The following is a 143,260-nucleotide window of genomic DNA, read 5'->3' as shown; positions in this document are numbered from 1 at the left end:
ACCCCTTCACTAGAGCCTACCCTTGAGATTTCCCCCACTATTTCTCAGAGATCCTATTTGCTGCTTTATGGCATCAATTTGTGACCATCTCATTTCTTATCAGGGCTTTGCATGCTGACATCTATTGGACTCCACTCCCAGGGATTTGTTTCTCAGCCTTTTCCCGTGATCTGCTTGATCAGACACATTCTATATACTCTGCTCGTCTTCCTTTGCTGGTCCTGCTGCCCCCACAGGTGCTCATTGTGAAGGGGTTACCAGGAAAGTTCTCTCCATCTCCAGGGACACTTCAGTTTGTTTTCTCTCCATCCTAAAGAAAAGGCTCATTAATTTGGCATCTTAAACCTTAACCCAGTAAGTAAATTTCTTTTTTCTCTCCAGTCAACAAATCAGTATTTCCTGGCTTAGGAAATTCCCCAGCTTTATCCTCTATATTTTTTTACACTGTGTTTTTCAAATTATTTTTCTCAGACAGTAGTCCTTAAGGTGCTTGTAGAAAGATGATGCCATAGACTTAGTCATTTGAGAAATGCTGCAGACCTTCCCAGAGTCACCATGCATCTGAGGTCCGTGCCCTTGATCCAATATAAAGACAAAAGACAACTGTGTAGCTTGTTGGGTCATTACTGCCCCCAGCCCCAGGGTCTGTTCAATAGTCTATGGAACCTACAGAGTAGAACTTAGAATCTCCTGAACCTCCCAGAGCTTTGCCACCTGCAAGCCTCTGCTTCGGATGGTGGGTGGTTCCTTGGAACATCCTCACTCCCTGTCTTTATATCAGAATGGCCAGCCCTCCCCTGAGCCTGGAGTGTCCATGTGATAATTTACTTTAAAATATTTCCAGGGGCGCCTGGGTGGCTCGGTCAGTTAAGCGTCCAACTGCAGCTCAGGCCATGATCCCGCAGTCTGTGAGTTTGAGCCCTGTGTCCGGCTCTGTGCTGACAGCTCAGAACCTGCTTCAGATTCTGTGTCTCCCTCTCTCTTTCTGCCGCTCCCCCACTCGTGCTCTGTCTCGGTCTCTCAAAAATGAATAAATGTTTCAAAAAAAATTTTTTTTAATATTTACACATGAGGGGCACCTGGGTGGCTCAGTTGGTTGAGCGTCCCACTTCAGCTCAGGTCATGATCTCGCGGTTCATGCGTTCGAGCCCCGTGTTGGGGTGGCTGTCTGCTGTCAGTGTAGAACCTGCTTTGGATCCTCTGTGCCTCCCCCCACCCCTCTCTGTACCTCCCCTCCTTAGTACTCTCTCTCAAAAATAAATAAACATTTAAAAAATACATGCAAAAATATATTTCCCTATGAAAGTTGCAGCAAGGAGAATGGACACGATTTAACTTCGTTCCACACCCTAAGGGTAAGTGCTTAGCATTTGAAATATCGTAATCCAGAGTCAACATTCCATAGATAGCTACTTAGCGTTCCAGGTATCCTTGAAATCTGCACCTGAGGGTTAATTAGCATAAAGCAGGTAAGATACGATTTTTCCTTGGTGTAATGAGTGGTGTTTGAGAGCAGTGATTGGTTGGGAAGATGGTCCAGGCCGTGCCTCCTGCCTGATGAGAAGAATCCCACAAGCCCAGGCAAAGTTGGGCGTCTTGGGGTCCTGAAGATGCTGCTTCCTGGAGGCCTCCTGCTGCTTGTGCCCAAAGCAGGCCTGGCCGGAATATGGAATATTTTCGCAGCCTTTTGAGAAGCAAGGTGCTGGCCGAGGGCCAGGATGGGGACTTTCCTGAGCTGCAGGAGCTGTTCATGTGACTGTTTGCAGGCTTGCTAATGAATATTAAACAGTTGGCTGAGTTTTATCTAAGACTTGCTTAAAGAGAGTCATATCTGGCATGGGGAGGGTAGGAGTGAGGGGCTGTTTGGCTCTCAGCTAAACCAGAGGCTGCTGATAGTTACCAGAAGAACCTGGCAGACAGTTGGGCCTGTTAGCAAAGGGGTCAGTTGTCCTCAGGCCGTGACAACAGGCTCAATCCCTGTCCCCATTCTCACTGAGCTCAGGGTGATGCTGACCAGGGCAGAGAGTGGTCAGCCACCCCAGAGCCCTGCCAGCTCGGTGGGCTTTTATTTCCCTGATCTCTGTCCCGCGGAGTAACAGTGGCTGCATTAGGGACTTCTGAGTGACTGAGGCACTCAAGGGACACCCACATCTCCTCGTGCCCCGTGACCGCCACCAAGAGGTGTTTCCTGGGTGTCCTGCCGTCCTCATCTTCCTACTCCTCCCTGCCTCCACATTCTTGGGGTTCTTGCAGGAGCCACTCCTGTACCGGGAAATGCCACACTGTCACCCCCTCCAGAACCCAGTCTTCCACTTCAGTCCCTGTGGTCACTCTTGTCTTTTCTATGCCTCAGAGTCTGCACCTGCAAAATGGGTGTAATAATAGTATCCCCTTTATGGGCTTGTTTTTGGGGAAACCAGCTTATATAGGCAAAGCCTCTAGAACGCTGCCCAGCAACTTGTAAGCATTTGTGTGTGTTCATTATCCACCTCCTCCCTCCCTCTCTCCTCCCTCCCCTCTCTCTCTCTCTCTCTCTAATTATCAAAGCTTTGTCTTAACAGGCGGACTCACCTGCCTTATACCACAAGGAATGGATGAATTCATTCCTCCATAGAAGGTTTTAACAGGCTTTTGTCAACCAGGATAGATGTCACAAAGACCTTGTGCTAACATTCTGTAGCTTACTCGGAAGAAAGTCCCTTTGGTCCTTGGAATTTATTTGCTTTTGGTTTACATGGAGCTCTAATAAGCATGATTTGCTTTCCTACCCACAGAAGATTTTTTTTTCCTTTTAAGACTATTCCTTCTTTTTTTTCCTCCTTTTTTTTTTTAAATTTAAATTTTAGTTAGTTAACATACAGTGCAATATTGATTTCAGGAGTAGAATTGAGTGATTCATCACTATAAGAAAACAACCTTTTTTTGAGAGAGAGAGAGAGAGAGAGAGAGAGAGAAGATCCTAATGTGGGACTTGATCTCACGACCGCGAGATCATAACCTGAGCTGAAATCTAGAGTTGGATGCTTAACTGACTGAGCCACCCAGCTGCTCCCTCACAGAAGATTAGAAATAGCAAATTAGAAGGAACTTGTATGAGGCAAGAAGGGACTGGATAGTGAAGAAAGAGCCATATAAATATAAAAATGAGACAAAAGCACTTCCAAATTCTGGGATCATTTGGGTAGAAGAAAAGACAAAATAGTCCCATCCCTCAGTGGTTGTTCTAAAGCCCGGGATAAGGGTGGCCCTGAGTGATGGAGACGTGATTAAATGATTTTTAGCATGCTTTGTTTAATGAGGCAGGAAAGTAGGTGACAAACTTCAGAACTTCCAACGAAGTGGTAAATGTTAAAGTTTCGATGCTGAAAGTGATCAGTCATCCTTCTGTTATTTGTTAAGGCAATTTACATGGCATACCCAGTGCCCGGATCATCTGGATACAGGAATAAGGCATCCTTCACACGGTTCCAGCAGGTCGTGTTTGTAAGATACCCCCTAATCCATCAGATGCACGCTCGTTTAGCAGAGAAGCAACCCCCAAGCCCGAGTCCCGTTGGAGCAGTATAGGCACACTGAGAAAAGACAGAGACGGAGAATACAAAGCCCAAGGAAGAGAACAGTGCCTGTAAACACGGCAGCTCTTTTCTCAGTCCTATTTTTACCATCTGCTCTTTGTCTCTCCCTAGAAGGCCTTACCCACGGTTATGTTTTGCTAAGTTGAGAGCAGATATATTTTAGACGTACCAGGGAAGGCCTGTGGAATATTTTGCTTTGAGCTGCAAAGATGGTCACCAGGCCACACTGTGCTGAAGTTTGCCTTGGCTTTTCAGCTGTGGCCGGTCCTCCAGGGAGGTGCCCTGAGCAGGGGCTTGGTCCCACCAGGGACTCAAGCATGACCCAGTTTGGATTCTGACTTGTGTCTTCCTCAGAGATACATAAGTTGGTAAACAGGTAAGGGCTCTGGAGGTCTGTGACAAATGATAGGGCAAGAAACAGCCTTAATCACTGAACCTGTTTCCCCATTAAAGAGGAGGATGATAATTACAGTTGACATTATAACTCCCGCCATTTGTTAAGGTCTTACTTTGTACCAGGCACTGAGCACCCATCAACACCTCAGCTCAGACGCTGTCAGCCCTACCAAGTAGCTACTTTATATAATAGGAAGATCAAAGCCCAGAGAGGTTAAGTGTCTTATCCAAAGTCACACAGCTAACTAGAGAAGGACCTGAAGTCGAAGCCTAGACCTATCTTGCCCCCAAGGACCATACTTTAACCACAGGGTCAGCACCAGGGATGGTCATCTCCCTCCCCTGGGACCCATGTAGCCTTTGTGTGGAGGAAAGAGCCAAGAGAGGGCTCCCAGGAGTATGTTCTGAGGGCGGAATGCCGAGGAGAAAGATACGGGTCCACCTGGACAGGGCCTTGATGAAACCCTGCCTGACCATAGCGCTTCTCCCGGAATGGGCCCCCTGCCCTAGGCGCTGTGCCAAAACACAGCAACAGCAGAAGTGTCCCCTCCCACCATGCGAGGGAAACTCTTTATGCCCCCGCTACGCCCGTGGCCAACATGTGCTTACTCTGGGTTTTTTCGGGGTCACTTCTGACTGGACAGTTTGATTGCTGATCTCCTTAGAAATGCAGTCCAGGCCTGAGGCTGCTTTTGTTCGGGATGCGTCTCAGAGGCAGCTAAGCTGCCATTCCTTCCAGGAGGTGGAGGGTGGAGGCCCAGCTGCTCAAGCTTCCTTCCAGCGGCCAGGCCATCCGGAGAGGATGCCTGCTCTCCTGGGAGGCCCTGGCCCTCTGTTCCCCCTCTTTCCAGCTGGCATGACTGTCACTCTGCTTTCCCAGGGAGCAGGGCAGACTGTGCGTTGCTTTAGTCTGGTCCCCGTTCCCCCAGATCTTGTCTGGTAGGTAAGCAGCAGTGAGCAGGAAAGATCAGAGGATCACTTGGGCCACATCTCAAAGGGGAAGAGCGGTGCGGGCAGACCGTGCTTAGTCCCCGTGCTCTGGAGGCTTCTTGAAGCGCAGGGAATTCTGGGCTGCAACAGGAAACGAAGGCTTATTGTTTCACGGGATCCAAGGGAAAAAAAAAAGGAAGAAAGAGGAGAAGTAGAAGTAGCAGGTATCACGCTAACACTAAGAGCGCTGCCAGGGCTCAGGTCTGTGCCCCGGAGGCAGACGGACATGGGGAGAGTACCACCTGCCTCTGCCATGACCTGCCATGACCTGCCATGACTGTGGACATTTTCTGAGTTTTTGAGGGAGATTAGACACGTGAAGGCAAAGGAGTCCTGGCAGGGAACAGTGTGGAAATGTTACAGGGTGGGAGAAAGGGGCCAGCTTTGTGAGGGTCTTGAGTATCAAACAGAGGGGTTGAAGTTTTGTCTTCTACACCAGGGATCCATTCAAGGTTCTTGAACAGGGATTGTCACCCAGTGAAATAGTGGTCAAGTGAGATTAGCCCAGCAGTAGCACGTTCCATTGAAATCCGTGCCTACTCCTGGAAAAAGAGCTTTCAAAAAGGCTGCCCTGTTGGTAGCCTGATGTGAGTCACCGTGTCGTCTTTAGTGCTTGTCTGTCCACCATAGACTTACAGTTCTCTGCCCGCTGGGAGCACAGGATTGCATTTCCTGTCTAGCTTGAAGTTAGATGTCACTATGACTCCCTTAGACCATTGTAAGGATCGGTAAGATTTTTTTTTAATGTTTATTTTTTGTTTTTGAGAGGAAGAGAGAGCGTGAGTGGGGAGGGGCAGAGACAGAGGGGGACAGAGGATCTGAAGTGGGCTCCACGCTGACAGAAGCGAGCCTGATGGGGGAGGGGCTCCCAGCCACAAACCACAAGATCACAACCTGAGCTGAAGTTGGACGCTCAACTGATTGAGCCACCCAGGCGTCCCTCAGTAAGATTTTTTTTTGAAGGACTAGATAGTAAATATTTTCAGCCCTACAGTCTCCACTGCAGCTGCTCAGCTCTGCTGTCCAGGTGTGGAAGCAGCCACAGATGATATGTAAAGAGTAGGTGCAGCCATATAAACCTTTATGTGTTCCAATAAAACTTTATTTAGAAAAACAAGCAGCTGGCTCAAGGGCAGGAGTTTGCTGACCCCCTGACTAATGCATTGTGAGTGGAAGTGATACTTCTGGACAGAAGCTCTGATTGTGATGTGCAGAGCGGTCACGGAGGCACATGTGAAAGTGAAGCCTTTGCCAGCCTGGGACCCTGAACAGGAAGGAGAAATAGACTTGGCAGTGTTAAGCCATTGAGATTCGATGTTTCTTACTGTAGCATAACCCGTCTCTGATACTGTCTATTCTTTGCACAGGAAGCATCACCATGGGCGTTGTCTTTGTCTTCACGGCTAACGTGTAGCATGTAGCCAAGCGCCACATGGAGGCCTTTACCAGCTTTGTTTCAATAACTCCTTTAGACAGCCATGCGACATGTATAATGTTGTAATATCCATTGTCACAGAAACAGGAAGGCGAAGCCTAGAGAGGTGAAAATGTGCCCACGATCTCACCAGTGACTAAAGGTTGCATCTAGGACTTGAGCCTGGGTCTTCTAATTCTAAACCCCAGGTTCCTAACTGCTGTGTATCCTGCCTCGGGTTCAGCTCTTGGGATTATTTTTTCTTTTATCCCTTTGCCTCTGATCACTGCTCTTGGCTGTGTGTGCTATTTATTTATTTATTTATTTTATTTTATTAAAAAAAAATTTTTTTTTTCAACGTTTATTTATTTTTGGGACAGAGAGAGACAGAGCATGAACGGGGGAGGGGCAGAGAGAGAGGGAGACACAGAATCGGAAACAGGCTCCAGGCTCCGAGCCATCAGCCCAGAGCCTGACGCGGGGCTTGAACTCACGGACCGCGAGATCGTGACCTGGCTGAAGTCGGACGCTTAACCGACTGCACCACCCAGGCGCCCCTGTGTGTGCTATTTAGACATGACCCACAGTGGCCCTGTCAGCAGGGTGAGAATGAAGAGTCTTTCTTCCAGAAAAGTCCTGGTCTGAGCAGTGGAGCAGGTAGATGGAAATAGCCAGAGGGATGAATTGGGTTGGCAGCTCAGACACACAGGCAGATGACCACGCTGGAGATTGGCAGATCCTAGAGGTCGCTCTCAGTCACGTGTTCGTGTATTTCCGTCAGTCACCTCCAAGGCACATCGCCATCTTTACATTCTTAGCCATGTTCTTGTCTTTTTTTGAAGGGAAAAAATAATCCATATTCTGGAACCGTCTTGAGAAACAGTTAACTCCCCTTCCTGGCCTGGCAAAGCATGGAGCAAGCTAGGACAGTCATCTTTGATGGGTTTGCAGAGAATTTACCAGTCTTGTGTTGCAATGACCTAAGTTTGCTCAAGTAATAAGAAGCCCCAAAATGAGCTCTTATAACTTCTGAAGAGCAGTCTCCGAAGGTACTACTCATTGTGTTATTCAATATTCTCTATGTAAAGTCTCAATTAATTTCTCTACAGTGTCATGGAAAATTTTCTGCCGTTAAAACGATACCTTTCTATAACCAAAAGTGAGAATTACATGAATGATTATGTTTCCCTTCTTACTTTGGCTGTTGGGAAACAGGATTTATTTGATATTTGGAGATAATAACCATTTTAACTCAAGATCAGAGTAGATTATCTTCACCCGTCTCCCCTCCCCCCTGCACCTCTGGGTTCAGATCTCTGTTTCTGACCTTAAGTTTTAAATCAGGGGTGCCTGGGTGGCTCAGTCGGTTAAGCATCTGACTCCGGCTCAGGTCATGATCTCGCGGATCACGATTTCGAGCCCCGCGTCCAGCTCTGTGCGGACAGCTCAGAGCCCGGAGCCCGCTTCAGATTCTGTGTCTCCCTCTCTCTCTGCCCCTCCCCTGTTCACACTCTATCTGTCTCTCTCTCTCAAAAATAAATCAACATTAAAAATATTTAAATAGTATAACGTTCTATCACAGGTAACTGAAAATCCTTCTTTGAAGTGGATAAGATATAAATTATAGTTAAAGCCTCACGTGGCCATGTTATAGCAAGTCAGTGAGTAGTGCGGAGTTAAAACTGAGAGCCACTGATTGTGTCCTCCTGCTTGGACGACCCTGTGTATCATCTAAGAGTGTGGTCAGAGTTTGAGGTATCTTGAAAGCACAAATTCACTTCCTTTTCCATAAAGATGACTCAAGCCACCTTTGTTCTATTTTTTTTTTTTTAACACTTATTCATTTTGTTTTGAAAGAGTGAGACAGAGCGTGAGTGGAGGAGGGGCAGAGAGAGAGGGAGGCACAGAATCCGAAGTAGGCTCCAGGCTCCGAGCTGTCAGCACAGAGCCTGGCGTGGGGCTTGAACTCATGAACTGTGAGATCATGACCGGAGCCGAAGTCGGACGTCCAACCGACTGAGCCATCCAGGTGTCCTCCTGTTCTAAATTCACTTCATGCATGTCCCAGTGACCTAGGAGATGTTTGGTCCATCAGACTTGATAAAATTCGTAAGAGCAGAGAGAGCTTTTAGTAAGTACTTGCTTGCTGGATATGGAGTATTTCACGTGTTCTGTCATGATCCTTCCTCGGACTGTGAGACCTGCCTTATGACAGGGATGAGGAAACAGGCTCAGATAGTGAAGTGACTTTGCCGATTAGATAGGTAAAGTGTCACTGAGGACACACAGTGTGTAAAAACAGAACCGAGATTTAAACACAGATCTTTGTGACTGAGAACTACACTCTTTCTGCAATGCTGCTTTTTCTTTCTTTCTTTTTTTAAGTTTATTTAGTTTGACAGAGAGAGAGAACATGTGTGGGATAGGGTCAGAGAGAGAAGGAGAGAGAATTCCAAGCAGGCTCCATGCTGTCAGCACAGAGCCCAGCGTGGGACTCGAACTCATGAACCGTGAGATCATGACCTGAGCTGAGATCAAGAATTGGATGCTTAAGCAACTGAGCCACCCAGGTGCTCCGTGTGCAATGTTGCTTTTAACTTAAAAAAAAAAAAAAAGGTGTTTATTTTTGAGAGAGAGACAGAGCGCAACCCGGAAAGGGCCAGAGAGGGAGACAGAACCCGAAGCAAGCTCCAGGCCCTGAGCTGTCAGCACAGAGTCCCCCATGCGGGGCTCGAACCCGTGAACCGTGAGATCATGACCTGAGCCGAAATCGGATGCTTCACTGACTGAGCCACCCAGGCGCCCCTGCAATGCTGCTTCTTGATGTTGATGATGGTGATGCCAGTACTATTCTCCGACGTGCCAGCCCCGTTCTCAGTGCTTGCTACGTGTTAATGCATCACAATATCCCTATAATAGGTTCTGTTGCTACTTGTATTTTGCTGATGGGGAAACCGGAGGCCCAGAGAAGTTAAGTGACTCGCCGTTGGTCCCATAGCTGGTAACTGGTGGATGCAGGATTTGAATCTGGGTAGTTTGGCTTTAAAACCCAGTCAGTCGTTATGCTGTGCTGTCTTTGATCATACTCGTCTACAGATGTGGTGGAGGCAGTGGATAGAAAACTAGGATTTGGGGTCATGAAGCCTGGTTCCTGGTGCCAGATGGGCCCCTGAGGAGCTGAGAGGTGTTGGGCAGGTCGCCTCCCTTCTGTGCCCATCAGGGTCACGGATAGAAGAGCAGAACCAAGCCAGTTACTTTAATAGAGTTTGACAGAGGGAATCGGTTAAATAGGTGTGGGAGGCCTGCAAAGGCAAAGAGAATCTGCACGAAACGGGAGAGGTAACTGCAGAGGCCGCCGCCATCCCCGGGGCTGAGGGAACAAAGGAAAGCAACCTGGGGGAGGAGGCTTGCCGCATCTTGGCTCAGACTTGAGAGGAAGAGGGCCCTGCCGGGAACAGCCTCCTCCCACTTCACTTGCAGCCTCCCTCTAGTGCCCCCTGTTGGTGGAAACCGACAGAGCACCAGTGTCAAAGGACAACGTGACTTGCATTTTTGCTGATTTCCAGCCCAGCATCACTGAGCAGGGTATAGAGAGAGGGGGTTCGGAGCTGAGACAGGCGCTTCGTAGCAGGTACACTTCTTCATTTGTAAAGTGATGAGACGGAACACGTGGTGTGCTGGGTGGGGGGGTCGATGGTGCTCCACTTACCTCTCTCCTAGGCTTCTATCATGGCAAGAAGGTACAGCTGATCAAGTTCATCCCCTCCTCTCCTCACCCCAATTAGCAGTGAACATCTTGAGACCTTATATGTCCTTTATCCTCGTCTAAGCCAAGGACGGTGCTTGGGGAGGGGTGTGGTTATTCATTATATGCTTGAATTGTTTAATTATTGGATTTTGACACGCACATAGGTCACCCAGTATTCAATGACCACAGACTGTGCCGAGCCTTGGGCCAGGGACTCTGGGGAAGCAGGGCACACACAAAGCATGGCCTGACTATAAATGAGCTTACAGTCTTGTTGTAGGGGTGAGATGAACCTGATGAGCAGATCGTGGCTTTTTGGGTAGGCTCAGGTGCAGTGTGACTTCAGGGAAGGGAGACAGATCTGCTTGGCTGGAAGAAGGTTTCACGAGGGAGTGGTTTCTTACCAACCTCCCGTGTCTTGACCTGGAGACGCAGTTTCTCCAAAAACGTATGCTTGGGAGAAGCTATTTATTCTAACATTCTGTCCTCTGGCATCTAACGGGCTTCTCCTCAGTATCAACTTCCCATCCTGAGCCCAATAGCGTGCAACTTCTTATGTTTTTAAATTTTTTTATGTTTACTTATTTATTTTGAGAGGGTGGGGAGGGGCAGAGCGAGAGGGGGGTGGAGAGAGAATCCCGCAGGCTCTGCGCTGTCCGACGCGGGGCTTGAACTCAGGAACCGGGAGATCATGACCTGAGCCGAAATCAATAGTCGGATGCTTAACCGACTGAGCCACCCAGGTGCCCCTTCCTATGGCTTTTCTTTTCTTTTTTTTTTTTTTTTTAATGTACGTTGAGACAGCAGGAGAACAACCAGCAGAGTTACCTATTTGTGGCTGCAGAAAATCTGCAACAGCAACAGCGAAGTGCCCTTGGGTGCGGCCACGAACGCATCCTGACCTACCTCCACCAAATGAGTGAGTGGGCCTTTTGCTGGAAGGTGGCACAGAGCTACTTTTGCAGGCTTGGCCCAGAGTGTAACCTTGCAGATGTTGTCCCAGGGAGACAGCTGGGACAATGTTCCCTGGCCTCCAGGAAGGCTTCAGGGAATCATTTAATGAACCAGTACCTGATCTCCAAGGTCTCCGGAGAAGGATAAAGTGACCCAGAGGAGATGGTAGCAATTCTCCAGCGGCACCTGTGCACGTCAGCAAGTCATGGGAACCCTGGATTGAACGACTGAGGAGGACTCTGCTGCTGGATCCCTTCGAGGTGATCACACTGTTGACACCACTTCCCCCCCCCCCCCCCCCGTAGGATTCCTAGTGAAGGAACGGGGCTGTGCTTTTTACACAGAGCCCACAGGTGCAGTCCCTTCGTCCTCCTTTTCGTTTCACTTTTTGTTTTAAGAAGGTTCGAGTTTTTAAAAATTTATTTTAGAGAGAGCACGCATGTGAAGGAGGGGAGAGGCGCAGAGAGAGAGAGAGAGAGAGAGAGAGAGAAAATCCCAAGCAGGCTCCACACTCAGCGTGAAGCCCATGACCCTGGGATCATGACCTGAGCTGAGATCAGGAGTTGAATGCTCAACTGACTGAGTCACCCAGTCTAGTTTGGATTTTTAAAGATTGAAGTATGCTGCATAAACTAAAGTTCGTAGGTCTTAAATGTCGAGCTTGATGGATTTTTTCCATATGTATACCCTATGTGACCAGATAAAACTATAGACTATTTCTAGCAGAAGTCTTCTTCGTGCCCCTCCCAGGTAGTTCTCTCCATCCTCCCATTCTGACTGAGGATTAGTTTTGCCTGTTTTTGAACTTCATATAAATGGAATCAGAGCCAAAAGTACTCAATCACGTCTGGTTCATTTGCTGAATACTGTACAATTCCGTTTTTTTAATGGGGGAAGTAGAAGTAACTTCAGGCAAGTGGCATGACTTGAAAAAGGTTTCACATCTGCAGTCCTATACCGTTTACCGTCACACGGCCACAGCCCATTCGTTGTCTTTGATCCATCCATCCATCACACCCATGTGGAGAGATGGCTCTGTGTCAGGGGTGGTTCTGGTTGCTGGATATGTAAATATGAGTAAATCACCCTGCCTTCAAAGATCTCCCAGTGTAATGGGAGAGAGGTTTTAGGGGGATTGTCAAGGTGTAGAGGGGATAGAACTCTGTACAAGAAGCTGTGTTTGTATGTGAAGTCTGAGAGGAGAAGGATGATGGAGAGGAGGAGGAGGGAGAGGCAGAGGAAGGGGGGGGTCTGACTGGAGGGCTCGAGGAGGAGATGTCATTAGAAGAGAATTTCATTGTTGGACATTCTTCTTGTGTTTTCTTACCAACAGGGCTACTAACTCGAAGAAAATAGGGTTGGGGTCATCTTCTGTGAATATCTTATAGGACCTTGCCGTCATAGATCTAGCAGGAAATTGAGGAAATTGTTGCTGAATTCATGACCCACAACCTCCAAATATGTCTTTTCTAAGAGGATGAATACAATACCTAGAGCTTTCTAACCAGGCAGAGAGCAGAAAGTGGCAGGTTGCCATCTTGATTTGATTAGACACCTAGAAAGATCGAGGGTAAACAACAACAGTTTCAGAAGAGTTCCTGGTGTGAAACCTTCTAGCTAGGGTAAACATAGGGCCCTATCTGAATTTCTGAAAATTGTGTCCATTACCTTTCTTCTCTAGGTAGGTGGGAATTTTCTTCAAGATCTCTTCATTCTGCCAGAATGTAAGAATATACACTTTAGCAGACGTATGCTAAGGTGACCCCCCAGGATGTATAACCCTTTTATAATATCCCTTTATTATTCCCTCCTCTTGATCATGGCAGAACCTATAACTTGCTTCTAACCAACAGACTATGGCAAAGATGGTAGGATGTCACTCCCATAATTATATTATGGTAAGTCTCTGCCTTAGCAGGTTGGAGAGATAGGGTCACCTGCTGGCCTTGAAAAAGCTTACAGTCATATTATAAAAGGGCCAAGAGGCAAGAAACTGTGAGTGGCCTGACTGGCTTCCATCCAATAGCCAGCAAGAAGTTGAGACTCTAAGTCCTTCAGCTCCAAGGAAATGAATTCTGCCAACAACTGAATGACCTTGGATTCTTCCCCAGTCAAGCCTGAAGATGAGCATGCAGCCCATTTGACAGCTTGACTGTAAGCTTGAGACTTTGATGTGGGACTCTTGACCTACAGAAACTGTGAGATAATAAATGTGTCTTACTTTAAGCTGCTAAGTTTGTGGTAATTGGTTACACAGCAATAGGTAACTAATTCACACAGTATCTGCAACCACTGATTGTGTCAGAACAGTCCCTCAGTGACATGTGGCTCTACAGACACCTTGAGTCTGATATACCATACACAGGATATGGGAATAGCCAGTGAGTGTCATTTAACATCTTATTTCACACTATTGTGGGCTCTGACTTATCTGAGAAGTAAACAAGGGCATCACATTGTTTAGGACATAAGTTTAGTTGCTCAAGAAAGACCCCTTTTCTTCTTTTAATTTTTTTTAATGTTTATTTATTTTTGGTAGAGACCTATCGTGAGTGGGGGAGGGGCAGAGAGAGACAGAGACACGGAATCTGAAGCAGGCTCCAGGCTCTGAACTGTCAGCACAGAGCCTGATGTGGGGCTCAAACTCACAAACCCTGATGAGATCACCACCTGAGCCAAAGTCAGATGCTTAACTGAGCCACCCATGTTCCCCAAGACTGCTTTTTTAACATTTGTTGGGCCTCAGGCAAGAATACAAATGGATGACCTACCATATGTCTAAAGAATAAAAGTTATAACTCTCTGTTATGTATAATGTGTTCTGCTACTTTGACAAATATATTTTCATAATCACAAAATATATATAAAGCCATTGTCTTTATATCATTGAAAGTTGGGAAAATAATAATAATGATAATAGAATTTAATGATTTGCATGCTTCGGCATTCTCCTGATGCAAAATGTATGAAATGGAGTAATAAAATAGACATTTAATTCATAAATTACTATGTTTCATAAAATATATTTTCTTACCTTAACTTAAAAATTTTTTTAACGTTTATTTATTTTTGAGAGAGAGAGAGAACGGGGAAGGAGCACAGAGAGGAGACATAGAATCTGAAGCAGGCTCCAGGCTCTGAGCTGTCAATACAGAGCCCAACACGGAACTCGAACTCATGAACCATGAGATCATGACCTGAGCCGAAGTTGGACCCTTAACCTACTGAGCCACCCAGGCGCCCCTTACCTTCATTTAAAAAATCACCTATTAAGTTGTTTATCATAGCTGGTATTCAATTGACAATAAGAACCTAAAGGATTAAGTAAAATGTGTGTCAATTTGATTGTATTTTCAACAAAATGTAAATTTAAAGTAATAAAAAATTAAAATTATTTTAAATGAAAGTTTTCAAAACATTTAAAAATACTTAAAAATCTGTTAAAATTAAAAAGCAAAAATATAAATATCGTGTTTTAAATTAAAGAAATTTAAATAAGGCTGAATTGTTATTTAATTTCTTGAACTTAAGTTTAAGAGCTTATTAAATATTTTTATAAAAATAGGGGTGCCTGGCTGGCTCAGTCAGTAAAGCACGCGGCTCTTGATTTTGGGATTATGAGTTCCACGTTGAGTGTAGAGATTACTTAAAAATAAAATCTTTGGGGGCTCCTGGGTGGCTTAGTCGATTAAGCATCTGACTTCAGCTCAGGTCATGATTTCGCGGTTTGTGAGTTCGAGCCCCACATCAGGCTCTGTGCTGACAGCTGGGAGCCTGGAGCCTGCTTCAGATTCTGTGTCTCCCTCTCTCTGTCCCTCGCCCGCTCACACTCTGTCTCTCTGTCTCAAAAGTAAATATTAAAAAAAATTTTTTTAAATAATAAAATCTTAAAAATACACTGTTTGTAATTGTAACTTTTAAAGTCTATCTGGCTGCCAATGTAAAGAATCAGGATCACATTTCACATATGTTGACTCTAGACCTACCTACACAGATTTGTGTAAATTGAAGAGTTATGTGAATTGTCTAATAGTGCACACTAGTGCTTCACTTACGTATGCAGCTCGTGTAAGTATCACACTAATACCACACTAATCCAGTGGTGTGTTGAAACAAACAGAACTGGAAGATAAAGAAAAGGAAAAAAAAAAAAAAGATATTCCGCCCTTCTGGGAAGCAGTACTCCATTATGCAGAAATCTGTTGCATTGATGCTGAGAAGAAGGGTTTGATGAGTTAATACTCAAGGGCTGGGACTGCTCAAATTCTCCCTGCCCTCTGAGGCTACATCTGTTCCTGATGCTGGCAGTGGCAGAGTCCTCAATCTTTCACAACGTTTGGACACAGTGGCCTTTTGTTTTGAGGACTAAGGCAAGAAATACGGAGAAATGTTTCCCTGGGTCTTGAATGATGTTAGTTATGCCAGCAGATGTTCAAGGTACTGGCCACATTCTATCAGTGGTCCTGAGTGATGTATGAGTATGAGTGAGTTGAGTGAGTGAGTGAGTGTGTGTGTGTGTGTGTGTGTGTTGCAAGACCCAGAGCTTTCTGAAGTGTGGGGCCCAGTGCACATGTCTTTCTTGCCTGAGTCCAAGGGGGTGGTTGCTCTCCCTCATAGTAGTTGTTTAAACAGTAGAGAAGGTTATTTCCTTCTCGCTCAGTCTTGCAGGCGCGACACTCCATGATGGTAGGGCTGCTCCACAGTGCCAGGCGTCCAGGCTTTCTCTGTCTTCTTGCTCTCCTTTCCCTAAGATGTTGCCCTCTTCTGAATGGGTTCTCACCATGTGTACAGTTCAGCCAGAAGGAAGGAAAAAGGATGAAAAGCAGGGCATGCCCCTCTTTTTAAAGGTCAGACCCTGAAGTTGCACGTCTTAATTCTGCACACATCCCTCTGTCCACAGATGGCTGACAAACGTGGTCTTCCACTGGGTGTCTTGAGGCTTAAGTGAGCGAATATATTTGAGAGGCCTTATATGGAAGAGTCTGACATAAACGACATGTTGAATAAATGGTAACCAATTTCCATTGTCATCACCATCAACCTCATCTCTGAGGTTTCGGCTTTGGGCTCTAAGTCTTTGTGTTTCTGTGAACTGTTGTACAAAATGAAGGACACTTTTATAAAATGAATGATTACCCATGGATTGTTCTCTTTGCTCTTGGATTTTTGCAGATTTTCTTAAAAGGAGGCACAGTAGAGTTAGCCCATTCTGGGCACATCAGTTTAAACATAAGTAAGATGTAGGGTTCTATAATTTCAGAGGCAATATTGAGATAGTCTTTTTTATTTTATTTTATTAATAATAATAATTATTATTATTATTTGAGAGAGAGAGAGCATGCACATGTGCTTGCATCATCTGGGGAGAGGCAGAGGGAGAGAATCTTAAGCAGGCTCCCACCTAGCATGGAGCCCGATGTAGGGCTTAACCTCATGACTGTGAGATCACGACCTGAGCCTAAATCAGAAGTCAGACGCTTAACCAACTGAGCCACCGAGGTCCCCTGAAATAGTCTTTTCTAACAGAGAAAACAACTTTGATCTTTTAAATCAAGGGGGAAAATGATTCAATTTTTTAAAGTTGGCACATGGTAGAAACTAAAGTTCAGGGTTTAAAAGCACTTTATTTTTTAATTTTTAAAAATTTCTCAGTTTTCATTTCTTTTTAAAAATCTTTTATTTAAACTCCAGTTAGTTAACATACAGTGTAATGTTAATTTCAGGTATACACTATATTGATTCACACTTCCGTCCCCCCCCCCCCCACCATGCTCATCACAACAGGTGCCCTCCTTAATCCCCATCACCTATTTAACCCATCTCCCCACCCACTCCCCTCTGGTAGCCATCAGTTTGTTCTGTATAGTTAAGAGTCTGTTTCTTGGTTTGTCTCCCTCTCTTCCCCCCTCCCCCCCCACCCCTTTGCTTGTTTTGTTTTAAAAAACTCTTTAAATAGTTAAAGAGAAAGATAAGCCCATGGAAAACCCCATGATAGTACTTTTTGTCCAACTTGAGTTTCCAGGGATTAAACCTGCCTTTGAGTTTAGACCCCTGCTTATTCCACTTTGTTAAACTCTTGACAGACTCCAGTCTGTTCCACTCAGTAGCTCCCCATTGAGGGGGGCACTTTTCAGCCTCTGTCGCATAGCTGATGAAGCTGTCATGCAGAACTGTCTGGTCCTGGAGGAGAAGAGGCTCCGAGGTAGTTGATCACAACTATGCTTGTGGACCAGTCTGATGTTACACCAAGAATCCAACGGAAGCGGGTCGCCTGGGTGGCTCAGTCAGTTGAGCGTCCGACTTCGGCTCAGGTCATGATCTTAACTGTTGTGGGTTCGAGTCCCGCGTCGGGCTGTGTGCTGACGGCTCGGAGCCTGGAGCCTGCTTCGAATTCTGTGTCTCTCTCTCTCTGCTCCTCTCCTGCTTGCACTCTGTCTCTCCTTCAAAAATAAATAAACATTAAAAATACAGAAAGAAATAAAAAATAAAGGAATCCAGTGGAAGGAACGTGACAGACCTTCTGATCCACCCACCCATCTTATGATTTAAAATGCTCTCTAGAACATTCCTGTTAAATCTTTGCTCCGGCTTGCAACCTTAAAACATTTACCCACTCCCCATCCATCTTGTTTTCCAGCTCTGTAGCTATTACTTGTTTAGATTATCCTAAAATTGCAGCACCGAGTGAGGCTCAGAGTTTATCTAGGCAGGGTCGTCTTCATGCCATTCTTGACAGATCGTTGCTTGTCCTTCCCAAACACGTCCCACGACAGGGAGCTCACGGCTCTGTTAGGAGTCCGCCGACTTACTTAAAACTCTCTTCTTTTGCTCTGAAACTTTCTTTTCTGATATGTACGTATGTATCGTATGTGTCTTGTGTGTTCCCTTTTTACCTTCTGGATCAAACCCACCTGTATGTCCAGCCTTAACATGTTCAGCTCTCTCCTCCCCCCTTATATGTCATGACGCCCTTGTCCTGCCCGGTCATCACTCTCTGGGCTTCTTTGGCTTTGATGAAGGTGTGCTTATTAAAGTGAGTAAACCATACTAGCTATCATGCCCTGCATGTTCTCTCACTGTTCTTTTTCCATTTCTCCCCCATATCACTTTTAAAGCTGGGCGGAATACCCCCCAAAAGGGCCCGAGTCATGTTGGGAAAAATAAGAGGGGGAAGCTAGAAAGGCTCTGAAGTTCTATTTCTCTTCATGCATGTCCGTACTAAGATGGCTTTTAAAAATATTTTTGCCATAATAATTCAGATACAAAGCTGCAGTCCTCTAAGATCCTCAGGCCTTTTCCAGCGGCCATTCCTGCATTTCAGATCTTAGAATGAGACTGGGAGTAGATGCTGCATCTTTCATGTATCCTTACTAAATGTCTCTGTCTTGGAGGCTGCTTGAGTTTTTGAATTATCTCCAAAATGTATTGAAGCACTTTTAACATCTATTTCTATCTTTAGAAGTGTTAGAGACCACAAGCAGTTAGGCATCATCCATAAGCCTGGTTAGAAGCTTTTGCTCTGTTTATAAGAGCATCGTGGGGCACCTGGGTGGCTCAGTCGGTTGAGCGTCCGACTTCGGCTCAGGTCATGATCTCCGGTCTGTGAGTTCAAGCCCCATGTCGGGCTCTGTGCTGACAGCTCAGAGCCCAGAGCCTGCTTCGGATTCTGTTTCTCCCTCTCTCTCTCTCTGCCCCTCCCCTGTCCATGCTCTGTCTCTGTCTCAAAAATAAATAAATATTAAAAAAAAAATTTATAAGAGCATCATCATTCTAATGGAGTGAGCCCACGTGGGACAGGTGTTTGAGGGGATGGATCAGATTTAAAAACAAAGCAAAACAAAACCACAAACAAACAAACAAAAAACATTCCAAACTGGGAGAGAAAAACAAAGACTGTGCCCTATAAAAAACATTGTCTGAAAGTCAGTGTACTGTATTTGACCTCTTCAAGACTCAGGCTCCGGCTTGGGTAACTCTGTAGCATGTCTGTCTATGCCCCAAGCAGGCTAAAATCGCTACATTACTTATGCAAGAAGGTAAAATGTAAACTAAGTGCAAAATGTATCATTTTAATTAGGACATCCCCCTGCAAAAAGAAACATCTATTTGAAGGATCATTTGTGAAGACCCAAATTTCTATATATTTGGATTAACATCCAGCCAGAGAGTCCCAGTTCGAGGTGTAGGAGGTCCTGCATTATGTACCAATTAGTCTGCAAATATATCTGCTGCTCCTTCATCAGAAAAAATGAAATGATCAGCCACATTTGTTTTTCTGTGAGTCATTCTGATATTTACTCAACACACGAACTGCCTCATCAAAACTCAGGAGCTTACATTAGACTGGACCTAGAATTCCTGACACACCCAATGAGAGGAGCAAATCTCAATTATCATTGGTGACTGCCCCCTCTCCCGTCTTTTCAGTAATTCTTTCTTCCTCAGTGCAGCACACACACACTCACGGAAACCTCCTTTTGCTCGTTATTTGTAACCACTCCATCCTTTCACGCAGCTGAGAACGTAAGCCACACTGATGTTTCTCTATCTTTCCTTCCATAGTCCTTTCTGCTCAAGCCCAGGCGGGTCTGCAGGGAGTCTGGCATGAGGAGGGATTCTGGGCTTTGCTACAGAGTTGCCAGCCACAAAGCGGAACTAGAGTCTTGGCTCTCCCAAGGAAATGCGGGCTGCGGCAACTGCTTTATTTGGGTTGGCAGCAACAGTCCTGCATTTCACTTTTGCTGAGGCCTGATCACTTGCTGAATATTTATTTGTCCCAAAGATTATTTAGTTATCCTCAGGAATCTAGGCTCTCTGGCCAGCTTTTCTCCTTTGGCGTGTGTGGGTTCCCAGTGGGGAATGTGGCTGGCCCCCTCTCCTTTCAGAAGGGGTCTTACTGATGTTCCAGTTGGAAGCATTATAGAAGAAAAGCAAAAGGGGGCCCCGGGGGACACGGGACTTTTGCTAAAAGACGGCCGCAGAGCTAAAACTGGAACTTGGATCTTCTGATTCCAAATCCAGCGTTCTTTCTAGAATCTCTCAAACTTTTGGGAGCCTATAATCACCTAACGAACTTAATCAGAGGCAGATTCTTAGGTCTCCTCTTTAGAAATTTTGGCGTAGAATCTGCCTGTTGGATGTGCATCTTTATGATGTGAGATGCCCTGCATGCACTAAGATAGCACTGGCTTATCAACATTTACCTTCTATGTGTTTTTCACCCAGGGCGGGAAGTGGGGCTACACAGTTAAATATGAAGATCGCTGTATACCCTTACTCATTTTTAAAGATGACAGCACAGAGAATATAACAACATTAACATAACTTCTAGAAAGAAAGAAATCCACCCACTGCCCAGCCCCCCTCCACCAAACCATATACCTACTTCCCTTCCGTCTTTGGAGAGGTTATTCATGAGTTCAGGTAGCAATCAACCTAACAATTATGTCATCTTGTTTTTACTTCTTTTGAGCCAAGTAGCCTTTTTGTTGACTTGCTAGACAACAGGGCCCTCGGAAGCTATTGAAGAGGAAAAGCAGTAATTTTGTTGAACATTTGCTATATTACTGGGCAAGTTTTCTGGTTGTTTAGCAATAAAGCTGAGAATCAGACCTTCCAGGAGCACCTGGGTGGCCCCGCCGGTTAGGCGTCCGACTCGATTTCAGCTCAGGTCGTGGTCTCACGGTTTGTGAGTTTGAGCCCCACATCAGGCTCTGCGCTGAATGTGGAGCCTGCTTGGGATTCTCTCTCTCTCCCTCTTTCTTTGCCCCTCCCCCACTTTCTCTCTCACTCAAAATAAATGAATTTAAACAAAAACAGAAAAACAATCAGACCCTCCCACTCCAAAGCCTATGCTTTTCCTCACCATGCTGCTTTCCAGACCTGCAGGCAAAAGACAGAAGGTGCCTGACCTTCAGGTCCTTGTCTCCATGAGGAAAGGAGACCTAACCAGGAAACAACCAGAGGTCGAAAATAACAAGTTCTAAAACGCGTGTGCATGGTGCTGTAACAGAGAAGTAATGTATTGAGCTGGACGCTTTGAATACAAGGAAGGAAAATGGGACTTTATCCTTCTGGTAGAGACTGCTATTGTAGTGGCTCAGTGAAATGAAAAGTCACAGAGAGCCTCAGTCCTCCACAAAGCCATCAGTTTTGTGAGACTCCCCAAACAGGCCCTTTCCCAGAGCCACTAAAGATTTGAGAGTTGACTCTTCTTTTGCTCCAGAGCTGTTCATCAGCACAGCTAGGACCCCAAATAGTAGGAAAGAGAGATGATGAGCTGGAGAAGTTAAGCTCTTAATAATTCAGGGAATAAATACTACCAGGAGCAAACTTTTCCCCAGCAATGAAATCTGCACCCTCCCCGGTAGGTTGGTTATTATAAAAGTTTTTCTCGTATTTCCCTGGAGTTTCCTCAATCTCGGTCTTCACCAAGTATCCATGAGACTTTCTGTCCCCAGCGTTCATTTGTCACTTAGCATTAGCACATGACATCGTTCCATGATGCCGGTGACATCAGCCGACGTTTACTGTCTTGTGTCCTGCACCGTGCTAGGCATGGGAGATAATATAAGTCCCTGCTGTGGGGCATTTGCACCCTCTCTGGGGAGACAGGACATGTCCGTAACACCAATTAGCAGCCCTTAGAGTTCACTGTGGTCTCAGTGGACTTTATTACAGGGGGAGGTGTGATGCGGGCCACACATTTAAAGGACAGATCAAAAGTGAGCCAAAGAGTAGGAGGAGGGAGAGGCCCTGAAGCCTGGGAGTGGCCTGGGGGAGGATAGACTTGCCTTCCAGGGAAGGCAGGCTGGAATTAGAGAAGGAGTGAGGGTGTCTCAAGCAGGTCTGTCTCGTCCCTAGACCACAGCCCTGGGAGGAGCACAGGGTCCAAGCACACCTCCCCTGGGGGCCTGCCCCGGGCACCCTACTCCCTGGGAAGCGGGCTGTGACAGATTAGCGTCTAGAGCATTTGCTAGGGAGGGCTCCCGGGAAAGGACTGGGGTGGGTAGGGCAACTGAGGACGAGCTGCGCTGTGAGGCAGTCCCAGTGATAGCCTCCGACACTAGGACTTCAGCCGAAAAGGTCCTTCAGAGTTTGTCCTCCTGCCAGCCTGTCCTCGGATGTGGTTTGCCGTGGGAGCAGAGCATGACCTCAGTTCTAGTTGGCAGAGAGTGTGCTTAGCGGGGGGTAGGGTGGGGGGGGCAGCCTCCCTGCAGCTGGGGCAAGAAGTGCTTCATTCCTGAAGGGGGGGACCTGGGTGGCCATGCCAACGCATCGTGTCAGCTTTATAAACCCTTGGGTGAGAGTGGCCCACTCTTGGGTGGCACCGGGTCCCTGGCTTGGGGCTGTGACGTAGGCGGGGTAGGTTTGGTACTGCAGCATTTAAGAAACAATAATTTACCAGGCCAAGAAAGACCGTGTCGTGAGTGGTTGGATAGCAGGCACCACCAACTGCAAGCACATGGGTTTGGGGCTTTGAAATAAGAGGATCACGGGGCACGTGGGTGGCTCAGTCGGTTGGGCGTCCGACTTCGGCTCAGGTCACGATCTCGCGGTCCGTGAGTTTGAGCCCCGCGGCGGGCTCTGTGCTGACAGCTCAGAGCCTGGAGCCTGTTCCGGATTCTGTGTCTCCTCCTCTCTCTGCCCCTCCCCTGCTTATGCTCTGTCTCTCTCTGTCTCAAAAATAAATAAACGTTAAAAAAAAAAATTAAATAGCATCGTTCATAAGGAGAGAGTGGCAGTGTTCCCAAGCCTATTAATGATGTTTGGGGAGGAATTAGTGACCTGTGTGGTCAGATAAGTGGTATCATCTCAGATAGTGTCCCCCAAAGAACTTTTTGCTCAGAGACAGAGCCCTTGGAGTAAGATAGATATCTCGTGTATCCATACTGTTAGTTAAGTCAGGAGACAGCGGAGAAAACAAAATGAAGTATAGTGTGCCTCCTTTCCAGGAGCTGAAATAGCTCTTTGGGCATCATTTCTCAGCCTTTAAGAGAGCTGTAGGAGTTAAGAAAGGGACGCTTATTCTCTTTATTTTGTCACAGACGGGGAAATCTCCGTGGCGCAAGGTTAAGTTCCCCGAAGTCTCAGGTCAGGAAGGGGCTAATCCCGAGGCGGAACCCAGACCAGCTGGGTCTCAGAGCTGGAAGCTAGGGAGAGAAGGGATCTCAAAAACTGATAAGCATTGTGCAGTGGTGTAGAGTTTTCTACAAATTCATTGAGACTCCTCTCAAATACGCTTGTCCCCCGGCTTTCCCATCTCTGTACATGGTCTATCCGCCCCCCGTCAGTCAAGCAAAATAGTCAGAATCCTTTAGTGATCCGTGCCCTCTTCTCTTGCAGCCGATCTATCATCAGATCTTGGTTCACTTCCAGAATGTATCTCCTCGTGTCTCTCTCCACCCCCTGCCTCCACCCTGACAGTCAAGTCCGAGTCTCCCATCATCCCCCACCTGGACCACCTCCAGGTCCTCCTTACTGGTCTCCCTGTTTGCACTCTTGCGTCTCCCCAGTACATTCTTCACTTTTTAGGAGTCAGCTAGAGGGAACTTGCAAATTAGATCACATCGTTCCCCTTCGTGAATACTTTGTGGCTTCCTGGTACACCAGGATGAAATTAAAACTCCTCACAGTGACAAGAGCCTATGCGGTCTGCCTCGTCAACCTTGCCCCACGCTTGGCCTGCTTTAGCCCCACCTAGTCTCTTTCCTGAATCTACCAAACTCTTTCCTGCCTCGGGGCCTTTGCACTTACCATTTTCTTTGCCCGGATTGCTCTTTCTCCAGCTGTTCACCCGAATGACTCCTTATCTTTTTTTTTTTTAATGTTTATTTAGTTTTGAGAGAAAGAGAGCACAAGTGGGAGAGGGAGCAGAGAGAGAGAGAGAGAGAGGGAGACACAGAATCTGAAGCAGGCTCCAGGCTCTGAGCTGTCAGCATGTGGGGCTAGAATTCACAAGCCGTGAGATCATGACCTGAGCCGAAGTTGCACACTCAACCGACTGAGCCACCCAGTAGCTCCTCCTTACCTTTTAGGCCCCAGCTCAAATGATCTTTTCAGAGAGGCCTTCTAGCTAAAATAATCCTCTTTCCTGAGATATATCACCTATCTCTATTTCCTTCATGGCCCTTATTGCAATCTGATTTTTTTTTTTTTTTAATCTCTGTTTTGCTATGTGCGGTCTGTCTTCTCTCACTGCTAAGTTCCACCAGAGCAAGGACCTGTTTACTGGTTTACTGTTGTGTCTCAGTGCTTACACAGTGATGGGAACAGAGTAGGCCTGTGGTTAGCATATGCTGAAAAAAAGAGTGACTATAGGAGTGTGTGTCTTTTTAGGGGCTGTTGTACAAATGGAAGCAGAATACAGGAGCACCAACCAAATTAGGATTTCCTAATTACATTCCTAGAAATTTGTACATGAAGTTATAATTTGCGGATATTTCACTGAAGGTTCCAGGGGAGTACCCTACTTGAAGGCAACAACACATGAGTAAATATCAGACCTCCATTTGATGATGCTATAGAGCTATTAAGTAATTGAGCATTCTCTTCTTTCCCAGAACTTTTTTTAATAGTGCACTGCTTTTAAAATGGTATTCTACCACAGGATTCTATTTTGCCTTTTTAAAAAATGTTACTAGTATATAGGCACAGCAGATGTTAGGAGGATGTTAGCCGGGATTTTCTGGGGTATTAGGGTCATCCTTTTGGTTTTGTTTTTCCTGCCTTTATTATCTGATTTTTATATGGTGAACGTGTAATTTTTTAAAAAGCAATTGTTTTTGCTGTTTTTCAGCATAGCAATGGTGAATTCTTTTGTGGGGTAAAGGATGCGACACCATATTTTGCCTCAGTCCAACTTGTTATATCTTGGTTTACTTGTTTTTTATAAATAAGCTCTTAGGAGTTTGAGGAGTTTTGTAGAGGTGCTGGGTGGTGTCATTGGTGATAATATTGTTTTGAGACAGATCCCTTTTAATATGTTCAGGTGTCCTTCCTGGAGGGCCTTGTCTGGAATGTTCTGGTGCAGCCTCCTGGGGAGTTCTGGCTGCCTCAGGGTCTCCAGGGAACTCAATGTGCTCGGAAAAGGGCACTTGAGAGTGTCCAATGGGATGGCTTAAGTGTTGAGTCAGCTCTAAGCTCTGTCAAAGCACACGGCTGGCCCAGAGAGCCCTGTCTTCTCCCTCAGCCTGTGGCACCAAATTCTATCCTAATTCACCTTCTGGGGTACCTGGAGGATGCAAAGTTTCTGGAGAGAAACTCACATCCTGGCTGACTTGTGCTCACCTCGCACCAGTGTGAGAAGTTGAAGCTCGGGCCGTCCCGAAAACTCAGCTGGCTTTGTGTTTCCCTGAGCTGTCTCGGGATGCAGGAAAAGGCACTGGAGAGGTGCAGGTCAAGAGGAACCAAGACTGGCCGTGGAAAAATACACGGTCTGGCCCAGGGATGGCTGGCGTCTGTGACGTTAGGAAACTGAGCCTCAAGTGACCGGAATCCTGGAATGCTAAGGGGGAGCGAAGGTGCTGGCATGAACCGTGGCTAGAAATCCTCAAAAAGAGCCACAGACTTGACCGGCAGTGTTGCTCCTGCACCCAGGTCTCTGTGCCATGGATTTGTCCCATTCCCTTATCCTATCTGTACCCACTGGCTATTTGCTGTTGTTAATTGACGTGTCATGTGTGTGACGCCCTTCATCAGTAGGGAAACCAGCCTCCTGGCTATCCTCAGCACCCATCCATCTGCAAGACAAATGGGTGCTTTCATTAGGCTCTGTAACTAAGGGAAGGAGAGGAGAGCATTACCATCCCAGCTCAGCGCTCTTGCCTTCCCCCCCAGCCTTGGCCGAGCTTCCATTTCAGCTCCTGCTGTGTGTCCTCGGCTGCATCCTGCGTGGACCTCCCCCTGGGGGTACGTTCTAAAAGCAGGAAGCTGACAAAAGTCATTTGAGGAGGGTACAATGGATAGCAATGGCCCAGTGAAAGCCCAGGCACTCCCTTCTGGAACATTCCATCCTGCTTCCCACCACCAGCCTCAGAGTCAGCCTGGGCTCCAGAGGAAGGAGAGGCTTTAGCCGTATTTCCTATCCCATGTCAAAACCCAACCTTGAAATCCTTCTGATTTTAAAACGGAGCCCAAACACCCTACCGCTAGGGTGTGGTCCCACCTGAGCCATCTGCTTGTAATGGTCCTTGAACCAAAGTCACCTGTTTGTAATGGCCTGTAGTTAGCACTTACTGTGTTCTCCACTCTTCTTCACAGTTACCTGGTGAGGAGGACAGAGTATGCCCTCATCCCCTTTCTAGAGAAGTGAGGTGAGCCCCTGAGTGCCAGGACTTGAACCAGATCCCTTGCCCAGCACTGCCTGCCCAGGTATGATGCAAGGGCAGGGCCTCACTTGGCCGTGAATCTGGATGGTGTTTATATACCTCACCAGAGACCTGGATACATAAGGATGCTCTCTCCCAATTTCTTGGGGCCTAATGGAAGAATCTCCATGAGGTTAGTCAAACAAATCTAGTGATGGCGGTCTTCTTCCTGAGCTGTTAGATTCTGAGTGGGAGCACAGGGCCTGGGGGTGTGCGTGGTGTTGGCATGAGATAGTGGGAGAGGTGACACAGGGCGTTCTCTCGGGGCAGAGGAAACACAGCTGTCGTCACTGGGGAATGGGCTCCCACCAGGCCACGTCCACCCATCTGTCCCCCGTGGCGACCTCTGACTCTCACTCTGAGGTGAGGTTCCCGAGTGTGGGGGCTGGGGAGCAGGGAGGGCTGGTTCCCGTTGTAGCTCTCCCCAAATGCCAATGGCAGCCAGCTCAGCTAATTGGCAAGAAAAGGAGAAGCAAAAATAGTGAAAATCTGTGAATTAATAAAACAGCCTTGAAGCAACTGCCAAAATGTGTATACAAATCATGAAGTAATTAGAAGTGTGAAGAATTCGATCAGGTTGGCTGTTTCCAAATCCAGCATCTGATCGCGTTAGGAGGCCAAGGGCTGGCAGGCCACGGGGAGTACGAATTCTTTCCATCGAATTTGATCTCGCCTCCCCCAGCTGGGGTTTCTTGAAATCCTTTCAGGGCAGTTTCCCTGGGATCTGCTAGAATCAAAGGTAGGCCTTCTGAGGGCCTTTAAGCACATGCAACATCTGGGCCCAGTAGCATCTTATATTTTAGAATAAGACTTAAAAGTTTCACAAAGGGCTTTTCTGGACCCACGGTCTTATTTAATCTCACTGTCCCCAAATATTTCTAAGTCTGTGTTTTTCAGAGGGAGAAACCAGGGCCCAGAGAGTAACGTGATATAAACCCAACTCCAAAAGCTAATCAGTAACAGAACCAGGGTCTCCTGCAGCCCGTCCAGCCCCTCCATCTCTCACCCACGATCTTCCTTGGGACCCTGTTCTGTCTCTCAGCAATGCTAGATATTTGTGTCTCATACTTGTCACGGCTAGCTGCCACCCGCTGTTCTGTTTGGCCATGGCATTACATTTAGATAAGTTGTTCAACCCCTTTGTTTGATTAATAAACTAAGGTTCAGGCACAATTAGCTGTTTGTTGATTTTAACTTCATTTCCCTTATCTTTTTTGGAAACACTTTATGGGAAGAGATTTCAGAACTTAAGTCCTGTCTGTACCTAGCGTGGACAAAGGTGTGATTACAGTTTCATTGCTTGGCCTCGTTCTTTCTGATCTGTGGGGACTTTTTTAAGAGTTGGTGCTCAGGGGACGCCTGGGAGGCTCAGTCGGTTAAGCGTCCAACTCTTGATTGTGGCTCAGGTCACGATCTCACAGTTGGTGAGACTGAGCCCCACATCCAGCTCTGTACCATTATGTAGAGCCTGCTTGGGCTTTTCTCTCTCCCTCTCTTTCTGCCCTTACCCCGCTAGAGCTCTCTCTTTCTCTCTCTCTTAAAAAAAAAAAAAAATAGGGGCGCCTGGGTGGCGCAGTCAGTTAAGCGTCCGACTTCAGCCAGGTCACGATCTCGCGGTCCGGGTCACGATCTCGGGGTCCGGGAGTTCGAGCCCCGCGTTGGGCTCTGGGCTGATGGCTCAGAGCCTGGAGCCTGTTTCCGATTCTGTGTCTCCCTCTCTCTCTGCCCCTCCCCCATTCATGCTCTGTCTCTCTCTGTCCCAAAAATAAATAAACATTGAAAAAAAAATTAAAAAAAAAATAGAGGAGGTGCTCAAATTCAGTAATTCAGGGTGGGCACCTCTCAGTGCTGACGTGCCACACGCTCCAGGCTAGAGACTCTGAGAGCAGAAATTGGAGCAGAATCCTGAGAGAGTAATGTAACAAGCTTGACGTGTGTTGTTAATTCCCCAATCGGTAGCGAAAGCTCCTGGGAGGATGGAGTTTACACGGTTTACAGCCAGATTGAGCAAACAACAGTGTGATTAAGTTACACGCATTAGTTGGCTCCATAACCAGAATAGAACTGTACGTGTTAATTTGGGATGGAAAGTTTTCAGCAAAGCAGTGGCTGCTTGCACAGACTTGTCTCTGGTCCTCAGGTTTGGCCAAGAGCAATGCCCTCCGTGGGAGAGGAGATCGGGGAGTCGGGAGCAGGACCCACTGTGGAATTTGAGGGGCCCAGGGTACAGTGAAGATGCGGGCCCCTCGTTTGAAAAGTATTAAGACTTTCAACACAGCAGAGCGTTAAACCAAGTGTAAGGTCCTTCTGAGTGTGGGCGGGGCGCTCGGGGACTGCACAGGTCAAACGCCCTTGAAGTTGGCCCTGAGCAAAACCACTGGAGAAGGGAGGACTGAACCCGGGGTTACAGGGTTCTGTGTGTACTACATGACACTTGCCTGGAAGGTCGGAGCCGAACATCATTCGCTTATACTTCTGGAGTCACTAGGATGCCCCAAGCTGCAAGGATTCCGCACCGAGCAAGCAAGAGCTGCTGGGTCCCTGGCTACGGCCAAGGGCTCTGGCATCAGACCATCGGGTCAGAGACTTCGTTTGTTTTTTTAATTGAAGTCTAATTGACATCCAATATCCTATTAGTTTGAGGCATACATCATCGTGATTTGATATTTTTATACATTACAAAATGATCCCCATGGTTAAGTCTAGTTACCATCTGTCACCACACAAGGTCATTACAATATTATTGGCTATATTCCCTGTGTGTACATTGCATCCTTGTTACTTATTTATTTTTTACTGGAAGTTTGAACCTCTAATCCCCTTCACCTGCTTCACCCCACACAACCCCTCCTCTTTCTGGTAACCAACAGCTTATTTCCTGTATCTATGAGCTGGTTTCTATTTTACTTTGTTTATTTGTTTTGTTTTTTAGATTCCATATGTAAGTGGAATCACACAGTGTTTGTCTTTCTCTGTCTGACTCATTTCACTTAGCATAATACCCTCTAGGTCCATCCATGTTGTCACAAATGGCAAGATTTAATTCTTTTTTACGGCTGAATAATATCCCATTATGTATGTATGTATGTGTGAATACGGATACGTATACAATTCATTTTTCATGACACTTAGGTTGCTTCCATATCTTGGCTGTTATAAATAATGCTGCAGTGAACATAAGGGTACATTCTCTTCCCATTGATGTTTTCATTGTCTTCACATAATAGCCAGAAGTGAAATTTCTGGATTGCTAGGTAGTTCTGTTTCATTTGGAAGGAACCTCTACACTGTTCTCCACAGTGGCCACACCAGTTTATATTCCCACCAACAGTGGTATGAGGGTTCCCTTTTCTCCACATCATTGCCAATACCTGTTATTTCTTGTCTTTTGATAATAGCCGATCTGACAGGTGTGAGGTGATATCTCACTGGGGCTTGGATTTGCATTTCCTGATGATTAGTGATGCTGAGCATCTTTTCATGTGCCTGTTGGCCATCTGGATTTCTTCTTTGGAGAACTGTCTATTCCAGTCTTCTGACCATTTTTTAATCAGGTTTTTTTTTTTTTTTTAATGTTAAGTTGTGTAAGTTCTTTATGTATTTTGGCTATTAATCCCTAATTGTATGTATGATTTGCAAATATCTCCTCCCATTCAGTAGGTTGCCTTTTGATTTTGCTGATGGTTTCCTTTGCTGTGCAGTCTGTGGATTCAACACAATCCCTATCAAAATAACAATGACATTTTTCATGGAACTGGAACGAGGACTCCTAAAATTTTTACGGAACCACAAAAGACCCCATATAGCCAAAGCAGTCTCAAGAAAGAAGAACAAAGCTGGAAGTATCACAATCCCAGATATCCGTATGATATACTACAAAGCTATAGCAATCAAAACAGTATGATACTGGCACAAAAATAGACACATAGATCAATGGAACAGAATAGAGAGCCCAGAAATAAATCCACACCTATACGGTCAACTAATCTACAAGGAAGGAGGCAAGAATATACAATGAGGGAAAGACAGTCTCTTCAACAAATGGTGCTGGGAAAACTGGACAGCCACATGCAAAAGAATAAACCTGGACTGCTTACTTACACCATACAGAAAAATAAACTCAAAATGGACTAAAGACCCAAATGCAAGAGCTGAAACCATAAAACTCCTGGAAGAAAACATAAGCGATAAGCTCTTTGACATCAGTCTAAACAATATTTTTTTGGACCGGTCTCCTCAGGTGAGGACAACAAAAGCTAAAATAAACCATGAAACCAAAAAGCTCAGAGAGTTTTAAGAACTCCACCTAACCTTGTCTGTTTCCTGTCTGCAAATGGGCCGAGTAATAATAACGCCCACCTCCTGTCTTGAGGATGAAGCACATTATCAGACGTGCAAGTGTCTGGGCACATCAAGAGCTTTCATGAATGTTGGCAAAGAAGATAGACAGGTAAACAGTGATGTGTGATGGGAAGCCATGGGGTGTGCAGAAGGGAGCCAGAGAGTGGAGTTGGGGACGACCTGCCTGGGCCCCAGCTCCTGGTTCCGTTCCTTTTGTATGGACACTGACACTAGGAGGTCTTGCACCACAGAGCCCTTTCCTCCTCTCGCTCCTTCTAGACCAGCCTGTTATCTCCATCCAGGGGATCTAGCGGTCCCCTGGTTGTAGGTGCTGACCTGACCCCACCTCTCTGTCTGCCGCATCCTCTCCTGACTCATCCTTTACGGTTCTGAAATCCTGCCCTTCTCTGGTGCTGCACTTTCCAGGTTCTCAGTGAATGCTGAGTAATATTCACAGCCCTCCCCCGTCTGCCCACACCTGTCTTGCTGGCCACACTCCCTCCTGTCACTCCCTTATGCAGAACCAGCTTCTCACTCCGACTTCACCGGCCTCCATGTTTGTTTTCTCCACCTGACAGCCTCTTTTGTCAATTCCACAGACACGGGCTAAATGTCTTTCCTTATATCCCTTCTGGAACAAAGTCCAGCTGATTCTCATTATTCACAGTTCCCATATTTGCCAGTTCACCATCCACTAATATGTGTTTGTGACCACGCCCCCCCCCCCGAAAGTCAGTCTTCCTAGTGCTTTTGCTGCTAGTCGTGGACATGTGCAGAGCAGAACGGCCAAAAACTTAAGTCACCCGATGTACACGTTCGCAGCTGAGATCCAGCAAGGCCGTGCCCTGCCTCCTCGTTGCAGTTCTCATATCTCAAACAAGCATCCTTTCTGTGGTCTACTTAATGCCCCTCTTGTGCATTTTTGTGCTTTTTTTATTGACAGTTGCACTGTTTAAAATGGCCCTACGTGTAGAGTTGAAGTGCTATCTGATGTTCCTAAACACAAGAAGGCTGTGATGTGCCTGAGACTTTATAGAATATAACTACGTGAATAAGGAGGATCAGCTATAAGGTTGAGTGTCTGCTAAGTGTCAGACATCATTCAGACCCCTCTGGTACTTTGTGGCTTCCTGCTCCAGCCAGGCCAACACTTCGTCTGTCCCATGGGCTCATTTTGCATCAGTGTCTGCCTGTTAGTTGATACTCAAACACTGCCTTCTGATGCCCCTGAATTGTTATTTTAACTCTCCCGTGGCCCCTAGAGGGACGGCAAGTCCTCTCAGAGCAAAAAACCATTGGGTCTCAAGTGTCCTTCCTCGGGAAGGAGGCATTGAAGATGCCAGAGCCAAAGCTGGAGAAATTGCTTGAATGGAATGTGCTTGTGGACAGTAGGAGATAATGCAACAGAAACTCTATCAGCAAGATAGACGTCAGAGCACCTCCCAGCTCAGGGATGTTGTGAGACTCAGAGGTGTTTGTAAAAGCAAAGAGTGAACTTTGAAAGTGCTGTGTCAGTGTTAGATGCTCTTTGCTGTTGACATCTGTGGGTAGCCTTGTGAGGAAGGGATCATGGCGGGGGGCGGGGGCGGGGAGGGTGCTGTTGGTCATCTCCAGGCCAGTGGGGCTCTGGAGTGGCTCGGAGGGGCTTACTTGTCACCTTTACAGCCAGGACCCCCCAGCGTCAAACCTGACAAGTATTTCGTGCTGCCGAGGAGAGAAAGTGAGGTTTCAGATGGCCCTGGGCTGGATGTCCTGAAGCAGCTACCTACTGGAACTGCCCCTCCTCTCGGGCACCAGCCATGTGTTTTTCCGTCGGTCGTCTTGTGGCCCGGAGTGGTAAGGGCCGGGGGCTTTGCTGCCCAGTTGCTGTGGGGGTTCCCAAGGGCCAACAGGCTGCCATGGTCGGCGGGCAGTCCTTGTATTAGCACGTATGCCTGTGTTTTTCTGTTCATTCGGGAGAAGTAAGTTTTTCTTGTTTCAAGACACTTTCTTGTTTGATTTCCACATAATTAGATTTGCAGAGTTTTTCTCTGGTTTGTCAGAATCTACCATCCCTCATTTTTCCCTTTGGAATGAGTCACTTCGGTGTCCCCTGTGCCTATGGTATTTCCCTCAACCGCTCTTCTTGGATTCTTTCACATTCTGTCATATTCTGTCTCTCATTATGGATGTTTGTCAATAATATTAAGCACCTTCTGGACTTCGGTCATTCCTTGAGGGCAGAGGCTGGGTCTGGTTTGGTTTTTTTATATGTACCACTGTGCCTAGTACAATGTCCAGGGTGTCACAGATTTGTTATTATTATTGTCACCTATTGAACTGATGGAGTAACTTAATGAAAGCCTTAACAGGGCATGGTTCTACACCCGGGTCCCTGGGGCAATAAGGAAATGGATGTGTCGAACTCACACTCCTCACCTGTCCCAGGTGTCTCTCTGGCAGAGAAGCATCACCTCAGCCCTTCTCTATTCTGTGGTGAGGGAAGAGGCAGCTGGTGGCATAAGAGGGGTGGGAAGCACACAAGGAAGTCCTCGAGTCTAGAAGATCCTCGTGGGCACTGGGGGATCCCTTTCACCGGAAACCTTTAGGAAAAAGTGACATCCACGTGTCTGGAATTGGTGCCTGGAAACGGGGGCCTCCCTGGGATGGGACACTGTTCCCAGGCAGCCATGGCTGAGCCCAGTCAGGGGAGTCTGAGCCTGAGCTCTTGTGGCAGAAGGGTCCAGAGAAGTCCTGCTTCCTGTAGCACTGAGCAAGTACCCTAGCGACTTAAATATCACTAACACACACTGGCTCAGGGAATGTTCTAGCGCCTTCCTTTGTTTAGTGGCTTACCAGGCCGAGATACTTGGGCATGACACTGCCAGATCACTCTCACTGAAACTCCTGGATCGTATCCCTCAGAAACCCCAAGTGGCTTCATACTGACAAAGGAATAAAATCTAAAATCTTCAACTCTCTCTCTCTAAAGTGCTTGAAGTCAGGGGCTCCGTCTGATAGCCCTCACTAGTCTCCTCAGGACAGTTGATATGGGCAGTGATGAAAGGCCAAGTGGGTCTGATTGTATTTATGGTCACTTCTGGAGAATTGCGAGACTAGAATTGTCTGTCCGTCAGCCAGTTCTCTATCCTAAGGTGGAGCACAGTCCACCCTGTTCACGGTGGGGTGTTGCTTTGCTTATAACGACACGAGGGCATTAGGAAGGCCTAGGGAACGCCAGGCAGTAACACGGTTTGAATTAAGGGCAGGGGTCGGAGGACAGGACAGGACAGGAATTAAGGGCAGGGGTCGGAGAACTTCAAGGTTGAAGTTCAGGATTTGTTTTCTTCCGGTGCTTGCCGCTCCCAGACGGATCCGCCTTTTTATATCTCCCAGGTAGATCATATCTCTCTTTTCCAAATGGGCTTAAGGAACACCGCACCTCCCTTCCCACCAGCCTGCAGCAGAGATGAGCGGGAACGTTCTGAGCAGTGCTGGGCGCCGCTCCTGAAGAGGGTGTGGTTCCAGCACCTGGCACATTTGTTGGAGTGTTGTTTGCCCAGCACAGACAACTTTTTTTCAGCCTGGCTGTCAGGGCTTTTTTTCTTTCCAGGAAAATTGAGGAATGTGTGCCCTCAGACTGAGTTCAAGGGCAAGATGAGTTCAGTTCCAGGAGGGAGAAATCTGAGTGGTCCATTGTAGTGACTTGGAAAGAGGAATAAAGCACAAGAAGTCTCTTGCTTCTCTGGTATTTCTTGGCATTTATTTTGTTCTTTGATTATTAGCCTGGATTACATCTTGCCTTGTGTTATATTTGACTTATGTTTTGTATTAGAGCGTCAACTCTTAGAGATGGGATCACCTGTCATCCATTTTTCATTACTCCACAGGCATAAGAGATGTTTCTGTGTGTTGTGGAAGAAACTCTATGATCGGAGACAGCCAGGCTCAGTTCTCAATAAGGGAGCCAGGGGACAACTAGGAACCAGGAATAACTGAGGATGAATATATTTTGAACTAGTATCCAAATAATAGTATTTCTGTGTCATCCTGTGCTTTAGTTTTTTTGTTCTAAATCCTTAAGGCCTAGGGTCTTGAGTCTTTCTACTTGCTCTTTCCATGTGATTAGAGACAGGCCACACTGGGTTTCGCACACTCCAGAGCAGTGATTCTCAGCCCTGACCGCACCCTAGAACTACCAGGGGCACCCTTAAACACCCTGACACCCAATTAACTGAAGACTCCTGCAGAAGGGATCCAGGCATCACTGGTTATCAGACAAACGGGCAATTCCAGTGTGTGGCCAAGCCTGAGCATGAGGAGGTGCTCATCCCAGGTGAGGGCAGGGAGTCTGTTTTGTTAATTGTTCTATTACCAGAGCCTTATAGAGCACTCAGCACAGAGTGAGTTCTCAGCAAACGTCAGTGCCTTCTGTCACCATCTCCTCACGGATGTCACATAGCTTCAAACAGTGTGATTCTAAGACCAAGCCCGGAGCCTGTGCCTCGTCCAGGGATCCTTGTCTCTGTAGCTACATCCCTGTCTGTCTGGTAGTATAAGCCAGAAATTTGGGGTTCATCTGTGATCCCCTCTTCTTCCCTCCCTCCCCCACATTCCAGGTCTTCACCGTGCTTGGTGACTTCACATACTAAATATCTCTCATATCTGTGCACTTGTTTCCATACTCACCAGCACATCCTAACCCACCGTCCTATCATCAGTGCCCTGAACTACCTCAAAAGCTCCCCAGACAGGCTGCCTCACTGCATCCCACCCCTGCTCATCCGTTCTGCACACCGTGGAATCATCTTTACAAAATATGAATGCCATCCCGTGGTGTCTTGATTAAAAGCGTTCAGTGGCTTTCCGTTGCTGTTAGGAGACTACACGCCTCGGTCTGGTTGACAAGGCCCCAATGGTCTGGTCCATGCCTGAATGCCTAGATGCTTTTGCAGAACGGCTTCAGTCCCTGTTGGTCCTGGAGCTCCGTGAGCAGGCGTAACTGCTGACTTGTCTTGTCCCCTCTTCTCTTAGGCAGGGACTGCCCTTCTGCCTGAGCCCCCTGTAATGGTGCATAAGAGCACAGTCACATAAAACATTCCTTGTGGTGTGTGTGCTTTGCCCTAATTTCAGCAAACTCCTAAAGATCTATTAATAGCCACATCCATGAATTGCTTTTTTATGAGAGTCTTTTGATGTTTTTTCATCTCCTTAATTTTTAGTGTTTTGACCTAAGATGTATCCTCTCTTCTGCCCTTTGGCCCACGAGGGTTTTCAGGAGTTGCTCTTTTTTGTTTCAGATCCCATGTGGTAGCATCCTGCGTCATTTAGGTGCTTTCACAGGTTGGTGTTCGAGCGCCCTTGCGGCGATGCTCAGTGTGGCTGTGTGCAGCAGGGGAGTGTCTGCGCAGATGAGAACCCAAGGCCGAGGGTCGCAGTCCCCATGCCCGTCCCAGCCTCCTGACTGCCTTTACTCTACTGCACACTCCGCTCTCACCGTAAAAGCCTCTAGAGACTAAACCTCGCAGCCAAACATTCGTTGTGTTGAAACCCGCCAAACAATGGACAGAACATTGGCCCTGGTTTTGTGACCTTCCAAGGCATTCCCCGTGTCGGGGCCTCACCTTCCTGATTTTGTAAAAGGAGAAGTTTGGGCAGGATTATTGAGGATCCTTCAGTAAGAATTAATGGTAATAGTAGTAGTGGTAATAATGAGAGTAATAATAATATTAGCCAACTTTTATTGGGCTCTTGCCCTGTATCAAATGCTGAGGATTTTACATTGTCCAGGAAAAATGCCGAGTGTTTCCTTTACTCTCACTCACAACACTTCCGGTGCCAGATGTGGGGCAGGGGCCGGTTTCCCCCACACTGACCAGTTCTGTAACACGTGCGGGGTGTCCTACAGTTCAATTCTGACACCATCCACCTGGAGCTGGGGTCAGATCCCACAGGAGAAGGGCTCAGCCGCACGAGACCACCCCTCGCTCCAGACCGTCATTCCAGTCCAGGTTGTCACTTGTGCTTCTGATCACTGGCTGTCCATCAGAAATTCCCACGTGTCCCTCCTTGGGTTCCATTCATTCTCTGGAGCAGCTCACAGAACTCAGGAAAACAGTACTGGACCTCTGCTATTAGGAATGAACAGCCAGATGAAAAGATACCTAGAGTGAGGTCTAGAAGGGTCCTGAACACGGGCGCTCCTGACCCCGCAGAGTTTGTGGTGGATGTGTCCTTGTCCACCAGCCTGGAAGCTCTCCAAACCCTGTACTTGTGGGATTTCTGTGGAGGCTTCATCGCGTAGGCACGATCAGTCATTAACTCCACTTCGAGCTCCTCCCCCCTCTGGAGAATGGGGGATGGGCCAAAAGTTCCAAACCTCTGATCATGGCTTGGTTTTGCTGGTGACCAGCTTCCATTCAGGAGACAGGTCTCCCCAAGAGTTGCCTCATCAGAACAAGAGATACTCCTGTCACTCACGGAATTACAAGGTTTTTAAGAGTTCTACAGCAGGAATTAGGATCCAAGACCAAATATTAGCAGGAACTGGGTGCAGAGACCGATGTATATATTTCCTATTATTTCACATATGTTTATAGCTCGTTTTAGAATTCTTTAATCCCCTGTACAAGCATACAAAGTAAGGATTACTTTTTTAATTTCTAATTTTAATTTTTTTGAGAGAGAGAGGGTGTGCGCAAAGGGGAGGGGCAGAGAGAGGGAGACACAGAATCTGAAGCAGGCTCCAGGCTCCGAGCTGTTAGTGCAGAGCCCGATGTGGGACTTGAACCCACAAACCATGAGATCACGACCCGAGCCGAAGTCGGACGCTTAACCAACTGAGCCACCCAGGCGCCCCATACTGTGGCTCCATTTCTACAGATGTTGAAACTCCGGCACAGAGAAGTTAAGCAACTCGCTCAAAGCCACAGAGCCAGGAAATGGCAGAGCTGGGATTCACACCCAGGAACACTGGCTCCAAAGTCCCCACCCTTCACCAGCTACAGGAGAAGACAGACTGGACTTTGGAGTCAAACAGATCTAGCTTGAGGATTGACTGTGTCACTTTCCAGCTGTGTGGTCCCAACTAGGCTACTTGTATATCCCTGTTTTCCCATATGTAAAATAAGAATACTGTCTTCATCAGGATGTATCAGTTTGCTTGGGCTGCCATAACAAAATACCACAGATACTTATTTTCTCACAGTTCTAGAGGCTACAAGTCCAAGGTCAAGATATTGGCAGGGTTGGTTTCTCCTGAAGCCTTTCCCCTGAGCTTGCAGACAGACACTTCTGTGTTTTCATGCCATCTTTCCTCTGTTCTCATTTGTGCATGTCTGTGTCCTAACCTCCTCTTTTTATACGGACACAAATCATATTGTGTTAGGACCCACCCAGAAGGATTTCATTTTGCCTGAATCACCTCGTTAAAGACCTGATCTCGCTGGGGCACCTGGGTGGCTCAATGAGCTAAGTGTCAGACTCTTGATTTCGGCTCAAGTCATGGTCTCATCGTTCATGGGATCGAGCCCCATGTCGGGCTCCACTGCTTGGGATTCTCTCTCCCTCTCTCTCTCTCTCTGCCCTTCTCTGCTCACACTCTCTTTCTCTCTCTCTCAAAATAAATAAATAAATAAACATTTAAAAAAAAGACCCTAAAGACTCTGATCCCCGAAAAAAAAAATCAAAAGTTTTACAATGAGGGGTGCCTGGCTGGCTCAGTGGGTAGAGCGACTCTAGATCTCAGGGTCATGAGTTCAAGCCCCACGTTGGGTGTAGTGATTGCTTAAAAATAAAATCTTAAGTAAAAAAAAAAAAAAAAAACCCTATCTCCAAATACAGTCACTTTCTGACATACTGGAGGGTTAGGACTTGAGCATATGAATGGGGGCAGGTGGGGGGGGGCCGGCGGGGAACAATTCAGCCCATGACAAGAGTTTCGTGCATCTTTAAGGACATCTTGTTGCGTAAAGTGCCTGACATAGTGTAGGCACTCCATTAATTTGGGGTCCTTCCCCTCCCTGACAGTTGTGACTTCATATCCATCTCGTTAGTCCTGGGTAATGATGAGATGTGGTGCTCTTGGCAACAGGAGAGTGAGCACTGGGTGGAATCTGTTTGGCAGCTATTTCTAGAGTGGAAAAAAAAAAATCTCTCCCTCATTTTAGATAGCTTGTGGCATGGTTTATAGTCCTCAAGTTAACACTGGAGGCCTTGAAGTCTTAGAAAAATATTATGATAAATCACAATCCTTCAGACTTGCATAATCTATTTTATACAGGGACGTTAGCTTGCCTTTCAAATGGGAATTTATCCTTCTGCCCCAAGTAAGGCGGCATCTCCTTCCCCTTGCAGTGGAACAGTGGAAGCATCAGCACTTCTCATGCACACGACAGCACAGGCACACTGCTGCTGTACCCTGGGTTTATTCTGGCCTCGTGTTTCTTCCTGGGAGCCCACCTTTCCAGAGTCATGGGAGGTTAGAGGTGAGCTATCTGAGAGGAACCAGGAGAATGGAAGCATTAATTTAGTGCTGTTGAGTTAATGAAGTTGCCCTAGCATGGCGGAGTGAACGGGAAAAGAAACGTAGGAGCCTTTTTAGAGGGAGATTAAGTCCTAAAAAGAAGAACCGAGAATCTGCAGCAACGTCGTAATCGTTATCGCAGCCGCTGTTGACCGAGTATCCGTTAAGTGTCGGGCACTACGCACGTATGCTGTCTTTGACCTTTATACCAGCCTTGAGAGAAGGCTTAAGAGATCCTGTTCTTTGGACGAGGAGCTGAGGCTCAGAGACACTAAACAATTCGCTTGTAACCCACAGGGCCAGCAGCCAGAGCCAGGACTGCTTATCTGCCAACCTCTGCAGAGGAGGAAACTGCTCAGGGGCCCCCATGGCACACCCTGGGAGCGTCATGGAGGTGGCAGATGGGTGGGAGAGGACAGCTGCCTCCTGCATCAGACGGGAGTACCCGGGTGCCCAGACCTGAAATGACCTTGCCCCTCCAGATATCCGAGGAATGGAGGAAAACACAGCTCAGCCTTGGCCCATGGGTAGAAGTAAGCAACCCCAAGGAAACGAAAGTCATTACCTAAGGGCTGGTGCCAAGCTTGATGGTTGCAAATGAGAGTGAACCTGGAGAGCAGACACTTTTACACGTGAGCCGAATTAGCTACATCCTGAGACAGGGATTTGACATCTGCTTTTTCTGTGCGGAGTTTGCACCCTGAAAGAACTTAATTCATCGTCGTTCATAAGTGGGCTCTGAGAGTATGGTGTTCTATTAAGGGAGGCTGGGGGGAAATGGAGAGAAGATGTCATCTTAATGTGAGACCACTGTTCCTTTATTAATTTAGGTTCACAGAAAACACAGAACATTGTAAGAAAAAAAAAGTCTGTAATCTACCATTTGCAGATAACCATCAAAATGTTAAAAGATTACCTTTTCAGTATCTTTTCTATACAATTTTGAGATAAAAAGGGGATCATACTTGGCATCGTTAGTAACCTTTTATCACTTCCTGCTATATCATGCACATTTTCCAGTGTCTTTAAATGTCCTTCTCACCTTCTTCCCCATTGGGAGATGTACCATAATCTAATTAGTCCTTCCCATTTGGGCATCCAGATGGTTGAGAGTTCCTTCCCTTGATTAACCCACCTGGTAGGGTATCCCATTAGGAACCTCCCAACAGCAGAATGGGTATCTATTTTGGGAAATGTATGCGATATATACACAGCTCACTCTGTTAATAATAATCATCCCCAATATCAACTAACAGAAGTCTGAACTACTGTCAGTGTCTGGCATTTTTAGCCACCTCACATTCTTTTGTCTTCCTAATAGAAGCAGTTCAAATATGTCACGAACCTTTTGTTCTGGAAATGAATTAGAGAAAGATGATTCATCTTGGGAACTGTGGGCACAGCCCAGTATTATTTATATATATCCACGTACATACTTGATCTTTATGCATGCACATGCGTAAGAGGAGAGGGCAGGTGCTCCCAAACCACCACACTGGGAATAGGAAAGTTCCTGTGGCAATGAGATGTTTTGAAGGGAGTTGACCAAATGGTTTTTTTTTACACCCCTTGGGGTCCACACCAGCAGTGTGGCCATTCAGGGGCCATGCTTTGCCACCTGGGGTGTACACCTAGGAAACTTGGGTTTATACCCCAATCGCAATTGATTCTGGTTCCCAGAAGAGCATTCTTCCTTTTGTTTACAGAAATGTCGTAAATGACCTTGCCATAGGAGCAGGAATTGTGGTTATTTTCAACCCTTCCATTGTCCTTAACAAACACACACACACACACACACACACACACACACACGCGCGCGCGCGCGCACGCGCACATTACATAACCGATGTGTTACTGGCGAAGCATCCAGAGAAGAGGGAATGACATAGAGCAAACCTCTATGAATGTATCTAAAAAATATAAAAAAGGGGCACATGGGTAGCTCAGGCGGTTAAGTGTCCGACTTTTGAATTTGACTCAGGTCGTGATCTCACGTTGGTGAGATGGAATCCCATATGAGGCTCGCACTGGATGTAGAGCCTGTTTAAGAGTCTCTCTCTCTTGGGGCACCTGGGTGGCTCAGTCGGTTGAACATCCGACCTCAGCTTAGGTCATGATCTCGTGGTCTGTGAGTTTGAGCCCCGCATCGGGCTCCGTGCTGACAGCTCAGAGCCTGGAGCCTGTTTCGGATTCTGTGTCTCCCTCTCTCTCTCTGCCCCTCCCCTGTTCATGCTCTGTCTCCCTCTGTCTCAAAAATAAATAAAACATTAAAAAAAAAGAGTCTCTCTCTCCCTTTCCCTCTACCCCTCCCCTGCTCAGGCACACTGTCTCAAAAAAATAAATAAAGAAGAAGAAAAAGGCTAATGTCCTGTGGCAAACAAAAATGATTTGCAAATTCATAAATCGGTGGTGGTGGTTTTTAACTTTGCTATTGTCCTAAATTATTATTTGTCAATTTCAGGAGAATGATATGTATGAACTGCCACCTGGGGGAAAAAAATGTTGGTTGAATGAGAAGGTCAGTTTGTGACACGCAAAATCAGACTTCATATTTTCACTAGTTCACTAAACACCCTGGAGAGGCCACTTTCCATGAAAAATCCCCTTAAAGCATTCTGTCTCTGAAACACGGAACGTAAAAAGTGGCCTGGGACATATTATGAGGAGAAATTGGTCATAATCTCACTCTGTCACTAAATCCCTGTGTGGAATTTGGATAAGTCTCCCCACCTTTTTGGGGCCTTGATTTCCTTGTCTGTAAAGAAAAAGGAAGTTCATATAGATTTGTAGTTTTTCAGTTGTGTTTGAAAGGTGCTTTGCTCTTCCATAGATATTTGACCTGAATTTATTTTAAAGTATATTTTTAAATTCTTATAAGAATTATAACCAGGGGCACCTGGGTGGCTCAGTCGGTTGAGCGTCCGACTTCAGCTCAGGTCATGATCTCGTGGGTCATGGGTCCGAGCCCCACGTTAGTCTCTGTGCTGACAGCTCAGAGCCTGGAGCCTGCTTCGGATTCTATGTCTCCCTCTCTCTCTGCCCCTCCCCCACTCATGCTCTGTCTCTCTCTGTCTCAGAAATAAACATTAAAAAAAATTTAAAAAAATTTTAAAAAGAATTATAACCAAAAAAAAAAAAAACCTCACACTCAAATGGGTCGTGTCTCAAATTTTAACATATTGAAACCCTCAGTGTGTTAATTTTATTTCTATTTTTAGCTCATCTCAAAGTTTATTCTGGCATCTTCTTCTGACTTAAAAATAACTTGAGATTGTCAATATGAACTATTAAAAAAAAGCTGTTGCACATTTGCGATCACCTATCTCTGTGACTCAGGATTCTTTCAATAATATACAAATAAAATTTAGAAGTAAACTGCATAAATATTATCTAATAATCAGGTTCTGTTTTCTCATTGATTGTCTTTATAATGAAATGGTTAGAATTTTACTAAAAAGGGAGTGAATTAAATAGCAAAGCCCTGTGTCTGTCTTGTTGTAAGTGTTCAATAATTATTAGTAGTTCTCCATGGTGTGTATTTGGTTTCCTGTAAGATTTTTTTAACATATTCCGCAACACTACCTTTGAGAACCCTTCAGACTTGATATTCTATATAAATAAGACTTTTGCATGTAGAACAAAATATATTTGTGACACCCTCCAAACATAAGTTTATACTAACAACCACCAGTGATTTTAATAAAAGGCAGAGGGGATGGGGCTCCTGAGAGGCTTAGTAGGTTAAGGGTCCGACTTCAGCTCAGGTCATGATTCCATGGTCCGTGAGTTCGAGCCCCACGTTGGTCTCTGTGCTGACAGCTTAGAGCCTGGAATCTGCTTCAGATTCTGTGTTTCCATCTCTCTCTGCCCCTGCCCCGCTCATGCTCTGTGTCTCTCCCTCAAAAATAAATAAACATTTAAAAAAAGGCAGAGAATGAAAATAATAAAACCATTATAGAAGAAATGTAAACGGTATCCTAATTAATGAATTTGCTGATTACTTTTCCCACTGTCTGGCTGCTGTGTGGTTGTCAGCTGAAACACACTATTGTATATTTGGAAAGAGGACTGTAAAGGCCAGCCTATGCACCAGAGCTGAAGAATTCTACCCCAGGGGACTTCAGGGAATAAGTTTCGGGTGATTGCTCGATTGATCATTCTAAATTAAATTACTAAGAATGACTCCAGATTTGGTTTAGAAAAACTTTGCTGGTTTTATGCATTTTGCCTTCTTCCCTTTATCTGATTTTGTAAAACAACCACCCAGCACATTTAGTGAAGAAAAGCTTCAAGAAATTGCCAAAACTCAAGTAGCCAGGATTATCAGGAAGTTTTTTTCGGGAGCAGCTTCACCCTGAAAATATAAATCAGTGAAGCATTAAGTAGAATTCCTTTTTTAAGGCTGGCGTCCCTGGAAAGAACAAACGCCCCTCATTTGATTACCTTTTTTCATTTTCGGGAGTCAGATGATGCTGGGTGTGTGATCTAACATGACATAGAATGTTGTAATGGGTTCAAGGTACAGTACTCAAAACCCCAGCGGCCTCTCCTTGATTGATACTCTGCCACGGGTTGTTGGTAACCAGTCAGCCTCAGGCTTGAGCCTTCACAGTGAGACTGGAGGGGCTCGTGTGCTATCATGCTCTTGACGGCTCCCCTTTGCCTTGGGAGAGGGGGTGTCTGCTCATTCCTTTTTTAGTGCTGAATAATATTCTGCTGTGTGGATGGACCACAGTTCACTGATGCACTTACTTACTGAAGGACACCTTGGTTGCCTCCCAAGTTTTGGCAGTTCCGAATAAGCTGCTGGAAACATCCGTGTGCAGGTTTTTGTGTGGCTGTAAGTTTTCAACTCCTTTGGGTAAATTCCAGGAAGCAAGATGGCTGGATCACATGATAAGGATATGTTTGGTCTTGTCATAAACTACCAAACCATCTTCCCAAGTGGCTGTACCATTATGCGTTTCCAGCAGCAGCTAATGAGCGTTCTTGTTGCCGCACACCCTCGCCAGCATTTGGTGTTGTCAGTGTTCCAGATTTTGGCCATTTTAATAAGTGTATAGTGGTTGTTTTCATTTGTATTTGCCTAATGACATATGACGTGAACATCTTTCCATATGCTCATTTGCCGTCTGTGAATCTTTGATGAGGTGTCTGTTAATGTCTTTGGCCCATGTTTTAATCGGGTCATTTATCAGTATCCCTTTTGCAAGTATTTTCTCCCGGTGTGTGGCTTATCTTATTCTCTTAAGACATTGGGACTTTAAAGTGCTTTTAACGTGTAGCTGAGTTTAAACATCAGTGGGTTAGAATGGGAAGGGCACCTGAAGAAGGTGAGGATGAGAGGAGGTGGGCAGCAGGGGAAAAGCCCAGTCGCTGACCAGGGGCGGAGGCTCTCTGAAGCTGTCAGCAGGACCTGAACTGGGTCCTTCCCAGCATCTTGTCAGAGATAGCCACCCATCTCTGGAGCGTCCTTTGCCCTGGCGACCCTGGGGCTGCAAACAAGTAGACGACTCCTTGGTCTTTCAACTTTTAATCAATGCAAGCTATGGTTTAAAAAAAAAAAAAGGTGCAGAAAAGACACAATGAAAAGTTGTCATCCTCTGTCTCATTCCTGACCCCGAACTTTGTCTTTTTAGTTGTCATGTTGATTAGTTCTGTATCTCCAAGTAATACACTTTACCCGTTCTTTTGGTGGTTTGTCGTTATTTTTGTGGCTCATTTTGTTGCTGTCATTTAAGAGAAAAAGAATAAGAAAGGAATAATGTAAATAGAGTGGGCAAATCGGCTTGCCTGCCCATTAAACAATCTGATATTTTATATATATATATATATATATATATATATATATATATATATTTTTTTTTTTTTTTTTGTGAACCCTTAATACCTTCCTCGCGAGAAAGAAGCGTTGTGGTCAGTATCTTTATTTGATTTTGATAGTAATCATCATATTTAAAAGAGCTTATATTTATTATCCTTCAACTTCAAGTGCTTATATTCATTACCTTGCCTTCCTCTTTCTGTCAGCTTTCAGCAGGATCTCTCCACCCAGGATGAGAATACTTTCTTCTCCTTCCTTCCTTCTCTCCTTCTACCTCTCCAGCATCTTTTCTAACTGAATCTTTTCTTTTACGTGTCCAAGGTGATGATATCTATGTTTTGTTTGTGACAAAAGTTTACTTATAGACTCTAAAAGTTGAACCTAGTAAATAGCATTTACATTGCTGTTTTGTAAAAGCAAACCAAATCCCCCCCCCCAAAAAAATCCTCAGTAACTCACCCCATCCCTCATTCTCCATTGCAACTCAACAATGTCCCCTCAGAACCAGGGGCTTAAGGAAAGGCTTGAGGGTTTAAACACTGGGGTTTAAACAAGAGAACAAGGGGCCCCTGGGTGGCTCAGTGGGTTAAGCATTCGACTTCGGCTCAGGTCATGTTCTCATGGTCCGTGAGTTCGAGCCCTACGTCAGGCTCTGTGCTAACAGCTTGGACTCTCTCTCTCTCTCTCTCTCTCTCTCAAAAATAAGTAAGCTTTTTTAAAAATGTAAAAATCAAATAAAAAAATAAAGGATGGGAAGAGGAGGGAGGCAGGAACTGCTTGCTTTTCTAAATGCAGACGTTGGGTGATGGTAAGGGTGTTCCCATTTGATATGCAAACTTTCAAGTAATTCCACAGTTTGGGCCCCTCCCACCTGCTCCTTGACTTCAGCCTGGGGCCCCTCCAGGTTTCTCCTGGAGCCTCACTGTGCTTTCTGGGCTGAGACTTCCAAATTCTCAAGCTTTCAGAAATATCTTCCAGTTGTTCCCTTCCTGTTCTCTTCATGATTATGGGTTTCTGTTGATTTAAAGACCCCTTTACCATCATTTTAATGCCATCTCAATGGGAGGGGAGGTGGATCTCCGCTTGGTCCGCACCTTCTTGTACCACGTCTGAGTTGCGCCCCCCTCCCCCGCCCCCTGCAGCTGCCTCCAGCAGGACTTCAGAGCCAGAAGCTTCGGGATTTCTGCAGTGGATAGGAGACCTTGGTTAGATAACTTTCCAGTTGGGTGGGGGGAAGGGCAGAACATGATAGTGTAAAACTGCGTCCACATTTGGTTCCCTTGATAACCCTCCGTCTGTAAATCCCACCTGGGGAGGTGAAGGGAGAAGAGGGAGAGCTTCTGTCAGCTGGTCTGGTGGGGGATTGATGGGGTCGGAGAAGAGAAGGTAATCACCAGATTGGAACCGCTCAGCGCCCGGGATCAACCAGATAGATGTCTGGGAACAAAGTCACATCACTGGTATCCAGAGGGCCCCAAACTTGTTCAGTCATGCAAGCGAATGACTCTGGGAGAACAGACTGCAGCGCTTTGGGGCACAGGTGCTGCTTTAGTTACATTATCTTCTACCACGCTCCTCAGAAGGGCCCCTTGACGATCTCTTGTCCTTTTTCTCAGCAGCCCAGGAAATGACCTCCATGATGTCATTTTTAAGGTGCCAGGAACTCTTCCCCTCAAAGAGCCGGCGTGGTGCCCAACCTTTCCCAATCAGGGCTTGAGCTTGTATTCCATGCTTAGAGACAAACTTAACTCACAGGTTCCCTGGGAAAAGGAACCTGGCCGGGGGCAAGTCCTTGTATAGGCACTAACACGGAAGAGGATGCATGTCTGAAAAGTAGAGAGGACACTGCAGAGAAAGAAAAGGAACAGAAAGTCGCCTTGGAACCGCCCAGATAGATGTTCCTTCACCCTTTGCCTAAGATGGGCTGTTGCCCCATCTTGCCACCCACTGGCACCCCTGTCCTCTTTTCTAAACTCCAAAGTGGCCATTCTGAGGGAATATTATTCAGAGTTGCAAAGGAGAATAAGGGATGGGTGTGGATTAGAGAACTTCAGGGGGAAGTTGGGGATGGTGGGAGAGAAAGGAATAAAGGGGGTGGCTAAGAAAGAGTGGGAGGGAGGAATGATGGAAGGTAGGATATGGCAAAAAAACAAAAAGCTGGAAGGTGAGAGAGCTTTTTGCTGAACATTGAAAGCTATGGGATTAAAGACCAAGGATGAATGCCCATCCAAAATGGCCCTAGAATGTGGCAGAGCACCACAGGCTTTGGGTAGGCAGAGAGGCTTTGCTGTGTTGGAGTGGGAGGAGGGATGAGCCGGGAGAACCCACACAGGGTCTTGCTCTTGTGTGATTATTAAACACTATATAGAGACATTGGATAGGAGCAGCGGCAACCAGTTATCTCTTGTGGGTTTTCTGATTGCTGTCTCGGGTCCCACAAGGAGACAGTAGGAGGACAAAGGCAATCCCTTGTCAAGGGGCACAGGGCAAGCTAATGGCAGTTGAGTGGTGTCACTTGGCACCCCAGCCCCATAGTCTGATTGCTGGGACAGCCCACAGCAAGCATCCAGGGCATTTCATTCACTCAGACAGCATGGCATAACGGTAAGAGCATGGAGTGTGGAGACACATTGCTGGGGTTTGAAGCCCAGCTATGCCATATCCCACTGGGCACACTTGGCCAGGTTCCTCTGCCTGGCTGTGTTCTGTCCCTGGTTTGTAAGATGTGCCCCCACGATATGTTGCTAGGAATATCACTGTGAAGTTAGATGACATAAAGTACATTGTCATCTGTTGTTATCATGGAGTGTTGTTATTATTTAGGGTGGTTGTACTTAGTGTTGCTATTATTTAGGGAAGCGGTGACATCTGTGTGATATTATTTCAGCAATCTACCGTGTGATAGTTTTACCTGCCATACTACCATCATGGCTAGTGGTTTTAATTCTCTCAAAAACCCCACGGGATAAATATGGGAGGTGTTCATGTTCTGGTTAACGGATGACGAAACTGGGGCACCTGGGTGGCTCAGTCGGTTAAACGTCAAACTCTTGATTTCGGCTCAGGTCATGATCTCACGGTTCGTGGGTTCCAGCGCAGAGCCTGCTTGGGAATCTCTCTCCCCCTTTCTCTCTGCCCCTCCTCCACTAGCTGTCTCTCTCTCTCTTAAAATAAATGAACATTAAACAAATTTTTAAATAAAACATGAGAAAACTGAGGCTCAAGTTCACATAATCCGTACGTGGCAAGGGTCAGATGTGAGCCCAGAGAACTCTCTTCATCAGCCAGATCATCCATCTCCACTCTGCTGCCCCTTATAGTCCCCTCCCAGACGTCTCAGTCCCCCAACCGAGCCTAAGGCCGTCCCTAAAGCCTCCCTGGGTGGGAGACTGCCTCTTCCTGGGAGTTTCCGCCAGATTCCGTGAGGCTCTTCGTAACAACTTGATGAGAGGTTGCAAGGATGATTTACCCTTGGCCGTGGGCTGATGTTAGAGTGACTTGACTTGCTCCGCACCTGGGAGCACACCTGGAGCTGGCTGGCCAGAGTGAGGGTCCCACTGGGAGCGTGGGATGGAGCGGCATGGGCCACGTCACTGAGGCCCGAGCCCAGCCGAGCTTGGACCACCTGAGCACAGCCGAGGTAGAACGTGAACCACAGGTCTGTGCGTGGGGTGTCAGAGGGGACCTCTCTCTGGGGACGTCCAGCTGCTTCAGACCAGGAGGTGCTTCAGATCTGGAGCACCTTCCTCCGTGTTGCACAGGTGAGGACGGCACTTCCCGCTCAAGCTCTTGGAGAAGGGAATGAAACAGGTCTTCCCAATCCAGCCTCAACTTCCACCCCAGCCTCCTCTCCCTCCATGCCTCCTGCGGGCCAGCAGACCCAGCCTCCCGCCCATCTCTTCTCTTCCAACATCAGGCTTCTCGAGGCTCTTCAAGGCTCTGACAGCCCCCGAAGTTCTCTCCATCTCCCCACTTTGCCTCCTGGGTAGCTTCTACTCACCCTGCAAGTCTCAATTTAAACATCACTTCCCCAAAGTAACTTTTCCCCAAAGTAATTGTCTCCTCGGCACCCTGGCTCATAGCATCCTGTACTTTCCCGTCATACATTTATCACAGTTATGATCATACACAGGCACTCTTTGTGCCATTATTTGTGTCACAGCCGCCCCTCCGCCCCTGGACTGTGAGTTGCATGGGGCCCCTGGGGCCCCTCTGCCTGGTACGTAGCAAGGCTCAATAAATATTACATGAACGTATTAAATATTAAACGCTACTACATGCAAATGCTTTGGACAGTGGAAAGTTGCTTTGCAAATGAGTTTTCATCTTGATTTTATTGCTATCCACGGGGCAACCAAACCATGAAAGAGCTGTGTGCAGCAGCTGAGGCTTCCAGAAGAGACCAGGCAAAATAGTTCCTAAGGAGACGTCTCAGCGGTGCGATCTTTCGGTGTGGCCATTCTTAAAGGAGGGCGGTAGGCCAGTGAGCCTGAGGAGGCAGCCTGCACCCAGTCTCATAAACAACCCGCGTTTCGCATCCTGAGTTTGTCAGTGATGATCTGGAAGCTGGGAAAAGAAGAAAAGGGGCTGAACACCCGGGGGGAATGACACGCCATCACTCTCTGGGTTTATTTTTGCTGAAGCTAGGCTGTTCCCACCTTGTTAACGACACCCTGCCTTCGGTGGTGCCCCGAGGGAACGTGCGCGCGCCAGGATTCTGCCGGAAAATCCCTTCTCTGGTCCCACTTTCTGTCAGTTGTGCTGGACGCTCTCCAACACTCCCACTAAATCTCCTCTCTGTCTGCACACCTCTGCTCAGCTGCCCTGACCTCCTGCCTCTGCACCTTTGCCGCGGATCCAGGGTGCTGCCTCATGGTAGCCTGTCTCCAGAGTTTGTGTCATTCCATATGAACGCGCTGCTCGTGTCCTGGGCAGCTGACCATGTTTGCGCCCGCAGGTCCCACTCCGGGGGCATGTGCATGTAGGGGTCACTTCTGCCAGGCACCTCTTGTATTTTCCACTCTTGAGCCCCTAGCCCCTTCCCGCTCCCGTCTATTCATTGAGCCATCACCTGTTTGCTTAGCACCTGCTGCAGGTCAGACACTGAAGGTTGTGCGGGGTGGGGGGGCGGTGCATAAGGCAGACCCAGCCACGGTGCTTTTGCACATGGGACTCCCGTCCAGTAGGAAGGAAGCTGCACAGGATTCATGGAGGCGTATGCATTGTGCTTTATGAGATCAGAGAAGGAAAAGTTCACCTCAAAGGTGGCAGGTGACATTTGGGCTTGGGTAGGGTTGTTCTAGGAACGCAATGAGGATCGTGTCATCAGCAGACAGGGCCGCACCTGCCTGGGCTGAGGTGACTCAGGGATGATCACCCCAATCCGCAGTTGTGGGGTGCAGTTCCTGGAGAGCAGCTGGACAGAAGTGGGAAAGCAGATACGGGTCTGATGGGAAGCTGTGCCCGGTGCTTGGGTTTAATCTCTGGGCAGTGGAGAGCTGTTAAAAAGATTTTTTTTTAATCAGGAGATGGAAACGATCAGATGTATTTTAGAAATATTGGAAGCAGAAGGAGGATGGATTGGAGGGGTACAGGAAGTGGCCGGGAGAGCATCTGGGAGCTGCGGGATCTTCACTCATTTGTTGGCTCCGAGCGTACTCCTTGAGGGGGGCCACGGTGTTCTCCGCCCGCAGGGAAACCCTAGGGAAAGGTCCTCGCGCCCTGCCCTCACTGGGGGGGCGGGGGCCACAGCTAGAGACGGCAGGGTGCAGGCTATTAACACATCGGGACATCCAGAACCTACACTAAGGCTGTGCAGATGAAGAAAGGGGGGCAGATAGTAATATTTCTCAGGCACGGTCTTACTTCCCTCCCTTATCATCACCTTCACCCAGTCACGGCCCTCACTGCGCTTCTCCCGGGAGGTGGCCTCCCCACGAAGCCTTGGAAGTGGGTGGAAAGAGAAGGAGCACATCCAGGTTGAGAGAGCATCCTGAACACAGGCACGGGGGGGGTTTCCAGGCCATAGTCCCAACCACTGTCTCCAATAGCTCAGCAGAAGAAATCAGAGCAGATCTTTGGTCCTCCGAGCCTGGGTGAGCTCGGCGTTGAAGCTGGCACTGTGTCCCTTTCCTCAGTTGTGTCCGAGAGAGACAGAACACATTGATCCACTAGTCAAAGAGATCACTATCAAAGTCAGCCTTTTCTGCTTTTAGTTTTGTTTCAAAGAAGTATGCTTGCCTTATAGAACTATGCAGAGGGTAGGGTGTCGGGGCGGGGGGCTAGGCATTGGCCTGAGACCCTCCACTTTGGTTCCGGACGACCAGGACTCGTGCAGGATCACTTGACTCAATCCTGATGAGATCCCGAATTGTATTTCTCTGCAGGCTTGCTGAGGCCAGGCCTCTTGAGCAGATTCCTAGTCTGCCTCCATTGGGGGTTCTAATTTGCAATTAAGGTGGTGGAAACAGATCCAGGACTAAAACCAGTTTACATGGCTACTTGAAAAAAGGAGATGATTTTGTCATTGGTAAAATAAAGCTTTGCTTTAAAAGCAACCTTCTTCCCATCCAGAAGGTTCTCACTGGAAGGAAGGTAGGGGTTGTGTCCCTCCCACCACCCTCGGTGAGCAGTAGCCTCGCTGAGTTTGCTCCAGGTGAGAGGGACTGAGTGAGACAGCTTCTCCGGCCTACATTGCCTGGGTCCCGCCGCCTCTCCTTACGAGCTAGACTTTACCTTTTCCTTCAGGTTCCAGAGAGCAGCTCTGCCCACGATGAATATCCAGTCAACTGCCTTGTGTCTCCATTGAGCCCCAGTTTGCCTTGGCCCTCAACACTGGGATGAAGGCAATATGTATCGAGTGGCCTTCCTCCTAGAAGGTGGCTTGGAGGCTGGGTCTACTTATAAGCCAGGTGGGGGCTGAGACCCTCTCCAGGCAGCCCCCCTGCCCAGACCCATTGACCGCCCTCTCGTTCCCGGCACACGACAGCAAGAAGACAGAGCCTGTTTTGTGCTATTTCTTTTTAAAACCCAGTGAATCCTAAACCTCATTTGTCTGGCGTGTGGCAGGGGAAGGGAGAGGCAAAGGAATGCTTTGCTGCGTCACCGTCCAGCCCATTGCTGACCATGCACTCGTGCTGCGTCGGCTGCGATGCCAGCCCTGATCCGGGTTTCCAGCTGACTACACCGTGCAGGTAAAATCCAGTTCCCGCCCCAGGACGGCCTGTACCTGGGAGCACTGTGGAACTCTTGGCTGCCGACCAGGATTACGTTTGTCCAGCCAATGTGCTGTGTGGTGTTGGTCATGGTGCTGCTGTTGTCAAGGTTGCGGCCTATTCTGCACTGAGGACTTTATCGATGTGTCCAAGGCTCCCAGGCAGTGAGGGTGTCTGTGTGCCACGTGCTAGCCGCAGCCACGAAGAAGGCAGGCAGGCAGCTGTGTCTGGGAGTGGAGATGGGCTCCCTCTCTCTTCCCTTTCCTCCGCTTGCTCTCTCTTCATTCCTCCTCCCTGACCTCCTTCTCTGTCTCTCTCCCCAGTTCCTCCTCCTCAACCCTGCTCCCCCATCGAAGGCCCACACTGTGCCTTGAAACATCAGGGTTCTGAGTGCTCGGTTTCCCACTGGCGTGTGTGAGCGTATGAGTGTCCACATGCCCGTGATTACTCGCTGTCTTGGTTGGTTATACCTGCATGGGCAGAGGCATCTCCGGCTCCTGGCCTTATGGGGGCCCAGGCGTCCTCAGACTAAAGTGAATTGGAACTTTCCTTCTACATCAAACACTGGCTCACTGCCACACAGGCCAGGCACTATGCTAGGCCCCAGCCAGCCCTGCGCCTCCTCGGTGGGGACAGGGATCAATTCAGCATCCTCTCCTTCTTCCGCCCTCTGGGGCAGCCTGGCTCCCTGTTCCGCTCTCAGCGAAGGGAGGGGACTCCAGTTTGGAGAGCTGACAGCTGCTGCCACGTGGTCCATATGTGACACTTCCCCCTGATACACAATAATTACTCAAGTTGAGGAGGAAAAGCTGCTACTTCACAGCTCGCCATTCCTCGCCACGCATAGCTCTTTGCCAGCTGGGTCAGGATCCCCTTCCTCATTTGAGGGAGGGAGGTCCAGAAATCCTCCACAAGGTCATCCTGAGGCCCAAGAAATGCCTGGAAGGACCTGCTCCCCAAACCTGCAGCCTGGGCACTCTACAATGCCTGGTTCCTGCCTCTCGGATTGACCTTGGAAGAGTCATTTCCCTTTTCTTGGCCTCAGTTTCCTCATCCGGCAGGGGTGGGAGCATTGGTTCCCACTGCAATTTGTATGGACCAACCTGGCACTGATCTACACTCTACGTCAAGGATGGTCACCTTTCTCACATGAAGTCCAGACTAGCTAACAGCTGTCACCATCAGTTGGTGGGAAACCCAGTGTGACCATCAGGGCTCCTGTTCTTTGCCTTTTTTATTTAAGAATGCCAGGTCGGGGGGGGGGGTTCCTTGGTCCCCTGCCCACCTCTGTGCTTCCTCCTCGTCTGTTGCCTCTATTGCTTTCTTTTCCACCCTTCCTGCTCTTCCAGACAGTGGAGCCATCTGCCTTCTTCTCCAGGGAGCTCATAATTTGAAGGCTGATCACTACATTATCTCCCCTTTCCATGTCCAGTGGGGTTTGATGGCCTCCCATGGGGCCCCGACCATCAAGACACGAGAGGCTTTTGTGTGTGTGGAATCCTTTACAGGCTTGCGGGGGACTCACTGTTCCTCAGTGACTAGTGACACTCCCTGGCGTCCCTCCTAGAGCAAGCACCCAATAGCACATGTTTGCTCTCCGGTAGGTCCTCTTCCTACAATGGGATCTCTGTGGCATGTGGTTCTGACTCTGAGGGTCTGATCACCTTTCAGTGAAGGAGGTATTCACAAGGAGAGCAGAAGAGAGGGCAGTGGGCACATGGCAACAGAGTTCAGTAAGTTAGAATAGAGTGAACGGCGTTGCCATAATGGACTTGGTGAGCCACTTGGTGAGTGTCTTAGTTCAGGCGGCTGTACCATAGACTGGGTGGCTCATAAAGAACAGAAATTGATTTCTCATGGTTCTAGAGGCTAGTAGTCCAAGATCAGGGTGCCAGCATGGTGTCTGATAAGGACTCTCTTCAGAGTTGCAGACCACCGACTTCTCATCGTGTCCTCACATGGCAGAAGGGACAAGAGAGCTCTCTGAGGTCTCTTTTTATAAGGGCACTAATACAATTCATGAGGGCGCCATGCTCATGATACAATCATGTCCTCAAGGTCCCCCCTCCTAATACCATTACATTGGGAATGAGGATTTCAACATACGGATTGGCAGGGGGGCTTGGGGGACGCATGTATTCAGTCCATTTATGTGATTCATCGTGGATTCATTGCTAGACACTTCGTTCTGGGCTGGATGTTGCAGTGTGTGCTGGTTCATAAGAGAAGATAGGGATAATTTAGTTCTAAAGTTCCCCCTGCCTGCCCCTCGCAAAACAACAATAGCAACAACATCAACAAACAAGACTTAAAACATACGTGGGGCACCTGCATGGCTCAGTTGGTTAAGTGTCCGGCTCTTGATCTCAGTTCGGGTCATGATCTCATAGTTTATAAGATCGAGCCCCGTGTTGGGCTCTGCACTGACAGCATGGAGCCTGCTTGGGATTCTCTCTCTCCCTCTGTCTCTCTGTTTCCCTCTCTCGTTCTCTCTCTCCCTCTGTCTCTCTCTCTCAATATCAATAAAAACTTTAAAAAGACTTAAAATGCACATGCAAAAGCTAGTGGGTTAATATCTCTTCCCGCATGGAGGGCACTCACTGTTGGAAGAATGGAGGTACAAGCCCAAGGGATGAGAAAAGGCAACGTCTCTGACCCCTCCCCCTCCGAACCCAGCTAAGGTCACTATGGAAGTTGCTTATTTTAGTGTACGTGGCTTATGGTCGTGACTTACATCTAATTTGTGCTTTCTGCTTCCGAAAGTGTGTTTGTATCACCAGCCTCGTTTGTTCTTATCCCCATGAGGAAGTGGGGCAGTGTGGTTATTCCCACCTCACAGATTTGAAACTCCTCCTGGTTTGCTCCCAGGCAGCCGTGGGACTAGAACTCAAGTTTCCTGGCCCCCAGCCCATGACGTTCCTTCTCAGCTGTGACAGCCCCATGTGGTCCAGGGATTACTGTTGTCACCTGAGTTGTCAAAACACCACTTCTGTCCCTTATGAACAGGGAGAAGCAATCGCTAGGAGAGGGAACTCTTTTCTGCTCTGCAAATGATTTCTTTGTACCTCTGAGCACAAGCCCTGTAAATGATTAGCCTCCCTGGGAATAGTAGGAGGTAGCTGAGTGCACACGTTCGTTGGCTATTGGGCCACGTGACTGGGTCAGAAGTGGGGCTTGGGAAGCGAAGTCAAAAACCCTTCCCTCTTGGGAAGCGAAGTCAAAATGTAAAGGGACTGAATGCAGGATTCGAATTGGACAAGACTTGTGAAATTCTCATGTCTGTTTAGCGTCTCTCATGGGGAGGAAGGAAGTGAGTATTACAAATCTGAATTTATAAACGCTGGTCTAGAGTATGAGACTTCTCTGGAGAAGTTATTGAGTAGGTTAGGAGTTAGGCACTGGGACGGTAGTGATGTAGAGGATGGAGACCCTGCCCTCACCAAGCTTCCAGTCAAACACGGAAGACAAGCAATTAAAGCAGAAACAAAAAGGGAGAAAAGTGACATGAAGAGGGCACAAGGGGACACAGCCTGACAGGTAAGCTAGTCTGGGGAGGGAAAAGAGCATCAGGGAAGGTTTTCTGGCTGAAGGGGCATTTAAGCTTAGACCCAAAAGATGGGTAAGAATTAGCCAGGGGAAGAGGACAGGGACCAAAGTCAAGCAATGGCAGAGTGAGGTCAGAGAGAGCCATGCTGTGGATGCATTTGGCTCTGCTCTGAAGGTCAGCTCCAGGCCATTAGCAGAGGCTCTCGGGGATGCTGGTTTTCCTGGCTCATCAGGACAGAGGAGGTGGTCACTGATTACCAACATCTGCCATAGGTGCAAAATGCGTTGATAGTAATATATGAGATATATTTCCATATTTTCCATTTCTGGTCTAAAAGCAACATAACTTAATGCTGTGTCCTTTATCTACAGACCAGGGATCTTTCAACATCCCTGCCATAGGCTGACCCTGCAGGTAGGGAGTAAGTAGTCCCATGGATGGTAGGACACGTGGGGTCCGAACAATGAGCTCCAGCAACTTTGTGCTTTCCCACGACAGCTTATTAAATCTTGCCTCACAGAGAGCGATCTCCAGATTCAGGGAAGGCACAGTGGCCTGCGGGCCCCGTGCAGTGGGTGCTAAGTCAAATGCAGAAGAAATTAAAGATGCAGACTCTACTTTTGAGAAGCTTAGCCCCTGGCTGGGATCTCTGCCCTTCAGAACAGTCCAAACAAAGCAAGCCCCAAATGGGGCCTCACCGTATTTCGCCACGGATGTTAGAAGTGTCCTGATTTCGATTTTGAAAGACGTCTTCAGCTATCCCAGGTTTCTTTCCTTAAAAAAAAAAAAGAACAGATAAGAAATTTCCCCTTGAATCTACAAAGTTCAAGTGTAGGAGTCGTCTAAAATCAGGATTAAACAGTGGCCCACACACACTCGTGATCTATCCTGGAGTCAGACTCACAGCCTCAGGCCTGGACAGGTCCAGCCTGTGCAGCCAGTGGCGACCAGCACCCACAGGTCACACGCAGGGACCCACACTGCTCCCCTCCCCAGCTTTGCGTCGACGTGGGCTTGGCACTCCGGGCGAGGCTGCCAGAACTTCTCTCCGTGCTCTGTCAGTATCGTCGGGAAGCCCGGAAAGTCTTTGTTCTCCCTGGCTGGTTATGTAATTTTCAAGAGAAAAGGCAGAGTGAAGACTGAACTGAAGGCTCCTGGCCTTTGCGTTTGGGGGAGGAAGTAACAACCCCAAGGTCTGATGATCCCTCTGCTAATGTCTTTCTCCTAGCCTTCGGTGAGCTGTCCTCTTGCTCCCTCTCAGAGGGATGAAGACAAAAGAGGTTCCTGTCCTGTTTCTTACCGGCATGATCTCCAGGAAACCGTATAAGGGAAAGGAGCCGGGGTGGTGGCATCACCGCCTTGCAGGAACATTAAGACATTTGCATATCCCGGGGGAGGGTGCTCACTGGGGCCTGGCTCCCCTGCTCGAGACATATTTACAGGAATGCTTTTGGCTTGGCTGGGCTGTGTGTGAAGGGGCACCCCGGGACCTCGGTGGGTGGTGGTGCCGGGCATGGGAGAGGTCCGGGCACAGGAAATGCAGGCTGAGTTGGCATCACGGGCCGCAACATTTGCAGCACCTGCCTGCCCACGCACCTGGGTTTCCACAAAGAGGAAAGGCCTCCCGGGTCACTTGCCACGAACTCCTCCAGCTGGCTCACCTCCTGGGTGGAGGGAGTGGTACTTCATGTCAAAACCCGCAAGTGCAAAAGAGTTCTTGCTCCTGATTCCTGGGAGCATCACAGCTGCCGCCCAGGGCAAGACCGTCTCAGTCCCTAAGATCAAAGTTAGCAATAACATGGTGCTAACTGCCTCAGGAACAGCCCTCCCTTCCTAGGTGAGGAAACAAACACCTTCTGGTCACTATGCTCTTCCAGGGCCTGTGTGGCATCTGTGCTTGAACCCCCACCTTTCCCCCCCATTCACCCTGGAGGGATTCAAAATGTCACCAACACTTACTGCAAACATGTAGTCATTCCTATGTCAACTGGCATTTATTTCTTGAGTCCCTACCGTATGCCAGACACAAGACGAGACCCTGGGGCTATATCAATGAAAAAAGAGATGTGGAGATTCTGCCCCCGCCCCCCGAGGCTCTGTCTGGCTCTGGAATATGATGCGATCCAAGCCAGCTAAGACCCAGGACCCCTGGCCCAAGAATTCTCAAAGTCTCCAGCCCACTTTGCCTCTTCTCCAACTTGGAAATGTCAGGAACTGCAGATCTCCAAGTTTCTCCTCTAGATCAGTGATCTTTTGCTATATAACAAACACCGTAAAATTTAGCTGCTTAAACATTTATCCTCACACAGTTTCTGTGGTCAGGAAATTGGGCCCAGCTTAGCCGGGTGCTTGCGACATAAGATCTCTCACGAGGTGTCATCAGGCTGTGGTCAGGGCTCTAGTCTTCTCATGGCTCACCTCAGGGAAGGTCTGCTTCCAAGCTTGCTCCCATGGTGGCCAGCGGGCCTCAGAAGGTCCCCTTGCAAGAACTCTTGTGGATGTCCCCCCCACCAGTGGCTGCCTTAGGACAATGGCCACTGGCTTCCCTGAGAGTGATCACTCCAGATGGAAGCCACAGTCCTTTTATAACTCTATCTCAGAATTGACCTCTCATTACTTCTGCCATACTGTTTCTTAAAAGCGAGTCCAGATGCTCCTAAGTCCCGCATGCTCCTAAGAGGAGAGGATTACACAGGGCTTGAAGCCATTCAAGTGGAGATCATTGGTAGCCATCTTAGAAGCCGCCTTCCACATCCTCCAAGAGGCTTCACTGGCTGATCAGTCCTCAGTCGGCCTCATCCCGATCCTGCACTTGCTGTGGGAATCACGAAGTTAGTCCCTGAGTGTTCTTCATTGTTTCTGTAATTGTTATTGCGGTGGTTCCTCTTTCTCAGTGGGACTATACGCTCCTTGAGGTCAGGAGCTGGGTTCTGCATCTGTCTCCCACCCGACCAGCCGTGTGCCTGGCAAGTTACTATCCGATAATTTCAACTTCGAGTTAAAAAAAAAAAAAAGGCAATAAAAATATCTTAAACAACGGTAGAACTTAACAACCTCACTTGGCAGAAAAGCTGGAAGCATTTCCAGGTTTGGCTCAGCTACATGGCCACGTCAGCAACGCTCCCAGCTCGTGTGCCAGCTCTCCTATGCTGGCCTTTGTCCCCAGGCTTGTTTCCACGTGGTCTCAAAATGGCTGCTATAGCACCAACATCACTCTCTCCCACAACTGCATCCAGAGATGGGAGTGGTGTTTCTTCTTCTCGGGAAGGAAAACTTGTCCTCAGCACCTACCCCCCTTGGTAGACTTTCCTTTAATACTTACTATGCGGAACTGGATCATATGACCGCCCCTGAGCCAACTGCTGCCAAAGGGACCTGGGTTACCATGATTTTGACTCAACAGCGATGGGTATAGGATACTCCATTGCCCTGTGGGGTGTTGGAAATGTGCGAGGCTGTCACAGGAGCCAGAAATGCTGTCGGGATTTAGTGGGTGGAGACCAAGGTCGCTGAACTTTTGACACCAGTGGATCATACAGCTCCACAAAACAAATAAGTCTTCTGCTCAAACGCCAGTACTGTTACTGCTGGAAACGGTGGCTTTAGCTCATGGTTCTCAGCTGGGAGTGGTTGTGTGCCTGCCCCTCCGGTGACAGTTTGAATGTTTAAAGACATTTTGGTTGTCACGACTCGGGGGTGCTCTGACATCTAGTGGGTAGAAGGCGGGGTGCTGCCGAACATCCCGTAGTGCGTGGGTCACCCCACTGCTAAGAAGGACCTGGCTCGCAGTGTCAATCATGCTGAAGCCGAGAAACCCTGGTTTAGAACGATCCTGCGTCATCCCTCGGTTGGGCTCAGCTGCTTAATGACTGACCCAGACCTGCTTTCTGTCCATTCGGAGGAAGTGGGAATGGTTCCTGGGTAGGCGGCCAGTGTCAGCCCCAGGACCTGGTGAATCAGGAAGCTGGGAGGACGCTCAGTTCGGTTCATGTCGAGGATGGCCAGTCTCTGCAGACCGGGCTCTGGCTTGTCTGAGGCTTACATTAGCCAAGAGGTCAAGGACCAGTTGGAAGGCAGGGTTATGGTTGTTTAAACTTGTCGTGTTTTTGTTTTTGTTTTTGTTTTTTCTCAACTCTTAAACTCGTCTTAATGTTCTATTTCTCACTTTCTGTTTCCATAAAGCAGGCTATGAGCCGTGGCCTCCACACTGGGGCTGAACACAGGCTGAAAAGGTGGCTGCCTCTTGATTTAATTTGAAAAGTACCGGAAGGTGTGCATATCCCCAAATTTGCCCTTCTCTAGGCCCGGGCAGTCACCCTGGGCCTAGGTGGTTGGTGGTGAGAATCACTCCCTTGGGCTCAGATCAGGGGCTGCAGTGCTGAGAAGCGTGGCCTTTGAGTCATCGCCTGCTAGCGGTGTAATTTTGGGCAAGTTACTTCCTTCGGGGGCTTCATGGGAGCGTGACACAAACCTCACAGGGTTGTGGTGAGACCCAACTGAAATCCTCAGGCACGGCTCCTCGCCCATGATGACTCCATGGTGACCCTCAGTCAGTGTAGCTACCCTGTCTCCATCAGGTCACCTTCGCCACCTCTCCAGAAAGCCTCTGAAGGTGCAAGTGGGTGTGTAGGGGTGAGGCACGTCAACAGTAGCCTGAAAAGTACCAGAGTCAGAAATAGGAGGTAGCTTGTGGGCCCTGAGGTCATGAAACCTGCAAATGACCTTAACTATGCCCAGGGTGGGGGCCGAAGCCCAGAATAACTCCCTGGGAGGGTAGGCTTGGGGTGGTGCCACCATGAGGGGCAACAGGAGGACTGAGTCCAAGGATAGAGGAGACCATGCAGGAGGAGCCGGAAAAGTCAGGGCTATGGCACACTTTGGTGTCTCCTTAGGAACAACCTAGAGGATGTTCCTACACAGTCAAGAGCAGGGGTTGACAGACTGCGGCCCCCTAACCAAATTGAGTCTCCCACCTGTTTTTGTAAATAAAATGTTTTTGAAATGCAGCCATGCCCTTTGTTTGGGTATTATCTATGGCTGCTTTCGTGCTACAAGGCAGGGTTGAGTAGTTGCAACAGAGACGGTATGTTCTGCAAAGCCTTAGACATTTATTCCCTGGCCCTTTATAGAAAAAATTTGCTGATCTCTGGTCTAGAGGATTTTATTCACATGGACTATAGTGATTAAGGTCACGAACCTTAGAGTCAGACAGACTTGACTATAATGTGAATGATGCCGCCTAGAATTGTGCAGTGTGCAGCCTGTTCAACTGTAAACATCAGCCCTGCCTGAGAAGGCTTTCCTGCAGGTTTTTGGGTGCTCAAGAGAGAGAAGAACGCACTGTCCGTGAAATATCAGCACCTCCTTGGGGGCCACAGTTCCTGCTGAAAGTCAACAGCAGCATGCGGTTTGGGAGGATCTGAGCAGGCAGAGTTGAGTCTAAATTTAGAATTTCCAAAGCTGCTTTGTAAACGAGCTCCCCAGGAAACCCAGCAAGGGACAGTTGGCACACACCATCTCATTTCTGGTTTGTCTCCACGTGTTAAAAGGCTGGATGCGTGAAAGGATCATTAATTGGCCCCAACTAAAGTATTGCAAGAGAGTCCGTGGGAAATCAGTGGAGAAATGAAGGTCCATTGCTAGGAGCCTAGGGGTAGGTGTTTCTACTCCTGCGTTTTATTATAACATTCACCGTGAATCATGGGAGCCAGGCTACCCTTGCAGGAGTTGCATGCATTCTTCTTGCTCACTGTCATTTGAGCACAACTGAACCCATGACCTTTCCTTCCTTCAAGGTGAATGCCAACTGCCTGGTTTGAAATCGCACCTGATTCAGAGTAGCTCTGAGCCACCAAGTTCAAATGGAGAATGGCTGTGCTTCGCCCTGAGGAGTTGCCATACTGTTGTCTCTGCAACGGTGGGCACATCCAGATGCTGGGTCTGCCCCTCTCCAGGGCCGATGCGCTCATGCCCCCTGGCGTGTCATGCAAACAATGAACCGCTAAAGCCAGGACATCTTAGGTAATAGGTGTTTTGCAATCAGTCCACCTGTGGAGAAAAGCAAAAGGTTTACAGTGGAAATTTTAGAGGAATTATAGAAAGAAACTTAGAAAGCGAAGAGGGCTGAGAAGGGATGAGTAACAGTCAACTCACACGGGAACAGAGAAACAGCTGCCTGGAATTCTCAGAGGCAGCCTCTGAGCAGCAGGTGACACCGAGAAGGTTGAAGTTAAGAAATCTGATGTGTCTGAGTGGTTGGGGCGTGTGAGAAAAGCCCTCTTGAACAAGTTGTATTGCACCAGCAGAGTTAGGGAGGGGAGGCTGATCATCTAGGAAATGTGGGCAGGACAACTGTGTAGACATAATGAGTGTTCCTCAGCATTGGATGAATGTACGTCCAAGCCATTTAGTTTCCTTTTTGTTTTTTAAACTTGCTTTTAAGTGTATTTTTTTATTTTGAAAGAGAGAGTGAGCAGGGGAGGGGCAGAGAGAGAGGAAGAGAGAGAATCTCGAGCAGGCTCCACACTGTCAGCGCAGAGCCCGACGGAGGGCTTGATCCCATGAACCACGAGATCATGACGTGGGCCGAGTTGGACGCTCAACTGACTGGGCCACCCAGGTGCCCCCAAGTCAGATAGTTTCTGAGTACTGCCTTGTGCCCTGGACTGGAGAAGCTTGAAGTCTAGTTGGGAGATGGACACATATAAGACGTTAAATAACAGCCCAGCTTAGTATGTGGTCAGTGTCAAAGAGGGCATACACAAGAACACTGCAGGAGTTTAGGCAAGGAGAATGTCACCCGGGACACTTCCGGAATGGGAACTCTGGAGTGGAAGTGAGATGCCATCTGGGTTGAGTGGTGGGCAAGACTTCAGTGAGTGGGGAGGAAGCAGGAGAACATTTCAGGAACTGGGAAGGTGGAAGGAATTGAAGGAGTGTACTTAGAGGCCCATGACGAAGGCAGAGTGGCTGGAAGCAAGTCTTCCCAAGGTGACACGGTACCTGCCCACTGGAGCCAGCCGCGTGTCAGGGAGACCACTCACCCGCACCCACGCAGCTACGCACGCATGCACACGTGCATATGTCCAGGGGAGATAGCCCCTCCCTCACGTGAGGGGAAGAGGAAAGAGTTCTAAAAATAAATAAAGCACCTCTTAATTGTTCACAGATTATCTGCATTGCAGCTGATCTGGAACAAATCCTGCTCTCGCTTGCTGGTGATGTCATCTCCTCCTTGCTTAGGTGCTCGGTCCTGTCTGTTTACAACCCAGTGGGAGCTGGAAAGGGAAGAAGGCTTAAGCGTCTCTTCTCATAAAGCAAAATATATAATTGCCTGCTTGCTGTGCCCTTGGGAACTGGACAGGCATGTGGGTAGACAGTGAAAGAAGCTCTGGTTTAGTTTGTTACGTGATGGGCAGCAAGAACCAGAGGAGGATGGACTGGAGCGCTAGGGTGGTTCTTTTGTTCCCCTGAATTAGGTATCCCGGCGGACTTCGCTAGCATGGGCCACAGAGGGTGGCTCAGAGGCTGGTCCCAGCACTGTCTCTAATTGGCGAGGGATGCTCAGAGTGAATGGTATTCATTTCTCAGTTCATCAAATGTGTTTTGCCCCTGTCTACGCCAGAAACATTGAGCTGCTGTTCTCTGAGCCTCGGTGCCCTCATCTGCAAAGTGAGGACTTGGGCCAGAATCATTATCTCTCAGTGGAGGTGCTGGCACCTGGGGGTGGGTGTCAGTTATTCACCGATGGAGCTGCTTGGCAAGGTGGTTAGGGTTCTGGCCCTGAGCATTAAAGGCCAGTAATGACTCCTGGTCAGATGAACCAAGGAGGGCAGTACCATCCCCAGTTAAGGACCACTGGACTTGTTTGCTATGATCACTTCCCATTCTGAAATTCTGTAAGACTGTGGTTATTTTGCTGCTGGGACCAATAAAAACATCCAGAGTAGGATTGCTGAAGATTTTGTCAAAACATTAGAATACTGGGTGCCTCTTATTCAAATGCAAGGAAATTTTTAACAAAGTCATCAATAGCTGACCTCTCTTGAGCAATCACTGTGTTCCAGGCCCTTGGCAAATATCTTTCATTAGAAGTCTTTAGAGGGGATCTGATGGTTTACTATTTCAGGTCATCTGTGTCCCCTTATTGTCCCCCTTGAGTTTACTGTTGTTTTGTTTCATTTAGCATTTGCAGAGTTGTGCAAAGTTCAGATATGAAAGCATCTCTACAGGGGGCCCTATAGTATGGTAAGAACTAGATTCACTCCTTTGTGCAGGGTACAGTGTCTGTTCTCTGACTGTCAATGGACTTAATAAACTTATAAAAGCTGCCAGTCCCTCAGAAGCCATAACATTGCTTTTACTCCAGAGGTCTGAATTTACATTGTCTTGCAGTTTTTTCCTCCCCATGTAGGCTCTATGCCTGTAATTTGAGTCAGCAGCCACCAGGGGGCAGTCATGATAGGATTTGAGCCATTGCTTTGAAGAGCTAGGTCCCCACCATCAAAGAGAATACAGTTCACCATGCCAGTCCTGGTGTCATGCTAAGAAGTCTGTGCCCTGCCTTGCTGGGCAGAGAATCCCTTTTTTAGGGTGGCAATAAAATTTCCTTGTTACTTGGTATGTGTGCTTTTGCCACCTCTGTGGAAAGCAAGAGATACACATGTAATTAAACATCAGCACGTGGCAAATTCCCTCAAAATATTCAAAGACATTTGCAAAAGAAGGAAGAAAAGGGGTCCAAGTACAAAAAAAAAAAAAAAAATTATCGATCCTTTATTTTTGTCTCCAGTTAGTTACTTTTTATGATCAACACTCCCAGCAAGTACTGATGTATGTGTTTGGAGAGCATAGCAAATTAATTTCTCCAAAGTCAGAGTGGATCATTCCCACCCACAATTGGTGTGTGTTAACCTTTGGGGAGCAGGCATTTACACAAAAGGTGCACCATTTGATGATCTTATCAAATCAATCCATCTTCTCTCTCTTCCAGGGGAGCGCTGCCCACAGCAGGAGGGCTGGCCGGGCAGTGCAAAGCCTGGAATCCCCTGAGCAAGCAGTGTTTCAGCTGGCTGGACAGATCAAATAACACTTGGGCTGGTTAACAAAGGACACACAAGTGGGAAGGTGTTGGAAGCTGGAGTGTGGAAATTTACCCAACGCTATTTCTTTGACAGGAAAGGAGACATGGTCTGAAAGATGCCGCATTCCTGCAGCCTCTCTGAGTCCAGCAGAACAGAGTTTTGTTCACGGTGGCGTGGATGAGGGGGTGACAGAGGATGCTGCCCCCTCGGAAGCCTCTGGAGGATCCTGGCGTGGCAGCTGAGTGCCCCTCGGATTTGGGACTTGAGGTGTAACTTGGTGTAGCGCTCAAGAAAGGTGGTTGGGTTCCTCCGGCTTTCTTCCCCAGTGCTCACCAGCCTGATTTGGGCTATGAAACCTAGGAGGAGCTGGTAGAAAAGGGAGCTGGCAGAGGTAAAAGAAACCCCTGGAAGCCTCCAGAATCCATTGCCAGGATCCCTTCATACTGCTCAGGACACAATAGTTACCAAGCTGCAGAAGGCTGTGACAAAACTGAGCTTTGGGCCATCGTAAAGGAACACAGCTCACTAACAGCTCTACATTTCAGCCAGAAGGAACCTCTTTCAACAAAAGATTTGAAGGGGAGCGTTTCTGCATTTTTTACCTAGAGGTCCATTATGGTAGAAAACTTTACATCCACATAGATGATGAGACTGGTTTTTCTTTCCAAGATGCTACGTTTTAAAAAAGCATGAGCCATTCTAAGCTTCAAGGAGAGTTCAGGGTACAGACGAGTTGGCAGACAGCCCTCCCAATGCAAGTTAAGAAAACCCTCTGAGCCTTCTCCTTCCATAGCTCAGCAAGCATGGACATATGCCACTCTTGTCTCCAGGGAGCCGGTGGCAGCGACATCAGCACGAGGAGAGGCATCCCTTGGCTTTGGGACTTGACAGAATGAGGTGTGCTGGGGAAGCCGCTACCCGGGACTCGGCCGATTTTGACCGCCCCTTCACCACGCGGGCAGACCCTGACCACTGAGCCAACAATGGCCGAGAAGGGCGACTGCATCGCCAGTGTCTATGGGTATGACCTTGGTGGGCGCTTCGTTGACTTCCAACCCCTGGGTTTTGGTGTCAATGGGCTGGTGCTGTCAGCTGTGGACAGCAGGGCCTGCCGGAAGGTGGCTGTGAAGAAGGTCACCCTGAGTGACTCCCGCAGCATGAAGCATGCGCTCCGGGAGATCAAGATCATCCGGCGCCTGGACCATGACAACATCGTGAAGGTGTACGAGGTGCTGGGGCCCAAGGGCACTGACCTGCAGGGCGAGCTGTTCAAGTTCAGCGTGGCCTACATTGTCCAGGAGTACATGGAGACCGACCTGGCACGCCTGTTGGAGCAGGGCACGCTGACAGAGGAACACGCGAAGCTGTTCATGTACCAGCTGCTCCGAGGGCTCAAGTACATCCACTCCGCCAACGTGCTGCACAGGGACCTGAAGCCCGCCAACATCTTCATTAGCACGGAGGACCTCGTGCTCAAGATCGGGGATTTCGGGTTGGCGAGGATCGTTGACCAGCATTATTCACACAAGGTATGTCTGGCTGGAATGGCAGAAATGGGTGGTCCACAGAATCCTCCAGAGTGCTCACAGCTGTTCAGAAGGGTATTCCTAGCTCTGCTGGAATCAGGGGACTAGAGTCCGTACCTGGGAGGGGCTGGAGGGTGCCAGAAAGATCACTGGCCTGAACAGCAGTTGCTGGCCAAGCAGGGGCTGGGGCTGGTGGCCTGGTTCTCAGTCTTGGCTCTGCCCCATGGCCGTGACCAAGAATTCCTAGCTGCACAAGATAGGGTTGGACTAGATGATCTCTCAGATTTCTTCCAGCTCTAAACTCTATGGCTTCAAAACTGTGTGGTTGGTGAATTTGCCTCTAGCATCCTCTTATCCCTGCCATCCCCCTAATAGCACCTCTCCCTCCTGTCTGCTCAGGACTCCCACTGAGGCCCCTCACCATAGCAGCCTCGTGCTCCAGTTCAGCTTGCTTCCTCTTCGCACTCTGTGTCCCGTTCTCTCTCTCCGTGGACAGAGGGCACGAACAGTTTACCCGATAAACGAATCCTCAGTATATACTGTCTAGCTAATGGCTCAGCTCTCCTAGGTCCCATGACGCCCTGGCCCCTCGGGGCCATACTGAAGCTACAGGTGTCTAGACGGTCCTGAGACCCCACGTCTCCACCAGCCACAGAGACATAGCTGACCCAGCCACACTGATGGAGATATCGACACTCATTCTCAAGGCCCTGGGCCTCTTCTTAACTAATCCACTGCTTCCTTCAGGAGCTGGGAGTCCTTTGAAGTTGTATTCCCCCTACCCCTGGTTCCTGCCGCTTTAGGGGAGCTGCTGAATACATGTCACAAGACATCCCTCAACAGAGCTGTGGGGTGGGTGTGATTACCAGCCTTCTGCCAGAAGCCTTGAACCATGAATTTTTATTAGAATGAAAACACTCCCTAGGATGTAGGTGTGCCGTAAACTGTTATCAGCCAAGGGGCTGAGGTGGGTCACGAAAGGGGAGGGTAGCTCTGACCTAGAACGTGCTTCAGCTTTCTCCCTGAGGCCTCATTCCTCTGCTTTCCCTTGCCACCTTATTTGCTGGCAGCCAGAAGGTCACAGACTCCCAGAAAGGCACTGACCTGTCCTGCAGGTGCGGTGAGAGGGTGTCGGGGGGGGGGGGGGGGGGGAAGGGCAGGGCTCCCTGTCCCACCCTCACCCTCTGGAACTTGGGCTCCAGCCCAGATTTCAGACCCCGAATCAGCCCAGCTGGTTCTAGTTCCTCATTGTCACCTTAACCACGAACTTGCCCCCTGTCCCCCTTTGCCAGGCCGTCTGTCAAAACTGATAGCTGACTTTGTAGGCAAGAATATCCACGGTTAAAAACAAAATGAAACAAAGCCCTTCCTCATGCCCTTTGCTGTTTGTACCTTCACTTGCTTCTAAGAAGCAATGACTCCAAACAATCAAACTGAAGGTTTTAACCTAAATCAATTCTTATTTGGTAAAAGGCCCATAGAATCCATGACACTTGTTTCTGGGATGCGCAAAACCACTTTCAGAATTGGAATAAACCAGTACCTTTGGGAGCAAAGCTAGGACCTTCCTAGATGAAAGGGTCTGATTAAGTGATGTATTCCAGGGAACATGCTCTGAACAGCACGCAAAAGACCTTCGCTAACGTCAGGGAAGGTGATTTGTGGGGGTGAAGATCTGCTGTAGTAACACTTGTTAGGTGTGGGGTGTGAGGAAGCAGGGAGACAGGGGTCCAGGCTCCCTTCTGACACCTGCTGTCTAGGGACACGGACAGTCCCTTTTCCTCTGGGAGCCCTGGTTCCCCTGTTGTTGACGGGATGATAATATATGCCTTCCGCCCCACTGGCTTGTGGTTACAGATCAAAATACAGCATGGATGTAAAGTCCCTTGGAAAGCAGTAAGGAGCCCATCCATTTGTGCAATGTTTGCTGAGCACACCGGGCCCAGGCCCACGTTCACCAGCCACCAGCTCTAAGTGACTGTGCTCCTGTCCCCCAGGGATGGGCAGACACCGCTCTGGCTGGGACTTTTCATTTTCCTGATGCCAAAGAAATTTAGATGTTCTGACTTATTCTCCTTAGAGTCTCTTGAATAAAATTAGCTGTGGGTGGTTAAAAAAAATCATTGGAGCCAGTTGTGAGCCCTGCGTTTGGCCGGTGTCCCCCTCACCCCTTCTCCCTCATACACTGTCGGCTTTTAGTCTCCTCCTTATTCTTCTTCGGGTGATGACAAAAACTTTATATTTGGTGCTTTTATTTACCTAATATGCATTTAAATCAGTTCTCATTTAATCCTCAAAGTGCTGTGAGGCACTTAGGGCAAAGGGTCCATTTTAAAATGGAGAACAACGGCTGTCTTGAGATTATTTGGCTGACTGACAAGAGGGGCTCTAGAACGTGGGCCTTCTCGCATCTCAATGCATGGCCTTTCCACACACCATCTCCTTCATGAAGCCTTGCTGGTCCTCGATGGGAATTCATCTTTCCTTCCTGTGAACTCCCAAGTCAGTTCTCCCTCATCCCATTACCTGGACCTTCTAGCATCTAGCATTCTCTGCTCTGTCTTGTGGGTCATTGTGTTTGCCTCTTCTGTGCTCCCCTTGGCTGAGAGCCCCTTGGTTCTTGAGGGCGCGTTGCGTTCATCTTGTTTTCCCCAGGGAGTCCGATCGCTGCTCCTGAGACATGGCCCTGTTGATCTTGTTGACTGTCTCAAACAGATGGGACAATAGGCATTTACCAGCACATTCCAGATAGGAAGCTAGTTGGGTTCATTGATTCCATGTGGTTAGAGTGTTTGACTCTCAGAAAGAGAACACGTAATTCTTCCAGCCAGAAGATTGGTTGGGGTCAGACGTGTGTATCTGGACCCCTCCTGAAGTAGTGTGCATCCTGCACTCACCTTGAAGAAGATTGTGCTCATTTGGGCCACAGCCAGTGCCTTTGTGTGGGTTATAAAAGGGCATCCTTTTTGCAGGCTGATTCAGCCCAGGGCCAGGGGCAGGCTTTGTGATCTGACTGGCAGCTGGACTCGGGCCCCTTGGCTAAGCATAACCCACCCAGCAGTGTGCAGCACCTGGTCTCACTGTCCTCACTGTGACTTCTTCCTGGGTGGACAGTGAGTCTCCTTCACTTCCACACCCCCTCATCTAGCACAGGGCCTGCCATGGGGTAAGTGTCCACTGAGTTTGTCTGGTAAAGGAGGTGCCAACCCAGATGGCCTTCTCCTCTCCAGTGATCAGCTGGCAGCATTGGGGCTTAAGGCACAGTCAGGGAACATGCTGGGTCTCCCCTACCCCTCCTCCCTTAGGGGGGTCTCAGTCTTTGCCAGGTCCAGAGGACAGCTGGCGTTCCCAGTTAGTCCACACTGGCACGGAGATGACAGCAGGTGACAGTGGGGGTGCTCTAATGGCTTTCTCGATGGCACAGGGAGCACGTGTCTCCTGTGTCACTGTTACTCACCTCACTGATGTGTGTGACGTCAGGCAAATCTTTCACTGTGCAGCTCATTCCTGAGTATGAGATCTGTACGAAGACCTTGCCGTCACCTCGTCCGTCCCCTTCATTTCACAGTTGACAAAGCCGAGGCCTCGGAAGGGGAGGAGACCCGCTCAAGACCTCACAATGAGTGGCCAATGCACACACTTCAACTCCACGCCCGCTGGCTTTTCTGTGCCTCTTCTCTGTTGTCTTCTCTGTCAAATAGGGTCATTCCCTTTCTGCTGGTTTCATAGGATTCTTCTTAGAGTCAAATGAAAGTGGAAGATAACAGAGTGCTTTCATATGTACGAAGAGCTAAATCACTAACAGAACTATATGCCCAGTAGATGCCATGATAACACCACGCAGACACTCGGGTCTTGGTTTCCCCCGCACTGAAATATGGAACCAACTCCTGACCTGACCAAAGGGGGAGTCATGAGACCCTACCTGAAAGGTGGCTTCCCAGCCTCTGCTCCTGTTATGAATCCCTTTCTGCCCACCTCCTCAGCCAGCCTGCTGAGTAGTTCCTTGTTGTTCGTATCGAGAAGAGGCTGCTGAAGGGTCAGAGCATGTTTAACTTTGAATTTATCCTATTAGGAAGTAGATGATCTCCAAAGAGGAAAACAAATGTTGTTTAAGACTTCACTGAATCCTGTGTAAATTCCAAGAAGTGTCTGGAGCCCCCGGGAGCCTGCAGCATGTGGACAGCCAGACGAGCTGTGTGAACACAGGTTTGTCCTGGAGGGGCCACCCGTGGCTAGGGAAAGGAGCCACCCCTTGCTGGGGTTGCCGGGGCACGGCCAGCAGACTTGCCTTTCGGGGGGCAGTAGGCAGAAAATACCCAGGAAAGAAAGCAAGAGTAAGAGGCTCATCAGAATTTTGACAGCCAGTGGCTCCTGTGTTTTGGCGGATCACTCGGGAAAGTCTTGAGTTTTCTGTTAGGCTGGCCTGCCTTTGGGCCCCGGCCCCTTTCTGTGTCAGAGCCTTCTGTCCTAATACCCCATTCCCTATCAGAACGTGTTCACACTTTGCCTACACATCTCGTAGAGATGCCTTACAAATTGATAGCACAGCGACGGATTCTCAAAGCGGGTGCCGGACCGGAGCATCGACCTCACCCGGGGGCTTGTCAACGATACCAAGTCTCTGGTTCCATCTCAGAGCTACCGAATCAGAAACCCGGGGTGGGGCCCGGCAAGCTGCGTTTTAACAAGCCTTCAGGTGGTTCTGGTGCCGGTTTAACTCTCAAGAACCACTGATCTGAAGACACGGAATGGCTTGGCTCTGGACAGAAAGCTGATGGTCCTGATGAGTTTGCTGGTTCCCGCAGCCATATTCTCAAACTTTAGCCCTTAGGAAGAAGGCTAAGAACTCCTAGATGATGGGGTTGTATTTGAAGCAGATACTTTAAGTAAATGGGGTTGTTAATGGTGAGGATATCAGGCACTGTGACAGGGAATTTTGAAGATTGTTTTAGGCAGGATGACTTTTACGGCCTCCATCACAGTACTCTGGAAACTGCCCACCTGCCCAGCGTCCCTCACGTTCGGTAGAAAGCTACACGAACCATGGATCAACACCAAAAGGAGTGTTGGTTCTATTTAGGTGTGATTTACACAATAGTTAGGTGATATGGGCAATGATTTTAGAAAACGTGCCCTTTTCATTCTGGTGTAAGCTACTTCCCTCGATGTTATTCAACAACAGATACTGGTTTCACAGTTCAGTGAGACTGAGTGATTGAAGGCTCAGCAGATTACCGTAGTTTGTTTAGGCTTGTGGTTCAAGGTCCCAAAGGAGGCAGAAGGGTGCGTGATGTCAAACACACACGGCCAGCTTGCAAAGGCTTTGCACCAAGCTTCGGTCGGCTGTGTTTATGCTGGTTTAATCATGCTGATCAACCCCACCTCCTGGCCACTGCCTTCCTTTGATGGCTTCTTGTCTATCTAGGCCAATATAACCTTCCCATCTGCCTGGGCAGAACACACAGAAAGCCCCCCTAAAGCATGATTCCCTTGAAACTGAAACTCAGAGGAGGAATGCTCATTCCTGTGCCTAAAATAGGGTCTTTGCTGCTGATCAAGAGAGTGTCCACTTGTTCTCTGGGCTTAGATTTTGGATGATGTCCCCATTGCAGCTGTAGGGAATGAGGCGTGGGTCCTGCGTGTAGGGAGTGAGGAAGGGCTTGCCCGGGACCCCACAATAGGCCTAGGGTCCACAGTGCTGGCCCCGGAGAGGGCCGGCCATACTGGGAGGCCAACGTTTCATGAGAAAATGGGCTTGTCGGAGGACAACTTGCTGAAGGCCCAGCTAGAAGTTCTTAAGCTGCTAAGCATGTTATTCCAAATCAGTGGAGCTGAAAAGATTTATTTAAAAGGCTATGAAATATCCCTTTTTAAAAGGGAAAAACATGACCTCGGGGATTAGAACAGAGGTTGTACTAGAGAGTCAAGTGTCCCTGAACACTCAGGCCAACTTGGAAAGCTAATTTTGTTGGCTTTCAGTGCCTCCCTTCCCCTGCCCACTGAGCCCCCCACCCCTACTTGCTGGTCTTCACTCTGTCCCTGGGCCTCCTGGGGTCCTCTTCTGCCCACTCCCAGAGCCTCATACCCAGGCCTCCTTTCCTGGGAAGCAACCCCACTTAGCTCCAGGGGCGGTATTAAAAATCTTTAACAACTGGCATGGCCCAGGCACCACTAATTGGAAAGGAAGCCGGCCAGAGGCCTAAGGCCGGGTCCCGGAGGTGCCCTGCTTGCCAGGAATTGACCCTTTATTGCCAGATCATAGCGAGATCTAGGAGTATCTGGGAGTGAAGCCAAAGTGATGAGTGAGGGAATCAGGGGCCTGGAGCAGTGCCTGTCTCCCAACCAGCTTACAGGTATTTCATTGTTCTACCGCTGGCCTAGCCGCACGGGTGCATACCGGCCATGCTCACTGCCATCTCAGAGCTCTCTCTGTCTCATGTGCCTGTAGGTCTGTCTCTCACTGGGCTGAGCTGTTGATTAAACGTGCAAAGGAACAGGGGAACCTGGGTGGCTCAGTTGGTTAAGCATCTGACTCGATTTCAGCTCAGGTCATGATCTCGCGGTCTGTGGGTTCGAGCCCCGCATCTGGCTTTGTGCTTACAGCGTGGTTGGAGCCTCCTTGGGATTCTCTTCCTTTCCCTCTCTCTCTACCCTTCCTCTGCTTGCACTCTGCCTCCCTCTCTCAAAATAAATGAATAAACTTAAAAAAAAAAGTGTAAAGGGATCAGTAGCTGCCTCCTTATTTTCCACAGCAGCCTACTGCCTCACTTGGTGCTCACCTCACAGCTGAAGTCTGCTTCCTTCCAGTGATGCTGGAGAGGGGCTAGTATTTCATGTAGCACAGGCTTGCTGGTGACAAATTCTTCATCTAGAAAGTGTCTTTATTTTGCTTTCATTTTTAAAAAAAATTATTTATTTATTTTGAGAAAGAGAGAGTGAGCCTGAGCGGGGGAGGGGCAGAGAGAGAGACGGGAAGAGAGGGAGAATCCCAAGCAGGCTCCGCACTGTTAGTGCAGAGCCCCATGCAGGGTCCGATCCCACAAACCGTGAGATCATGACCTGAGCTGAAATCAAGGCTTGGATGCTCAACCGACTGAGCCACCCGGGTGCCACAATTTTGCTCTCATTTTTGTTTTTTGTTTTTTGGTTTTTTTTATGTTTATTTATTTTTGAGGGGTGGGCAGGGGCAGAGAGAGACAGAGACACAGAATCCGAAGCAGGCTCCAGGCTCTGAGCTGTCAGCACAGAGCCCAACACAGGGCTCAAACTCAGCTGTGAGATCATGACCTGAGCCAAAGTCAAGGGTCAGATGTTTAACCGACTGAGCCACCCAGGCACCCCTTTTCTGTCCTTTTTTAAAGAATGCATAAGTTCTCTGGTTCTGTCTTTAACTTCACTGACCCTTTCTTCTACCATCTCTAATTTGTAATTAAGCTCATTTGGTGAATTTTTCATTTTAGATAATGTGCTTTTCCATTCTAGAATTTCCATTTGGCTCCTTTTTTTATAGTTTCCATTTATGTGCTGGGATTCCCCATCTTCATCCATTGAGATCATATTTTCCTTTAAATCCATGAAATATTTATAATAGCTGCTTTAAAGTCTTTGCTAGTTCCAAACCTGGGACATTTCAGGGTTGTTTTGTATTGACTCCTTTTTTCTCCTGAATTTGGGTCACATTTTCATTCTTCACCCCATTTCTGGTAATTTTTGCTTATTCGTGGACAGTGCAATTGGTACTCTGAAAGGGATCCTGAATTATATTGTCTTCCTTTTAATGAGTTCAACACTGATTTTTGGTTTAGTTCTGGCAGGCAGTTAATTTACTGATGCTTCTCCTTAGTTTTGTTAAGGCTTGGTTTTAGGCTTTGAGAGTTTGATAGGGCAGGAATAGAATAACCCTTATTCCAGAGCACGGTCCTTATTCCCGGGGCCTGGCCTTTCTATTGTCTCACTGGAATGCCTGGTGTTCCCCTCGGGCTAGACCTGAACTCCTATGGATCCAGTGTCTCTATAACCTCTACTGTCCTTGGTTTGTTCTAGGACCCACAGTAGCTGCTCTCTGCTAGCCCATGCCAGAGTCTCGCCCTGGGTAGGTGCAGCACAGCCATCAGCCAGAGGTCCATGCAGGACCACCCCCACCACCACCAACAACAACCTCCTGGGGCTCCCACCCTATTGAAGCTCCTTCCTCTCCAGTTCCCTGCCAGCTCTAGATGCTTCAGCAGCCCCAGACTCCAGTTTCTCCCTCCCCAGGTCACGAGGACAACCACATCCGCTTCACCCTCCCTCCTTGTGCTGTGGTTAGGAAATCTACTCAGACAGAGGGCCAGGGCAGCTATGAAGTTCACCTTATGTGTTTCTTCCCTTCTCTCAGGGATCCTGCTCAGCCCATTGTCCAGTGCCTGAAAACATCTACTATTTATGTGTTTCCGGTTTTATCATTGCTTATGATAGGAGGGCAAATCCAGCACCAGTGACGCCTTCGTGGCCAGAAGCAGACAGCCCTCACATTTAATGATGTAATGCTCTGTGTGACTGATTATCCTTTAACGCAAGATCATAAGCACACCTTGAAGGAGCTGTTGATGACTTACTTATCTCTACATCCTTAGCTCAATGAACGGTATTCAATGGAATCAAGCAGAAAGCCTGGTGGGGAGGGTCCCAGCTGCCCCAGGCCTTGTTCTTGTCCCTCCACTTGGGTACTCCCAGAGTGTAAATGTCTCGGACATGATACTGTCTTATTCCTGTCTTTATACTGGAGAAGAATAATTGGAAAATTGAGTCAAATCCTTTTTGGTTTTCTTCTAAGTGTAGTGTGTTGTTTTTATTTTTTTATTTTTTAAATGTTTATTTTTTTCAATTAAAAAAATTTGTTTAATGCTTATTTATTTTTGAGAGACAGGGTACGAGTGAGGGGAGATGGGCAGAGAGAGAGGGAGACACAGAATCCGAAGCAGGCTCCAGGCTCTGAGCTGTCAGCACAGATGCGGGGCTCAGACCCACAAACTGTGAGATTATGACCTGAGCCAAAGTCGGACACAACTGACTATGCCGCCCAAGTGCCCTTAAGTGTCATTTCTTAAATCAGCCTTTGTTGGTTGCCTGTTGAGAAGACAGCAGTGTAGAATAGGCTCAGGGGGAGGACTGCTAGGATTATCCCATCTTTCTTGGCGGACCTTCTCCATCAGTATTACACTTCTTTGAGCCTTATCTCTAGCTCCTGCCACCCCACCCACTTTGTGCTGTAACATCACCGACTTGTCACCATTCACTGGATAATCCCATACTCGGTGACAGCTCTGGTCCCACACACTGTTCCCTCTGCTCCCACACGAACTCCTACTATCCCTGCAGACTCAGCTCAACAGCCCCACGTCGTCAAAGCTTTGCCCAGCTCCCCAGGGGACAGTTAATCACACCTCCCTCCAGAGGCCTAAAGCAGTTATTCCCATCCTGTTGTGATTCTCTATTCATATGGCTCTTCCCCATCTGGGCCCTTAGGAAAGAATATGAATCTCATTCATCTCTGTATTCCTAGCGCCTAGCATAGTATCTGACCCCAAATACGTGCACATTAAATGCTTATTGACTAATGAAGAAGCCAAGTCCCTCCCTTTCCACTGAATCGAGTATGGCCTTCAAGAGCCTCTCAGAATGAAGCATGATTTCTCTTCCTCAGTGCAGCTTTCAAATATTTGAAAAGGTCATCCATCCTGCCCCTTTAAATCTCTGCAGCCTGGAAGCCCTTTGTTTTCATATCATCATATCCAGGCAACTGTTCTAAGTGCTCGATAGGTTTTATCCTATTTAGTCCTTGTACCAGCCTAATAATAATAATAGTAATAATAGTGATGATGATGATAGGTGCTGCTGTTGTCCCCATTTTATAGATGAAGACATCGAAGCACAGAGAGTAACTTGTCCAAGGTCACCAGCTAGTAAATGACAGAGTTGGGTGTCAGAGCCCAGCCCCTGGCTTCAGAGGCCATGCTGTACCCACTGGGCTACACTGCCTTGTGGCTGTTTAGATGATAATGTTGCCAGAGCTCACACTAGCTTATCTTTTCATTGACCTCCTTCTACTTGTCATACACGTTCTTAAAATGTGTCTTTCAGAACAGATACTTTGTGATTTAGCTAGCCGAGTCCCTGAGAGTGTGACATCTCTGCTCCATAAATGACTTACTGTCCGTGCTGCCGGTGGGGTTTTTTTGGGGCAGCTATGCCAACTATTGTCTCATACTGAGCTTGTAGCCAACTGACTTCAGTTAAGCTCGGTATTCTCTACATTTATATATAGTTGATTTTTGTCACCCAAATATAAGACTTTACCCTTATCCCTGATAGATTTCATCTTGTTGGCTTTAGGCAGATATTCCAACCTGATGAGATCTTTTTGGATCTTTGTTTTATCGCATCAGATTATCCCTTACAACTTCATAATTTATAAACTTATAAATTTAATTTAGTTTTAAATTAAATTTATAAATTTTAAATTAAATTTATAAATTTATAAACCCAGAAGTCTTCTAGGACTTCACCCATATCAGTGATTTTAAAATGTGTTAAAGAGATTAGGTGAGACACTTAGACTCCTGGCTACTAGCCACCTCCTCCCTCCAGGGTGACACTGACCCTAAGCCAGCATTCTTTGGATATAGCTGTCCAACCAGTTGTGAATTTACATAATTGCATAGTTATCTGATCTGTTTCTTCATTGTCCACAACGATGTCCTAAGAGATTTAGCTAAGTCCCTTGTTGAGATTCAGGGACATTGTCTACAGAAACCTCTCATTTCTTTTTTTCTTTTTTCTTTTTTTTTTAAGTTTATTTATTTTTGAGACACAGAGAGAGAGAGCATGAGCCAGGGAGGGGCAAAGAGAGAGGGAGACACAGAATCCGAAGCAGGCTCCAGGCTCTGAGCCGTCAGCACAGAGCCCAAGGTGAGTCTCGAACTCACAAACCGTGAGATCATGACCTGAGCCAAAGTTGGATGCTTAACCCACTGAGCCACACCGGCATCCCAGAAGCCTCTCCTTTCACCTCAGTACAATTTTAAACTCCTCCTAAAGTAAAAAAGCCTAATGCAAGCTGTGACACTTTAATTCTTAGATGCACAAAAATCAGATGTGGGCAAACACCACCAATTCACTTAGAGAGAAACTCATACGTGAACATCTAAACTTAAAACCACGTTGGAGGTTAGGGCATGGTTAAGTAAACTATGGCTTATCCACTAACTAGAACATGATACAACTATTTTCAATGGTGTTTTTGAAGTTTACAATAGCATAGAAAATGTTTATGTAATAATGATTAGGTTTAAAAAGCAAGACACAGAATTGTATAGATGGTGACCATAACGGTATAAAACACAGAGAAAAGAATGACATACAAAAATAGGCTAGAAGTAAAAACTCCAAAACGTTAACAATGGTTAGACAAGACAAGTAAAAAGAAGGGGATTTCTTTCTCCTTCTATATATTTTTCTTTAGTTCCCCCAAAACACACAACATGAATGTGCATGGTTTTAGCACCGTTAACTGTTTAGGTGGGAGGTTGGGGAAATTGGTTGCCAGAGTCCGTTTACCAAGAACATGTTTATTACACGAAGAGTAGAAATTATTCCATCCCTGAGAGAGAAGGGTCAGGCACATGGACATCTGACCCAGGAGGATGTGCCCGCTGACCCTCTGTGGGTTCCGTTCTCCAGTGTTCAGTGTGTCACATGTGTCTTACCTCGTCACCCAGATGCCAGCCCGTCCTCCGTGTGGACCATGGGGCAGGGGCCTCTGGGAGTGCCGGGTCCTGAAGAAGCAGGATGACCTTCCTTGCTGGTACCATGTGACCCAGAGCAAGTTACTTAACCCACCTCGGACTGGCTCTGTCCCCTGCCCCACAGGGCTGTGTGTGAAATGCTTAGCACTCTGTCAGGCGTCTGGGAAGCACTCAGTAAATATTAGTTCTTTTTTACTATGATTATTAATCATGAGGGAGTTCCTTTGTTCTCAGATACCTGAAATTCTACCACTAACAGTAAATTTTTTTTTTAAGTTTATTTACTTATTTGGAGAGAGACAGAGAGAGCACAAGCGGAGGAGGGGCAGAGAGAGGGAGAATCCCAAGCTGGCTCGGAGCAGTCAGTGTGCAGAGCCCGATTCAGGGCTCGAACTCACAAAACCACAAGATCATGACCTGAGCCAAATCAGGAGTCAGACACTTAACCAACTGAGCCACCGGGTGCCCCAGTGGTAAATTTTATTGAAGCAGTTGACCATGTTTTAGTCTCTCATCTAAGATACAAGTTGAAGGAGTGAAGAAAAGTGGGAACAAGTCAGTTGAATGAATTGTCAGAATGGATTGATTAGGAAGCACTGCACTTGGAGGAGGGTGTTTAACCTGGGAGACCAGACCACTAAATGTTGGCACTTTGGCAACTTAACCAAAGACTGATTCTGGTACCGAGGTTATACACTATTCAAAATATTCAAAATACTTAACGACTGGTAAGCGTGGGGACCAACCGATCAATATAGACATCAGTGATGGCCCTTCAGAATGGATCCTGGGAATGAGCACCTGTCATGCCTACCCCTCCACCCTTCCCCCCGCTCACTTAGATGTCTGCCAGCAACTCCACATCCAGGCATGCAGAGCAGAGGCCCATCCTGGCACAGCTGTTTTGGGAAGAGACGAGCTTCTTCTGTCCCACCGCTGCCCCAACGCTTATTCTTGCTTCTTCTCCTCTTTCATGATGTCCTGTTTGCCTCTACTGTCCATCGCACACCTGACGAGATCCCCTCATTGTCTGAGGCAGCAGGAGAGGAGGGACCATTCCTTGTTCTGCGTGCTGCGCCATGCTGGCCTCTCCTGTGTCCCCGGATGACCCGGACAGCAGGTTTCCAGGGTGTGGGAGACTCCAGGGTATGGTCATGAACATTGTATTGCGCTAGCTTCTATGCAGAGCCACCACCATCTGCAGAAGCCACGTGTCCTCCTGGCAGTGAGCTCAATGAAGCAGCTGTGCAAGGCAGGACTCATCTTCTTGGGGATGAATTTTTCCCGTTTCCTATTTCCCTAGTGGTTCTCTATAGGCCTTTTGTTTAGCGTTGCTCTGTGGTCACCAGCTGCCCTCAACCCTGACCCCAACCAGTTTGCAAATGCTAACGAGAGAGCATGAACAGCCCATGGCTCCTGTAGCTGTGAGATCAATATCATCGTATTCACCCTGAAATTTTTCCCGGAATTCACAGCAATGCACCCTAGGAGCTCTTTCCCAGCAGTGATAATTCTGGATCCTCATACCAACCAACCCCTGAGGGAGGCAGGTCAAGTTAATTATTCTCCTCACTTGACAGATGAGGACTAGGGGGCCGCTGGGGCTCATCAAAGACCCACTGCTAATAAGAAGCAGAGCCTGGACCAGAGCTGCCCCCAGGGACCCGGGTAGCAGCCGATACACCTGGACTCGGCTCCAGAACTCAAGGACTTCTGGGTGCTTTCTGTGATGAGAAGACAGAAGAGTCATGCAGTGGGGAACACCTGCCTCTGCTTTCTCCACGAAGAAAGTTGGAGAACAGAGCAGTTTTATGACGTTCCCTGGGGCCTGCCATGAGCAAAGGTGGGGCCCGGACAGGAAATTGCCATCCCTGCGTCCTGGGCCCTTCCTTCTCCCCGTGGGCTCCCCACAGGCTCCCATCTTCCCATGTCCACCTGCTGCCCTGGCCACATGCCTGCACCACCCTCTCCTTCCATCTCTCCCCACTGGAGACTGACTGCGCCCCCAGGCCTGCCTCATTGCCCCAGCATGCATCTGCTTGGGAAGAGGCGACCAGCTGGGGCACCCTTTCAGCGCAACAGTGGTTTATATTGGCCTTTAAACTCTTTTTTTCAAAACAACTTAATCAAGACGTAATCAACATACCACACAGTTCACCCGTTTAAAATGTACGTTTCACAGGGTGCCTGGGTGGCTCAGTCGGTTAAGCATCCGACTTCAGCTCAGGTCATGATCTCGCCATTCGTGGATTTGGGCCCCGCGTCAGGCTCTGTGCTGACAGCTCAGAGCCTGCAGCCTGCTTCGGACTCTGTGTCTCCCTCTCTCTCTGCCCCTCTCCTGCTCACGCACTGTCTTTCTCTCAAAAGATAAATGATAAAACATTAAAAAAAAATTTTTTAATGTACATTTCACTGGCTTTTAGTATATTCATGGAGTTGTACATCCATCACCAGAATCAATTTTAAAATGTCTTCATTACCCCCCCAAAAACCCCAGCCCCTGAGTCATCACCCCCTCGCGCCTCTATCCCTCCCTTCCCCAATCCTGGGCAACCAAGAAATCTACCTTTTTTTTCTTTATGGACTTGCCTATTCTGGGCATTTCATATAAATAGAATCATGTGATAGGTGGTCCTTTGTGGCTGGCATCTTTTTAGTATGTTTTCAAGCTTCATTCCTGTGACAGCACGTATCACTGCTTCATTTCTTTTTATTGCCAAATGGCATCCCTTCGTGTGGATACACACATTGTGTTTATCTGTTCCTCGGCTGATGGACATTTGGATTGTTTCTACTTTTCAGCTATCATGAATAACGCTGCTGTGAACGATCACGTACAAGCTTTTGTTTCCATCTCTCCGTGCCTTTCCATCTCTCTTGGATATAGTCGTAGGAGTGGAATTACTAAGTCATATGGTCCTGTGTGAGGAACTACCAGAATGTTTTCCAAACTGGTGGCACCATTTCACATTCTTACCAGCAATGAGCATTCAGTTTCTCCAGATCCTCAGTAACGCTTCTCATTTTCTGTTTTGTTTGTTTGTTTTTATCCTGGTCATCCTAGTGGGTATGAAATGGTACATCATTGTGGTTTGATGTCCATTTCCCTGGTGGCTAATGATGTTGAGCATCTTTTCGTGTGCTTATTGGCCATTTGTAGATCTTCTTTGGGAAACCATTCAGATCCTTTACCCATTTTTATTTGGGTTATTTGGGTTTTTTATTATAGAACTGTAAAAGTTCTTTATATATTCTAGATATAAGTCCCTTATCATATAAATAACTTGCAAAAAAAATTTCTGTTATTCTGTGAGTTATCTGTTGCTTTTTTGGTGGTATCCTTTGAAGCACAATTTTTTTTTTTTTAATTTTGATGATATCCAGTTTATGTTTTATTTTGTTGTTTTCACAGTTGGGGTCTAATCCATGCTCATGAAGATGTGCACCTATGAGTTGTGAAAGTTTATAGTTTTAGCTCTTACATTTGGGTGTTTGATCCATTTTGAATTCATTGCTGTAGATGGTGTGAGAGAGAGGTCCAGCTTTATTCATGTTTCTCCTTATGTCAGTACAACACTATCCTGATTATTGAAGGTTTTTTTTTAATTCTTTTTTTTACATTTATTTATTTTTGAGAGACAGAGACAGAGACAGAGCACAAGTGGGGGAGGGGCAGAGAGAGAAGGAGACAGAATCCGAAGCAGGCTTCAGGCTCCAGGCTGTTAGCACAGAGCCCAATGCGGGGCTCGAACTCACAAACCGCAAGATCATGACCTTAGCCGAAGTCAGATGCTTAACTGACTGAGCCACCCAGGCGCCCCATGATTACTGAAGTTTTGTAGTAAGTTTTGGAATCAGGAGGTGGGTCTTCCAACATTGTTCTTTTTTAAGATGGTTTTGGCTCTTTGGGTCATGAAATACAATGAAGTGCTGATATGCGCTGTGCCACCACATGGATGAATCTAGAAGCCATTATGCTAAGTGAAAGTAGCCAGTCACAAAAGGCCACCTGTTGTATGATTCCATTCCTGTGAGCTATACAAATTAGACAAATTCGCAAAGACAGAAAGTAAATTAGTGGTGTCAGGGGCTGGGAGTTGGGGAAAAATAGAGTGTGACTTCCATCAGGAATGAGGTTTTATGTTGAGATGATGAAAGTTTTCTGGAACTAGTTAGTAATGATGGGTGCACAACCTTGCCAACCCACTAAAAACCACTGGATGGTACATTTTTTAATGGTGGATTTTATGGTATGTGAATTATAGCTCAAAAAAAATTTTTTTAATGTTTATTTATTTTTGAGAGAGACAGAGACAGAATGTGAGTGGGTTAGGGGCAGAGAGAGAGGGAGACACAGAATCCAAAACAGGCTCCAGGCTCTGAGCTCTCAGCACAGAGCCCAACGTGGGGCTCGAACTCACGAGCTGTGAGATCATGACCTGAGCCGAAGTCAGATGCTCAACCGACTGAGCCACCCAGGCGCCCCTCAAAAAAATTTTTAAGAAGCAGATAATCTGAATATCCCTATCTCTATTTAAAAAAATGAATTTGTAGTTAAAAAACATTTCCACAAAGAAAACTTCAGGCCAAAATAGCTTCACAGGGGAATTCTACCAAATATTTAGGGAAGAAATAATACCAATTTTACAAATTCTCTCAAAAAATTGGAGAGAAGGGACTACTTCCCGCCTCATTCTAAGTACTATGGTGATAGCAAAGCCTGATCTCCCCCGCCTCCTCAAAAATTATAAGAAAACACCGGATTAATATCTCTTATTAAGATATACGCACAATGTCTAGATGAAATTTTAGCACATTGAATTTAACAATATATAAAAAGAAAAACACAGACTGACCAAACGTGTTTTATCTCAGGAATGCAAGTGTGGCTTAATATTTGAAAATCAATGTTACAGCCATTTTGAAAAATGATTTGGCAGTTTCTTTAAAAGTTAAATTTACATCTACCATATGATCCAGACATTTCACTTCTATATATTTACCCAAAAGAAATGAAAGTATATGTCCACGAAAAAACTTGTGTACAAATGTTTGTAGCAGCTTTCTTTTTCATAGAGGAAGAACTGGAAGCCACCCAAATGTCTATCAACATTCAGATCAACAAACTGTGGTATATCCATACAATGCAATTACTATTTAGCAATAGCAGGGAATGAACCATTTGCAACAATATGGATGGATCTCAAAATAATTTTGCTGAGTGAAAGAAGCCAGACCAAAATGAATAAATGAATGATGAAATATTATAAGATTCCCTAGATACAGAATTCTAAAAAATGTAAAGGAATCTACATTAGGATAGGAAATAGATTAGTGGTTGCCTAGGGATGGGGAGAAATTACAAAAAGGCAGGGAAACTTTTAGGGGTGACGCATGTGTTCATTGCTTTTTGATTGGTGATGGTTTCACAGTTGCATATGTATGTCAAAACATACCAAAATTGTACACTTTAAATACGTGCAGTTGTATGTCACTTATACCTCAATAAAGCTGTTTTAAAGTAAAAATACTTAGTCAATCAAATAGTTGAATGCCAGCTATGATCTAGATTCTGAGGATACAAGACTGAAACTCAAGACCTGCCTTCATGGAGTTTATATGTAAGTGGGAAGCTCATACAGACTAGGTATTTTTAACAGTCCCAGAGTTTGCCCACACAATTCCTTCAGCCCCAGATGGAGAGTTCCCTCTCTGAGAAGAGCTGGAAACCTGGCGCGGCTGGATGCAGGGCTGCGTGGGGTTGGGGCTCAGCCACAGAACAATGGTTGGATTTGCTCCTCTCTTTCTGGACCCCCTTCAGCAACAGACTCACCATCCATGTTCCCACGCTGTCCAACCGGAAGTGGGTCCGGCGTGGTGGTTCCTCTTATCTGAGCGGAGAAGATGGGGCACACAGAACTGCTGAGCCAGAGGGGTCCACATTTGCAGACAGAGGATGCCAAGTAAAGATGGAGAGTCAGGGGTGGAGAGAGAGCGAGCCTGTCTGATCACTGGAGAGCTCTCTGGTCAGTGTTTCCAGTCCTTAGGGGGCTTGACTCTCTCCTCACCCCTCATCTGCATCCAGTACTTTTGGAGGAGCCCATCTTTTTTGCTTTAACTCTATTGAGTGGCTTCTGTTATTGCAGCTAAGAAGCCCTTTACTCCTTTCATTCCTTTGGGTGGATGGGGAAGAGGAGAGAACCTCAGCATCACACGGGCGTGGGCTGGAGCAGCTCCCGCTGTCCTCAGAGCAGCCGTACAGGGCTGCAGATGGCAGGAGGCCTGGCTGAACCACCCATCCCCCCCCCCCCCACACACACACACACACGCATGCTCTTGAGAAGCCATTGGCAGGAAGGCACTGGGATGGAGTTGGAAAGAAATGGGGGCTGTTGCAGGGATTAGCAAGGAGGTTCAAGGAAGACCTGGAAACATCGAACCAAAGGGCCAGGAGCAAGGGGTGTGTGAGGTGACCTGCGGGCGTCACATTCTGCAGACTTGGCACTCAGGAGGACATACAGGCCCCAGCTTTGCTCGCCTGCCATTCCTCTCCCTCCTTCTCCTGTCTCCTCCTCCTCCTGCCTGCCTGTTTCTGGGCCTCCTTGCTCAGGGCATTCACGGTGGGCATTTCACAGTCCAGTAGCAATCACAGACTAAAGAAGCTGCTCGTTTGAGAACAAAACCCTGGCCTGAGGTTCAGACGATGTGATTTCTAGCCTCCATTCCACTCCCAAGTCACCAAGTGATCAGGAGCTAATATCACTGCTCTGTGCCTCGGTTTCCCCCATCTGGAAATGAAAACAGTGGTTACTGGCTTTTCCTCTCTCCCGAGGGCACTGAATCAGAATTAGAAGTTAAGGCAGTTTCAAAGACCAGCAGTGAGACCAGCAGGCTGGTGTCAGAGGCCTGGGTCCCAGCCCTTCTTCCTGTGCCTTGAGTGAGGAAGGCACCCACCTCGTGAGGCGCTGCTTCCTCACTGTCACGTGAAAGAGCGTAGGGACCTACACCCCCCACACATGGCCATGGGACAGAGACAGGGACAGAGATAGGCCTGCGCCATGCACGTGTGAGGAGGTGCCGTGGCCACCTAAAACCAGCCGTCGGGTACTTACTGAGCCACTCCAGGGCTCCCATCTCTGTGCCTTCTTCTGCCGTCCACCTCGAGACAGGACCCCAGGGTCGTAGGTGCAGGACTGGGTGGGATTAAAGCAGTGTTCATCCCGGTACTTCTGGGCTTCGCCCTGCACCTTCGGGGATCCCGACGGGGCCAGTTCTGTGTAGGTCATCCTCAGACTGTGTTTGGGAGAAGCAGCCTGGTTTAAAGACTGTCCTCTCCTTCGAGTGGTCCCAAGGAATGACACTTGGGGCATCCAGCTTCCCCTTGGGGGGAGGGTTCTGTTGTGTCTGTGATGTGTGTCTGCTGCATCCACCGGGTGTCCTGAATGAGAGAACAGCTCATCTCGCTCCCCCAGGGGCCTCCCAAAACATGATTGCCTGAGGTGATACTAGGGTCTGGATTTGACTCTGAGAAGCAAACAAATGACAATATAACAAAAACAACCTTGCCGGCAATTCCCTTGCTCTTTGGTTTTTCACTTCACATTGGTTCCTGGTCTGAACATTCTGCGGACGACATGCTGCATTTTCTACACTTCTCTCTGCAGCCTTGCTCCATAATGTACTAAAATGCAGGAAGACCAGAAAGCTAATGAAGTCATTCAGTTATCAAAAATTGAATTCTGTTCCCTGGGTGCTATGTACCAAGGCAGGAAATTGAATGGGGACATTTTAGAGATATTTCCAGCAACAGGGGTTGAAACAAAAAGTCTTTTCTGCTTAACCCCCATTCAGCCAGAACCCCAAACCCCCTGCTAAATAGCATTGAAACCGTCCATGCTATGTTTTTGCAACATTCTGCTTCATTTTGAACAATGGATTTTCTTAATTTGTAACTCCTGATTGAAGCGAACCAAAGCTGTCCAACTTTGTGCTTGATGGGTAGCTAAATGAAGGGCGTGTTTGTTGCCAAAGCCACCACTCATTCTGCAAAGGAATTTGCTGCAAGTTCCCTTTAAGTTTGTGCATTTCAAGCAGAACGAGATTTCCCTCCATCCAGAATTTGCCCGAGTTTTCTGGAATATGTCTGCTGCTTGCAATGAGACTCCTGAAATCTAGCTCAGTTTATTGACCTGTGTGGGTGCCCAGGGCCATCCAAAAAAGGGGTGCTTGTCCTTCGTCTCCACTCTGGCTGATGGGAAGAAAGGGGAGCAGAGCTTGGGCTGAGGTTGCAGATTCTCAGCAGTGAGACCATCGAGGCCAGACAGGATGGATCTGAGGTCCCTGACAAATCCACCTGCCACCCTGCCCCCTGGTCTCCACAACACTCGAAGGGGGACAACCCGGAAGGGAGGGAGTGCCGGGCCTGAGAGCCCCAGAAGGCTCACCTGCCCCAGGCTGGTTCTTCTGCCTGCTGGCACATTGCTTCACCTGCCTCGGCTGTTTTAGATCATCAGAGTGACCTCCTCACCCAACCGCTCTGACCTTGCCTCTCTCCACAGGCTTTTCTTTATAGATGTTAGAGAAGGAAAATGATAGGGGTGCCTGGGTGGTTCAGTTGGTTACGGGTCCAACTTGATTTCAGCTCAGGTCATGATCTCATTGTTTGTGGGATGGAGCCCCGAGTCGGGCTCTGCACGGACAGCAGGGAGCCTGCTTGGGATTCTCTCTCTCCCGCTCTCCCTCTCTCCCTCTCTCCCTCTCTCTCTGCCCCTCCCATGCTCACTCTCTCTCATAAATAAATAAAAATTAAAAGAAAGAAAACAGGAAAATGGTAGCTGTACTCCTGTTTATGTATGCTTTTGCCTTTCTAAACCACTGCCACCCCTATGTTTTTACATCCAGGTGTGAGTTTACATGCAAATTACACTAAATCTCCTTCCAGAGGAGCATCTTGCTACTACCAACAGCTTGACAAAGTGAGTTAACATAGCCTGACATATTTCAGAGGACCCAAACTCACACAGAGAGCAAGGCATTTGGAACAGAAATTTAAAGAGCTTTAAACAGAGACTATAAACAAGTAAGAGATCCTGCACCGTGCAGCCATTTAAAAAGCTCATTTTGTCCTAATGAGAAGTTTTCTGTAATCAATGAAGTGAAGAAAGCAGTTAAGGTAAAGTATGATGGGATAAAATTGTTTTATTTTTGGAAAGAAAGTTAATGTGTGTGTTCAGGGAGGAAGGGAAGGAAAAACAGGAACTGCACTAAATTGTAATTATTTGTAGGGAACAGGGTTGACGGTGTCTTGAGAATCAGGAATGATTTTCACTTTAAAGTTTACTTCTTAAATGACTAAACTGTTGGAAGAAACAAATCTGTACCACTTGGCAATTAAAAAATAAAATCTTAATCTGTCATGTAAGACAGCTAAATGAGAGCACCAGAAATGAATCAGCCAAGAAGGCAGGGCATGTCTGAGAAGGAAGGGGCACCAGAGAGGTAGAGAAGGAACAAGAGTTTGACTTAACTCTCTTTATAATGAAAGGATTCCTGGTCAGCTGAAATTTGACAGCTTTTTGCTTTGTGATGGAAAAAAACAATTATGAAGGTCTGTACCACTGAACTTAACAAATACTGGGGCATAATATGTGCGATAGCCTAGTCTATGTATATATGGGACTTTCTACACACATTGTCATTTAAGTGCCTGTGTGGCGTCCAAGTAGGTAGTCTTCTAAAGCCAATCGTCCTCAAGTCAGAGTATTATAAAAAAAAAAGGGGGGGGGTGCGCCTGGGTGGCTCAGTCGGTTAAGCATCCGACTTCACCTCAGGTCATGATCTCGCGGTCCGTGAGTTTGAGCCCCGCGTCGGGTTCTGTGCTGACAGCTCAGAGCCTGGAGCCTGTTTCAGATTCTGTGTCTTCCTCTCTCTGACCCTCCCCTGTTCATGCTCTGTCTCTCTCTGTCTCAAAGATAAATAAACGTTAAAAAAAAATTTTTTTTAAAAAGACATCTCGCCTAGAGAATTGCTTTGCAAAATAGGTTTCGATCATTCTCGGGTTTTACTTGAAAGGATGTTCAGTAGTAGGCTCTGGCCCAGTCCACTTTTGTGAAGAAAACAGCCCCAGTGGTTTAAGAGAGTGAGAGGGTCTAGAACCTGGGCTGAGTTTAGACAAAACTGCAGAGTTGCTCGAGGCTATCTTGTAATCTTCCGGTCTCCCCTCTCTGCATCCCCTCCCCCTCATTAGAGCTTCCATCCACAGTTGGCTGTCCCCCATCTCCTTCCCTGGTCTCCCTCATCCCCTCGTTCCTTCTCTCAAAATCCTCCATAGATCTTGGAAACAAAGCCACAGTCAGTCATTTACACTGTAGTGTGAATTTTAGCACACAGTCATGTGCAGCCTGGTGATACTTCTATTTTAAGTTTTACTCTTCACTGTAAAAAGGGAAAGTTGAATCCCAAGGAAAGAGATGTTCAGGCATCAGCCAGCAGGTGGAGGCAGTATTTTTCAAGCAACCTTCCTGCTGCTCTAGAAATCATACCACCTGACTGTTGTCTGCCTATAGCCAAGGTCTTCGGTATTCTCACCCAGAGCCTCGCTGCAGGGCCTCATCCAGTCCCAGTTGGCCTCCTGTCCACTCTCGAGAGGAAATACTTCATTGTTCTCCAAGCACTACACGGTACATGCTACCCTGGAGTGTAGCCATCAGGATGTAAGCCCTGGTCCTGTTCCTTAAAAAATGTGTGACCTTGAACAAGTTATTTATCCTCTAAGCTCAATGTTCTTACCTGTAAGAAGAAAGTAACAGAACCTATTTCATAGGTTTGTTCTAAGGACTGAATAAAATAAAGAATGCAAAGTGCTTAGCACAGTGCTTGGCAGGGAGGAACCCTCAGTAGACGGAGCTCTTCTTATGACTTGATGGAACAGAGCCAGGGCGTGTGTGAGGAAAGAAAGAAAAGGACCAGAGCCAGCTAGATGGGATGGGACAACTCAGGCAAGGACACCTGTTTCTATCAACTCAGCTTCCAGCCGGTGAGCTCCTCTGGTGTCCCGTGGGGGAGAGCACCGCGTGGGGCTGGCTGGCAGCTCCCAAGTGCAATATAAATTTTGGACTCGTGAGCGAGGACAGGAGTCCTGTCTTGCAGCCCCATTCATCTGAGCCACAGGCAAAATGGAGGGTAGATTCTAAACTGCTAAACAGAGGGCGCCCAGCCCATACACGAAGGGTCTACATTTCACCTGAGCCAGCGTACCCTCACTTTTGCACACGATTCCAACAAACTTCATTATCTGGTTGTCAAATCCCCAATGGATTAGGGGCAACAAACTAGGGACTGCAGAGAGAAGTGACAGCTGAGAGTCTGACAAGGAAGGAGACAGGAGAAAAAGGCAGACATCAGCATTAACCAAAAAAAATCACAGCCGTCAGGCTCTGGAGAGGGGTTTCCGCCTTCCTTTGATATCCACGAGCTGCAGTGTGTGAGGACTCGGGATCCTGCTGTTCAAAATCTTGACCCTGCAGAAGGGTGTTAAATCACAGTCTATTTTAAGAAGCCAGCTGTGTGTATGATGTGAATGATGATAGAAACTTGGGTTGGTAAAGCCCTTTCCAGGGTCCAGTGGCTTCCCACAGGTTTGATTATTTGGTTACCGGATGATTCCCATGGGAATCCCGTGGACTAGGTAGGACTGTATTGCTGTCTCCCATTTTACAGATGAGGAAACTAAGACTGAGCGTGGCTCAGATTGCCGAGGCGTATGTGACTAATGAGTGGTATGTCCGGTGCTCTTTCCGACCCAGACATTTTCAAACGGTGTTCCTCGGGGCCCTGGGGTTCTGCCCAGGGGCTGCCTCAGGGGTGCAGGGCGGGCCCACGATCACGTCGGTGACTTCCCACCTCTGACTCAATAGGAAGTGCCCAGTAAGAGCAAGAGACGTCGGATGGGGAAGAATCAAAGAGGTCCTGCTGCTTGGAAGAAAACAAAAAAAGAATGAGAGAGAACGAGAGCTTTGAAGCTATTGAAAACCGTGCCCTTAATATTCTGGGAACATTTCTATCCAAAATGATTACAATCAAAAGAAAGTCGTGGGACTGTATGCATATGGGGTAAACCTCCTGCTCTCTGGCAAACAGCCAGCCCGAATCCCTTCCGCCAAGCATGTCCCCGTCTTGCGGGACTCGGTTTCTCTGGGAGCTGCCCCTGGTGGGCCCAGCCTCCGACCTTAGGTGGGCATTTGTCGACCTCCTTTCTCCACAGCCACTTCCCACACACGCAAAGTGCTCAGTCCACCCGGGGCTCTTGGTGCCTTCCATAGTCCCTGTTCCCACGGTGTCCTCGCCATCCAGCAGCCCTGCTGTAAACACTTTAGAGTGGGCTCGTGGCTGCCTATGTCTCCCCAGCTGTGAACACTTAATCCTCGGCGAATGAATGACAGGTGTCCTTCTGCGTCTTAACAGCGGCCCCCCTGCACACCCGGAATGTTACCCCGTGTAATTTATTCTGAACGTGGGACTAGCAGGCCCGGGAGAAGACTTCCCGGAAGAGTTATCTGCATAGAGAGGGCTTCGGTGACACCACATAGGTGGCACTAATGTACCCAGGAAGATACGGCCTTATTGCCAGCCTCCGGCTCTGCCTCCTCCTTCACCCTGCACCCACACCACCCTCTCGGAAAGAGACAGGAGAGCGGCATCCAGATGGCAGTCATTAACGTCCCGTCACTGTCCCCGTCACCAGACTCTGACAGTGAAACGTGTGTGCTGGGTATAGTAAGGGGGCAATCACGCTTCTCCTTCAGCTGGTCGCTCTCAGAAACCAGTGTGAATTGAACGCACTTGGTAAACAGCACTGTTTACTGTCCTGCCACGGATGATCAAACCAGAAAGCCAGAGCACAGACTAAAATCTCAGCACAGCAGACAAGGTGGCAGGAAAGACCCAGTGTGAATTGAGTGCACAAGGGTCTTTTGGTGAAAACGTTCCTTCCCGTCCCCCTCTTCTAGCCCCATCTTCCCTCTAAATTAGAGCTCATTGGGAAAGAGCATGTCTTGAGGGTGTGGGTGTGAAGGTAGCCTTGAGGGTTGGCAGGACCTGGGTGGGGAGTGAGAGAGGAGGCATTCCAGGTGAGGGCAACTGCAAGGGAACCGTGGGGGACATCTGGCGGATGGCAGCGCGTCACTCCAGGGGAGCAGGGAGTGGAAGGCTGGAAGGCTGGGAAGGGAAGAGGGCAGATGGGTGAGAACCTCAGAACTCACGCTGAGGAGTTTGGGCATCACAAGCACAAGGAAACCATTGAAGCCTCCATCAAAACAGAGCCTGGGGGCGCCTGGGTGGCTCAGTCAGTTAAGTGTCCAATTCTTGGTCTCCACTCAGGTCATGATCACGTGGTTCGTGAGTTCAAGCCCCGTATCCGGCTCTGTGCTGACAGCGTGGATGGAGCCTGCCTGGGATTCTGTCTCCTTCTCTCTCTGCCCCTCCCCCGCTTGCTTTCTGTATCTTTCTCAAAATAAATACAAATAAACTTAGAAAAAAACAAACAGAGCCTGAGAAAGGAAGGGCAGAGTGACAGTATTCAAGGGAGTGCATCACACATTTTCTGTTTAATCCTGGCAGCACCCTTAGGAGGTGTTCTCTCCATTGTGTGCAGATGAGGAAGCTGAGGTTCAGTGAGGTTGAGACAGTTACTCTAAGTCACCAGCAAGTCAGCTGCCGGCCCAGGACTTGAACCTCCTGTTCCCAACAAGGCATGTGAGGCATCTCTGTCTGGCAGGGGAGCACAGGCTGCAGGGACACCAGAGCCAGGTGCTCCTGCTAAGGAAAGTGCTTCAGGACGCTGTGGACCCCCAGCACGGGGGCACCTGAGAGTCAGGTCACCAGCAGAAAAGGGACGCCAGAAAGGATTTGGGAGAAGTTTGATTTTTGCTGCTTAAAAACACAGATGGAAATCGTCATTGTGGGAAGAAAACGAAATGAAACCCATCACGGGGTCTGGGCTTGGTAATCATTTGCTAGAGCTCCTGTCCACAAAGCACCACAAACCGAGCGGCTTGAAGAACAGAAACCTATCATCTCCCAGGTCTGGGCGCTACCAGGCTGAGACCAAGGTGTTCTCCGGGTCGGTTCCTCTAAGTGCTGAGAGGGAGAATCTTTTCCGTGCCTGTCCCCTCGCTTCTGGCGCTTTGCTGGCAGTCTTTGGCATGTCTTGGCTTCTAGAAGCTTCACTCCATCTCTGCCTTCGCCTTAGGGCTTCCTCCCCACGTGGGTGTCTGTGTCCAAATCTCCTCTTTCAATAAGGACACCAGTCATACTGGGTTGAGGTCCATCCTGATGACTTCCTCTTAACTAATTACATCTGCATTGACCCTATTTCCAATTCAGTTCTGACCTGGAGTTGGAACACACTTCACAGGGTAAGGGTGTTTCCCCAAAGGACTGCCCTCACTTCAGTCATCAGCCACTGTATACTCTTTTGGGGGAGCCAAGGAATTTGCTTTCTGGCTGTTCCTCTAAAAGTGAAACCAAGGGTTTTGGCTCTTGGTAAAGGAATTTAAGGCAGCCAGGTGGCAAGGGGAGATCAGAGACCTTTGCTGGTGGCCAGGGATCATACCAGCTTGCCTTGTAAGCAGGGAAAGAAACACCCTTCAGAACCACCCTGGCTTCCACGGTAATCTTCCCCTCTTTACAAGCTCTCTGGGATGACGAGACAATCTGCCTCAGCCTATGAGAAGACAGGTCCTGCCATAGTTTACTCTAAGGAAGGTTCCTGGAGTATGTACCTGCTTCCCTATCTTGAAAATCCTGACAACATGCCTCCCTGTCTGCCTCCGCCACTCCCTCTTCTTTGGCCCTTATTCCTTCTCGGGGCCAGATGCACCGCAGAGTTCACGAAGCAAACTCAGGACCTCTCACAATGTGTTCACGTGGTCGTATATTTCTGTAATATTTGCAAACTGAGATATTTTGACAGTAGTTAGCTAAGAACTTGTCTCTTTCCATTCTGACGGGCCCCCCACCACACTTGCCCTCCTGTCGGGTGGCGCTGGAATGGCCTGGCACTGGGGACCTCTAAGAGGAGGTTGGGCTAGGGGAATGTTTAGCTTGGGTTTAGTGGGATCTAGTTACATGGTGTGCAGTTCCTTTTATATACAGTTCAGTTGGTGGTGGAGGAATAGCTTGCAGGAATCCTTCTATGGCCACTGAATCAAGTCATGGAGTGTCCTCACACAAAGGAAGCAGGGCCCCCCTGTGGCTACCCCCCAGCCCAGCTTGGTTAACGACAGCCTGGTTAACGAGTGCCATCAATTCAAAACATAGAAGTTTAGTCACCACATGAGAAAACTAGAAAAGCCCCCAAATCTTACAGCCTATGTACAGATGAGTGCCTAGTGGGTACGGTTTGCCCCAAACTTGACAATAGTCCTAAAAACTTACATGACCTGACCAAATGACTAGTTTTGGCGCCAAGAGAAAATTATAAAATACCAATCATTCTAAAGTGTCCGCCGTAATAGAGGAAAGACTGTTAGATTTTCAATTCATAAATAGATTTTCTAGTTCAGACTGAACTAAATTCTAATTCATAGATTCATAGATTCATAGATTCAGTTCTAATTCATTGATTTTCTAGTTCAGACTGAACTAGCTTTAACTTCTGGCTGTAACAAAAGTATATTACAAAATTGTCACAGAGGGGTGCCTGGGTGGTGCAGTCAGTTAAGTGTCCAACGTCGGCTTAGATCATGATCTCACGGTTCATGGGTTCGGGCCCCACGTCAGGCTCTGTGCTGACAGCTCAGAGTCTGGAGCCTGCTTTGGATTCTCTATTTCCCTCCTCTTTCTGCCCCTCTCCTGCTCGCACTCTGTCACTCTCTCTCTCTCTCAAAAATAAAATAAACCTTAAAAAGTTTTTTAAACAAAATTATCATAGAAGAGACGATCAGAGATTATGCAGTACACTCACGTGTTCGCTACCTGCAGTTTGGCAAGCAGCTAATTGGTAAAAATGTTATTTTTGTGAATTATGTGATGTTCATAGTATTTGCCAGCTTTTTCTAATTTTTAATCTGCAGTTTTCTGATTCAAAAATAAATATTCAATTTCACACCTGATTTTGTGTTCATAATTTCATATTTTTTTTAATGTTTATTTATTTTTGAGACAGAGAGAGACAGAGCATGAACCGAGGAGGGTCACAGAGAGAGGGAGACACAGAATCTGAAACAGGCTCCAGGCTCTGAGCTGTCAGCACAGAGCCCGACGCGGGGCTCGAACCCACGGACCGTGAGATCATGACCTGAGCCGAAGTCGGACGCTTAACCGACCAAGCCACCCAGGCGCCCCCATAATTTCATATTTTTAAGAGGCCTCCAAAACCTCTTCACACAGTGACTGCCCCACCCTTCCCTCGCCCAGCACTGAGTGTCCCTGACTTAATGATGGTCTTTGCAATCAAACCAGCAAACTGCCTGTGCAGAATTGGCTTGTAAGCTCCCTGAGGACAGCCCCCCAACTCAGAGTCCCTCACACACAGCCAGACCCACCAGAAAAATTTAAGAAATGCCTGTCAACAAAGCTTCTGAAATGGGACCGGAATTCCCCAGAGCAGGTGACTCGGGCGGTCCCTCAGCGAGTGAGACATTTCAGAAATGAGCTGTGTGCTGGGGACCTGCAGGATTTTTTTTGGAAGAGAAGTGTTTCTGCAGAGAGAAGATGTGATCCTTGATTAATAATGTGATCCAGGCAGCCCAGCGGCCAAGGAGAGAAGACCCTTCTTGAGGGCAGGGGCAGACAGGGTTACTGAGCCCAGAGCTGGGTTCTGACCCTGACAGAAGCAACATTGAAGGGGGGCTGGAGCTGGTGTCAGGGCCTTTCGGCCAGCCCACCCACAGGCCTCCTCCGTCCCCTGCAGCCTGTGCTTCCCCAGTGGTTGGGGGAAGGGGGCAACGGCACCCATCCAACAGGCCTGCCCTACCCCCACGGGCCTGCACTGCCCACCCTTGAGGCCAGAGTCTCGGTGAACTCTGAGTAGCCAACATTTCTGAGGGCTTTTGTAACAGGTAGTCACCTGTGCCTTCAGCCTCTTCTGCCTGCGGACCTGGGGCACAGCAGGTGTAAGCGGTCCCTGCCCTCAGGGACCCAGAGATAAGTGAGGCTCGAAGTGTGAGTTTTCATTCCACGGGAGCCATGATGACATTAGACCTTGCTAATATAATAGAAGACAATGGCTAATAGGTCAATATGTTTCCTCTCCCAGGTAGTAAACGTGTAAACAAGGACCTGGCCCAGTCTTTCCCAAGGCATCTGGAGAAAGATTGGTCCCCAGGATACACCTAGAAAACAATGGTTATGTGGACAAAGAGGTATGACAGGTGGTATATCCTGAATCCCCACCTAGGAGATCCTGAGACTGTAAATAAACTTCTTCGTTATTGCCCACCTGCCCCAAGGGTGTTCGTTCACACAGTGTTATCTCCTCCTGCCAGCATGTTGGGGATGTTGACCCATTTTGGGAAACACTGAACTAAAAACAGTGACTCTGTAGTGGAGACTTTCCGGCCTCAGGACAGAGAGGTAGCCAAGTTCAGAAGTAGCAGAGTTTTTCTGGCTCATTCTCCCACGTTCTACAGGCAGCTACTTCCTTTCCTACGTACAGGCTGGACCCTGTCCGGAGCTTGCCCACAGCAGGAGCTTAGCACTGACCAGTGCCAACTTCCCCAGGCTCCTGCCCTTCAAAGGCCCCCGAGATAGGGATTTCTAACCCCTTCAGGTAAGCTGCCTGGGCCCAGTGCCAGTCCCACCCGCAGCCATCTGTATAATCCAGCCCCCCCAGGGTTCTAAAATCTGCCACGCCCTTCTAAATTCCACCGGACCCTGCTTCCATAGAAAAAAGCAAGACCATCTCACTTTTCTTAGTCTCGATTCCATCTTAGTTATCTTTTTTTTAAGTGTATTTATTTTGAAAGGGAGAGAAAGCACAAGTCGGGGAGGGGCAGAGAGAGGGAGAAAGAGAGAATCCCAAGTAGACTCCGTGCAGTCAGTGCAGAGTCCCATGCAGGGCCTCGAACTCACCAACCGGGAGATCATGACCTGAACCTAAGTCAGATGCCTAACCAGATGAGCCACCCAGGCACCCCTCCATCTTCGTTATCTTTAACAAAGGTCGTGATTTATGCCTCAGAGCCTTCTGAGAAAGGAAAGCCCAAGAAAGTTCCATTTATTCTTCTGAGCATGCTCTGTAAGCTAAACGGGGGAGAATTCTTATCCTCTGGGAAGGGATGGTATATGAGCAGCTGTGAGGGGAAGGCCAGAAATAGGAACAGAACTGTCTGCTGTGGGACTGGGTGATGTTGGTACTGGGTCGTTGACTTCCCTGCCTCAACTCCCTGCCAAAGAGCGGGGACAGTGATAGTGCCCACGCTGTGAGACTATCATGACAATCATGAAAGAACACAGAGAGCTCGGGATGGTACCTGCCACGTGGTCAGCCCCTGGCAAATGTTCATTATTATTGTACACCTTACTCCACAGTGCCCTGGGGTTAGCCTTCTCTTTCTTTTTGAGAGTGGAGGGGGGAACGATGCACTAAGGTGCTGAGTCTGACCTCCGGGTTGACCCCCAGCAAGATTAGCAGCACAAAGGGCCCAGCTACCACAATGCAGCCTCAAGATAATGTCAGATGGAGATTCACAGCCGAGGCTCACACCTGAGGGAGCCCCAAGATTTCAGAGGGCTGGAGTTGAACATGGCTGTTACCCTTGCCCTGTGATAGTCACATGGCCAGCAAACCTCCAAATAATTTATTGACTGGCAGTCGATTCCTGAGATTCCACTGTGGGCCTATCAAGCCAGGCAGAGGATGTAGGGGCTGCAATAATTTCCCCATATAGAAAATGAAAAAAATATATATTTATTTTTACATTAGCTGAGCTAATGCTGGCAAAAAGAAAAAAAAGAAAAATCCCTTGTGCATAATGGGTGTTCCACAGACGTTAGTTCTACCCCGCGTAAAGATGTTCTCAGTTACTTTTATCTGGATGTTGTTGAGAGATCTCCAAGGAGGGTTTGCTAGGTGAGGGGAGAAAGTTGAAAGTGCTGCTCTCATTTGGGGATGGAGGTGGGGGACGGAAAGGAAGACTTGGGACTCACAGATCAACATCTTTGATGTTCCCCCTATGGCTACGAGAGTCACTAATGTCCCCTTATCACAGAGGCTTTCCCAGACCACCCACCTAATCCTTCACTCTATCTCCTTACCCTGCTTTATTTTCGTTCCTAGTACTGTCTTCACCGGACATGTTATACATTCATTTGTTCATCTATCTGTCCTGCTAACAAGGATGCTCCGTGATTATAGGGACTTCGTTTTGTTCGCTGCTGGGATTGAATCTCAGCACTGCCAACTTTTAGCTCATCTGGCCTTGGCCAAGTTATTCACCGCGCTATACTTTTCTCACAGGGTCATTTTAATAATGAAATGGGCCAATAATAAAGTAGCACTTGGCGTAGTGCCTAGCATATCGTACGTTTTCAATAAATGGCAGCCGTTGTTATTATAGGTTGCTTTCCAGTAAATTTTTACTTCCTTGGGGTCAGCTGCCTGGAGAAGACCTCTGTGGCTATTCAAGGATTCATCTCATCCTGAGAGGAGCTAAAAATAGAAGCTGCACTAATCGGGGAACCTTGAAAACACTGTTTACCCTTCAAAGCAGGTGGACCAAGATCTATGGGACACTGGTTCTCAAGTGTGGCTATAAACCGAAATCACCTGGGGAGTTTTAAAAAGTACTAATGCTCGGGGCCTACCCGCAGAGATTCTGACGCCATTGCTATGGCAGGTGGCCTGAGAATCGGGATTCTCTGAAGTTCCCCAGGTGCTTCTGATGGGTAGCAGTTTTGAGAGCAGCTGCCCCAGGGTGCTGCCAGATTGCCCTGTGAAAGTCAGCGAGACAAATGTCTAATTATGGCCTGGCAGTTAATGCATCTTCCTAAAAGGAGTCTTTGCTCCCAGACCAGCCCATTAAAAACGAGCCACTTTGGCCCAGCAGGGCCCCTCACTTAGTTTGCTGTGTTGTGGTGCAGCATCCTAGGACTCTAGCGCCCCGCAGAGGGAAACTTGGAGACCAGGAACTCAAGCAGATGGGGAAACTGAGGCTGAAGCAGCTTAACAAGCCTTCCCTCCATCGACCTCTCTAACCAGCTCAGCGGCGCATCCCTGGTGACGATGGCGGGAGGACAGCCGGCGATCCCGGTACATCTCCAAACAAACAGAACATTTTGTCATGTCTTTGAACTGTGGTAGAATTCAGACTGCATGGTTTGGACCCCATGAGGGTCATGGCCAGAGCTTTTACCTGTGATGTAAGCTGTAGTTGAACTAGAAGGCAACTGCATTTCAAGAAAGTGCTTTTTAAAAGGAAGCCCACCCCGTTGCTCCCACTTTCCTGCTGCCTAAAGGTAAGGGGAAGTAGATTATGCTGAGAGAAATAAGCCAGTGACAAAAAGACAGTACAGTCAGATTGACAGAGACGAAGTAGACGGGTGGCTGCCAGGGGCCGGGGGCACGCAGTCTGGGATCGTCTTGCATGGGTACAGACTCACTTGCGTGCGATGGATGGATGAATTCACAACAGTGCGAACCTACTCGGTGTCGCTGAATTGGACACTTAACACTGCTTACGATGGTGAATTTTATGTTGAGTGTATTTTGCCACAGTTGAAAATAAAGTATTAAAAAAAATTCTTTTTTAAGTTTATTTCTTCTGAGAGACAGAGTGAGTGGGGGAGGGGCAGAGAGAGAGGATCCCAAGCAGGCTCCGCACCTGCCAGCGAGGAGCCCGACGCCGGGCTCCATCTCCCAGACCATGAGATCGTGACCTGAGCCAAAACCAAGAGCTGGACGCTTAACCGACTGAGCCACCCAGGCACCCCGAGAATAAATTCTTTTTTAAAAAAGCGGTTCTATCACAATTTTTTAAAATATAAAGACAGGAAACCACATGGAGTCTGCAGACCTATAGGAACTTAACTGGGCTTTGGTTGATTTCCATGGAAACCTAGGCAGAGACTGTGAATTTCATTGGACAGGATCCCCTAGAGCATGGAATGGGGAAGGGGCAGCCCTGAAAAAAGGGGACATATGAGCGTTTAGGGCATCTTGAAGGTAATGAAAACTCAGTGCAGCTGATTTAACCATATTATTCCTTCCCCTGTGTGCATTTCAGCTGCATAAACAGAATGTACCCGATGACTTACTAAGGATTGTGCTGTGCACTTGGCTTCTAAGATTGTGTGTTCCTTTCCTCGGCTTGAGAGGTTCCCTGCTGCACATTTTCATGGAAATGAGTTTAATAGAATGAGTGTGGAGTCAACAATAAGAACGGCTATTTGGCTGTGGTGTTCTTTCTTTTTAAAAAGGCTTCTAGCACGCCTGATACGGATATTGGCACAAGTAAGAATTATACCTTCAGGGGGAAAAGATTGGAGAGCGGGGGACCGTACCTCTGTGCTTAGAGGGGCCTCTGGGAGGGTGTTGTTTTTCTAAATGATCTTTTGATGGGTGTCTGTAACACAAAGAATTAACCCCTATTATAGGTCAGCCTGCTGCTCTGAATGAGAAATCTGCCTGGCCTGCGAGCAAGGCAGATCATAATTCCTTAGGGCAAGGTGTGATATTAAAGGTCAGCGATGGCTTTGCTGGTCCAAGGTCAGTGCTGCAGCATCGGCATCACCTTGTCCCCCTGATGAAACGGAATCTGCTTTCAATCAGCCTGGATCCCTGAGTATTCGAGTGCACGCCACAGTCTTGGAAGCTGTGCTCTAGATGTCCACCAGGAGGGTGGTGTTGGCACGTCTCTCCACAAGCCTGTCCGTGCTGTGCCCGGACACCTCAGCCTGTTAGGAGCCCAGTCCCCCACTTAGCTTTAGAGGGTTTCCTCACGTGAAAGGCAGCAGAGCTGCATATTCAGATGGGGGGGGTGGTGCTACATCCGCACAGCCTGGGGTGGAACCCAGCTTGTCTCTTACAGCCTGTGTGACCATAGATAGAGTGCTTCCCCTCTCTGTGCCTCAGATTCCTCTCTGTAAAAATGGATATAATGAGAGTCCCTACCTCATGGGGGTGTTATGAGGATGAAGTGAGTTGATCCATATGAAGCAGAGCAGTTTGAGGAGTTCGGTAAATGTTAGCTATTATTATCGTATTACATAGATTTCTGTCTCATGCTTTGGCTCACGTGTGTCCCCAGAGTCTCAGCGAACAAGCTTCACTCCTCATCCATATGATAGACTTGCAAATGCCTAAAGGCAGCTCTCATGCCACCCCCACCCCCTTCCGTGTGTGACTTTCCCGTTCCTTGTGTGTATTCTTTCAGTTTCCACGGCACGCTCACCAGAAGGTCTTCTGGGAACTAGCACGTCCACAAGAATCACAGCATCCATGCAACACCCCCATTGACCCCTGAGGCGAAAAATTCTACTCCTCCATAGCCTGATTTCTTTTTCCCTTGACCTAGTTTCTTCTAGATCAGACAGGGGTGTATTTGTGCGCTGCAAGGAAGCACGGTGCCCGGGGGCTTTCCCAAGGCCTTCCTGAGCCCCATGATCCCCTGCTATCCAGAGAGTAGCGTCTTGCTGTCGGCCAGGGCTTGCAGGTTTCTTCAGGCTGCGAGCAACAAGGACTGCAGAGCCTGTAACTGCTGTGCTCCACAACACCCTCCCCGGTACTAAGAATCCGCAAGAGCCATACCGTAGGAGGAAGGCCTGCCCAGGGCCAACGGGAAAAGCAGAGCAACCTCTCCCAGTGTAAAGTGAAGCTCCTGTCCTACTCACGACCCCTCCTTCCCCAATTCTGCAGCCCTCCTTTGTTCTTCCTGGTGTTCTCAAACTGGGAGGGGGGCTCACAGGTTCCCTGGGGAGCTCATTCAAGATGGACCTCCGTGACTCCAAGCCAGTAACTTTGGGCGATCTGTACATCTCACAAGCACTTCCCCTGGTTCCCATTGTTGGGGGTCCTTGGCAACCACTAACTTTCAGAACAAAGGTCATTCTCCTCTGCCTCTTCCCTCATCCATTTGTCCACATGCCCAGATTTCTCTCTGTCCCCTGAACACATTCCAGGTCTTCCCCCCCCATCTTTACTCGCATTGGTGCCCATTGTCACCACAAAACTACCTAAGATGTCCCCATCCTTTAAGACCAGCTCGAACCTCATCGGCGTGGAGCCTTTCCTGACCCACCGCTAAACGGACATGCCCCTGTGCGTTCTAAGTATGCCTCTTCCTCGCTGCTTCCCAGGACTCTGATGTGCGTGGTGGTGGAGGTCCAGCAACGTACAGGTTAGAGCATGACTCTGGAGCCAGACATCCTGGGCCACTTCCTGGTCATATGACCTTGGGCGGGTTGTGTTACTACTCTGTGAAGAGCCTGCATCGAGAGGCTGATGGGAAGACTACAGAATGAATGCATGTAAAATGCTAACACAGCGCTCGGCACAGAGCAAGTCCCACGTAAATGTTGACCGAGATCATTTCCTTATCCTTCCGACAATCATAGTCCGTATTTCATCTTTTTGACCGCATTATACACTCTTTGAAGGCAGGGAAGGTTTTAATCATCACCTTCATTTCCATACACAGGGACAACACCTGGCAGAGACTTCTGGTAGAGGAGGTGAGGCTGTCGGAACCCCCGCCCCCCACCTGGCCTGGACGCAGGGGTAGCCCTAAGCAGCCATTCAGTATGAGGGGAGAAACCAACCTTCCCACCTTGTCCTCCCCACACCACACACTCAGCTACTGTGGCCTGGGCTTTCATTCTTCAGGCCATTTAAATGTATCCCCATTTAAATTCGCCCTATCCTTGGGGCGCCTGGGTGGCGCAGTCGGTTAAGCGTCCGACTTCAGCCAGGTCACGATCTCGCGGTCCGGGAGTTCGAGCCCCGCGTCAGGCTCTGGGCTGATGGCTCGGAGCCTGGAGCCTGTTTCCGATTCTGTGTCTCCCTCTCTCTCTGCCCCTCCCCCGTTCATGCTCTGTCTCTCTCTGTCCCAAAAATAAATAAACGTTGAAAAAAAAAATTTTTTTTTAAATTCGCCCTATCCTCATGAGGGGCCAGAAGGGTGAAATGGAAGGCTTATTGGAACATGCTTCTCCCCCAACCTTCCTTTTGTCTCCCAGACACAAGAGATCAGGCTCAGAGCGGGTGGAGGCATAGAAACAAGTGGCCCAGACCGGGAGCCCACCCTGTGCTCGCTCGCTGGAGCAGCGGGCCGGGGCCCACCCTTCTGGGGTGAGGGTGAGCAAGGCTGTTCTCCATTCCCTGGCAGGCAGCTCAGCTGGGACTGAGCACAGTGCCCCCTGCTCTCTCTGCAAAGAAGATGCTCAGAGCATTAATTATACCTTCCCATTGGATCTGTCGGGGGTCCCTAATTACCCTCCTCAGAGGCCGGCTGCTGCTAGATTATTTCCCAAACACCTACGATGCTTTTGCAAAATCAAAGCCTCCTCTTGGCTGTACCTGACGCTTACAAAGAAGCAAAATGGACTGGTCAGAGCAATAGATGAAGAAGGCCCGATGGCCCCGTGACGGGGTCTCGACAGGAAACCCTGTCCAACCGCCCCCCAGCAGCACCTCCAGCTTCCCACCGGAACACCAAGGGATGGGGTGGCAGGAGGAAAGGGATCCTCAGGAAAGGGCAACTCCAGTCTTGCCTCTCACGTGCTGAGAGGTAGCCTCGGAGAAGTGTAGGAGTGTTGGTTTCCTGTCCCCTCGGAGCCGTGACGCCTTCCGACTCGCTCGACAGTGCACCGTGTGAGACCAGGTCTGATGATCTACAACTATCCCCACCCGCAGGCTCTGGCAGGAAAGCCATTTAAGGATATCAGTTGAGCCGATGTACTTACTGATTTGTGAGCCCTTCTGATAAAACTGAGTCTCCACTCCTGGATATTCTTTAAAGATATTTTCTTTTCATTCTAGAGGATTCTGACTTTTGCCCAATCACTCCACTGAAACTTTCTTGAATTCAGATCACCAGTATGCTGTGGGTCCCAGAGCCACTCTTGCTCAGACACCGCGGGCTCATCCCAGCTGAGGGCAGGACCCCTGCCACCATGTCCCCAGGTCCCCACCAACCAGGAAGGGAGCCTCCTGTTGGTTCCCAAATTCTCCTCTGCCCTATGGCTTCTGAAACACATCAGTATGTCTTCTCTATATTTTCAAAAGGGCTTGAGAGGCAAGTAACCAGAGGGAAGCGGCAGCTAGTGGTTAAGGAAAAAGCATCAGGTTCTAGATTTTCATTCAAAAGTAAGAAGAGCTGTGAGTGAACTTTCTTAGCTGCTATCATGGCCTGGCCCTTATTTCTGGCCCAGGGGCAGCGTTGCCCAGGCAAACATCATTGTTTTACTTTCAAGGCATGTATTTCTGGAAGGGAGCCCCCGCACCCCCACCCCTCTGTGTGCCCACTGCAGTCCTAGATGCTGCAGAGAGCCAGAAGTTAATTACAGGAAATTCCATTCCCTAAAAGACTGTTCATTTACATATCAGAGAAAACTCCCCTTATATCACCTCCCCTCTGGGTGACTCCGCTTTAGTCTCTGGCCGTCTCAGCCTCTGACTAGAAAATAAATCAGACCATTCTTTATTTACGAACCGCCCACCCAGAAGTGAACTTCTGCAGTTTGGCTTGTGTCTGTAATTGTTTTAAAGATTTTATTTTATGTATTTTTTTAAAATTTTTATTTGTTTTGAGATGGGGGTGGGCAGGGTGGGGGTGGGAGAATCCCAAGCAGGCTCCATACTGTCAGTGCAGAGCCCAATGTGGGGCTTGAACTCATGAACCATGAGATCATGACCTGAGCCAAAACCAAGAGTCGGACACTTAACCAACCGAGCCACCAAGGTGCCCTAAGGTTTTTTTTCTTTTTAAGTAATCTCTACACCCAACATGGGGGTTGAACTCACAACCCTGAGATCAAGAGTTGCATGCTCTACTGACTGAGCCAGCCAGGCATCCCAAGTGTCTGTAATTTTTAGAATCAAACTTAAACTCCTAACAACCTACTGCACATACAACAACATGTATGAGTCTGGCTGCATTATGCTAATGGAAGGAATTTAACCTCATAAAGCAGCTGTGACTCCATTTATAGGACATTCTGTACAAAGCAAAACTAGAGGACAGAAAGCAGTGGTCGCTAGGGGGATGGGGGAAAGGCAGGTGACCAGAAGGGGACATGAGGGGATTGTAAGGAGTCCATTTGGGTCGGAGCATTGAGATCGGGGAAGCTCTGTGTCATTTCCTCTCTCCTCGCTTCCCTCCACCAGTTTGAGGCCCTACTCTGAGGAAGTATGTGCCACAGAGGAGAGAAAACCGCTGTCATAATTGCAGGCTCTCAGAAGGTTTCAAACATTTAATAAATCTTTGCTTAACACATAAAGAGAGTCTAGGTGTTGATCAAAAGCTCCTGGGTATTTGGGCTTCTTGAGTTTTCATCTGCTTTAGCCTGGGTCTGTGATACTTCTTCAGTCAGTAAAAAGGACAATTCAAATGCTAAATGGGGGGTTCCATCAGCAGATAACAAGACCATCCCTAAAGTCTCCCATGGTATCCCCTCAGTCTGAATTCTCTCACCTTGACCCCAAAATGGGTCTACCTTCTCAATTTAAAGAGACTGTTCCAGGTAATCCAAATGGACACCTCACAGGTTACATTGTGGGGTAAACATTCTGAATTATGTAGAAAACAATTTCCAAATTGCCTGGCTATATTTTCCATTCTGTGCTAAAACACTTATGTCATCACCATATCTTGTAGGGAAGGATTCGATCCCAGAGCACAAATCCCTGAGCAGTGGCTGAAGTCAGCTAGTACACCTGTCTGCCAAAAAAGACACGCTGTAGAACTCCCAGAATCCTCTGAGCCAACCAAAGCTGTGTCCACTGTGCCATTTAGGGCTGTTTCCATATGCTGTTTACCTGCACCCATTACGAAGCTGGCCTTATCCACTTTCAGCAGGGGCTCAGTGTCTCTGACATTGTAGCCACATTAATTCTACTCATCAGCACCAAAGTAACTGGCTTGATTTCAAATGTAGGGCTATTTCTGAGATTCAGTCACTGGATAAATGAAATTCCAGGTTCTCATCATTACTCCATTGATGGTGGTAATGAACTTGACTATGGTTCCTATTTATCCATCTTCTTACTAGATGAGGGCAGATTTGTTCTGCATGGTTACGTCAAGTTGGGGTGGGAAAGTATTCTTTCTGAAATATTGGTATGTTGCCTCCCTGTCCACAGAGGAGAACCCCTGGGACTCAGGTAAGGTTCAACAGTGAAGGGATCCAGAAAGGGGTGCTGCCTTCGGATGGGGAGAGATCCTCGAAGGAGGTGCGTGGGAGAGAGGGTATCTACACATGGCTGATCATCAGAACTGGGTTTTATTTGTCTTCCAGGGTTATCTGTCGGAAGGGTTGGTAACTAAGTGGTACCGCTCACCACGCCTGCTCCTCTCCCCGAACAACTACACCAAAGCCATCGACATGTGGGCCGCCGGCTGCATCCTGGCCGAGATGCTCACGGGGAGAATGCTCTTTGCCGGTAAGTCACTAGCCATGTCATCTGACTTCTCCTCTACTGGCGTTCTGTAAAAAGGGCAAACTGAGTGCAAAAAAAGAAGAAGAAAAAAAAAAAAAACACAGCATGCCAATCACAAAACATCCTGGTCTTTCTCTTTAAAATGACCTGTATGGGGTCATCTGGGTGGCTCAGTCACTTAAGCATCCAACTCTTCTTGATTTCAGCTCAGGTCACCATCTCATTGATCCTGAGATCGAGCCCCCACTCCGACTCTGTGCTGACAGCGCGGAGCCTGCTTGCAATTCTCTCTCTCTCCCTCTCGCTCTGCCCCTCCATTGCTCTCTCTCTCTCTCCAAATAAATAAATAAACTTTAAAAATTAAAAAAAGGAAATTACCTGCACGGCCTTATGGAGCTACTTGGAGGCACCTTATTATCATTTCAGGCAAAATACTGGAGAGGCTAAAAATAGTCTATGAGCACAGAACTTTCAAAATCAAGTGACTACTTATACTCAGACACCCTGAGATAGACCCCTGAAAACATCTGTCCTACGTTTTCAGCCTCTTCCTCCTCTCTCCCTGCGACTGTGAGCAGTTGGTCTGGAGTGTTCATTTGGACAGGGGCCCCTCAGGGGGCTCCCAGAGTCCCTGAGCTGTCCTCCGTGGGGGCAGCCAAAGGGGCCGCTTCAGAATAGAACCTGAGCTATAGGCACTCGCTGGGGCAGCACCACAGCATCTACACGTGCTTGGTGCTACACAGAGCGTCGTTGGGGGACATGGAAGGGCCCCACCATAGGCCACCAGCTTCCGGCAGATGGGAGTCCTGTAGGAATTGGTGGTAAGGGGAGGGCCCTCTGAGCAGCTAGATGAGTCTGGGGACTTCTTGAATTTGGAGAGTCTTGGTTAAGGATTTAACCCGTAGAGGTAAGTGGAAGGGGTACTCAAGCAGAAGGGAAAATGGGAGCAGTGGAAATAAGAAGAGTCTGGAGGTCCAGGGGGACAAGGAAGAGAGAGACCCGAGCCTCACCAGCAGTGCCACAGCGCTGACACAGCATCAGTGTCTGGGCGGCAGGAGTTGTGAGTTCTGAGACTCATAACGTCTGAAGCTCCTTAAGGACGAGCTTCCTGCCTGATGCCTGCCAGGAAGAAGGTGCTCAGTAAGTCATTATTGAGTGAATGAATGAAGGAGCGAATAAATGCCTGACTCCACTCCTGTTCCGCAGACCTGGCATAACCCGTCCTCCTCCCACTGCCTGAGGAGTGAGCAGTACCACTTAGTTCCCAAGACGCATTCCAAAGCCAATTTGTTATTTCTGAATTTCCCCCTCCTCATTGGGATCCTCCTAATTGGAAACCAAAAGGTGAGGCTCAGTCCTGGTTTTAAAATCGTTTCCTTTCCCAGCCTGTTAAAGAACATGCAGAGAGGCATCCGGAAAGGGGACTTGGGAGTCTTGGACCCGGCTGTTAGCTCTGGCTGATCAGGCTATATCAGACTGGTCCATTCCAGAAGCAGAGACATTTGACAAAGCCAAGCCCCAGAGATGGCAAGCAACCTGCCCACAGTCACACAGCAAGTTAGTGGCAGAGGGAAGACCAGAACCCAGGTGCCCTGGCCCCCGGCCCAGCGCTGCTCCCACTGTCCTGTGCTGCCCCTCCCAGGCCTCCTAGAACCACCTGGGGGCTTCCCTCACCCCAGCCACTTGGGCAGCTCCCTCGTAACCACCTGGTATTTGGCTCCCCAGGGGCCCACGAGCTGGAGCAGATGCAGCTCATCCTGGAGACCATCCCCGTGATCCGGGAGGAGGACAAAGACGAGCTGCTCAAGGTGATGCCTTCCTTCGTCAGCAGCACCTGGGAGGTGAAGCGGCCGCTGCGCAAGCTGCTGCCCGAAGTGAACAGCGAAGGTACCTCCGTGGGACAGCCAGGCCAGCACCCTGGAGGCCGGGCTCTGGCTTCACCCTGCGGGGCTGGGGGGGGCGGTCTCCTTCCAAAAGGACGGAGCGAAGTCCTTAGACGTAGGAGCCAAGGCCGCCCCACTGCAGCAGGAATCTGCCCTAGCCACTTCCAGGCTGAGCGTCACTGGCCCCTGGAGTGCAGCCATCAGGCCCTCCTCAAGGCAGTCGTTAGTGGTCTCCCATAGTCTACCCCTGTTTTTGCTTCCTTTTCCTTCTCATCTTTTTCACTTGCCTTCCTTCCTGCCCTGCTTCCTCTCCCTTTATCTTTTTCCCCTTGATGATGTGGTGCAGAGAATGTGAGGTGGTTTTTTTTCATTTTTATATTTTAATATAATTTATTGTCCAGTTAACTAACATACAGTGTATACAGTGTGCTCTTGGCTTCGGGTGTAGATTCCCATGATTCATCGCTTACATACACCCAGTGCTCATCCCAGCAAGTGCCCTCCTCAGTGCCCACCACCCATTTCCCCTCTCCCCCACACCCCTCCCCTCACTCATCAACCCTGAGTTTGTTCTGTATATTTAAGAATCTCTTATGATTTGCCTCCCTCTCTGTTTGAAACTATGTTTTCCCCTTCTCTTCCCCCATGATGTTCTGTAAAGTTTCTCAAGTTCCACGTATGAGTGAAAATATAGGATATCTGTCTTTGTCTGACTTATTTCACTTAGCATGATACCCTCCAGTTCCATCCACGTTGTTGCAAATGGCAGGATTTCATTCTTAGAGGATGTGAGTTTTATGAGCTTGAGACCCAGACCCAGACTCAATTCCCAATTCCATCAGTGAGTAGCTGTTTGGCCTTGAGCAAGTTTCTTAACTTCTCTGCATCTCAGTTTCCTTAACTATAGAATGGGTATAATGATATGCGTCACATAGGGTCATCATGATGAGTAAGTAAAATAAAATTTGTAAAGCCTGGGCATAGGATAGTTACTCATCAACTTAAATGTTAACATTATCACCAGGCCTCATACTTGCTAGAGGCTTCCTTAGGAGACCCTTCTATTAGGTAGGATACAGGTTCAGCCAATTGTAAGAGAGACCCAAATTCTTAATGATTTAAATAAGATTCATTTCTTTTTTAAGAAAAACGAAGTTCAGGGGTATCTGGCTGGCTCAGTCAGTGGAGTGTGCAACTCCTGATCTCCCGGTTGTGAGTTCGAGCCCCACATGGGTGTAGAGATTACTTAAAATTAAATATTTAAAGAAAAGAAAAGTAAAAGGAAGTTACGGAGTTTATTTCTCTCTTATATAATAATCTAAAAGCAAACAGTCCAGGCCCAACATGCTGGGCCTGCTATACAAAGTCACCCAGGGGCCTAAGCGCCTTCTATCTTATTATTCTGCCCTCTTACCACCTGGAGGAAAGTAGGGAAGGAGGGCGGGTCCCCTTGCCCTTAAGGTCATGGGCCAGAATTTGTACACCTCACCGTCACTCTTGTTTCGTTGGCCAGAACTTAGTCCCACAGCCCTACCTTGCTGCAGTGGAGGCTATAAAATGGATATTTATTCTGTGCCACTTTGTGTCCTTATTACAAATTAGACCATCAGGAAAGCACTAACAATGTCTTTCAGAAATGTCCTTGGCCATGATCCCCATTCAGTCATAAGCTGCCTCAGTTTTCCCTTCCTTAAAGGAGAAGAGGGGTCATTTGATTCACCACAAACTAAGACTCAGCCCATGTATATTTACTTTGAGTCCTAGGCCCCTGTAGAAATCCCACCACAAGACAAGAGGTACGTTTACCTCTTGGGAATTCTGGATCAGGGACTTGGCTCTCAGAGTGGCGGGCTTTGTCTTGGCAAAATCAAAGTTGGTCCTGAGAGGGATAAAGCTCCTCACTGTCACTGTCATCAGCAGCATCCACCGACGTTTATTAAGCCACCAGAGTGCTAGGGATGGAAGTTCAGAGACACAAGAGGTGGTCTCGCTGGGAAGACCAGGAACACCTGCCAGGGATGAGAACAAAGACTAAGGAACACATCCGAAGGGGCCGGCGGGAGCCCCGGGTATTTGGGGAGAGGAAGGGAGCCACCACGCACCGAGAGGGACAGAGAAGCTGGACCGAGGGACGTGGTAAGGGCTCACATCGGCTGGACGAGTCACAGACCCGGCGGTAGGAAGTAAAGCTGGAGAGGTGAGAAGGACTGAGAGGCTGAGGAGTTTGGACTCGATCCTGTAGCCAAACAGGTGTTCACTAAAGCTAGGCTGGCCCCACCCTCCCAACGTGCCAAAACTCAACTCCAAACAAAATTCTCTTGCCTGCCTCTGGCCGTGAAGAGGTCTCCAACTGATCTCTGGCTTTAGGAGGAGATGTCACTGATACGAAATACCAGTGAGAGAAAGGGCGTCAGGCCCCCCTGCCCCGAAGAGCACTTGGTGACCCGCAGTCACTCCCTCTCCTGTACATTTGAGGCCCCGCAGGCCTGGGAAGAAGCAGGGGTATCTCTCTGGCTGTAGCCCCCAGAGGCTCAAAGGACAGTCTAGGTGACTCTGTCCCTCAGCATCTGACACAGCCATCTAGCCACAGGCGTGGGACAAGGGAGACAGTCCCTGAGACTGTATCGGGGCATCAGTTTTGAGCTCCATTTACTATAAGAAGTAATTATGTCATAGAGGTGCCTGGGTGGCTCGGGCAGTTAAGCATCTGACTTCAGCTCAGGTCACGATTTCATGGTTTGTGAGTTCGAGCCCCGCATCAGCCCCGCATCAGGCTCTATGCTGACAGCTCCGAGCCTGGAGCCTGCTTCAGATTCTGTGTCTTCCTCTCTCTCTGTACCTTCCCTGCTCACTTTGTCTCTCTCTAAAAAATAAACATTAAAAAAAATTTTTTTAATAAAAAAATATATCATAAGTGACAAATGTGAAGAAATCTAATATCAAAACAAGTAAAAGGAGTGCTCTGGCTGAAGCAGAATTGGGGACCTCAGGGCCCTGCTGACCTGCCTCTCAGTCTCCAGAGCTGCCCCTGAGAATCCTTCTAGAACCCCTGGGGCTCTGGGAAGTCCAGTTTGGAGTCTACTGGGCCACAGGAATGTGACAAAATTGTACAGAAGTCTCATATTAGAAATGCCTTCAAAACATGTGGGGAGATTGAGCCCAGAGGAGAGAAGTTGGAGGGGGGTGGGTGGGTAGGGTTTCTATGCTGAGGCAAAACTAACACTGTGGCAGATAAACCTGGAACCTCCCAAGTGATCCTGCTAGCAGTGTATGCATGGCTCATCTCAAGTCCGGACAGAGTGGGGGAGCCTGGGGCTCTGCCCAGGACCCAGGCTGTCAGAAAGGTGTCGCCATCTTTAACACGCAGCTTTCAGGGTCCCCCTGGACACCCACTTTTGGTCGAAGCCAGGGGAAGAGAGCAGAGGCTCTTGCAAGAGATCTTTATGCATGTGGCCTGAAAGTGGGGTATACACGTCACTTCCACGCCCCCAAAGGCCCCCATCACACAACCACATCAAACTGCAGGGGATGCTGGGAGATGTGGGCCAGCGTGTGCCAGGTGGAGGGGGGGGGGGGCTTGCACAGGACCCGGCTGCTGCTGCCTTGAATTGTGAGGGAACCAATCATGGGGAAGAGAGAACATGCCGACACATGGGAACCACAGAGGGCAGAGCTAGGCTTAGGGGCGGAGGTTAAAGGGGGGCAGCTTTGGGTGAGATATAAGGAGGCTCTAATATTTGGGCTTCCAGAAGTGTGTGGGCACGTGCTAGAAGACGAGCTATCAGGGAGGAAAGAGGAGACTGATTCTTAGTAGAGTCCGTGGAGTAGCCCTTTCCAGCTTCAGGGTTTGCTGGGTGCTTATCAGTAACAGTGATGATGGTGACGAAGCCTGCCTCTGGTTAGAGCTTCAACTCTCTCCTCTCCTTGTCAGAAGGTCCAGAGTCGGGCCCAGAGAGGGAGGCGGCCCCAAGAGGGAGAGACTTGCCCCGCCTGGAGCCAGGCAGTACCAGAGCGGGGCTGTGCGCTGCGGTGCCCGATTCTTCCCAGAATCTGTGACGCTCTCTCAGGTCTGGCAGCCCCGACCCAGAAGCACCCCCTGAACCCCAGAGCACTTGGCGGTGATCAGGGTTGCTGTTGCATTACTGATCTTTCCGTCTAGGGTTACAAAGAAGTGCCGTGTCCTCCTGGGAAGCCAGTGACCTTCTGAATCCGTCAGTTTCCTGAATCTTGGTGAATCTTCCTGCAAAGAGACCCAGGGCTGGAGTGAGGGGCAGGGTCGTGGTGCTGGCTGAGGTCCTTGAGCTCAGCGGCATTTCTCCCTTACCGCGAGGGCGGTAACACGATTAGCCAAGTCATGATTTAAGTGGGGCCTCCAGCACCCAGAGGTAATGCAAACCTCCAGAGAGGTAGATCTTGCCCTGAGATAACCCAGAGCAGAGCCCACAGGGCACATGGCTGGCCCCACCCCCTCTTGGGAGAAAGGACACCAGTACCTGAGTGCAGAGCTGATGCTTGGCCGGTGCACACCCACACACCACCCCCCACCCCCCACCCCCGACTGGCCGCCGGTATCTCGATGTACTTTCATGCTGGTTGGCAACGAGCCACTCCCGAAGGCTTCTGAGTGTCCCTGCCTATCCAGGTTCCAGCTGCCTCGGATCTCCCCTTGATCTAGTCCCTAGTCCCCAGAAGGGCTGCAGCCTGGTGGCTAAATATTTTTAATATCAAGCCTGCCTGCCCTTGTTTGTCAAACCTCCAGGGGCAATATGTCGTAGAAGGACTGGACTCAGGAGTCCTGGTCCTGTCCCACCTGCCACACTTTCTCAGTGACCTTTCTCAATGGAGGCTTGTCACTGCTGGCACCTGGGAGCCATAGGCTCCTCTGTCCACCCCAGCAGCATGCAACCCCCACCACATGGGAGTGGGCGTAGAGATACCTCAGCTCCCCCCGACACCACAAGTGGAGCCACCTCTGAAGTGTGTCCCATGCTGTCTCCTAGAGGATCCCTCCCACAGCGGAACCGAGCCCCAGGTGACCACAGGAGGAACCTGCTCAAGGGCACACCTTGTCGGGGCTTCTTTCCCACTCCCCTACCAGGGCTTCCGGGATCACTACCACTGAACTACCTACATCCCCACCCCGTCTCTGGAGAAATCCACCCTAAGGCAGAGTTCTCGCCCCAGGCCTTCTCTAACCAGCAGTGACTTTAGGAAGTCACTTTACCCCTCTGGGCCTCTGTTGATTTCATTTGTGAAGTCAAAAATCAGTCTCTGCTCTGAACTTGTCACTGGATCGTGGTGAGGATCACAAGAAAGAAAATGGCTAAAAACCTTTTTACAAAGGGGAAAGTACAAAAACAAATGTCAGAGAAGAGTCGCATTCTCTGCGGGCAGGGCAATGAGTGACCTTCGTGTCCTGTTTTGCTCCCCACAGCCATTGACTTTCTAGAGAAGATCCTGACCTTTAACCCCATGGATCGCCTAACAGCAGAGATGGGGCTGCAGCATCCCTACATGAGCCCATACTCGTGCCCCGAGGACGAGCCCACCTCACAGCACCCCTTCCGCATCGAAGATGAGATCGACGACATCCTGCTGATGGCCGCCAACCAGAGCCAGCTCTCCAACTGGGACAGGTGCAGTTCCAGAGGCCTCCAGCCCTGAAGTCTAGAACCCATGCTCTTATACTCCCATTTCTGTTTGGCCCCCATGATGCGCCATGACCTTTCCCTCTGTCTCCCAAGCTCTAGAGCCCACGGGTGCTTTCTCCAACTTAGCCTCCTGCCCTTCTCTCCTGTCCCCAGGTGTTCCCAGTAGATGAGCATGTGTGGGTCGGGGACCTTCCTTGGTGCAATACGGCCTCCACCCCTTCCCCCCCCCCCCACCCTGGGTATACTGGACACAGGACTCCATACAGTGTTCTGCAAGCATTTAAGGAGCACCCATCACTGGAGCTCACTTCTAGCAGAATGGGAATCTGCCCTAGCAAAGTAGGCTGCACCAGCGCACGGCAGGGCAACCATGGAAAACTTACTACTACACAACACTTTTGCGTGGCTCACATCATTTGCACCTCCTGACAATGCCATGAAGGGACGTGCCATTATTATTAGTGCCCACTGACATATGATGAATTGACAGCCCAGAGAGGTTAGAGATGAGCGTCTTGCCACACAGCTAATAGCTACCTCGTGTGGGGCCTGCTTGGTCTGCCTCTGGGTCAACACTGCTGAGCCATCACAGGACTCTTTCCTGCCAAATTGGGCTCGCCCTCAGAATCCTCCCCAACATCGTGTGCCCGGAAGTCACTACCAGTGAGTGATTCAGAGGAGGGTAGAACACACACATTTTTAACAATCTCTGTGCAGGCATGTTATGGTTTGTTAGGTCCCTTCCTGTTCTGACGTGGGCTCAGGCAGCTAAACATTGGGGCATCACCATCTGGTAATCCTGGGAGGGAGAGCCGAGAGCTGCTCGGTTTAGAAATAGAAGTCGAGGGCTTGCTTAGCAGCTAGGACTCCGAGGGGCCCTAAGTGGGAGCCCCGCTGCTGTGGGAATGTGACAGCTAGTTACATAAGTGACAGATGAGCTAGTTTTCCTTTTCTGTCATTTGACAGATGATCGGTTTCAGGTTAAGGAGGCACCGAGGGAGGGCCAGGGCAATGTTGCTATTTTGGGACAGGTTTGTTGGTTTGTTGTCGTGGATTGTTGTTATCAAGAGTCGCCAGCAAATAGAGATTAATGAAGACTCTTCCGACCGCTACCCCCCATGCTAGTCCCGCCCTTGACTGTGGTCCCTCAGCCCCTCCCCCTCCACTCCACAGCCTGTGAGGGCCCAGAGGGGCGCATCCCGTGCTTCTCATGGCTGTGCTGCAGGGTTTCTCTGGCCACTGCCCACCAACTCAGACCGTTTCTAGACCTGACACGCTTCTGCTCCTAACTTGCCCCTAACACCCGCCTGAGGGAGAGGCGCTAATCAATGGCAGACTCCTTCCTGCAGGCCCTCCTGCTTTGTGCAGACGGCTTAACCTTTAAACACCAGCGTCCTCACCTGTAAGGCAGGGTGATAATACCAACTCCACAGAGTCGCCGTGAAGGCTTCAGAGAACCAAGGTTTGGCCCCTGGCGTGTAGCAGCCAAGGATAAGGGTCTTCACAAGCTCTTCCTCCTAGAAATCTCTGCAATTTCCAGGCCCCTTGTGCGAGGAGGCAGTGTTGTGTTCACCTCTGGGAGCGACTCCTGCCCTAATGGCGTTGCTGGGAGGGCGGGCGGGCCGTACCAGAGCCTTCCTGTGCCTCACAAACCACATCGTGTGGACTGCTGCCATGCGTCTGCCCCTTCGCGGCCAAATCTGCCCATCCTCGGTGCGTTGGGTTTGAGCACTGGGCATCCTGTACCGTGAGCAGCTGGCCGCTGCCTCCTCTGAGCTCTCTCCCTCCACATTGTTCTGCATGGAGTACCTGGCAGGGGAAGGAGAGGGCCCAGCCTGCACACTGCCCTTCGTTTGCTCTCGGCCAGCTGACTTTGCTCGCTGTCCGTGGCTGCAGGGCAGTTGACAGAAGGCAGAATTCCAAGACCTTTGGCCTCTCCTGAGGGTGTCTATGATCTTTCCACAGATCCCATCTGCACTGCACGGATGCAGGGTGCTGTGGGGCATCCAACCAGATCCACTGGGGCGAGAGTTCTTAGTCCTGGCTGTACCTCAGAATCACCTGGGGACATGTTAAAACCATGCTGATGCCCCCCCCCCCCCCGCTAGACTTACTGAGTCGGAAATGAGGGTGTGGGGTGATTCTAATCTGAGCCGGGGCTGAGAAGCACTCATGAGGGCCCTGCTACTCAAAGTGTGGTCCCTGGACCAGCAGCATCAGCATCACCTGGGAGCTTGTTAGAACCACAGACTCTCAGGCCCCGCCTCAGAGCTACCGAATCAAGAGCTGCAATTTAATAAGGTCCCCAGGTGATCTGTGTGCACCTGTGTGCATCTGTCAGCGTGTGAGGAGCACCGCACAGGTGGATGCACTTGCAAATAGATGCCATGAGGACGGGGAATTTCTTGTTTTGTTCACTGCTGTGTCTGGCAGTGCCAGTGCCTGGCAGGTGGTAAGGTGCTCCAGAAATACCTGTAGGGTACTGAATGTATACCGAAGAATACAAGGGTTAAGCCAAACAATCAGCCCCTCCACCTGAGCCCTGGAGGCTCCCCATTACCTCGTCCCATCACTCTCCTACCTCGGGAGGTGGGGGTCGCAAGACTCGAGGGACAGGGAAGGAATGGAAAGGCCGCCTGTGGGTGGCAGACCGGGACGAGGGGGCTGGCTCCCTCCAGGAAGCCAACTCACCCGAGGTTGGACAATCACCGTTCTGTCCGTCTGAACCTTTGCAGGTACCCTGTGAGCCTGTCATCGGACCTGGAGTGGAGGCCGGACAGGTGTCAGGACGCCAGCGAGGTACAGCGCGACCCGCGCGCGGGCTCCGCGCCGCTGGCTGAGGACGTGCAGGTGGATCCGCGCAAGGACTCGCAGAGCAGCTCCGAGCGCTTTCTGGAGCGCTCGCACTCGTCCATGGAGCGCGCCTTCGAGGCCGACTGCGGCCGCTCCTGCGACTACAAAGTGGGCTCGCCGTCCTACCTGGATAAGCTGCTGTGGCGCGACAACAAGCCGCACCACTACTCGGAGCCCAAGCTCATTCTGGACCTGTCGCACTGGAAGCAGGCGGCCGGGGCGCCCCCCAGTGCCGCGGTGGCCGCAGACGCCGGGCCACGCGAAGACGAGCCGGCCAGCCTCTTCCTGGAGATCGCGCAGTGGGTCAAGAGCACGCAGGTCGGCCCCGAGCGCGCCAGCCCACCCCCCGACAGCCCCGAGCGCCGCCTGTCTGCCTCTCCACCGGGCCACCCCGCACCCATCGACGGGGGCGGGAGCCCCCAGTTCGACCTGGACGTGTTCATCTCCCGCGCCCTGAAGCTCTGCACCAACCCGGAGGACCTGCCAGACAATAAACTGGGTGACCTCAACGGTGGGTGCATCTCTGAGCACCCTGGCGATCTTGTGCAGACAGAGGCCTTCTCCAAAGAAAGGTGGTGAGGGGGAAAGGAGCTCCAGGCCCCCTAGAGGAGCCCCCCCGCCCCGGGAAGCCGGGCTTGGCAGGAAGGGGTGCTTCCCCGGCACCTCCACTGCCCCTTCCAACCCTCTCTGCTGCCTTGGGGTTAGCAGAACACAGGAAGGATCCGAGGAGGGAGAAGAATGTCCATTTCTTAAACTGCCTTAATAACCAGCCTTTAACCTCTGGGAGCAGGTTTGAACAGGAGCCTAGTTTGGGGGTTGATCACTTTCCCAGCAAAGAGGGGGCCCTTCGTTTTATAAGTGGCGGTGTGTGGGGAAGAAAGGTGTCTTAGAGGGCAGTCGACAAGCCCTACCACCTGGCTGGGTTCCGAGGAATGTTGCTGGTATAGTGTTGAAATGATCTGGCCTAACAGATGAAGGACAGTGAGGCCCAGAGACACCGAGTGATGTGGTTATGATTAGGGCCTAGTCTGTGTCAGGGCAAGCCTCGAAGCCCAGTCTTCAAGCCTTGAAGCCTAGGCCACTGTCTTCCTCGGCTGGGGTTCCCTCTGGCTTTCCAATCAGAAAACTTAGTCCAAGATGTTTCTTCCCTGCCCATTACCATCTGACCTATTCGATCGTTCATTCAGAGCAATGTTTCTTATATTCCAAAATTGGAAACTGAGCCAGTTTTACCCTAGTCACCAACCATATATTTTCTGGTTCCTCGAGGACTTAAATATTCCCATCTGCCACGCCCCTGTATTTGCCTCACCCCTGTGTGATCTAAAAACCTTGTTTCAGATCAGACCAGTTTGGGGTCTGTAGGTACGAGAACTCATCTTCCATGCCTGTGCTCACACCTCCTCCAGAACTCCCTATGCACTTTCCTGACACACGCACGGATGCAAGGTCACAGCCCCAGGTCCTAGAGGCTGTCATTCACAGGTGAGTTTGAAGACGAAAGTTCCACGAATCCCTCCAGCCACATACCCACCCACATACCCCGAACCCACCGGTAGACATACAGAACTCCTCTCCCAGCCTACCCTGGAAACTCATGTTCTTGGCATGAATTGCTCATTTGGAGGAAACAAGGCAATGAGGTGCCTGCCATCGAGCGAATGTGTTAGGAGAGAAGATTTCACATGGGACCTATCATGTTTCATTAATACTGCCCTTGATTTTGATCATCCGTTTAGCCTTGGCAAAGAGCAGGCCCTAAAGAAATGCAGGGAAAGCAAGTGGCCTTGGGGACAAGGAATCCAGAAAGGATGTGAAAGGCAACGTGCCAACAGCGGAGGTCCTCGGGAGTCGGGCACCAGCATAGAGACCCCGAGACACAGGAAGGGCTTCAAAGCAACCAGGCCGCTCCTAGCGTAGGCCAGGATGAGTCTGGACGATGCCCACCGGAGGTGTACTCCCACGCGGGGCCTGGGGTGATGGTGTGCAGGCACAGCGAGCCCTCTGAGGAAGCCTAGTCCATTCCCTGGAATGCTCTGCCATTCCCACCACTGGTATTCTGCCTCCCCCCAGGAACCCGCCCCCCAAAGTTACCCACAGGAAGTCTAGCCAGTCTGGAAGACTCCCCCGCGTTGGCCTTGGTCTGTGCTCACCCTCACCTCGACAGCACCTTAAATCTATCAGCTAACTAGGAGTTGTACATTGAAACCTGCAACACGTTAGAAGCTTATATTTAAAAACAGAATTAATCACACTGACCAATTTTTAAATGGAAAAAATGTAAATACGAAGTGTTTGGGTTTCTTTCTTTCTGTTTTTGTTTTTGTTTTTTGGTTTTTTTTTTTGAAAGAAAAGGAAATATACACCACTTCTCATGTGCCATTTGTCCTCAGAGAGTGGCTTTACTTTTTTTGGTAAAGGAACAAGCTGCTGATCTAGACCAGGAGTTCATAATAATTGTTATTATAGAGGAATTGTTATAACTACTCATGTTTTAAAAATATCTATTAAACTTGATCAGGACGGGCCAAATAAAGTTTTATTGGAACACAGATTCCTTTATTCATTTATGTATTCTCTCACTCATTTATATATCATCTCATCCTGTCTTGGGCAGTGGGTTGATTCACTGGAGCCCGGGTGGCTTCTTCCTGCATCCCCGAGGCCAAGGTTTTGAGGGGTTGCAGTCAGAGCGGAGGGGAGCAGAGAATCTATACAGATTGGTAGTCAAGGAAGTGATTCCAGAATCACCTGGCTCAGGCCTGGTGTCCGTCCATACTGTAGATTTCAAACCATATCTCAGAGTCAACTGCAATCCCCTGACCAAGGCTGAGCCTTTTGTCCAGTCACAAAGGTGCCAACGTCATGAGATTTGGGGGAGTCAACACCCAAAAATACCTGCCCAAGCCACATTTCATAGATGCCTGAGAGTCCCCCAACTGAATTTCACCCCTTTGTCATACCTGTGTCAGACATTAGCCCTGACCTCATTTGTTATTCAACAACTATAAAATAGACAATAGAGAGGTTTTTTTTTTTAACGTTTATTTATTTTTGACAGAGAGAGAGAGAGGAGACAGAGCACAAATGGGAGAGGGGCAAGAGAGAGCTGGAGACACAGAATCCGAAGCAGGCTCCTGGCTCTGAGCTGTCAGCACAGAGCCCAATGCGGGGCTCGAACCCATGAACCACAAAATCATGACCTGAGCCAAGTCAGATGCTCAACCGACTGAGCCACCACAGCACCCTGACAACAGGGAGCATTTTTAGAATTTATTTCTGATGATTTTTGACTTCCCTGAAAGGCCCTTGCATCAAAAGAACTTTCTACTGATGAACTGCATTTGAGTCAAGAGGAGCAACCCTATTGAGGCTGTCGTGGGATTCTCTCCAAAACGTCAGTGGACACTAACCATCTCCTTGCAAGGTGGATGGGAGTGAAGAGAGCACACAGGGCCGGGCCAGAGTCCTGGTTGAAATTGTATATGAGCCTTGAGTCCCAATTTGAGGTGCTGGTAGAATGTGGGAAGTAGGGTTTGAGAAGCCCCAACAGTAAACAGCACCAAGGGAAAGAAAAACTAAGAGGAAAACAGACAACTGCAGTTTATCCTTGAACAACCCGGGTTTCAGCTGCACAGGTCTGCTTATATATGGATTTTTTACAGTGCAGGACTATATATCTATTGTCTCTTTCTTATGATTTTCTTAATAACATTTTCTTTTCTCTAGCTTACTTTATTATAAGAATACAGTATATAATACATACAAAATACAGAATATGTGTTCATCGACTTTATGGTATGGGTGAGGCTTCTGGACGGTAGTTAACTTTTGGGGGAGTCAATAGTCATATGCAGATTTTCAACCGTGTTGAGGGGGGTCGGTGCCTCTAAGACCCGTGCTCAAGGGTCAACTGGTCATCCATTCATTTGCATATTGTCTGACCCTGTCTCTTACAATGGTGTGCATAACACTTCTGACACTGAGTTTTCCACACCAGACGGTTCTCCAGTTCTCCGCACACTGACGTTGGACATGATGTTCTGCCCCTGCAGATAGCTGCTGCTTAGCTTGGGGTCTGATCTGTATAGTGAGGAAAGGGGGATGCGGCACTGGCTTCATTTCCTTCAGAAGCAAATCCCGAGACAAAAAAAAGTCAAGTGCAAGGAGTTGGAGGGTGGGAGGAATGATCTCAGGAGACGCTGACAGAACGTTGGGGGAATGAGGGGGCAGGGAAGGGAGTCAGTAAAGGCACAGGCCACCACTGTGGGAAGGAGGAAGAATATGAATGACAGGCTTGTGGCTAAAAGCAAACCTCCTTTTTTTTTTTTTTTTGGAGAGAGAGAGAGAGAGAAAGAGAAAACGAGTGGGGGAGGGGGTAGAAAGAGGGAGAGAGAGAATCCCAGGCAGGTTCCAAACTGTCAGTGCAGAGCCTGATGTGGAGTTCAAACTCACAAACTATGAGATCATGACCTGAGCCGAGGTCGGACACTTAACCGACTGAGCCACCCAGGTGCCCCACAAGCCTCCTTTTCAACAATTGTTTCACCTTCTGTCTCCCAGAGCTACTAACAAGTGGACCATAAAAGGTTTACATCTTCTCCACTTTAATTCATGGGCCCAAAACTAAGAGCTTTAAAAATTTTTTTTTAGGGGCGCCTGGGTGGCGCAGTCGGTTGAGCGTCCGACTTCAGCCAGGTCACGATCTCGCGGTCCATGAGTTCGAGCCCCGTGTCAGGCTCTGGGCTGATGGCTCAGAGCCTGAAGCCTGTTTCCGATTCTGTGTCTCCCTCTCTCTGCCCCTCCCCCGTTCATGCTCTGTCTCTCTCTGTCCCAAAAATAAATAAACGTTGAAAAAAAATAAAAATAAAAAAAAATTTTTTTTAATGTTTATTTATTTTGAGAGAGAGAAAGAGAGCAAGCGAGCAAGGGAGGGGCAGAGAAAGAGACAGAATCCAAAGCAGGCTCCAGGCTCTGAGCTATCAGCACAGAGCCCAACACAGGGCTTGAACTCACGAACTGTGAGATCGTGACGTGAGCCGAAGTTGGACGTCTAACTGACTAAGCCACCCAGGCGCCCCTAAGATAGAGCTTTAAATGACTGAGAAATTCCTTTACAGAAACAAGGACATTGTGAGCCATGCTGAGTTGGTTAGTGCCGTTGGCATTTTATCAAAGTATGATTGTGGGGGTTCAAACAGCCATGATGATTGGGCCATCACTGAATTGACTTGGTTCCCTCAAATCAACCCCTGAGACAGGGATTCTTCAGCAAGTGATTGGGGGGGGGGGATGATGCCCTAGGAATAGGGGGAGTATGGGAAGCAGATCAAGGCTGAGGAAGAATGCCCAGCAAACACATGGTCCAGGTAGAGACCAGCTTCCACCCAGCCCCACAGAGCTCTCTGGAGCATGAATTGCACATGGAGTTAATCCCACCTTGATAAAAAGTGGACAACCTTCGTGCCCCCATGTCAGCTAGTCACTGGTGGCCATTGGGGTGGGGTGGAGGAGCAGAACCCATTCAGCCAAAGGCAGTTCTCCTAGGAGTGGCTGTGGCCACTTAGCCACCAAAACGCACAGCCAGCTGGACAATGGGTACACTCACGTCATCTGCTGCAGGGCATCTGGCCAGGGTGCCATCTGCATTGCAGGACAGTGTGCTAGGCACCATGGGGGTTAAGAGATAGAAGGAAGACCTACCCCGCTGATTTTTGTGGTTTGGGTGGATAAATGGGGCATGTATGTAAAACGTCTGAGGTGGAAATAAGAGACCTTCTTAGTTGCCCACCTAACGAGCCCCCCGTGGCCCACTTCCAGTCCTTTCATTATTAATTTCCTGCTGTCAACATTCCCCATACTTCTCCACCACTGCTCCCCACCACAGAGTCCTCAAACAACTGGGTTGGAGGGTCCCCAAGACCAACCTCCAGATCGATAATCCACTAGAAGGACTCACAGGACTCAGAAAAGCGGTCACACTCACAGTTATCGTTTATTACAGTGAAAAGATACAGATCAAGGGGCGCCTGGGGGGCTCAGTCGGTTAAGCGTCCGACTTCGGCTCAGGTCATGATTTCACGGTGCGTGAGTTCAAGCCCCGCATCGGGCTCTGTGCTGACAGCTCAGTGCCTGGAGCCTGCTTTGGATTCTGTCTCCTCCTCTCTCTGCCCCTCCCCACTTGTGCTCTCTCTGTCTCTCAAAAATAAATAAATGTAAAAAAAAAAAATTCTTTTTAAAGAAAAGAAGAAAAGAAAAGATACAGATCAAATCAGCCAAGAGAGAAGGTGTGTGGCCAAACTCCACAAGAGTGGAGTTTGCAAGATTTGAGGGGCTCCCTCCCAATGAAGTTGCATGGGGACAGGCTAATTCTCCCAGCAGCCATGTGTGACAACACATGTGACGTATTGTCAACCAGCAAATCCCACCAGAGCCTTGTCACCCAGGATTTCTATTGAGGATCAGCTCAGTTGGGTAGGACCGTGTGACCAACGTGAGCTACTAAGGGGCCAGCACCCCACCCCAGGTCGAACAACACAATGTGCCCCGGGCCTCAGCTGTACAGAAACACTCTTCTTACACAGGAGACTCCAAGGGCTCGGGAGTCACTCTCAGGAGCCGGTCAAGGGCCAGTCCTTCTGAAGACAGCCCTTCCTTTGGAATGTGCAAGGTTTGAGAAACAAGGACCTGAGAAGTTACCCCTCTACTACACGGTGAATATATTTGTGACATTGAATGTATTTGTGGCTCCTGCAATTCTGAAGTTGTGTCAGAGTTTGTTTTACGTGAACGTTACAGCAAAGCTGAAGCAACACGGCTAGGTCTAATGGAGACCTTAAGAATATGCAGCGTTATTAAAATCTAATAATAATAATAACAGGCATGCTGAGGCAGGTGTTGGGCAATCTAACACCTGAGATGCCTTTTCTTGTTAAATCGTGGTCTACTTACAAAAGCCAAGCCTGCTGCCGGGTTTGCAAGCTAGCTAACCATTCTCTCTGTCAGCGTGGTTGTTACCACCGGGGTAATTGTGCCACACGCGTGATGGACTGCTTTAGGAAGTCATTACCAGCTCCCGTGAGCTGTACTGGAGCACAGAGCCGAGGGCTCCAGAGTTCTGCGGCTGAGGGAGGTTTCTCTGGTGGTGCAGCTGCCTGAGGAAGGGCCCCACGAAGCAAGAGGCAAAACTGGGAACTGAGGACGTCAGCAGGCAGGCTGAGCCACCCCCAGCCTCGGAGATGGTTTTCAGAGGGCTCCAGACGTGAGAAGGAAGGAAAAGATCAGAGTCCTCACATATGGGCTCCTCCCAGGTATGACTGGAGGATGTGATGTTTTCTTTCAGGTTCCAAGCTGATTAAACCAAGGTGTCCAGATGTTTGGTCCAACACTATCCTAGATGTTTCTGTGAGAGTGTTTTCAGATGAGATCAGCATTTAAATCAATGGGCTTCGAGTAAAGCAGATTGCCTTCATAATATAGATGGGTCTCATCCAGTGAGTTGAAGGCCTGAATAGAACAAAAGACAGACCTCCCCTGAGCTGGAAAGAATTCTGCCAGCAGATGACCTTGGCCCTTCCCTGAGACTCTAGCCTGCAGACCCACCCTGCAGATTTCAGGTTTGCCAGCCTCCATAACTTCGTGAGTCACTTCTTGAAGATAAATCTCTCTGTGTAAATGTACACACACATCTTAGTGATTCTGTGTCTCTGGAGAACACTGATATAGGGGGTTGGGGCTTTACATGTGCCACCTCATTTTAGTCCTCACAACAACTGAGGAAACATGTCCTTAAACCCATTTTACCGATGAGGAAACTGAGGCACAGAGAAATTGCACAATGTAGCCAAGGCCAGCGTAACGTAAGAGTTCAGAGCAGGGATAACAGAGCCAGGTACTTGGGCTGGGGTTCCAGCTCTCCCACGTACTAGCTGTGTGACTTGAGGCAAGTCACTTAACTGTTCTATGCCTCAGTTTCCTCATCTGTAAAATGGGGATAATAATAATAATAATAATAGTAGCTAACTCATAGAATCCTTATGAGGATTAGGTAAGTTAAAACATGTAAACCACTTAGACCATTACAGTGTTTGGCATGTAGAAAATGCTACATATAAGCGTTTGATAGATAACTGAAACAAACAAGATGATACCCATAGTAATGGTGGGTCCACTGAACAACACTTTCAAGGTCACGTGTTCTCTGGGGTTTTCACTACTCTACGTCAAACAATGTGGAAAATCCACTTGCTCGTTAAGAACAAAAACTAACAACAAAACACCGGCCCTTGGAGTATTCACCCGGCGCACATCCTCCCTTCTCTGAGGAGTACGGCCCCACTTAGAGGGGAAGTTTCCTGCATGCAGGTTTGTGCTGTGATGACCTTCTTCCCTGACCCCCTCTATGGTGCCATAGTAGCCGGACCAGGGAGCACACCTGACTCCTGCTGAGCCAATCATACTCTTCCTCCTGGGAATTTAGATTTAAGATCCAGAGATGCCTGTCAGTCTTCGCTGTTGCTTGAACTGAGGACAAGCCAACTTTGGAACGGTGGGATGACCGGTTTAATCACGTGTTCTTAACCACAGAGGGAGAAGAATAAAGCAGGAGACAGAACTGCCCTAGTGCTGCTCAGGTTTCTCCCGTCCCAATCCCTTGTGAGAACCTGACTGCACCTGCTGCCCCTGGTTCCCAGTGGCTCGCCCATGATGGTAGAATAATGCCCCTCTGTGTGCATCTTCTCTGAGTGGACCCTGTTCCTTACAACTGAGAAGGGTTTTGACTCACCTACTTTCCTCTGCCTTCCGTGCCTTTCCTCTTCCTTCCGTGCCTAAGGGAGCCATAAACTAAACACCATACCTGACCTGTGTGTAGGGGAGACTTATTCCCTCAGCATCCATTCATACTTTGGCATAGCATTATAGTGGCTCTCTTGAAGCAAAGCTTAGAGAAACAGGAGGGAGCTGAGTAGTTTTGTGATGTGAAGGATGTAGACAAAGCTCACATCTGGACCAGAGTTGGTGAACCCAAACTCAAGAGAGTAATGAATGCCAGGGGGGAGGGTAAGATGTGCAGGGGCCTCACAGGGGCTACCCCATCTCCTTCGCAGCTCTGCCTAGGGCTGACCCAACCTGGGCAGGGCAAAGGTCAGTCAAGACCGAGAGAAGTCTCTTTGGTTTAGCACATATACAGGGTCTGACATTCTTACTGGGAACAGACATTCAGAGACCAAGGACACCAAGATGTTGGTGTAATTAAACTTCCATCAAAATCTGCAAGCAGGAGAGTTTATCCAGCCAACACACGTCCCCTGACCATAGGAAGGAGAAGAGCCACAGCTGTTTTTTACCAAATGGATCTCATTAAATTAATTGCATTACCCCTGGACAGCTCAACACTCTCAATGAGTTTTAATAAAATCAGGAGTGTTATAGCAGAAAAAGACCATCTATTGAATCCAGTTCCTCACCCTGGAGATAAGGTTGTAGGTTCAGACAGACTAAGTGACATGGACAAGGTCGCATAGCAAGCTGGTGGCTCCTGGCTCATAATCTGCTCTTCCTTCTACAACATGATGTCTTAGGACCTGAGGTGTCACTGTAGTTAGCTATCCAAAAACCGTTTCCAATACCCTTTCCCTTGTGTATCTCCCTCCCTAGAGATTGCAAACCTTACTTTCCCAACCTTCCTAGAAATGATCCACAGACATGTGACCCAGTTCTGGTCAATGACAGATAAAGGGGTTTCCTGGGAAGCTTCTCAACACTTAGATTAAAAGGGCATGTTGAGAAGAACACCTTTTACCCTCTGCTTCCTGCTTTTGAATTTGTATGCCATGCTGGAACGGTAGCAGCCATCTTGAGCTCATGAGGCAGCAAGCCAAAGGATGAAACGTCTAAGAGAGCGGACGTGACAAAGAGGGATCAAAAGAGCCTAAGTCCATGACCATGTCATTAAGCTGCAGAACCAGTCCTAGAACTGCCTACACTCAGACTTTTTGTTAAGAAAACATAAATATCCTTAACGAATAAGCCAGTTAGTCTTCAGCTACAAGTTTTTTACTTGCAGCAGAAGGCATCCCAATGAATACAAGGATTATTTGAAGGTCCCTGATTCCTACACTATGGTGTTTTGCTTCGTTCCTGCAACTATTGCAGTCTGGGCTCCTACAGCTCGGTAGCCTCTTGGTGAAGTGTGACTGTCCTGTTCTCTAACACCTACAGTTGGTAAACCTTTTTACACACTTGTGAACACACTGGCTGACCCCAGGGGCATATTTCTGCATAGCCTTGTGCCTTTTCTTGCTAAGAACCTGGCTTTTCCGAGAGCATTTGAGCAAAAGTTCCGAACCACAGTGAGTGTCTGAGCTCTTTGGTAGACTCTACATACAGCTGTATGTTGGCTCTCAACCCCTCCCACCACGTGGGGAAATCCTCTTGCATTATTTATTGCGTCCTTAACCTACAGTCCTCCAGCCATCCCAGCTCTGCAGCCTATTTTTTAGGATGTTTGCTAGATACTTAGCCACATTCCCCGCTTTTCAAGTCTTCCTCCCTGGCTTTCAATATCCTCTCCTACGTCCCACCTTTCGCATTTACTGGGGATGATAGACATCCACCCAGAGAAACTCCCACCTGCAACCCCCATTTCCTCATGATTTCTAGCTGTGTTTCTCCTTCAAAGTGCAGGGCAGGGGCAACTCTGGTGAAAGAAGAGAACACGAGGATGTGTTGCAGGTCCAGCCCACAGAACAACACCCTCTTCATTCTGTACTCCTGCCCTAAGCTGCTCCTTCTTTAGAATAAACATGGCTTATGGGCATCTGAGTGTCTGACTTCGGCTCAGGTCATGATCTCGCGGTTCATGAGTTGGAGCCCTACACTGGGTTCTGTGCTGATGGCTCAGAGCCTGGAGCCTGCTTCAGATTCTGTGTCTCCCTCTCTCTCTGCCCCTCCCCCACTCGCTCTGTCTCTCAAAAATAAGTAAACATTAAAAAAAAGTATATACAAAAAAAGAGGCATCCCTTTCTCAGCCACTATTTCACTGAGGCCTTTCCTACCTGCTTCTCTTCCCATCCAAATGCACTTGCCCTACCCTTTTGAAGTTCTGATTAGTGGACATTCCCAATCTGCCCTGTCCAGTCCGGTAGCCTCTGACCACATGTGGCTACTAAACACTTGAGATGTGACTGGTTGGAACTGACATGTGCTGTAAGTGTCAAATACACACCAGATTTCAGAGACTTAGGACCCCAAAAAAGGAATGGAAAATATCCTACTTATATTTTTATACTGACTGCATATTAAAATTATAATATTTTTGATATCTTGTATTCAATAAAATATATTAGAACTAACTTTACCTGTCTCTTTTTAATTAAAAAAAAAATTTAAGTTTATTTATTTATTTAGGGAGAGAGCATGAGCAGGGGAGGGGCAGAGAGAGGGAGAGAGAGAGAATTCCAAGCAGACTCTGCATTGTCAGAGTAGAGCCCAACACAGGGCTCGGATCCACGAACTGCAAGATCATGACCTGAGCTGAAACCAAGAGTTGGATGCTTAACCAACTGAGTCACCCAGGCACCCCTCTTTTTACTTTTTAAATGTGGCTGACTGGGACACCTGGGTGGCTCAGTCAGTTAAGCGTCTGACTCTTGATCTCATGGTTCATGAGTTCAAGCCCTGCATCAGGCTCTGAGATGACAGTGCAGAGCCTGCTTGGGATTCTCTCTCTCTTCCGTCTCTGTCTACCAGCTCCCCAGTTGCTTGAGTGCTCTCTCTCTCAAAATAAACAAACTTTTTGAATGTGTCTGACTAATACAAAGTTTTTCAGTTCCACAGGTGCCCCGCATTCTACTTCTGTTTTTCCTCCACATTCTATAGGACAGCACCCCATGGGCTAGAATGCCATGGGCTGATTATGGTCTTAATCCTTTTATAATAATATTTCACTTCAGTCAGATTTCCATCTTCTCAAACTAAAGGCATGGCCCTCATACTAGAACTCCAGGCCCCATGCAATCTTTGTGGGGCAGTTCACTTTCAAATAAAATCAAAGATTGTTTGCAAAGCCACTTAAACTTCCCCAAACAAAAAAGTAGTGTTAGCTACACAGATACAATAATGTCTCTCAAAATCTGAAGGTGAGAAGCAGAATTAAGCCTCAGGAAGTACTCCACGTAAGCCCTTGGGAAGCCAAGAATCATGGCTCTTCTCTTTGTCTCCTTTTGCAAAGGGTTTTATTATCTCATCTGTTGGCTCAACCACTTTGGTTTCAACTCGAAGCCCTGAACCTGAATGTCCTTCTGCTTCATCTGAGTTTAGCAAAATCAGTCACTGAAGTCACCAGAACAGAGTGGAGAATCAAGATGACCTGATTACCAGATTACAGGTAATTTATTTTATCTCCAGTGGTGCCAGACATTGCATTTTACATTTGGGTCCCGTGGCTCGAGCTGTGATTTATTTATTAGACTTGACAATGAGATGAGTCTGCCTTGTGCTTGCAGAAGAAATTCCAGTCTGAATCTAAAAGTGGAAGATGCTATGACAAGAATGGCCACTGATTTAATGAAGGGCAAGCCCCTTCACTTTGAGGGGGCTCAGCTTCCGGCTTGCAGAATTAAGGCGAAAGGGATGGAACACGCTCATGATAACTCATAATTACAAAGGTCTGCATAAATGGAGGACTGTAGGAACCAAACTTCACCCCGTAAAACCTAAGGGGACTGGGTCAGATAAAAAGGCAGCCAGGGCCAGACCTCTCATGAGAGAGGCAGGTGCCCCCCAAGTGGAGTGAACAAGGCTCCACAGAAGAGACGTCTCCCCCCACACTCCTACTCAAGTCTGTCCCAGAGCACCGACATCGCTCCCATTACTGCATTTCATTATCACCTGCAACCACATTACCTGAAAAAAACAACACATTGCTCTAGCAAGAGATCCTTCACCAGCTTACCTAGACAGAGCGCAAAGCCTGAAAAAAGGGTCAGAGGTCAGACCAGTCTGGCTGAGATGGCCAGTAAAAGTTTAAGTCTGCAATAGAATGTAGGGTAGCAGAATTATGCCACCCCAAAATATGCCACTTTGAATGGAAGGCAACGAAGCAGCAGCAAATATAGGAAAGTTCTCTCTACTTTTCCTCCTCTTTGCCTAAGGGTATACATTTTCCTTTTGCTGCAGACAGACTCTTATCAGCCCAGAGAAGGCACCAGAGGAATCTGCAAACAAATTGTACTCCATTAGTTCTCTCCTATATGTTTACCTTTCCCACAATCCACTGCCCTTGGAAGCCTGAAATCCCTTTCTTTTGTTCTGTCATTTCTGTACAGATGTATTGTTCTTTGTTGAAGATGCTGGGAGTTCTATGCCACAACTTTGAATTACTCTTTAATTTAGGTTTCTCCCGCATGATGTGCGCTGCACATGTTAATAAACTCTTCTCTCTTATTAATAGGTGTCTTTTCTTTAGAGTCCCAGCTGAAAACCTAAATGGGTAGAGGTAACGTTTTATCTCCCCTGTGAGAACCTCTCTTCAAAGAGAGATGAAAACCAGGTGGAAGAATCCTTGACCACTAAGGGAAGAAGGCTGAACTGGCCTGGGGGAAAAGGGGGGATTTCTGTAGGGAGAGGTGGGGAAGAGCCCACAGGGGAAAGTTTTTATTTTTCTGGACAGAGAATCTAAAATCTCTGGTTGGAGAGGGAGAGCCAGTAGAACCTCACAGGAGGCAGAGAATATGGGTGGGTGAAAATGGGGAAGGAGATGCATTCAGATCGGAAACCCCAGGAACTGTGGGCCTCCAGGGCTTGACCTGCACTTTTCTGTACTAGGAGCCTTCACAGTTAAGATACTGCCTCCCTGGGTTGGCCTGGTTACTAATCTGAAGGCCTGCAGTGGATCTTTCCTTGGTAGTAAAGCCTGAGCTGATTTCTCTATCTCAAAATTATATCACCACACTTCCCAGGCCCTGTAGCCAGAGAGCTGGGCTGGCCTTGTAGCCATTCCTCGGTCTCTTCTCTAGCCTGATAATGCAGGACTTCTAGCCTTCATCAACTGCTTCTCCAATAGCTCCTGTGGTCACCAAGAGGCACCTACGTAAGCACCAAAGAAGCCATCTTCGCCACCCAAGACACCTTCCATGTCCTCCCCCTTCAGCTCAGGCTCTGAACGACCATGTTTACCGTGGAGGCCATTGGGGCCAAATGTCCAAGCGGCAGCTGCTGGGGCAGTGGTGGCTGCAGGAAAGGTATAGTGAAGCCGGATCACAGTCCCTTCCTGTGCCCGCCAGAGGCACTCAAAAATGTTGCAACTACAGCCACTCTACTTTTCTGCCTCTTTCTGCTTCGAGGCCCCGCCCCTCGGGCGGAGGGAAGGGGCGGGGCTTGGCGCCCTGAGGTGGAGCCACTGCCTGCAGGGCCCACCCCGGAGCCTCTGAGCAGGCGCAGACTCTCCTCTCTAGGGCAAGGGAGAAACAGGGCCCTCCTTGGCTTCTTTCTTGCAGAAAGTCTATTGACTTAAAAGAGGGCGGGGGGAAAGCCTGCTAGGGTTATGGGATTAGGCTCTGCGAAGCAGCTATTAAAGTTTTATGAAGCCCAGCCTGGCTGTGACGGCAGTTATCCCGCAGCCCACCAGCTGTTCTGCCCAACGCTCCTGCCTCCTCCCTGCCTGCTCCTGAAAGGCAGAGCCCCATTCTGGCCTCCATGCCCAGAGCCGTTCCTAGTGGAGAACTCTCACTGTTAACACCTCTGGCTGCTCGCCAGGAAAACCTCCAGGTTGCTTTGTGTAACTTCTGTTTTCCTTTCTCGTTTCACAGCCCTCTCTGGGGGCCGCTGGCCAAAATCCATCACTTCGTGTCTCCCTATCACTTATTCTCACGCCGGTTTCAGTCCCGCCTAGGGGAGACCTTTTGTTTGCACAAACCAGCAGGATGACAGGCCATCAGTATTCACGGCCTGGAATCCCAGGAATGGGCTCTTCTAGGAGGGTGGATTTCTGAGCAGGCTGAGCTGACAGATCAGAATCACGCTCAGAATTCTCTATCCTCAAGTGTGGATTCAGCCCTACCTTCTGTCAAACGGGTCTCAGCCCTACCTGAAAATCCTGGCTGGTGCCCCGATGTGGCCACATTGCCCAAGAGTGCCAGAGCTTCCACTGCCTGTAGTAACAGGTCACCAAAAAGATAAAGGACCAAAGAGGACTACCCCAGGGATGTTTGAGAAGTCAGGTGTGCCAAAGGGATTTCCATTTAAGGGAATTTGTTAGGTAAATAATCCCAGAGTAATCTCATGAAACAGTTCTGGCCCCGATTTGCAATGGAATGGTATCGTTCTTGAACCAAAGGCCAGAGCAATGGCAATAGAGGACAGATTTCCAGAGAATGCCCATCTTACCATCCCCAGGGCCACCACCCACTCCACTATGGTGGGCCAGCTCATCACCTCCCCTGGAAAGTGTGATATTTTTTTTTTTTTTTTAACTGTGCTTATGTGACTTGTAGCACGACAGGCGTTTAATGGGAACGAAGCAAGTGATGAACTAAAAACAATCAGACTGGAATTTGATGACCAACTCTTGCTTGTAGGAGACCTCAAATTTTAATAGCTGCACTTCCAGTTCAGGGATGCTGTGAAAAATGATGTGTATGAGTTTGGGTTGTTGTGTGTAAAGATTATAAAGCAGAAAGTTAAAAAAAATTGTATATATATATTTGTGTGTGTGTGTATGTAAATATATACACACATACATGTATAAAATTGACCTCTGTAAACCTCTTAAGATGAAGGCTAAATATATTCATGGGGGCGGGTGGGTGCTGAGATAACAAGCAGAGAAAAATTGTGTTTTTCTAAGTCAAAATCGTCTGCAGGAGTCCATAGAAAGTGAGTTGGTTGCCTCTACAAGGTGGGGGCCCGGGAAAGGACCCCCACTGCAGACCAAACATCTGACATCAGGGACCAGTATCCAAGCTGCTGGATACTCTCCACGTCTGATGTGCAACTGTTGGGGAGGAAAAACTTCCTCTCCCCACTTAGGTTCTGTATCTGGGGTCGGTGAATTAAAGGTGAATTAAACTGATGAAAGACAGATTGATGGGAACGAAAGGTTTATTCGTACACACCTGGGAACCAACAAAAGAAGTAGCTGGTACATTAAATCATTGAAGTTAGAAGATTATGCACCTAACTTAGTAGGAGAAAGAGTGGGGAAGAAAAGGCTTTTATGGGGTTTAGGAAAAACTAAATGGGTTTTTAGGAGGACATTCCAGAGATAAAGTTTGTGATTGTATTTTTCTTTACAATGATGAGTGAACTTCCGCTCCTTCAGGGCCTTAAAACACCCTGAAGGAAGGATTTGGGTAGATTATATTCAGTTCTCCTCTGGGAGTAGGCCTGGCCTGAAGAAGGAATTTATCGCAGACTTCTTTCCCAGATTTTATTGCTTTTAGCCAGATAAGGGAAGCTCCAAGAAGGTTTCTTTCTGCATCTTTTGATTCTCAAATTGCCTCCAGCTCAAAATAATCTTTATGCCCAAGTGGTGTATTTTGTGGGCGGCACATTCTGATCTCCTTCACAACTGAGAAGGGAAAGTTTTCAGCAAACCACCCCAGGACAAAGCAGCCCCACAGAGCGGTCACTCTAGATTTCCACTGGGAGCACCTTGCCCCCACCGTGCACTCACCTGCCCAGAGCATCCTTGACCTTCCTACAACTACGCCCCACACCTGTCTCCTCACCCTTGGCTCTCAGCTCCCTTCTGCTGGATGTAGGGAGAAGAGAAAGGAAAGTGAAAGACACAATGAGCACTGTTAAGGGAACCTCACACCTCTTCCTTTCCTGCTGTTTTGTTCCTAACCAGTCCAGGGTGGGGGGGGGGAGGGATTGGGGGGACATCAACTATGAAGGGAAGTAAAGCAATTTTATTTAGGGCTTTGAAATGCAAACCCTAACACACTGAGCAGAGGGGATAATGTTTGAAATAGTAGAGGAGGTGTATTCTTTTTAGATATCTCAAGAAGCTAAGAGGGTGCTAGAAAATGACCACTAAACCATTGTTAAAGGGAGGGGGTGAGGGTGTTGTTAAGGGCAGAGCCAATTCTCAGGGTGGGAGCCACAAGACGGCCACGGTGAGAGGGATGCGAGAACAGAAATGGGAACCCTGGCTGAGACTGAGAGGGCGCCGGTCAACATTTGTGGGATGTGAACAGCCACGGTACGGGAAGCAAGAGTTCTGGTTGAGATGCAGGACCAGATGAAGAGCTGGGCTGAAACCCAAGGGGCTGATCAGGACAGAGGGAAGGAGAGTGGATTCCCTCCCTGGTGGGAAAGGAAGCAGAAATGTGGGGAAGACGGCGTGGGGTACATGCGTGTGGGGTAGCAAGCAGACTTCCGGGCCAGGAGACAGGAGTTCTGGGTCCTTCCCCCACCCATCTGCACCGTGGGGAATGTGGACCCTGCTCTGTCTACTTGGCACAATTGAGATGATCCCATGATCCCCTGAGATGATGGGCCCAGACGTGCAACATACTATGAGGTCCTTTACGCATGTCTAATTGTTTAATGGGGAGGATTACTTAAAAGGGAGGAATTCAGGTGGACACACACCTGGATGGATGGCTCTGGCAACCACAAGAGGTTTCTTTGGGGCAAGTCTCTAAGGCAACAGGAGCCCCAGACAGGACCGGACACGGTTAATGCAACAACACAGCTGATAAAGTGTCCCCTAGGCACAGTGCTTAGAGCTGGGGATATAGCACGAACAGAGCTGACCCACCCCTGCCCGAAAGGACCACGCAGCACGGCAAGGGGAGTCGGAAACTTATGCACTGTGGCTGTTCCTATGCTTCGAGCATGACCAGTCTGACTCAGGCAAAGTCCCAAGCCAGCTCTTCATTTGGGGATTCTGATGCCTTCCATCTGCCGTGCTTGGTAAGCCATGCACCCGAAATTAGGCCAAATGCCTGGTGATGGAATTACCAGGAAGAGCAAGGAGTATTGATTGGGGGTATAGGGAGAAAAAGAAGGGTGGGCAGCAGGCAGGGAAGGGGAGAGTTGAGGAAAAAGCAGCCAGCAGCTGCTGCAAAGGAGAGGATAATGAGATCTGACTCGACTGAGCAAAGACAAAGCATCCTGTCCGTGTCTGCTGAGCACCTGCTCCAGGCTGGAAGGGGTCAGTGAACAGACCCACAGGCCCACACATGGGCCAGACTTGCTTCTGAGCCAAGCTGATTTTGTCCCTTCCTTTCCCACCTCCCCAAATGTTTCTACTCAGCTGAATGCGTAATTTGCCGGCGTTGTAGGTAGAATCTGTAGGATATGATTTCAAGGACTCCAAAATAGGTCCCCAAAACACCGTACCCACTCATTAGGTGGGGAACGAGCTCCACTGTTAGAGACCCTTTTTCCTTTGGGGAGCGGGCTTTGAGATGCTTATTACCTGTCAAAAGGCCAGTATAATGAGTGCCCTTGGAAACCAAAGGATTTAGTGCTTTATCAGTTGTTTGCCCCTCATTGTTAATGAATTTCTCTTAAAGGACAGGCGATAGCCTGCTTGGGTCTTGTCAGAAGGGTTCTGAAGGAGAGAAGATGCCCCCAAGAGAACAAGGAGGGGCGCTGATCCTGAGATTAAAGAAGTGAGGAGAGGGAGGGAGGCAATAAGGGGTGATGGAAAGAGGAGACACAGAGAAGAGGGGAGGGAGGAAGGGGCGCCAGAGAGACTCCTGCCTAACAATGACATCATGCTTTTCCATTTACCTCATCTGGCACAAGCTGCCCAGGGGCTTGTTTTCATATGAACTAGAATGTTACTCAATTTGGTTTTTGTGTATTTACCCCTAATGAGCTACTTGTCCTAATGCGTGTCCCTAAGAGCACACCCCCAGCCAGCTCCACTCCTGCACAACCTGCCCTTCTGGAGGCCAAGAACAGACGTAGATCTGGACGCACACACAACACGCCCACCTCATGGGAAAACTGGATGACACGAGAAAGATGTGGCCTGAGCCTGGCGTGCCGTTGGAATCGGGCCCCCCCAGGAGAAGTCTGCACTGATCCTCTTTCTTCCAGCAGCCTGGTCTCTGCTCTCCCCTGCACTATGAGGCCAGAAATGTCCACTCTGCCTCCTAGACCCTGACTTGCAGACCCAGCACCAAACCTCCATCCGAATCGGGGAAGAAGCTAAATGAGCAGGAACTGATTGAGTTTAGGAGAGAGAGGTGCTGAGTTTATCAAGGTTGTGCTCAGCTGCAGCCATGGTTCAAATTTGATCCTTGAGCCTCATTGTTCCAACTGACACGGACAATAGGAAATGAGGACATCTGGAGGCCAAGAGATAATTGGCAATTCAGCAGGTGTCCGTCTGAAAGTTTTCCTTTCATTCAGAGCTTAGGTCATCCTTCTGCGCCCCTGTTTCTTGACCTGCAGAACCGGGACAATTAAAAATTACTTCAATTGTTCCCTCAATGAACAAATAGGGAGTGAGGATCTACCGTACCCCAAGGGCTGGGAAAACAGATAAATATGACAGCCTCTGAACAACCAAAGCACATGCGCTTCCTCCCTGTGAGAACACTTCAGAGCTTGCAGAAAGAACATCTATTTATGACCTCAGCCCAGCCCAGGAGGAAGGCAGGAAAGTTCCAGATGGGAACACTAAGGAAGGGGAGCTTCACTGCTCTGTCCGTGACCTCACAGGTGGTCTGTGACTGGACTGGGGTATGGAATTGGGCCTTAGGGCTGGGTGCCCAGAGGTTTAGGGGTAGCTTATGGTGGGGGTCGGGGGGAGTGAGTGCTATAGACTGGATGTTTGGGTGCCCCAAAATTCCTACATTGAAATTGTAACCCCCAAGGTGATGGTGTTGGGAGGAAGGACTTTTGGGAGGTGATTTGGTCATGAAAGCAAAGCCCTCAAGGATGGGATCAGCACTCTTACTTTTTGCAGGGGGTAGGGGGGCAATCAGCGCTCTTATAAGACAGATCCCACGGAGCTCCCTTGCCCCTTCTGCCATGTGAGGACACAGTGAGAAGACGCCTGCCAATGAGGAAGTGGGTTCTCCCCAGACACTGAATCCGCTGGCACCTTGATCCTGGACTTGTTAGCCTACAGAACTATGAGAAATAAATGTTTGCTGTTTATAAGCCACCTTGTCTATGGGATTTCTGTTATAGCAGCCTGGACAGTCTAAAACAGAACTTGGTCCACGAAGTGGGGTGCTGTTATAATCAGTACCTAAAAATGTGGAAGCAGCTTTGGAACTGGGTGCTGGGTAGAAGCTGGAAGGGTTTTGAGGTTCCTGCTGGGAAGAGCCTACATTGCCAAGAAGGGCCTGTCAAGGGCGATTCTGATGGGCGAGGGCCCAGAAGGAAAGAGGAGAGCTGAAGAGAACGCGTTTTCCGCTTTACCTGTCTTCCTGCTCACACTTGCTTTTTTCTGCTTTTTCAACCAGCTGAGGTTGGAGCCAAAGGAGGCACCAATGTTAGTGGGACCCAAAGTGGTGAAGAGAACACAGAGCCCTTGGAGAAAGGGGTACAAGTGACCTGTCTCGTGGAACCAAAGACCTGGGGTGGGGGAGAGTGGCCTCACTACCTCAGGACATTCCTGGTAACTCTCTATGCATAGCCCTTCCCTAAAAGACGAACCACAATGGCTGCTTTCGTGTCATGAACATCAGAGCAAATTCATTCACTCATTCATTCATTCATTCATTCAACGAGTGTTTGTTGAGCACTTGCTGTGTGTCAGGCACCATGGGGATATAGTGATGAAGAAAGCAAACAAAGCTCGCATATGCAAGGAGCTTATGGCCTCGTGCAGTACACCCCAACTTTGTCTACCTTGCATCCACCTAGGGAATGATAACACGCATATTGCATATCGGGGTGAATGATGAGGTTGCTCTGGCTAGAAGGGACCAGTCCAGATTCTCTGGCTGACTCAGGACCGCCTTCACACCCACACTCCCCAGGGCTGTGGGGATTAATGTCATAATAACCCATGTGCAGTAGCATGCTGGCCAGAGCAGTCCAGGTACAGGGACACAGGCTGATTTCTGATCGACAGCAAATGGGGCAGATGAGCTTCATGGAGGACCATGAGTGTAAGCTCAGAAGAGCACAATGCTGCCAATTCTTGACACTCCTCCAAGGAAGAGGCAGGGTCTGTATCCTTCCCTTTGAATCTAAGCAGGATTTGACCAGAACTGAAGTTATGCTCTGTGACTTCCAAGGCTGGGTCATTGAAGGCCAAGTTGCTTCCATCTTGCTCAGTGGAACCTGTGCACTTGAAGGACTGACCCTCCCTCAGAAATTCCACCACCCAAGATGGCGTCCCAGAGAGACCACACGCACATGCTCTGTTCAGCTGTCCTTCAGACAGCACCTGATATTTGAGCAAAGAAGGATTCTGGTGACTCCAGAGTCCAGCCATTTGAGTATTCCCAGAGTATTCTCCCATGGAGAAGAGAAAGCCCTGTCCTCTGTGCCCCATCTGTATTCCCGACCCACAGAATCAGTGACATAATGGGATATGCTCATTGTTTTATACCACTAGTTATGCGGCCGTTGTTCTGCACTAATGGAACAACCAAAACGAAGTCAGGGCCTGGGCTGAGGATGCTGGGCTGGCCCCAGGTGGTAAGAAAGACTCTTCAATGCATGCTGGGAGAAAGTGGCTTGAGCTATGGTCATTCTAGCAGTAGGAGAGACCTGTGGGAAAATTAGATGCTCTGGTACTCCGAAAGGCAAGGCTGGTTGGGGAGGAAGGATAGTTTATGGGACCCTCGGACTTCCTGGCAGTGACAGAGTGAGTGCTCCCTGAGGACGTCAGCCTGGCGGTGGTGTTCTACAGCCCGCTCCTCCAGCCTTTCCTGGAGTTGGCAAGCACCCAACTCCCAAAATTAAGTTCTCTTGTCAGACAAGAGCCAGAGTGGCCTCTGCCACCTGCGAATGAATCTGCCTAGGACAGAGTGCACATACCCTGCTTAGACTCGCAGGGCCAACTGGACGCCTATCCATTTCAGAGGCTGGATCTCAGCCTTTTCGTTAATTCTCTGAGCTACCCAGGATCCTTCCGATAATTTCCCTTTGCTCTGCCAAAATTGATTTCTGTTGTTTGCAGCCAAAGAACCCCAGATGATACAGAATGTAAGTTGCAAATTAAATGGAAATATCTTATTTATCCTACTTTTGACCAACTCATTTTTCAGATGGACAGGATAGTAGAAAAATGATTTCCATAGCACTGGAGATATAATTATGATTTTTAAAGTCTTTTTAAAAAATATTTTATTTTTAACGTTTTTATTTTTGAGAAAGAGAGAGAGGGAGACACAGAATCCAAAGCAGGCTCCAGGCTCTGAGCTGTCAGCACAGAGCCCGGTGCAGGGCTCAAACTCACAGACCGTGAGATCATGACTTGAGCCAAAGCCAGACCCTCAACCGAGCCACCCAGGTGCCCCTGATTTTTTTTAGTCTTTAGGAGTAGCTTGTATGTATAGGAAAGCATATTCAGGAGCTACCTTGGGATTTGAAGTTGATATTCAGATCATTCAGAGGCCCAGTTTTCCCTAAATGTTTAAGTTCAATTAATTTTTTTTATAATTAATTTGATAGGATATTCCCTTTTTTTTTTTTTTTAAAGATTACTTATTTTGGGGGCAGGAGGGGCAGAGAGAGAGGGAGAGAGAAAGAGAATCCCAAGCAGACTCTGCACCATCAGCATGGATCCCAATGCGGGGCTTGAACTCACAAACGGTGAGATCATGACCTGAGCCGAAACCAAGAGTCAGATGCTTAACAAACTGAACCCCCAGGCACCCCTTAAGTTCAATTTAGAGACAAGTTCTATTTGTAAATTTCACAAATGTCCATGATAATTTTTAAGGAGACTTTTATAACTTAATTAACTTCCTTTAAGTATTTTAACTGTATTGATAAATCCAATGTGCTCAGTTTCCTTCTAGAAGTAATTCAATTGGCAGACCAAACAGTTTTCACAAGTACTTAAAAAATGCTTAAAAATCTAATAAATTAAATTTATAAATATGATGACTAAGTTCCTGCAAATGTTCCAATGCTGTTTATAGACTACAATCCTCTTGCACTTTTCAGCTTAAATGTAAATGAATTGCCCAGTACCCTAATAAGACAACTTCTCCACATACTTTTGAATGATTCTCATGCCCCAGTCACAGCCTCTCAGCCTGTGCTCTCGCCACTGCTGTAGCTCCCGGCTCTGCTCAGGTGAGGCCTGACAGCCCCCCTCATCCCCATGCTCCTCACCCCCGTCTCGGACCCATGGCAAGGCACTCCTGGGAACCACTCTGCGTTCACACGTGCACGGACCCCAGAGGATAGGGATGTGATGCCATGGCGGGGAAATCCAGTGGGAGAAAGACACCGGTGCTTCTTTCAATGCGCTTCTCTACCATTCCTTGGGCAGATAGTTCCCACGGCATGTTCCAAAATGTTCCTCAGAGGTGCTGGCAAGATGGAGCCTCGGTTACTCACGGCAATGACCAGTCCGATTATGCACCCAGTCCTGTTGTTTTACTCCTATTCCCTGGGGTTCCTTGTCAAAATAAACTGCCTGCCCCAAAGTCATCAATGTAGCTCCGCTTTCCAGGGGGAATGCAGACTAAGACATAGCAAGATGCACAAGTTATTCCCAGATTTCACGCAATAGTAACACCATGGGTTGGGGTTGCTTCATAATCTCTGTTCTCAATTCTGCATCATTCCCAGGTTTAAAGGACCCACTAGAGCTGCCATAACGAAGTTCCACTTGAAGTTTATCCTCTTGGGGCACCTGGGTGGCCCAGTCGGTTAAGCCTCCGACTTCAGCTCAGGTCATGATCTCGCGGTCCATGAGTTCGAGCCCCGTGTCGGGCTCTGTGCTGACCGCTCAGAGCCTGGAGCCTGTTTCCGATTCTGTGTCTCCCTCTCTCTCTGACCCTCCCCCGTTCATGCTCTGTCTCTCTGTGTCTCAAAAATAAATAAACGTTAAAAAAAAAAAAGAAATGTATCCTCTTATATTTCTGGAGGCTAGAAGTATACAAGGAAGGTGTCGGCTGGCTGTTGTTCTTCTGAGACTCTGGGTGGAATCCTTCTCGCCTCTTTCTAGCTTCTGGCAGCAGCTAGCAATCCTTAAAGCGCTTTGACTTGGAGCTGCATTGGTCCATCTCTGCTTCCACCTTCACATCATGGCCTTCTCCCTGTGTCTTCGCATCGTCTTCCTTCTGTGGGTGTCTGTGTCCAATTTCCCCTTTTCATAAGGCTACAACTCATATTGGATTAGGGCCCACCATAATGACCTCATCTCCACCAGGATAAATCTGCAAAGACCCTGATCCCAAATAAGATCCCATTCTGAGGTACTAGAAATAGGACTTGAACTGATCTTTTTTGGAGGACACAATTCCACCCATAACACCCACTAAGGGAACAATTAAGGAATTCTAATCAACTAGAGGATTTTCCAAGCAAACTGTGAGGTTTCCTTTAAGCTGGCCATTTTGTAAGTTGACCAGAGGTTGTGGCAGAATAGAAGAACAGGAACTGTAGTTCTCCAGGACAAGGAGAAACAGAGCAGTCTTCCACAATCATGGCGCCAATGCAAATCTGAGTCCATGCTTTCCGAATGGCATTGTGGAAACAGACTGTACACTACGAATTCTTTCATTCAGCTTTGGCCAGAAAGCCAGAAAATGGCTAGAAAATGTGGGAGGAAGCAGAATCTCTAAGACCCCGTTAGCCATTGCTAAAGAAGAATCCTGGAAAAATCACAGATTGTTGATTCAGGTGCTCTGAAAAAAACAAGTCTTGAGGTAGCCATTAAATCTTATTAGGTAGGAGAAATAATAGTGAATATTTATACACCTGTGAACAAATAATGTAAACTAATTCTACCCACTTTCTGCATCTTGTCATCAGAGTCTAGTTTGCTAAAATGTGGTGTAATGTTGAAAGTTTTGTTCTTACATTTCAAGGGTTTTGACTTATAGTCTTAAGACTAATGTGCAACCACATTTGAGAGAATGTTTATTACAGAAATGGTATTTGTTCACTTGGAGTTATAAGCTACATTTGTCAAAGGAAGTTGGTATTTCCCAATAATCTTGGTGACAAAGTAATTCACTATGACATTACTCGTCTGGCTCAAACTAACTCAAAAGGATTGAACCAGTTTTCTTAACATTAGAAACGTAGCTTAAAGGGATCATTTTTCTTGCAATATGCATTTATTAGTAAGATGGTTCTAACAGATTAATGTTAACTACAATCTGACAGAATTCAAGTTACACATGACCTCATTCTTAAATTGAATGCTTATGTACCTAACTCAGAGAGGTTGGCAGTCACTTGATGGGATTTGACTATTTACTTGATTCGATTACAGATTCTTTTCAAAGTCTCCCTGTAATCCATGAATCCATTCGAATCCATCAAAATGACATCTGATTGGATTCTGCAGATCTGACTTTATCTAGCTTACTAGGCATAACCTCCAAGGTCATACAAATGATAGGAGAGGGGTTGACTTCTTGAAGAAATATTATCAGATGGGCACCCACTTTCATTGTTGTCATAAGAAATTTCCAGATGAAAAATAAGTAATGAACTGAGAAGTCTGCTCCTTACAGTGAAGAGCTAAAACCTCTTAAAGCGAATCAGTGCAACTTTGGCAAACATTGTGTATTTCGGCTTTATTTGTATTAAAAGGAAAGCATATATTAAGTTACATCAGAATAAATTATATTAAAAGCTTCAGAATGCTCCATGCTTCTAGAGCACTTTGAACCAAAGGACCCTCTCTCTGGTCTTTGGGAAGTAATGAAGCAAAGAAGCTGTATGTTAGATTCTGGCTGAGCTAACGTAAATGATTGCTGTGTTAGCGTGAATTATCTGGGCTGTCGCACCTGGCCCTTTGACCAGTGAAGGCCCCCTGCCTGTGTTTCATTCTTCAACAGCAAAATACCTCTTAGTTACTGGCATGAATCCAGACTAGTCAAAAAAGATCAAGCAGGGGGCAAAGTGGGCACTTCAAAGACAGAGAGCTACACCGCAAAGAAATAGATGCCCAAGGCTGGATGGAAAGGTGACAACTGAACGGGTGTGTCAGTCAAGATGGCTAATCTACCTTGATTTCCTTGGAACTAGGCAGCGTCTGGACAAACAAATAAATATGGGTGAAGAAAGTACAGGGAGGTTGAGGGGAGCTGGTGCCTCTCTTGAAGGATTTTGCTGCCCTTGATTCAGTCATTTCCCTCACCTTTCCCCGACCTGCCTTCAGTGCGTGGAGCCCGGGACCCCTCACTGCGAGTGCTGTCTGGAGGTAGTCTGGATTGGGAGGTTCCTGTGACTCCGGGTTTGGAGTGGGAACCCCATCTTTGAGTTTGACACAGCCCGTCTGGCTTGTAGCACCCCCACCTGACACTTGTGGGCCACAGGAATGTGCATGCGGTAACCCAGATAGTAGAAGAGAAGCAGCAACAGTGTCAGATAGGAGTGCTACAAGATGACATTGAGTTCTCTGGTTCGTTTCAGTTCTGCTCAACACATGCGATCCCCAAAGAGTCTCATTCTGCTCAAAGGTCATCTCAAGTTTCTGAAATAGAATAGGTTTTCATCCCCTTCACCTTGGGAAACACCTCAAAAGTCATATCCTTGTGAGTGACCACCCAACCACACTCGGGCTTGGAGACAACGTGGAGAAGCCCTCGCCCATCTTTTCTGAACCATCTGGGTCCCTGGATCCCTTCCTATGGACCATGATTAGCGAATGGGAAGATAATCACAATGGCACCATCACTAGCCACTGATCAACCACTAGGACAACTACCAGGAGGGGATGAGCACTAAGAAAGCACTAAGGCAATGGTAATGTGATGAGATATTGGTAACAACCTCACAACCTCCTATAATACAGACAAATAATAATGGTGGTAGCCAACATTTATTGTCTACTATGTCTAACACAGTTCCACGACTTTCTCTGGGTTTAGCAACTTTAAACGT

At 48.3% G+C, this 143,260-nt stretch overlaps 1 protein-coding gene across 2 annotated transcripts; it reads left to right on the top strand.

Annotated features, from left to right (window-relative positions):
• Positions 1 to 65,940: 65,940 nt before the first annotated feature.
• MAPK4 (mitogen-activated protein kinase 4) lies at positions 65,941 to 116,833 on the top strand. 2 transcript variants are annotated; one of them, XM_047086129.1, is made up of 5 exons: positions 65,941 to 66,486; positions 105,726 to 105,870; positions 107,593 to 107,754; positions 113,185 to 113,386; positions 116,137 to 116,833. In XM_047086129.1, the coding sequence occupies exons 1-5, from the start codon at positions 65,941 to 65,943 to the stop codon at positions 116,831 to 116,833; spliced, it is 1,752 nt and encodes a 583-aa protein (XP_046942085.1). The 2 variants fall into 2 exon arrangements, with proteins under 2 accessions (XP_046942085.1, XP_046942084.1); XM_047086128.1 differs by having other exon boundaries at positions 113,185 to 113,407.
• Positions 116,834 to 143,260: the final 26,427 nt, after the last annotated feature.

The sequence above is a fragment of the Lynx rufus genome, unplaced genomic scaffold (genome assembly GCF_022079265.1).
Source record: "Lynx rufus isolate CCGP_SWC_20201006 ecotype Redwood Valley unplaced genomic scaffold, mLynRuf1.p SCAF_20, whole genome shotgun sequence".
NCBI classification, from domain to species: Eukaryota; Metazoa; Chordata; class Mammalia; order Carnivora; family Felidae; genus Lynx; species Lynx rufus.
The sequence above is the reverse complement of the archived record's forward strand: the minus strand, read 5'-3'. Positions and strand labels throughout refer to the sequence as shown.

What these genes read in the sequence shown, in the direction of transcription:
- MAPK4 (XM_047086128.1), top strand. Translation starts at nt 65,941, where the DNA reads ATGGCCGAGAAGGGCGACTGCATCGCCAGTGTCTATGGGTATGACCTT. An exon ending in GCCCGAAGTGAACAGCGAAG is followed by an intron (nt 107,755 to 113,184) that starts GTACCTCCGTGG and finishes TGCTCCCCACAG; the next exon opens with CCATTGACTTTCTAGAGAAG. An exon ending in TGCAGTTCCAGAGGCCTCCA is followed by an intron (nt 113,408 to 116,136) that starts GCCCTGAAGTCT and finishes GAACCTTTGCAG; the next exon opens with GTACCCTGTGAGCCTGTCAT.